Source organism: Miscanthus floridulus, chromosome 5 (assembly GCF_019320115.1).
Source record: "Miscanthus floridulus cultivar M001 chromosome 5, ASM1932011v1, whole genome shotgun sequence".
Classification (NCBI taxonomy): domain Eukaryota; kingdom Viridiplantae; phylum Streptophyta; class Magnoliopsida; order Poales; family Poaceae; genus Miscanthus; species Miscanthus floridulus.
In genome coordinates this window covers 128,697,092-128,820,117 of record NC_089584.1, presented here as the reverse complement: position 1 = coordinate 128,820,117, position 123,026 = coordinate 128,697,092, and the positions used below count along the sequence as shown (strand labels likewise).

The 123,026-nt window shown below is 48.2% G+C and overlaps 7 protein-coding genes, 1 long non-coding RNA gene and 2 pseudogenes across 9 annotated transcripts; 6 read left to right on the top strand and 4 right to left on the bottom strand.

Annotated features, from left to right (window-relative positions):
* Positions 1–12,847: 12,847 nt before the first annotated feature.
* LOC136453556 (cytochrome P450 81Q32-like) lies at positions 12,848–14,923 on the top strand. Its single transcript, XM_066454116.1, has 2 exons — positions 12,848–13,881; positions 13,994–14,923. Exons 1-2 carry the CDS (start codon positions 12,922–12,924, stop codon positions 14,606–14,608), a joined length of 1,575 nt encoding a protein of 524 aa, XP_066310213.1. The 5' UTR covers positions 12,848–12,921; the 3' UTR covers positions 14,609–14,923.
* A 2,636-nt stretch (positions 14,924–17,559) lies between these two features.
* Positions 17,560–32,297, top strand: LOC136453555 (uncharacterized). The gene is made up of 4 exons (XM_066454115.1): positions 17,560–18,167; positions 30,677–31,389; positions 31,629–31,653; positions 31,784–32,297. The coding sequence occupies exons 1-4, from the start codon at positions 17,721–17,723 to the stop codon at positions 31,793–31,795; spliced, it is 1,197 nt and encodes a 398-aa protein (XP_066310212.1). The 5' UTR covers positions 17,560–17,720; the 3' UTR covers positions 31,796–32,297.
* Positions 23,063–25,038, bottom strand: LOC136453554 (uncharacterized; annotated as a pseudogene).
* A 25,941-nt stretch (positions 32,298–58,238) lies between the features above and the next one.
* On the top strand, positions 58,239–60,491 carry LOC136453553 (protein OCTOPUS-like). Its single transcript, XM_066454113.1, has one exon. The coding sequence runs from the start codon at positions 58,256–58,258 to the stop codon at positions 60,221–60,223; it is 1,968 nt and encodes a 655-aa protein (XP_066310210.1). The 5' UTR covers positions 58,239–58,255; the 3' UTR covers positions 60,224–60,491.
* A 13,799-nt stretch (positions 60,492–74,290) lies between these two features.
* LOC136453552 (sedoheptulose-1,7-bisphosphatase, chloroplastic) lies at positions 74,291–77,483 on the bottom strand. Its single transcript, XM_066454112.1, has 8 exons — positions 77,203–77,483; positions 76,949–77,080; positions 76,624–76,809; positions 76,468–76,549; positions 75,783–76,004; positions 75,576–75,676; positions 75,409–75,480; positions 74,291–74,737 (listed from the first exon to the last, which is right to left on the bottom strand). The coding sequence occupies exons 1-8, from the start codon at positions 77,272–77,274 to the stop codon at positions 74,456–74,458; spliced, it is 1,149 nt and encodes a 382-aa protein (XP_066310209.1). The 5' UTR covers positions 77,275–77,483; the 3' UTR covers positions 74,291–74,455.
* A 10,095-nt stretch (positions 77,484–87,578) lies between these two features.
* Positions 87,579–87,944, bottom strand: LOC136453551 (small ubiquitin-related modifier 1-like). Its single transcript, XM_066454111.1, has one exon. The coding sequence runs from the start codon at positions 87,942–87,944 to the stop codon at positions 87,579–87,581; it is 366 nt and encodes a 121-aa protein (XP_066310208.1).
* A 7,251-nt stretch (positions 87,945–95,195) lies between these two features.
* LOC136450740 (probable anion transporter 3, chloroplastic) lies at positions 95,196–98,019 on the top strand (annotated as a pseudogene).
* Positions 98,020–99,294: 1,275 nt separating this feature from the next.
* On the top strand, positions 99,295–102,518 carry LOC136450741 (calmodulin-binding receptor-like cytoplasmic kinase 2). Its single transcript, XM_066451335.1, has 6 exons — positions 99,295–99,568; positions 100,364–100,596; positions 100,711–100,876; positions 101,290–101,379; positions 101,678–101,988; positions 102,080–102,518. The coding sequence occupies exons 1-6, from the start codon at positions 99,295–99,297 to the stop codon at positions 102,386–102,388; spliced, it is 1,383 nt and encodes a 460-aa protein (XP_066307432.1). The 3' UTR covers positions 102,389–102,518.
* LOC136450743 (uncharacterized) lies at positions 99,389–100,462 on the bottom strand. Of its 2 annotated transcripts, XR_010758411.1 has the most exons (4): positions 100,001–100,462; positions 99,780–99,909; positions 99,579–99,661; positions 99,389–99,505 (listed from the first exon to the last, which is right to left on the bottom strand). It is a non-coding gene; the product is annotated as an uncharacterized lncRNA (long non-coding RNA). The 2 variants fall into 2 exon arrangements; XR_010758410.1 differs by having other exon boundaries at positions 99,780–100,462.
* Positions 102,519–104,943: 2,425 nt separating the features above from the next.
* Positions 104,944–111,304, top strand: LOC136450739 (alpha-glucan phosphorylase, H isozyme-like). The gene is made up of 15 exons (XM_066451334.1): positions 104,944–105,390; positions 105,505–105,684; positions 106,225–106,401; positions 106,486–106,571; positions 107,073–107,262; positions 107,455–107,547; positions 107,915–108,099; positions 108,219–108,336; positions 108,416–108,547; positions 108,801–109,019; positions 109,097–109,300; positions 109,443–109,601; positions 109,774–110,037; positions 110,151–110,341; positions 110,604–111,304. Exons 1-15 carry the CDS (start codon positions 105,199–105,201, stop codon positions 110,725–110,727), a joined length of 2,514 nt encoding a protein of 837 aa, XP_066307431.1. The 5' UTR covers positions 104,944–105,198; the 3' UTR covers positions 110,728–111,304.
* Positions 111,305–123,026: the final 11,722 nt, after the last annotated feature.

Below are 123,026 nucleotides of genomic sequence, written 5' to 3'. Positions count from 1 at the left end.
TACTCATTTAGATTTGTAATAAAACCAGCATGCACCTAAGCTCAAGTAATGTTGTCACTGAAAAGAAAAGAAAAGAAAAAGAAAAAACATAGAGTAACTTATGTTTGTGTGTTCAACCAATTAAAAAGTAATAAAAAACTTAGTCATCTGGAGAAGGCTTCACTACAAACAGTTTGTTTTAACTATGAAGTAAAACCTGCAATGACCGAATGAATAGCACACTATTGGTAAAGATGGAGATTTGTACATGAAAACATAGGAGTTCCTGAGTCAACTAAAGATAGAGAGGAAATAGGTTTATATTCTAACAATCCAAATAACAAAGTTGATGTTCTGAGACTCTAATGAAGCTGATGTCCATTGTTCGCCTAAACGGCCGTTTAGCCCGTTTACACACTGTTTAAACACTACACGGTGGTACACCGTTTCCGTTTAATCGGTTGTTTTGACCGTTTAAACGGCCGTTTTCCCCGTTTAAACACCCGTTTTGCCCGAAATAATGGGCTAAACGGTAGGTGACCGACTGTTTACCGTTTAGCGTTTAGGATAACACTGCCAGAAAAGAAATGGAATATGGTGCCATCATATTTTCATTGATAATTGGTTTATGTAAGATCAATGTAGAAATAAGTCATTACGATAAAAGCCTAGACATTTGGTTTTAACTATACAATCTATTGAAATTACTGTATCTCCTTAAAAAAACTCCATGGACTCACATGAATTACAGTGCCCCCTGGCCCCTGGGTTTTCCTTGTGCCATTCCCCAAAATGCAGTGCTCCTATAGGTGGCTTTTTATTTGAGGAGGGGAAGGGGAGGATGGAAGAGAGAGCAACAGTTTTAGCATGGGTTACCAGGAGAGAAAAATTGTCAAAGAAAATTAGACAGGAGAAAATAAAATGTGTAGAAAAAGGGAGGAACAGGGAAACTAAATGGATCATCCATCAGCCCACTAAAAGAGAGGAATTTTTTTTTGTTTGCCTTTTTGCTTATCCTTTTATATTAAATATAAATTACAAAAAACATAGACAGCTTTGAGTCGCTCACATCACAAGGGTCAAGCAGAGTCTTTAGAAAGCAAGAGTCTTGATAGTTGATACATACTTGCACAGGCAGGCAGGCCGCTGACAACAATAAAAAATCTCTGTAGGCTTGATGATGCACCTTTCCATACAATGGGACAAGAACCGGAAAGAGCTACAGAGAGTCAACATTGAGACAGAAACAACTTACAGTTCAATAATATGATTTTATAGATAACATTTTACGTCCCCATAAGCCCGACGTACTTCGTTGGGACGTTATGTTTGTCCAAAGCCCACCACATGACATTCCTTGGTATTTTATCATAAGCCTTCTCCAAGTCAATAAAAACCATGTGTAGGTCCTTCTTCTTCTCCCTATACCGCTCCATAACTTGTCTTATTAAGAAAATGACTTCCATGATTGACCTTCCGGGCATGAAACCAAATTGGTTCATAGAAAACTGCGTTATTGCTCTCAAGCGATGCTCGATAACTCTCTCCCATAGCTTCATAGTATGGTTCATCAACTTAATTCTCCGGTAATTAGTACAACTTTGAATATCCCCTTTATTCTTGTAGATCGGTACCAATATACTTCTCCTTCACTCGTCAGACATCTTATTCGATAGAAAAATATGGTTAAACAACTTGGTTAGCCATACTATAGCTATGTCTCTAAGGCATCTCCACACCTCAATTGGGATACCATCCGGAACCATCGCCTTACTTCCTTTTATCCTTTTCAACGCCTCTCTAACTTCAGATTCTTGGATTCTCCGCACAAAGCGTCTATTGATGTCATCAAAAGAGTCATCCAACTAAAAGGTTATGTCCGTATTCTCACCATTGAACAATTTGTCAAAATACTCTTACCATCGATGTCGGATCTCATCCTCCTTCCCCAAGAGATGTTCCCTTTCATCCTTAATGTACTTAACTTGGTTGAAGTCCCTTGTCTTTCTCTCACGAACCCTAGCCATACTATAAATATCATTTTCTCCTTTCTTCGTACTCAAATGTTGGTAAAGATCCTCGTACGCTCTACCATTTGCCACACTTATAGCTCGCTTTATGGTCTTCTTTGCCACCTTGTATTTCTCTATGTTGTCCACACTCCTGTTATGGTACAAGCGTCTATAGCATTCTTTCTTCTCCTTAATAACCCTTTGGACTTTCTCGTTCCACCACCAAGTATCTTTAGCATCGCCTCCACTTTCTTTGGTTACTCCACACACCTCTAAGGCCACCTTCCGAATGTTGGTTGCCATCTTCTCCCACATATTGTTTATGTCATCTTCTTCCTTCCAAGAGTCCTCTTTGATAACTCTTTCTGACGTCTCCCCTTTTAGTTTCCACCACTTTGTTCTTTTAATCTTAGCTTGTTTATCCCTATGGCCACGCACCTGAAAACGAAAGTCTGCCACCAAAAGCTTATGTTAAGAAATAACACACTCCCCTAGCATCACCTTACAACCCAAGCATGCTCGTTTGTCCTTTCTTCTTGCGAGGACAAAGTCAATCTGGCTAGAGTGTTGTCCGCTACTGAAGGTCACTAGATGAGATTCTCTCTTTTTAAAGAAAGTGTTGGCTATCATCAGGTCAAAAGCTACCGTGAAGTCCAAAACTTCCTCCCCCTCCTGATTCCTACTACCATACCCAAAACCTCCATGAACTGCATCGAAACCTGTGCTTATAGTACCTACATGCCCATTAAGATCTTCTCCTATAAAAAGCTTCTCACTACTAGGTATAGCTCTAATCAGGCCATCTAAGTCTTCCCAGAACTGTCTCTTAGCACTCTCGTCGAGGCCTACTTGGGGGCATACGCACTAATTACGTTTAAGACCATATCACCAATGACAAGCTTGACTAAGATAATCCTATCTCCTTGCCTTCTCACTATCATCATACTATTCTTGAGGCTCTTATCAATCAAAACTCCTACTTCATTTCTATTTGTGACTGTCCCTGTGTACCAAAGCTTGAAACCTGTATTGTCCACCTCCTTCGCCTTCTAACCCTTCCATTTAGTCTCTTGAACGCATAATATATTTACACGTCTCCTAGTCGTGGTGGCAACTAATTCTCTTAACTTACCTGTAAGTGACCCTATATTCAAACTACCTAAACAGATTCTAATTGGTTCGACTAGCTTCCTTACCCTTCGCACCCGTCGACTTAGATGTGAAGACCCTTGCTTATTTTTTACTACACCCGGGCGCCGATGTAGCGCGCCACTAAGGACGTGACGACCCGATCCTTGCTCACTTGACACCATGTCTAGATCGCGACACGACGCGTCACGAGGGTGACGACCCGGCCCTTGCTCATTTAACACCATTCCCGGGTTTCGATATGACGCGTCGTTAAGAGGATTACGCCCAATGGTTTTCTTTCGGGTTTCATCTACATTAGAATGACTAGATTTAACGTTGGCTCGCCACGCCTATCACAATCCTCCTCTTTTACCAGGGCTTGGGACCTGCTATGTTGAGACAACATAGGCGAAGTTGTCCCCATAAATTAGTAGAAGCATTTTCCAAATATTCAGGTCTCGATAGCATTGTAAGTCCATTTGCAAGTGTATATATTTTTTAAACACATTTACCTGTATATGGGAATGTGTGTGTTTGAAAGAGTAATGGAGGTCTGCTATGATGCTGTCAACTCTGAACCTTAAATACTTCAGCCCTGATGCAATGCAAATGGGCCGGGTTTTCTCCCTGGAGGTTTAAAAGGAAATATACGAATATGGACAGTAATGAGACTGGAAAAAAAGATAATCAAAGGAACTACAGTGAAGTGTTGATAGTAGACTATCAACACGCTCTCTGGAGTTATAAATTGCCATGCGAAAAAATTAGCTTTGTATTGTCATCCGCAAGTTTATCACAGAGACATAAAAAGAAACCAAATTGTATAATGCGATTTAGTGTAATAAAAAAATTTAGGATTCAGATTTGTGCAATCAATCGATGGTTCAATAGGGATAGTCTATAATACATCAATTTAAACACCAAGTATACAATAGTATTCCTTGCTACAGATGCCTTGTAGAACAGTGTGAACAATCTAAAGTTAGAGCAGATAGCTACCCTAAGCTTAGAGACGTCATGTAATCATTACAATAGAAACTGACATGATTTTCAATTGGGTCAACCAGGAATAATCCCTGGTTTTCTTGCTGCTATAGCACTAAATCTAACCCAAAAAGGGAAACTGAATTTCATATATTTGCGGATGATAATTGATATGGGAGTTTTAACACTAAATTTAACTCAAAAAGGAAACTAAATTTCATATCATAGCGGATGATAATAGGGATGGAAGTTTTACCATCAATTTCATATTTTCACTTCCTTCAGTGCTCTCTTTCTTAGCAAACTGTCCAATGCACTCTTTCAGCAATAAGAATGAAACCCATGGCCATTTGCTTCATTTTATATGAGGTTCAGATGCCCTGGTGAGCAGGAAGAAACTGCAGATGGCAAGGCTGCATGTATAGAACAATATTTTGTGAACATTTAGCAAATTAAAAGGTGATATGGAAGCGTTAGTTGTGACTATTTTTACAATTAGGGATAAAAGAGTATGGTTAAACATTGAAGTACTTATCTCTAGAACACATTTAGGGACTTGAACCTAAGAATTGTAATGTCTAACATCCGAAGAACAAATCAGATTGCCTGCAGCAAGCACAAATCTATTTAAATCTGACTATGAGGATGAAACGCTAAATGATAAGCAACCTATTTTTCCTGTGCAAAACATGATACATAACACAAGAGTAAATAAACATTATATTAAAGAGAAATTTAACTCTCTCCATCCTCCATTTGCAGCCAACAAAACTGTGCCAAGAATTATTTAGGGCCATTTAATTTAGGAGGAATTCTATTCAACTGTTCATAGTTTGCTGAAAATATTTTTAGCATAGCTGGCAGGTGTCTGCCTTTTCAGAACATCTACACTCTGATGATGGCATTCCAAATGCTTGATTCTCTCCATCCTCCATTTGCAGCCAACAAAATTGTAGCAAGAATTATTTCGGGCCATTTAATTTAGGAGAAAATGTATTCAACTGTTTATAGTTTGTTGAAAACATTTTTAGCATAGCCGACAGGTGTCTGCCTTTTGAGAATCAGCCAAATCCATAACTGTTGAAACTGTAAGGATAAAGAAAAGGGATAAGAGGGGATACCTAGCATTTATGCTGGAGGCTAAACAAACCAGAAAAATAGGGAAGTCAATCGTGGCCACCTCATGAAATCCCCATGCTTCCTAGCTGGACGCGGACAACACATCGAGTTGAATCCAAACAAAGGTGATGCTCTGAGAATGTAACAAAGCTGATGTTCAGAAAAGAAATGGAATGCAGTGTGCATCAATACAATCCACTAACCACTATGCTAGTTCAAGAAACCAGTTCACCAGTGCTGCCTATTATATTTTCCTGGATACTTGATTTATATAGCATTTCAGAATCAATGTAGAAACAGGCCGCGTTTAGTTGGCCTGAATCAGCGCCGCCCGATTCACTGTTGGGTACTGTAGCGCGCTGTAGCGTTTTGTTTTTATTTGGTAATAATTGTCCAACGGTTGACTAATTAGGCTCAAAATGTTCGTCTCGCAAAGTACAACCAAACTGTACAATTAGTTTTTGATTTCGTCAACATTTAGTACTCCATGCATATACCGCAAATTTGATATGACGGAGAATCTTCTTTTTGCATAGTGCCAAAGTTTGGATTTGGTGGGAACTAAACATGGCCACAATGGAACAAAGAGACCGGGAACGCGTGAGCATTTATTGTTGCCTAATCAGGTGTGCAGGTCCTAATATAGATAAAAAGGCCATATGACTTACCCAGTAGAGTCGTTGGCTCATGAATGGGTTCACCGGTTAGGTTTTCTGTAGTATGATGTGAACCAACTGTTAGAGCAAGTGAAGGTGTTGGAGCATGATATTATAAGCTAATGTGAAGTGAATGAACCGATAAATGAGAAACCAAAAATTGTTAAAAGTTGCATATGTCTCACTTTCAGTTGGAGCGTGTTTAGTCCCAGGAAGTTGGATTTTTGGGTTACTGTAGCACTTTCGTTTTTATTTGGCAATTAGTGTTCAAACATGGACTAATTAGGCTCAAAACGTTCGTCTCGCAATTTCCCACCAAACTGTGCAATTAGTTTTTTTTCGTCTACATTTAATGCTCCATGCATGGGCCGCAAATATTCGATGTGATAGGTACTGTAGCACTTTTTGGGATTTTGGGGTGGAACTGAACACGCGCTTGGTTGAATTATGAGTGTGCCAGAAACAGGTCATGACGTAGTAGGCGCGTGAAATCCAGGAGGCCAAATGTAATGAGGGGTGGAAAACCTTTGAGGGTCACCTAATAAAAGCAACACGATTCAGGAATGGAAAGAAATGACAAGACACTGACAGATTATGCATGCCATGATCATCTTCACAGTTAAGTCTTACAAAGGAAGACATGCAGTGGTTATCTACCTTCCATCAGGGGTACAAAGACAAACAAGCCTGTTATTTGTTATCTCCCTTCACCTGGAAGTTAGAATATTTTCTAAACATATAAGGAGGCTCGTGCGTCCATAAAAAATGATTTAAATATTTTTATTTTGTAAAGGAACACAGGGTTTCAATCTACACTGAAGAAAGAGATATGTGAAAAAATAATTTGGCAAATACGCATGTAGACACAAAAAATTGTAACTTGGGGTCTTGCTATGACACTGACATATTATTAGCTAGGGTGTAACCTGAATGAAGCTATCCTATTTATATTTATGCAATCATAAAGAAACAGCCTCACATGGACAAACTACCTTTTTAACGAATCTACAGATTACCTGATCCTCTCCAGATTAGAATCCTCAGTAATGCCAATAGCTTCATTTGAAAATGCCATTGCCACTATAAAGGAAGGATCAATCTTGAGCAGAACTGCAACCAGAACATTTTTTACTAAATTATAGAAAGGGGGCACTTTTTGAAAGGGATCGAAATGCAACAAGGATCATGCTGTTTAATATGAAGTTTGTTCTAGAACATGAGTTGCACTGGCCTGAAACACTCTTTTTTCCCCACTGTAATGAACTTGAAGTTCAGGTGAAATCACAAAAAAAAAAAAAAAGAGACAGAACGCTAAAGGAATCGAATATAAGAAAGCAAACATTGTATTCTGGCATATCTAAATTGGTAAGACCACTCCTTTTTCTGTATTAGGAAACTGATGTGTTTTTCATATCACTAAGAGCATCTCCAAGAGTTTGTCAAATTTTACTTGCAAATCTTGTGATTTGCCAACTCTCAAAATTATATGCCAAGTAAAAAAACAATCCATTTCCAAGAGTTTGGCATTTTTGACTTCGTAAAATAAAAAAAACCCGTTAACAAAACGAAGAGGCCCGCTAAGCGAACGAAGAGCCCCGTTAAGCGAACGAATAGCCCCGCTAAGAAATGAAGAGCCCCGAATGCCAAGCTGTATACGCGCGCATATATTTGCGCGCGCGGAGGGAAGATTTGCCAAGTTGCTATTGATGCCAAGTTATTTTGCCAAACTGTTGGAGGCTATTTTTTTTTTGTTTTGCCAAAATTATATGGATGCCAAGTTGAGATAGCAAACTCTTGGAGATGCTCTAATAAGTTTTCTACATTATGATAACTGCAATGGTAAATATAAGGAAAACTATTGCTGCTAAGTCTAGAAGTAGAAATGATGCATGATAAAATCGACCACCAATAAGAAGGCTACCATTTTCTAAAACTGGATGCAGGGCACATTGATGTCACACGAGGAAGCCATCGAGGCAAGAAACTTTGGAGTTAGGGATCATAGAAAATCAACTTTGATCTCTAAATGGTGGATGGTAAATGAAAAGAATCAATTGGAACCAAGCTGAGAGGATGAGTAAGAAACAAGAAAGAGGGAGGAGTGGTACCTGAGTTTGTGGCTGACAGAGGAAGGCTTAAAAGACACAAAGTCTAGAGCAGGCGTTCACCAATGTTTTCCATTTCTATTGCAGGCTGCTTTCTTTTTTAGATGATGGAATTTCTTCAGCCCATTTAGTTTCGGTCGTAACCTAGGAAAAACTGAATTAATTTTAAAATGGTTGCTTCAATCTTCATGGGTCAATTTCACTATACATAGATGATGCAAGCGGTATGAACCACTATAGCAAAATGTTTTGTACGGGCTCTCGCTAAGTTGACCAATTGTTTTAGTCAGATCCTACCTATCTCTAGACAAAAAAGAACGTACCCATTGCAGAGAGCTCCCGCTATGTGCGAGGTCTGGGGAATGGTGTTAGTGGCAAGCCTTACCCTCGCCTGTGCAATACGATGAGACCGCGACTCGAACCCGGGACCTTCCGGTCACAGGCGGTAAGATTCCACCGCTTGCACCAGGCCCGTCCTTCTACCTATCTCTAGACACTGCAAACCAATATCATTGTATACATGAAAACGATGGGAGATGCCCAGGCTATGAAACAACACAATTCCAACTGAATTTAAGACATCATCCTTTATACGGAAAAAATTAACATTGAACACACCAATGGTAGGCCTTATATACAAGCGGCAAAGCTTCATCTGTGTCTAAATGAACCATATTGCTGATGCACAACCCAATTTCATTTTTTTGTCATTCCAGTGTAACTTTGGTCGGGATGAAAATTAAGATCATCATGATGAACCTAAACCATGTATTCAATCCTTGGTGCTGCTGAACTATGTAATAAGTCTAAGTCACATGTCTATACAAGGACCTGCAGGTAGATGTCACAAATAAAACAACACCTTAAATCAAGAACACGAACATGCAACAAGACACCATGTCTAACATATGAGGCTCCAGACTAATATACATGTTGGTGTGTTTTTTGTCGTTGGTTACAGGCTCACAGGTATATTAGGCATCATGCCTTACCTGATATATTATCCCACAGTCCTTAATGATTTGTTGTTGCCATCGCCAAAATAGTCAAGCCTTAAAGAAAGGGGGAAATAAGTAAGAAATGGCAAGGCACGCTGAATCTTTTTTACCTGTGCTGCCTAGGCAATTGATGAACCTGAAAATATGCACAACATGACATTGACCTTCATTAGCATTCTGAACTGAAGTATAGGAAAAAACCTATAGAAATAATGTTTTTGGTCCAATAATAAAAAGCAGTATTATGAAGACAATTGTAGATAGTAATTCAAACTTTTTTAAGCAAATGCAATGGACTAAATAGCTAATCCCTAACCCAATCGTCCAATATATGCACTTTAGCTTCTCATCATGGATTTGCATGACCACAAGCAATCATGGATTGATCATAAGACAAAGAGGGAAGAATACATGAGTACCTAGATAAATTAAAAAGCATAGTGTGAAATGTACTTAGACTCAGATATTTTAGAATTCTAGATGGTACCATAGATAGGAAAACTTAGTCTGAGTTAGACGAAGCGTACACCCAAAAACAAAGAGAAGAAAAATACAACTCTTTAAGGAGCCTAGTTGAAATCTGAAGGAAATATATGAGCCTAGTTGAAATCTGAAGGAAATATGTAAAAAAGTACATAGGAAATACTTACTAATAATTGTTTGTAGTAGTCGTTTCTTAGCGTATGCCTCAGCTATCGTACGCTAAACTAAATTAATCGAAAGGAAACTGTCATGTTTATTATCTCATTGAATGGAGAAAAAGAAAAAAAATTAACAACAGAATGAGGATTTATGAAAAATACCTACACATGAAGGACTAATTGAGCGTACGCAACACATCACAATTTAGCAACACATCACAATTTATCTGCCTGTGAGCTGCATAATCAATAAGAAATAAGCACAATAGGTTAAATTGCGAAGTAAGTAGACAAACCCTCTTCACCAACGATATTATAGGGGAAAATAACCCTAAAAATATCCGAAAAAACAACTGAATCCAACCTAAATAAAATAGGTACACAAAAACGGTTGCTAGGGTTTCATTGAACAACACAACACACTGCATCTCCCTCTAGGACGTGGCCTGACACGACGAGGACAGACGATGCTGCCAGGACATGGTAGAAGCGATGATGTGGCAGCGACCAAGACCGCTGAACGCTGATGTGGCCAGAGCTGTCGCGCCGCGCCATAGAGAATGGCGCGGCAATGCTCCCGCTGGCTATAGGACCATTATTGCTAGTCCTGCGGAACACGACACCGCGCTGCGGACGTGAGTGGTGTAGCAGGCAACAGTTAGACTGACTCAACAGAGCTACCCAAACCCAAAAATAAGTCTCGCACAGTATTTTGCCTATTAAATACCGGCTCCAACAGGTGAGCCAACTACACGACGCATTTTGCCTGCCAGCCCAAACAAAACGCAAAAAAGCGTCGCCTCTCTTCTCGCTACGCAAATCTTCGAGCGGAGTCTGCTGCACCTTCTTCTTCGCGCGCGACCTCCACCAGCAAGCATGCGAGCATGCACGCGACCTCCATCGGCAAGCACGCGAGCACGCGACCTCCATCGGCAACCACCGGATCCCCCGCCGCGACCTCCACCGCAAGCATGCACGCGAGCACGCAGGAGCCTCCGTCGGCAAAGCACAAGCACGCGCGAGCACGCAGGAGCCTTCGCCGGCTAGCACGAGCACGCTGGCAAGCATGAGCATGAGCACACCAGCAAGCATGAGCACGAGCAAGCCGGCAAGCACGACCTCCACCGGCCTTCTTCTCTAGCTCGCAGGAGCCCAAATCGAGCCTCCCGACGCCCGAATCGAGCTTCCCCGCCTCCGAATCAACTTTCCCCACCGCCGAATCGAGCTTTCCCATCCCCAAATCGAGCTCGTCGTGCAGTCCGCTGCCACCTTCCTCCTCTAGCTCCACCGCGCGTTCCTGCGCCCGGGCAGGGACCTACCCGGGCGGTACGGGACGTGGGGGGTGGTGGAGGTGCCCATGTGGGAGGCCGTGGCGCAGGTGAACGTCGAGGCCGCGGCGGACGAGGTAGGCAGCTCGGCGGCGTCCTCGGTCATGCGGTCGTCCTCCGCTTCGGGATGGGCTCTGTCTTTGCGTCGCTCTTGGAGAGGGCTAAGCTATGGTTGCGTTACCTTTTTCTGTGCATAACCCAAAACCGGGAATGGATGTCGTGTTTAGGTCTCGTTGTTGGACTTCGCAGCAGCACAGGTGAGGAGATTGCGGAATGTACACGCAAGCCGACGACGGTGTACTCTACTACACTCCGTAGACGGCAGCAGCTAGTCTACTCCTACTCCTACTAGGGCTTGCCGCTGCCCGGACGTGACCTGTGACTGCGACAGCAGTGAAGTCCTGTGAACGGCGGGAGCATTGTCGCGCCACCGCGCTCAGATCCGCGGCGCACCAGCCACGTCAGCGTTTCTGGTCGCTGCCACGTCATCGTTCCTACCGTGCCCCATGTATAGCGCGACAACGTAATTTCATCGCGCCATGCGAACAGGTATGGCCAAAAGTGTTAGATTTTAAAAAAAAAACAGTGTTAAAATTAAAATTAGTTTTAAAAAAGTGTTAAAAATAACAAAAATTCTCCGGAGGAAGGGAGGACGGGAACCGATATTTTAGACGATAACACAGTAGAAATCGGTGGGAGCAACAAGGACCGTACATCTTGAAATCTAACGGTGGAAAGAATTTAAGGTGACGTGTCCCATCTCGCTATTGCGGTTAAACCTTAGGATTGTAGGGGCCAGGGGCGGATCTGCCACCGGGGCTGGGGGGCTCGAGCCCCCCCTACTGTGGCCGAGCCCCTGGAGCCCCCCCTCAGCCCCCCCCTAAAAATTTCAGCCATGGGAGGAAGAGAAGGAGGCGCTAGAGGCTAACTGAACTGGAGAACGTCTGAAGGTTGAAGATGAACGTCCTCCACTCGTTCCTGCCCGCCTGGGCCAGCTATTTGGATATTGGGCCGCATTTAATTGGAGGGCCCAAGTAGAAGCAAACCGGCCTTTTCTTCACTTCTCTGCTTTCTTGCTTCCTGTTTTCCGAATGGCCGAAGCCAGGCAACTAGCCCGACAGCCCCCAGCCCGTGTAAGCAGTTTTTTTTTAAAAGGATTTCGTTGCTTTGGTCACCCATCGTGCTTAACAGAACTATTGTGTTTACATGAACGTTACCTACTTTGGAATTTCGGATTCGTAATTCCTAAAGTATTAGGCCTAGATACTAATATTACTCTGTTGGTTAGTAATGAAAATTTCATTTACTTCCTCTCGTGATACTTTTTGAGTGTTTATCTAAGCTGTCATGTTAAATTGATTGAAATTGCTATATTTGTTTTGTATGGGACATAATTGAGTTAGGCTGGCTTAGCTCTATGTTTTGTAGGGGCTTAGCTCTGAACGTTACCTACTGGTAGGGGCTAAATGTAGGATGATTCTTTTGCTAAAAAAAAGTTGGTAACGGGACATCCAGAAGGCGCCCAGGAGTTTCCTTCTAGTTGCTGCGTCCCCGCACGGAAAGTAAAAGACCCACAAAGAATTCTAGAGCGGCTGTTTCTGGAGAATACTGTTGACCCTTCCAAGAGCGAATTGGAATCCCAGTTTGTCACGAGGTGCTGCTGCGGTAGTGCGGTTGCTTCCTTTCTGAGAGGCGTCAAAGCCTCCGGCTTTCGGCTCACGGCACAAAACATCCGTGGAAAAGATAACCATCGACAAACGTGCGACAATCAACAGCGAAATATCTCATAGCCACAAGTTCGTTGCCATTTTTGCTTTTGAGAGCGAAGCCTGTCCGCCTTCTGGCCTCATATAAATATGACCACGCCCATCCATATTATCATACAGTAATGTCAATAGAGAAGAACAACATATACAGCACTTCCCACAGCTAGAGCTGGTCCTAAGTTTCAGCTACCACAGAGGAGCCATGGAAAGATTCTACTACGTCGCCGTGGTCACCTCCGTGCTCCTCGTCTTGCTCCACCACCTCTTGATGAGGCGCGGCAAGAAGCAGCAACGGCTGCCACCTGGCCCGCGGTTCGCGTTCCCCATCCTCGGCCACCTACCCTTGCTCAAGAAGCCGCTCCAGACCTCGCTCGCCAGCCTCGTGTCGCGCCACGGCCCGGTTGTCCACCTGCGCCTCGGCGGCCGCCACGCCGTCGTCATCGGCTCGGCGGCGCTGGCGAAGGAGTGCTTCTCCGGAGAGGTCGACGTCGCGATCGCCAACCGCCCGCACTTCCCGTCCGCGGGTGAGGTCACCTTCGACTACTCGGTGCTCACCGTCGTCAACTACGGCGCGCTCTGGCGCACCATGCGCCGCGTCTCCACCGTGCATCTCCTCTCGGCGCACCGCGTCAACATCATGTCCGACACCATAATCGCCCGCGAGCTCCGCGCCATGGTGCGCCGCCTTGCCCGCGCCTCCGCCTCCGCGCCGGGAGCCGCCGCCAGGGTCGAGCTGAAGCGGAGGCTGTTTGACCTCTCCCACAGCGTCCTCATGGAGATCATGGCGCAGACCAGGAACACCTACTCTGACGACGCGGACGAGGACATGTCCAAGGAGGCGCGGGAGATGAAGGACATCATCGAGGAGATCATCCCGCTTGTTGGTGTGGCCAACCTGTGGGACTACATGCCCCTGCTGCGGTGGCTCGATGTGTACGGCGCGAAGAGGAAGCTCGCGGACGTGGTTAAGCGAAGGAACCTGTTCTTCGACAAGATGATCGATGCAGAGAGGCAGAAGCTGAAGCAACTGGAACGCAAGAAAGCTGAGGCCGATGCCAACGACTCGGCGGACGAGAAGATGGGCATGATCGGTGTCATGCTGTCACTGCAGAAAACAGAGCCTGATGTCTACACGGACACCTTTATCAACGCTCTCGTGCCAGTGAGTAGCACTACTACGCATGTTTCCACGTCCTTAATTCTGCTTATGTGCAGCTAATTATCATGCTTTCTTTCACTAATACTTTTTTCCTCGTATCGTATCTGGATTGAAGAATCTGCTCGGCGCCGGCACGGAGACGACCTCAACGACCATGGAATGGGCAATGTCGCTCCTGCTTAACCACCCAGATGTGCTGAAAAAGGCGCAGGAAGAAATCGACTCCAACGTCGGAGGGGGTCGTCTTGTCGACAAGAACGACCTTCCCCGTCTGCCGTACCTCCACTGCATCATCAGCGAGACGCTTCGCCTCTACCCGGCCGCGCCGATGCTACTGCCGCACGAGGCGTCCACCGACTGCAAGATCCACGGGTACGACGTCCCGGCAGGGTCGATGATCCTTGTCAATGCGTACGCCATCCACAGGGATCCGGCGATATGGGAGGACCCGGAGGAGTTCAGGCCGGAGAGGTTCGAGCACGGCAGAGCAGAGGGCAAGTTTATGATGCCATTTGGGATGGGGAGGCGCAGGTGTCCCGGTGAGAATCTCGCAATGCGAACCATGGGGCTCGTCCTGGGGGCGCTGCTCCAATGCTTCGATTGGATCAGGCTTGGGGATGCAGAAGTTGACATGGCAACAGCCACTGGCACCATCATGTCTAAGGCTGTCCCCCTCGAAGCTCTGTGCAAGCCACGAGCGAACATGTCTGCTGTTCTTCAGAAAATCTAGACTGGAATTGTGAATCTGTAGGTTCAAATAAACAATAAACTACGTAATGTTTAGATACTGTATATAGCAGTTTCTTCATTCTAAAGTTGTCTGTTGTCTCCAAAGAGATATTAGATGTTTAACTTTAAATGAGTATATCCGTATATGCAAGTAGTTTCATAGGTTGTCTCATGTATTACTATTTTTTTTATGTCACGAAGGAGAGAAAGAGGTGATAGAAAGAAATGACTGTTTCGCAATTAACTACCTCATGAGTGGTGAGCTAAATTTTTAGAATTATATGAGACAATTTATACACTACTCTCTCCATCCCAAAAAGAATACAATTATAAAATAGTGTTATATTAAAGTATGTTAAGTTTGACCAAATTTATATAAAGTATTAATACTTGTCGTACTAAGTAGGTACCATTAAATTTTATCCTATTTTTTTTCGTCGATCTCCCCCTAACTACATGGGCAGTGGAGAGTTTCTTCCATATGCTTTTTTTACAACGATGGATACAGAGTCCAATTCTAATACGTATTGGGTCGTATCCTCCATATCTTGTATATGTTCTGGGCTCATGACCTGGGCTAGAACAAGTCGCGTCTAGCGATGATACAGAGTTTGATTCTTATATGTATGGATTGGATTCTGTTGCAATACACGGGCACGTTTGCTGGTTGTTATGAAAAGAGACAAAGACTTGAACACATGGTTTTGACTTTTGAATATTTTTAATAACAATGTATAAAAATGTAATTTTGTTAAAATTACTCCACCAAAATATAATAATGTCTTAATTTCTTGAAACCAAACTTAAAAGTTATCAATACTCAAAGATTTAAAAGTTTGACTTAACTTGTGTAAAACGATTAAAAAATATGGAACTGGAAAAGAGTATTTTTAGTCATATTTTAAAATTGAATCTGAAGTCTTAATCTAACTACAGCGAAATTAAATTCCGAGCGCTACCTAAAATTGAAGGTTCCCCGTGGATGAATCTACAACACCAGTAAGGTCGGGTCTTAAACTTCACCTACCACTGTTTAAAGCGGGGTCTCTCGTAAACCCTCTTAATGAGAGTTTCATGAGTATTAAATAAGCTGATATAGTATAGTACTGTGCATAGAGATGTGATAAAAGTTTCATTGAGTAAAATAAGTTTCATAAGGATGAAACTTATCTATACTGTTTTTAACTAGGAGTCTTTGAAACTGTAAGATGAAACCCCTACTTATACATGTCTTACAAATTTGGAGCTATGGAAGGTTAAAAGAAGGGGCTAGAAGTAGAATGATGATAAGGAACCTCTCCTACTAGCTGTTCCTAGGTCCACATATAACTTTCCTTAAAATTTTAGCACCAGAACATGTAGGATAAACGACGCGAGATATCAATTGACATGGCACACCTGAATTGGCCAATTTCTTGCCTCATTAGTCAAGAAAAGAGAATCGGAGGGGAAGTTAATGACCTCTAGCCCACTCGATTCAGCTCGCTACGGTTGCAGCTATTATGCATCGAACACTTAAAGCAAAGTACAATAATTATCTTATAACTAAGTTAGTCATCATTTTTTACTAACTTGGAGGTGAAAATAGGTGGGGAGAGAGAGCAAAGTTTTACTTTCATGCCCGTGCATTGATGGATCCAGATAGCGAGTGGATGCAAGGAGTAATATGAAAGATATTGTGGAATATTGGTAAAAAGTAGTACTTCATATGTTCATAAACCTTTTTAGATATACAGTAAAAGTTGTGTAGGTAGATATAGCGTATATCTACGTAGATAGCAAAAGCTATGTATTTAAAAAAGTTAGAATAACTTATAATTTAAAACAAAGAGAGCACCATATAAAAAACTTTTACTGACAAATATTCTCTTCATTCCAAATTATAAATCGTTCTTTTATAGAACTTTTATTAAGTATCTAGACATAACCTTATATCTAGGTGTATTGTAAGAACAATACATTGACAAAAGTTATTAGAATGACTTATAACTAAAAACAGAGGGATCAAAGTAGAGACGTAGCCTGACTAATAAAAGCTATGTATTTAGAAAAGTTATAATAACTTATAATTTAGGGGCGTTTGGATGCAGTGACTAAAATTTAGGAGGTGTCATATGAGGGTATCGCATAGAGTGTTTGGATACTAATAAAAAAAATAAATTACAGAATCCATTAGTACTCTACAAGACGGATTTATTAAGACTAATTAATCAATCATTAGCACATATTTACTGTAGCACCACGTTGTCAAATCATAGACTAACTAGGCTTAAAAGATTCGTCTCGCAAATTAGTCACAAACTGTGCAATTAGTTTCATAATTACTCTATATTTAATACTCCATGCTTATGTCCAAATATCCAATGGGACAACGACTAAAGTTTGGGAGGAGAAACCAAACACCCCTTAGAATAGAGAGTACCGTATAGTAAAAAAACTTTTATTGACAAATACTCACTTTATTTCTAATTATAAGTCGTTCTAATTTTCTAAAACTTCTATTACGTGGTTAGACATAGCCTATATTTAGGTGTATTAAAAACAATATATTAAAAAATCATAACGATTTATAAATTTAAATGAGGAGAACGAAGAATTCAGAGTAAAAAATGTCGCTCGACACCCTATAATAATTTATATTCTCTCCATCCTAAAGTAGAAGGCGTTATATGATTCAAACTTTGTCTCAAAATAATTACACTCTCTCGTTCGCTCGCTTCTGTTGCAAATGTCAAAAAGCAGACCAGCCCGATTTGTGAAAATTAATGTGTCAGCGAGTTCCAGTATGGTACAGTTTTTTCTTCCCAAATTCTAAGGACGCCCATGCTAAAATGACGCGCTAAATCATTATTGCTTAGAAACAATTTCGTGTGAGCAAACGGTTCCGCTAACTGACAGATGGGCCCATACTCTTACCCTCGTCTCCCCACGAATCACATCGGCACATCGTTCAACTCGCTAACCCAGAACATTCGGTTCCGAAATTTCGATTTACAGCTATCAAGTGCGGAGGCGGGAGCAGCGAGCAGCGCGCGGCCGGCGACCCCACCAAGACCCCATCAGCAACCGGCCGCGCGGCCGCGGTTGCCTCCGGCGGCTGGGTCCTCGCCTCGATGGTGGGGATGTACCAGCACCAGCTCTGCGACGACCCCTTCGGCACCCTAGGCGGCGGCCACTGCGGTGACCAGCCACGCACCGCCGGTGGCGGCGCCTCCTCCTCCTCCTCCTCCTCCTCCTCCTCCTCCTCCTCTCCCTCGGCTGTTCTCGCCCCGCTGCCTGCAGAGGCGTATGGCGGCGGAGAGCCGCGGCGGCGGTTCGAGGCGCTCGCCGACGGGGGAAGCGTGTTGCGCGGTGCGGGAGGCGGCAAAGGCGGCGCCGTGGGTGGGGATCTGGGGGTGCTAGTGCGGTGGATGCGGGAGCTCGCAGCGGATCCCGTGGCTCCCCTTCCGGCGCCATCAGAGCACAGGGCGAGGAAGCGGCACGTGCTGGCCTTGCGGCGCGCTCGCTACCTTAGATTGGAGGACGTGGAGGACGCAGAAGAGCTTCCCAGCTTCTACAAGGTTAGTTCGCTTGAGCGCAAAACTCTCGTATTTTGTTGAATTGTTTTCTGTTGCCAATTCTTAGGAAACGTGGTTTTCGGTAGCCTGTTGCTTGCTTTGCTCTGTTTGTAGGACTGATCGGTATGGATTGGACAAGGGGCATCTAAGATTTGTCACATCCGTTTGTTCTATGCCGTACTATTTGATTTGGCTTCCGGGGATTAGAGACTGCAGCTCGGAGGATGCTAGGATGGTAATGCCAGGTGTCGCGAGTGGGTAGGATCACTGTCACTGCATAGGAATCATGTACTTTTGACAACCAGTGCTGGAGCAGACGGTTGCAGTCTGGGAGGGGGAACCCTGACTAGGACCATATTAGTATCTTGGCCAGGGTCAAGCCATCAAAGCTTATAACGCCCTGTTTGTTTCAGCCGGCGGGCTGTGGATTGCAGCTTGCATATTATCACAATTAGCATGTACTTTTGACAACCAGTGCTGGAGCAGACGGTTCCAGTCTGGGAGGGGGAACCCTGACTAGGACCATATTAGTATCTTAGCCAGGGTCAAGCCATCAAAGCTTATAACGCCCTGTTTGTTTCATCCTGCGGGCTGTGGATTACAGCTTGCATATTATCACAATTAGCGCGCAGGGAGGGGGAACAGACTCTTAGTAGCAGGAAACGTGGAACATGACCACATTCCACGTTCCGGGAATGTCCACGTCTCTGATTCGGGAACATTTACGTTCTCACATTATAAAATAACACCCCAAGTTCCGTTCATGTTCGGTACATGGCTGCTAAGGACAGCAGACTGTTGGATTGTACTCCCTCTGGTCATAATTAGATGATGGTTTGTACTCCCTCCGGTACTAATTATAGTATGTTTTGGACAGCAAATTTGACGTGTAATTAGTGTTTTTTGCTGTCCAAAACGCCATCTAATTATGGCCAGAGATAGTAAAAATGTGGTCTGTGGGTTGTTGTAATCTGGGACCTATCTGTTTCAGTTTGCAAGAAAAAAAGGACCTAAGAGCATCTCTAAGATCTTAAAACAACATTTCTTTTTGGCAAAAGGCCCTCCAACAGTTTTGTATCCGAACTCCCTAAAGATATGCGAATGGTAAATCTCCTCTATGACTCCTCACATATGTGCAAGCTTCCTGTGCTCTGTATCCTCACTTGACGGCTATCTTTTCCACCCTTCGCGCGGTTTTCTTCGTCCCTGGCTGCTCCTGTGGCTGGCTGTGGAGGCCGGCTGGGGGGCGGCAGCGGCCGGTTGGGGGGTGGCGGTGTCTGGCTGGCGGCTGATCGTTGGCGGCGTGCGAACGAGGTTGGGAGGAGCGAGCAAAATTATGTTGTGGGCCCCCTTTTTTAAATTTTTTTTAGCAACCAAATATTGCAAACTATTGGGGGAAGGCAACAAATTAGCTCCCTACTCATTTTGGCCACTTGGTATAAATAATGATTTGGCAAGTGTTTTTAAGGAGTTTTTGGCGATGCTCTAAGAGCCATCATTTGTGTTGTCATGGTGTGATGTTATGACCGGCCTAACCTACAGCAGAAGGAAGAAGTGGGGCACTGCGCCAGGAGACATGGGTGCGCCCACGATCTCGGCAACGACCGAACCAGGTGTTTGGGTGTGTCCGCGCGTGTGCCTAATCTTGTATTAGAACCCAGACTTGGATGAGGAGATGTTAAGCAGGACAACACAGTTGTTGCCCCTTGCGCCCTGCACTTTCTTTCTTTCGCGATAGTCCGACGGCGCCCGCACGGCGGAGTTCGTGGAAGCGCCAACCAGAAGTCTCCCACAGCTACTCCCTTTGATCCCTAGGCACTAACAACTTGGTATCAGAGGGTGATCTGTCGGTGCCTGGGTCGGCTGCCATCCTTCCTCAAGCACTCGAACAATTGACGAAGATGGTGTCCGATGTCTCGCGGCAGATGAGTGATATGGCCACCCAATTGGCTGGTCTCTCACTGCGCATTTCGGAAGTGGAGTGCCAACCGCCTGCGCTGCCGCACCCCATGCCGGAGTACCCCTATGGCATGACACTATCCAATGGCACTAACATGTGACTTGTCCCTGTTTGAAACTTCTTTTGAAGTTGTGTCCTGAATCCACTTATTTGCAGAGTTTACGAAAAGCAGAATTTGCTCGTTTTGCTTAGTTAATTCTCTGATTCTGCTTGTTGATAAGCTGTCATGTAATCTTGCCCTCTGACACAACTTCTGCATATCTGTGGAGAAACTAGGGAATAAGCTGTGCCAAACATGGCCATATTCCCACATGGCAGTGGCACTTCTTTTAGATAATGGAAAATTTGTGGCTTAACATCCTCTGCCTAATGCTTCAGACAGCAAAAAGTAGTTGCTACTGCTACAAGCTAGCTTGAAATTGGTTAATTGGTAAAGGTACATGGATTGGTGACCCAACAAAGAGACCCAAGTCCTAATAACCCCGCTAAGTGGTACTACACACTAGCTGGAAAATTAGTTACATGCATTACTGGTTGTTCCTAGGCACCGGTGCATAGTGTCATCGTAGGCATGTTTGATAATGTAGGAAGAGACATAATAGGCCAAACTTTATTTTTTTACACCAGGATGTCAAACTTGACATGAGAAGAGGTAGTAAAGAGAGACTTGAGAGAATCAAGTATACCCAAAAAACTATTCCTGGATAGGGTTGTATGGAAATCAATCCATGTGTTCGAGCCTTGACCCAGGCTTTCGTGTACCTAACTTGCGTAACTTGCTTGGGCCCAAAAGGCTTTTTGTTGTTATTGTTGTTCGTGGCTGACACGACATAAGTGTTTTGGAAGATACTTGACAGGGCGATCAGTTTTTTTTAGTCGATAAGTTTAATATTACTTCTGTCCTGAAAAGAATGCTATTCTCTAGCTATACACAAATATAGGCACACTTTTTTTAATTAGCTTTGGAAGATATTCTTATTGATGATGCCAATGACATCAAGCATTTTTTTTACCATCCAAGCTCCTTTTTTTTCCATCCAAGCTCCTTTTTTTTTTCCTGGCATACCCTTTGTACTAAAAATAGATAAATCGGGAAGATTAGCAAACTGAAACGGAACATGGTTAAATGCATGTCCAACTAAGGCATAAATATCTTGCATGTCCAACTTTCCAGAAGGCATGCATCCTGAAGCTTTTGATGCTGATGTGAAGCCATTCGTACGTAGGCTGTTTCTTGTTTATCGAAATAAGAACAATGTTATTTTCCCAATAACAGTTACCAAGCACACCGTCTCCTATCTTTCTGGATATTCTTGTCATGTTCATATGATCATGTGTTGCGTTTATGTTCTGTCAGTATGGGTGTGATTGGTTGCCTGTATTAATCTTAACCTGCGTTAGACCTTATGCAACACAACTCAAACCATTGTTTTTGAGGCGCCGCGGCGAGGCGCGGCGCCGCGGCGCCCGACCCCCTTCACAACGCCTAGGCGTTTGTGGCGGACGCCTAGGCGACGCCATACACACATTGTAAGGCGTTGTAAGCTAGAATTTTATATATTAGTGCAACACATACATACCTCGTTTGTTGCCAATTCTTGAGCCCATGTTCCTTTCTTTCCTTTCCAAAAGGTCTTCTCCCATGTAGCATCCATCCCCCAGAATTCAGCAATCAAACAGGTTATCAGTTGCTGAGAATTAAATAGGAAACAATACACAAGAGGCAAGATAACAAATTAGCAAGCATTAGTGCATGCACGAGCATGACAAATGACATCATAGTCTGTCTCAAATAGTCCACAAACTTAGAATGAAGTACTGAACTCTAAAGCATACTAATTAAGTCAACTACACCAAAGCCATACAACAGGAGTGCAGGACAACACAAAAGTACAGCAAGGGTGCAGGACACAAAAGAATCAATCAGCAGGAGTGCAAATCTCTGTTTCAGCACTCAAAATCCATCATCAAACTCATCAGGATCAGCAGCCTTGTCTTCTTCAGTAGCAGGAACATTGCCATCTTCTTCACACTCGCTCACTTCCACATCATCATGGGGTCTTCAACTTCATCTTCCTCTTCTCCATCTTCAGTAGCAGGAACAGGAACATTTCTTGAACGACTATAATGTTGAGTAGCAGTAGCTCTCCTAGGAAGATTACGACCCTGCAGCGCTTGTGATGCACCGGTGGCTTCATCAACATGCTGCCATGTGAGCTCATTGACAGCATCAGACCCTCGAGCACCCGGAATGGGCACATGCAATGAATCAGTCCATTCATTGTCCCAATCAAACTCCTCAATGACCAAAGGGTCATATTTCTTGCCTGCCTTCTCACGCATAAGTTGAAACCTTGTTCTCATCTTCCGATTGTATGAAACAAAAATAATATCATTCAATCTCTTGTGCAACAGCCTATTCCTTTTCTTTGTATGCATCTACAAACAAAAAATCAGATGGGAAGCAAAACAAAAAATCAGATTGTATGCATCTAAATAGAAGTTGTTAATCACAAGGATACTCACAAAATTGAAGGTACTCCAGCATCTCTCACAACCAGATGATGAAGCACAAAGACTAACTATATGCTTAGCAAGTCTTTGTAGTTCAATGGCTCAGCCACCATAAGAACGCCGCCAATCAACTGGATGAAAAGTACAACACATATTAGGAGTTTGGAATGCAATTAAGTTGCTGAAATTTGCAACAACAACAACAACAACAAAGCCTTTTAGTCCCAAATAAGTTGGGGTAGGCTAGAGTTGAAACCCAGCAGAAGCAATCAAAGTTCAGGCACGTGAATAGCTGTCTTCTAAGCACTCCTATCTAAGGCTAAGTCTTTGGGTATATTCCATCCTTTCAAGTCTCCTTTTATTGCCTCTATCCAAGTCAACTTCGGTCTTCCTCTGCCTTTCTTCACGTTACTATCCTGGCTTAGGATTCCACTACGCACCGGTACCTCTGGAGGTCTCCGTTGGACATGTCCAAACCATCTCAACCGGTATTGGACAAGCTTTTCTTCAATTGGTGCTACCCCTAATCTATCACGTATATCATCGTTCCGAATTCGATCCCTTCTTGTATGACCGCAAATCCAACGCAACATACGCATTTCCGCGACACTTATCTGTTGAACACGTCGTCTTTTCGTAGGCCAACATAAGTTGCTGAAATTTGCAAGCTGAGATTAACAACACTTACGAGGACTCATTTTGTCATAGCTTTCCTTTGCCATTTTGTTTGAGAAGGCATCTCCATGTTGCTCTTCATACTCAAAGGCCTGCCTATTGATCTTCATTTGTGTTTCCACATCTGGTATCATTCTTCCAAGCACTTTAATAAACACAACCTCTTAGCTGCCCAACAGTGGCATCATCATTAGCTTTTACAAGAGGATAAAATTTTCCTGGGTTCAAATATAGTGCAGCCCCATACAATGGATGCTCCATTTGGTTCACCCAACGCTTCTCAATAACGTCCATGATACGCTTGAGCAGGCCCTGCTTGGTTGATATATTGAAGCTGAGCTTTATCCTATCTTTTGCATGATTCATTAGAGCTGTGACCTCTGGCATTGCAGGCTTCTCATCACCATCAACAGCCCTCAAAACAATTAAGAGTGGGGTTGAAGCTCTTAGGCAATCTTCTACTGAGATCCAAAATTCAGTAGATAGCACAATGTCTTGCACTTGTTGACCTGCTGTAGTTGTACACAAGTTGTTCCCAATCCATGCTTCACTAACAAACAAGCTCTTCAAGGCATCCCTGTTCTTGTACAAACTCTTCAATGTCAGAAATGATGTGGCAAATCGAGTCTTTGCTGCCCTAACAAGATCAGTCCCACCTGTTTAATCCCTCAATGCACTAAGAAGCCTCCCATGCCTATAAATGAATGTGGTGACACGCCTAGCACGTGCAATAGGTTTCTTAAATGCCTTCAAGTTCCCAATTTCTTCCAACATCAGATCCAAGCAATGTGCAACACAAGGACTCCAAAACAGTGTGGGAATCCTATCCATCAAAATCTTACCAGCAGCCTTGTAGTTAGCGCCATTGTCGGTCACAACTTGAACAACATTGTCCTTTCCAATGTCCTCAATCTTCTCCTGTAACAAATCAGCTAACATTGTTGCACTATGAACTTGACTTGATGCATCATCTGACTCCAAAAAGTACGTTCCCTCAGGGCTGTTCACAAGAAAATTAATCAAGTGGCGCCCTCTCATATCAGTCCATCCGTCTGACATTAGTGTACAACCATATTGCTTCTAGGCCTGCTCATGGTCCTTCCTCATGGCACTTGTCATCTTAACACATTCTTGAAGCAAAGGTTCACCAAGCTGTTGGTTAGTTGGAGGCTTGTACCCTGAACCATATTGGGCTGTTGCCTCATAGGCAATTTCAAATTGCCTTGAATTTGCTGCATTAAAGGATACACCACACTCCATGAACCATAGTGCCCATTGCAAATCCACATATTGCTTCTCCTCCTTAGTCTTTGTGCTGGACTCAATGGTGGGTTGAAAGTCCTTTGCACGCCTTTGATCTACTATCTGTTCAGGTGTTCTTCTAAGCATAGCAACAACAGACTTTGTTGTCTTTGGTGTCTTTGGTGTTGAATTGCCATTGCTAGGTCTTGAAGCCTTGAATTGATAGGTAGCATGCCTTCTCTTGGCGGCTGTCCCAGAACTTGGTTTTTTTGCAGCCGGTTTTGGTGTTGCACCCCCATCTGCTCTTGCTTGTATATCTGCTGCTGCCACCTCCACAACTTCATCTTCCCCATCTTCCTCCTCAATACCATCCAAAAACAAAGGCCTTCTTCTCTTCTTTTGCAAGTAAGCTTCCATCTCTTTCCTGATTTCAGTGGTAACTTTTGGACAAAGGACAATATCTCCATATCCACCAGCCAAATGTTGCTTGAGCCTCTTTATGCCTCCTGAAGCCTCATTTCCACACAGGATACATGTCACCCAGTCTCTCCTAGCAGGGTCCTACCAGTAGGCATATTTCCAGCCTGGATCATTGGACTTCGCTTTCCTTGCTGGATCAGTCTTGGGATCATAATTAGGTGCTTCACTTGAGCTTGCCATGTTGCTGGATGCTACATAAAAGAAAGCAAGAGCATTACTAATAAGTAACTAATCAAAGCAAGAGCCTTATGTTTGGGAAAGCAGAGCACACGTCATATTCAGAGTAGACAACAAAGTACACGCCTTAGATATTTGGGAAAGCAGAGAGGAGGCAGGGGGCATACCAGGCGGAAGGGGAAGTACCCAACGGAGGTGCAGACAACAGGCCAAGTAGGCGAGCAGCTGCTGAGTACCGACGGTCGACGGAGGCGCAGACTCGAGGCAGAGTCAGACTGCGGACGGAGATGCGGACTCGAGGCAGAGGCAGAGTCGACGGAGGTGCGGACTGGAGACTGCGGACGGGGCGGACGGAGGCAGAGTCGACGAAGGTGCGGACTGCGGACGGAGGCAGAGGCAGAGGCAAGCAGCGACGTGCGATGCAGGGCTGGCTCCGCGGCAGGGGCGGACGGCCGGTGGACTGGAGCAGAGGAGCAGCCAAGCGGAGCTCGAGGTAAGCCCGCCGCCTTCTCTCTTCCTCTCCCCTCACCCGCACTCGCGGTAAATACGACGCTCGGTCGATTTCCCGCGCGTAGGTCCTATCTGGGCGGACGCGCGGTCGATTTCCCACGTCTGTTGCTTTTCGTGCGGGCGCGCGGACGATTTCCTGCAGGGCCGCGGTCTTTTGGCGCCCTTCCCCCGTGAGCTAGCATACAGTGTCCGCGGCGCGGCTGTAGGCGTCCGCCCGACGCCTTTCTACGCCTAGGCGACGCCTAATACGATTAGGCGGACGCCATACCACTGCAGGTTGTGGTGCCCCCGACGCCCAGCACCTCTGCGACGCCTCAAAAACATTGACTCAAACCAGCATAAGCATATACAATGTCTTGGTGTTTGGTTGTGCTGCACAGGCAAGTCGCATTTAGTAAAATTGTATTTGATTGCTTGCATTCTGTTGTATATAGTCACCTCCATATTCTAGTAGAGGCCTCATGTTTCTAGTAGTGTTAGGGAGGTGAGAATATTTCATTTTTATGTGCCCCATGGGCTAGTGCAAATCTGCATTGCCTAATATGGCCAAATCTGGCATACCAGCCAATGCTGCATTGGGATTGCTTTGAGTACTCTGCAAGCCTGCATAAGAGCCTCTGCGTGCAATCAAACATGTACAAAATGCACTGCACGGGGCTAATGTAGACAACCAAACAGGCCCTGTATATCTGGTGAAGAACACATGAAAGGGTAAGCTGGGAAACATTTTACCAAGTCTTTCACTCTTTCCAACTTTGACTTGAAGGCGGAGACTAAAGCGGCATGGAGGCTGCAGAAGAGTGGTTGTGAAATTAGAGAGGAATTAGGACAAGCATTAACAGTATGACAGGCTTGTGTCAGGGACTTAGGGACAAGCAAAAATTCCAGTTCTAATATCCTGTGCTTCAGGGTGATACCCATATCCTTCAGATTACAGTGAGGAAAAGGCTACACACTTGCAAAGTAGAGTGGTGCTAATGTTGTGATGGGCAAAAAGTAGTTGTAGATCCAAAATTCATTCCACGTGGATGAATGATTTGATATATATAGTTTATCTACTGTGCTAGTTTTGTATAGTTTCCAATGCACAATAGGGCTGCATGCAAACTGTGTGTGTGGTTTATTGATCCCACACCCAGAATAATGCTTTACCTCAGAAAGTTGTTGGAGAGAGATATTTGAAGGGCAGTTTATGTTGTTGATTTTTTTCTGAGGATTTAGAATGTTTTAGTAACTTCTATGTGACTTAAGTATGTGGGGATCAGTGGTATTAAAAAACCATTTGTTATGTTGAGTCGTGAGTGTTGATATACATACGACAGATTTGTACAACTTGCTTACAATCATAAGATCAAAGGGCTTAAATCACTCTGGTGGCGGTTCATTGATGAAGCAGAGGTTCCAAAACACCTTGTTGTAATGGAGTCACTTAAATTGGTTGCATGTGAAGTATTTCCCTTGCTATGAAAAAGCTTTGTTTGTTGAGAAAAATCTTTATTTGCCGTCAAAAGAAAAGGTATCGTGTTATTTGCCATCCTGGAAAACGAACTTCCTTTACTGCCACTGCTTCAATTTTTGGTTCCTTTTAGGCCACTTCTATCAGCTAGCTATTAAGTTTAGCTTAAAGACATCGTTGCTCATCGGGCTCAACATGTCATCACTTCCCCATCCGCTTCCCCCACCCTGCAACTCAGCACCATTTCTCCATTGGTAAAAATCATAATTCCTCGGTTTCTCTCTCTTCTGATTTTCCTCTCCATAAGCATCAAACCTGTTAAAACTAATAAAAAACACATGTCAAGCACTTGGTGCTTGTTGCTGGGAGATTGAAGTGAGAGGCATTTCCAAAAAAGAAGTGAGAGGCAAGAGACAAAGCTTGTAGACGGCTGGAAGATCGTCCGCCCTGCTCTGAGATGCCTATTTCTGCTGGACGAGCATCATCAAGATTCAATTTCAGTACTCATGCCTTTGAACGTGTGCCACATAGCTCAGAGGAGGTGAAAACGGCTAAGTCGGATGGTGAACGTGTGCCACATAGCTCACAAGAGGTGAAAACGGCTAAGTCGGGTGGGGACAGCTAAATAACGGGTGAAAGCGGCTAAGTTGGGTGAGAACGGCTCAAGAACAGGCGGAAACAGGCCATGGATGGGCCAATCTTTGATTTTGACTCTACCGTGTTTGCTTGCTCCTCGCAACCCAAAACGAAGTTGCAGCATGCATAGTGCACCCGCAACTGCACAGCAAATGAGAATTGATGATGATCCTCCTGCTGCTTGAGCCTCCGCTTGCTTCTTGTGCATTTGCTGGGGTACATGCTGCCGTTTAGTGTAACCTTTGGGAGCCATCATAACTAAGCTCAATTTAGGGTGTAAAGGGATGTATGACATCGTAGCAGGACAACGGTTCTGTTTTGTTGTCCAGTGATGAAATCCGTCATTGGCAGTGGTGGACTGCTAGTGACGGTTTTGTTTTGATTGTGACAACTTGTGAGGACTTCACATCCGTGAAGGTGTAGACATGGTATTTTCCATGGTTATAAATAGTCTGCTTTAGCTTTTCAGAGGGAGGTCTGCCCCTACAAAAACCCAATACACACCCTGCCTTATTAGTCTTTGAAACAAGGGAGGCGACTGTGACCTTCACAATCTACCTAAACCCTAAAGCTGAGGGGATAGCGACCTTATAAGGAGCTCCTGGAGGGCCTTAGCCACATTGTATAAGAGGGTCTGAACATCAGGGCGTGCTCCTTCAAAAACACAAGTGTTTCATTGCTTCCAAAGCTCCCAAGCAACAAGGATGACCAGAGAATTAACTCCTTTGTGCATCTCCTTTGGAACACTTCTTAAAGTACGACACCACCAGCCATAGAAGCGACTAGTAGATTCTGGAGGCCTTACTGCATAGAGTTTTAATTTCTGGAAGATCAAGGTCCAGACCTGCCTAACACACATGAGTGAGGCTGTGTTGAATATTTTCTTTGGCCTGGTCACAGAAGGGGCAAGCTGCCGGGTGAGGGAGGCCTCTTTTGGTGAGGTGATCTCTAGTCCAGCATCCGTTGTTGAGAGCAAGCCAAAGGTGAGGGAGGCCTCTTTTGGCGAGGCGATCCGCAATCCAGTGTTGTTGAGAGCAAACCAAACAAAATATTTGCATTTTAGAGGAGCCCAATAATTCCAAACTTTTTTCCAAGGAGCAAACTTGATGGTCACCTGAAAAAAAATGGGCACATGCTGACTTGCTGCTTAGGAACCCGAATTGGTCAATTTCTACCGATGTTGATCAGCAACCTCATGTTGCAAGGTCATCCCGTCCACCAGGTCCCAAGGAGGAAAATATTCATTCTATGCTTCATCGTTGTGTTCTTTAGTTGATAAATGATGTAATGAACTATTGAAAATTATTGAGTTGTTTATTTGTTGAATGCTGTATGAAAGTGAATGTTGATAGCCATGAGTATGTTAATCAATTGAATTACTGAAATAATGGACATGTAGACATGTTCTGTAGAGCGCTGGACATATATTTGAATATTTGTGTTCATAAAATTTCCTTTAGTCTCATGTTCCCGTGCATAACTGGTTAGGAATTTTAATGTTTTCTGTAAAACTGCTAAATGAAATAGCTTCTGCTATAGCTTATTATAACTTTTGAAGGAGGCTCCTCCTAAGTGGCTTAGCCCGCTATTTAAAACATTGGTATTTGCACAAAAATCTGACAACATTTCTTGGGTCAACATGACCATGATTCCATGATGGAGGTAATGGAAGTGGTATGACAAGAATGAGAACTTAAACTGATGGAAGATAATGGAACTGAAAATTTTTGATGGCAAATATGGTGTCCGTGGTGCGTCTGTTTTCGGCTTAGATGGGTGCGTGTTGAGTGTGTTTGGGAGCAGGCTCTCCTTTGTACTTGTAGCAGGCGTTTCCCTCTCCCTTGAGGGGAAAAAATAAGGAACCCAAATTATTTTTTTACAGAAATAAGGAATTCTTGTGCTGGTTTTTGCTGGGCAGGTGGGGATGCTAGTGATAGTTTTTGGAATTGAATAATATTTAGATACTAATCCTATGTTTGTCTTAACTGAATGTCTTAAGTGATGATCCCTCTGTTTCAAAATGTAGGTCATTTTTAGTTTTGCCCTAATTCAAACTTCTCTAACTTCGACCATTTTTTTATAGAAAATATATTAATATCTACAGTACCAAATAACTGTGTTACAAAGGCATATTTCATGGTGGATTAAATTAAACTAATTGTTGTAGAAGTCAGTATAATTTTCATTAAAATTGGTCAAAGTTGGAGAAGTTTGGCTTTGGAGTTTGGACAAAAGTACAAAACTAAAACAATCTACATTTTGGAATGGAAATCAATAAAGTATAGTCCGAAAGTAACAGTGTTAGTATTTGGTTATTTTGAGAAAGCAACCCATCGTTCTTAGTAGGAGTCCTTGGTTTTATATGCGAAAATTGTTGGAAAACTGTACAACTATGCATGATTTGGTCTTTCACGAAATGAGCAATGCTAGAATGCTATCGCAACATATCCTTGGGCTTCTGTATTTTAAACAGTTTGCTGGAGTTTGTTAATACCCACAGTAGAAATGGATGCCCCTGAGTCATAGTGATACTATTTAATATTTGATGCTTCTTTGGAAACTATTATGACATTGTGAAGGCCCCATGAAGGGTTTCTAATTTCAACAATAAACCAGGGAGCTTGCTGCTGCTCTATACTTTGGCAAGCAGGTCTTTTATGCACTCAATTTTTCTGCATCCTGCGTTTTGGCACTCCCCCCCTGCTTAAAATGCCTTGAAATTTCATCACTTCCCTTTAATGCCAATTGTTTACAAGGTTATGTTCCCATATTTTTATTGTATCAGCTTGCATTTTGCCTCAAGATGTCAGATGCAGTTGCATTTTCTTACCCTTTTAGAGTGATGAAATTTTCATTTTGCAGAAAAGGAAGCTCTACTGGGACAAACAAAAAAAGAAAGGGTGCTTGAACATGCCAACAAGGAAATCTGAGAGGCTAGCTAAGAGAATGAAACTCATGGCATCATTGCTCCTCACGCAACGGAAAAAGATTGGAGTTGGTGAGCATTTTCAGGCAGAGGTACCTGATTGGACTGGGCAACCTTCAGGGAAAGAGCTTTCACGTTACAGGAGTGACCCAGAGACATCAAAGATGTTAGGGACTAGGATGTGGCCTCCTGAGGGTGAAGTTTATAAAACCGACATTGTAGCTGTTGGGCAGGGAAGGCCCGGATCATGTAGTTGCCCCTTCCCAGGATCCTTCTTCTGCAGACAGCTCCACACAAATGAAGCAAGAGATCAGCTACGCTCTGAACTTGGTCGAGTTTTTACAATGTGGCAGTTTGATTCTATGGGGGAGGAGGTTTCTAAGTTGTGGAGTCGCGATGAGCAGCTAAAGTTCGACGCACTTGAGCAATTGGTTCCTGTTATGGATCAAAAGACATATTGGGCCATTGTGTCGAAAAATTTTGCTTCAAAGCCCAGGATAGATTCGATAAAGTACTACCTGAATGTGTTCCTGATGAGAAGAGTGTTGAGTCAGTGCAGACTGAGTCTTCTGGAAATTGACAGTGACGAAGATGAAGTGGAGGAAGAGGAGGATGAAGATGAACCTGAAGGATCCAGCTCTCTTCAGAGGTACTGATTTCCTTTATATTTCATGGCTCCATGTGGTTGTGTAATAATGCAATATCTCATTATTATCAACTGCATATGTTTGAACTTCCTTTCTATATTTGGATGCTCGCTGATTGAGTTACCACTAAGCATTTGTTTAGGAATAGAATTAACTGACTTCCTGCATATGTATTGCCTTATTGGTACTCTGGTCAGAATGATGTTCAGTTTTGCTGATTTGGTAGGTTTTATTTTTTCAGGACTCAAGATGTCCAGGACTTGAAGGTACCATGATTCTGCTGACAACAATCTGACATGCTTTTTTGCATGTGCCTTCTGTTCAAGATTATGCCGAGACACATTGCATCAAGTGATGCACCATTGCTCCGAGTGATCGCAAGTCTAATTTTTGCAGATTTTTGGTTAAGGGCTCCATTCACTTTGGTTCAGCCATCTTTTGTGAACAGAAACTAAATCGAGTGTTAAATCATCCCCGTGCGTCTCTCTAGGCAAGCAAATCAATACTTCAAACTCATCTGAGCCAAATTGTTTTCCGCTGTACAGGAAAATGGTTAAAAAGAAAACTGGGGGAAAAAACTGAGGCTTTTAACCAAGTCATTATCTCATCCTCATTTGGTTGACTTGTGCTCTTGGCATGACAAAACCTTCCAGTTTGACTCTAGTTTCGTTACCTATGTTCAGCTGGTACATCAGAATCTTCCAGATGTTATTTTCTTTGCCTATGCCTAAACTGAAAAAGGTCGCACCTTTCGCTTTTGCTGCGCTGAATTTGTTGACCCTGTAAATGATATCGCGCAGAGGCATTACAAAAGTCTCCCTATGAAGCGGAATCTGCCTCCTGCGGAATGATTTCTGCATTCCATGTTTCTTTGCTGGTCAGCAAGATGCACGTGCTGCCTGGTATATTGTGTACTAGTCGATTTATAAATTATTTTTCCTACATATAATTTGGTTGGCTCTAAAGACAAGCCCTTTGATCTAGGCTTTCAGCACTCGGGCAAAGAAGAATTGATGATTGATGGCTTGATGTGGCATTTCTATATATCAAAGCAGGAAGGTTTAGTTGCCAACCAGGCCATCTACGTCGCCCGAAATTTTCCCCGCTGTCCGATCTTGCGTTTGAAGGCCCAGATCACTCGAAGCGGATTCTGTTATTTTGGCCGCCTCTCGCAGCATCCACGTCACCCTAATTGTTTCAAGCCGTCGGATCCGCCATCGTGTGGCCCTGACTACTTGTAGCCACTTCCTTTAGAATCTGCTTCTTCTACCTTCTCGTCGCTCTATATTGATTTTGCTACCTTTTGCGGCTTCTCGTGCGAATTCGGTGGAGCAAATATATACTCCAGCTCCTGATTCTCCTTCAGGAAACTTCTCATCCCCTCCTCTCTCTCTCTCTCCTATACGCTCCCTCCCTCGCTCCCGACTCGCGACGCGGCTCAGGCGACGGCGCGGGATGACCTCGGCGGTGGCCGGCCCTCCGCGCGGCGGCGGCCTCCCTCCTCCTCCTCCTCCTCCTCCTCCACCACCACCACCACCACGCCACTTCCTCCTCGCGACGCAAGGCAGCGGGTCGCGCGGCCTAGGGTTTCGCCCCTTCGTCGCCGGTCGTCCCCACAGGCGCGCGGGCAGCCAGCGGAGGCCCTGACGCGCCGGAGGGCTCTGGCGGCGGAGGAACCACCGTGGTGGGCGTGGATGACGACGAGGAGGTCATGTCAGCAACCTCGGCGGTGGATCTAGAGCGGCCGCTCGCGGGGCCCCTCCCGGCGGCGGATCTGAAGCTAGAGCACGGCGTGGACCTCGCGCAGGCAACGGAGGCGGTGGATCTGCGGCGAGCAGGCGGGTCCAGCGCGAGCCCTCCCCGTCTCCACTAGATCCGGCTGCATGGGCTCCACCGATGGCCGGTGCGCGGGCGGCACGGTGGCACACATCCGCGAGCTGGCCCCCGCTACCCCCCGCAAGTGGCCGGGATGCAGCTCCTTCGACCTCGCCTTGCACCCGGACCTCAAGCTCGCCAGCCGCATCGGGAGCGGCCCGCTCGGGCCCGCCGGGTAGGAGGTGTGGGCCGACACGCTGTCTCGTGGCGGTGGCGGCGGTGGGGTCAAGCGGCGCAAGCAGCGGGTGGTAGTGAAGAGGGTGCCCCTGGCCGCAGGGGACGGGCTTGAGGTTGTTCAAGAGGAGGTGAAGTGGCTGAGGCGCGCCTCCACATGGTGTCGAAACGTGTGCACATTCCATGGTGCTGTGAGGGTCGGCGACCACCTCTGTTTCGTCATGGATCGCTATGTCGGGACTGTGCAGGCGGAGATGCGGCAGAATGGTGGACGCCTCACGCTGGAGCAGATTCTCAGGTCTGGCATTGCATCTAAACGTCAGTACTTAGTAATATTGAGTAGCTATTCTTTATGCTTTTGTCGTGCCAGTTATCGCTGCAAACATATCACATTGCAACATAGCGCTCACTTTTATTGTTACTCAGTAGTCAGTAAGAACTAAGAAGCATGCCTAGCTAGAACCTTCACTAAAGGTGGCAAATTGTGTAGTATGACCGCTTGCTTTGAGAGGTGTGAAGTGATTGCCTTGTGACATGCATATGTGTGAGTAAAATTTCTACGAGAATTAATACCACTGCAGGAAATTTATGAAGTGCTGTGGTTTTTCCAGCAGTGTTAGGCACTGGCACATTTAACATTTCTCTGCAAGACCCATGTGGTCTTTAGAATGTAGGTATCTTCTTTTCCTATCTTGTCGGTGCGCGCGAGGACACGCGTGATGAACTAGTTATCTTCTAACCGGTAAACATATTCCTACATTGCAGGGGAGGAGAGGAAGGATACATTGCAGGGGAGGTGAGAGGAAATCCTTGGCTGCCTCTAGGATACCTTCTCCATTTCAAATTATAAGACGTTTTAGTTCATCTAGATACATATCTGTTATTATACATTTATATATATAATATGTCTAGATATATAATAAAAATAATGTATTCAGAAAACTTTAATGTGAAAGGGAGGGAGTAGAAAACATGACCCAAACATTAGACTGCCACTGCAAGTTAAGACTGCACGCATTTGTGGCCGTCCGATTTCGCAGCCGACACGAACTTGCCAGGCTGCAGATATGAATACCGCACAATGCTTTCGTGAACAGTGGTACCCACTGCTGTTATGGTTGATGAACAGTATTGTTGCTGTTGTCTTGTTCGATGTCTAAAATAGGCTTCAGATTTATTTGCAAAGCAAGCCCACCAATTCAATGAAAAGGGCTAAAGGAAAGAGAAGTTGGAAATTATAATGGCATCTAGGATGCATGTGTAAACATTTGATTTTACTGGGCAATGTAGTTTTGTACAAACGATAAACTGGTATCTAAGGCTCCCTTTAGAATGCGATTTTTTTTCTATTTTCACGTTTTTACTATAGAAGAACAAACTGATTCTTATAAAATAAAATAAAACTTTTGATACAATAAACGTGAAGTTCTTGGATTCCAACTTTCCAAGTGGCGCTAGCCGGAGCCGCGCTACGCATATCTGCAGCCTGGCAAGTTCGTTGAAGCTTTGACGAGACGAGATTACAGTACAGCTCCTAGGAAAGACACACACGTCACCTCCGCGCGTGCCTCTGACCATCGTGCTTGTCGTTTGGCTGGGTTTGTTGGTTGCGGGATCACGAGAATTTTCATGTCTTTCAATTCTCGTACTCGTAATTTGAAAGTTATGGAAGGAGATCCATCATTTTGCAATGAAAACAACATAAAAAACTTTGGATAATTTCAAAATCAGACCAATCGTCTTAATATATATGTGAGAGAAAAATACTGTTCCGACTAGAAATATATGATCGTTTACGAGGTAATAAGCCCAACCGATCAGGCGGGCCTTTGGAGGAGCGGGCGGCCGGGCGCTCCGCTCCGCCCGCCGGGACAGCGCCCCCGCGATCCAAGCGGGGCTGCAATGATTAGGCAAAGAATTCGGAAAGGTTTTCGATCGCGATTCGCGTATGAATATGATGCTCCGGTGCCAAAAGCGGTCTTTGATCATCATAAACCCCGTCATCATGCTTGCGATTAGGTGCCTCCTCGAGATGCGAGCCCACCTCCCCGCCTGCTCTCGTCTCGTCACACCGCGGCGGCGGCGCCAGTGCGCCGCCGTGTACTCGTGCGTGCGGTGGGCGAGAGCATGCGTTTCTGCGGCGGCCGGGCGCTAGCTGTACCTGACTACCTGTACGTACGCGACGGGCGACGGCGGCATCTTTGTAGTACGACGGCTACGTCCGCTGCGCCGGGGTACACCTACACTACGGCTCAACGATCGTTGCCCCGTGGCTGGAGAAAAGGGAAGAGGCGCGATTAAAGCTGCGGAGCCCGTTGCTTTCTCCGGCGCTTTGGCTGGGCTGCTGTTGCCTGCTGGTGCTGGTGATTTGATTCCCATGCAAATACTACCAAGTCCTATCCAGCTTTGAGGCCAGGAAAAGAAATTGTTTTTTTCTCGTCCGCTGGGCCCTTCTCCCTGCCACTCCTCGCGAGCTTCGAGGCATGCTGCATCGCTGCTCTGCCGCTCTCTGATCGCTATCTGAAGCCTGATGAGCCGTTGTTTTCAATCCAACAAGTAGGAGGACGGACAGGCGTTGGAGTAGTAATTTTCAGCTCGGTTCAGCAGGACTTATTGCTACCGCAGGTGATTTATAACGCTAATTTGTTAGGAGAGAACTGAAAACGTAAGGCTATTCTGGCTGATTCGTGCCAGCCGAGCCGATACATATATCTGCTCGCCTGGATCGAGTTGAATGCTTCCTTCTCTCTGGCTGGCCTTGGATCCCCATTCCCTTCTTCCTGGAATCCTGGCGTCTCCTTTCTTCAAGTGGAGACGAACAAATACCATGCCCAGCTGTTCGATCATGATCCAGTTACTTCTTCTGTTCAGTGCAGTTGGGTGCTGGCGATCATGATTCCCAGATTTTCAACGTGGGAAAACCGTCGTGTCAAACGGGATTACAGTTGACTATCCTATAAACCACGTGTTTACAGTGAGCAACTTTTTTTTTTTGTTTTAGGATTAAGGCAAATGTACAACGCCGACGCTAATAGACCAAGGCGCTTGCGAGCGGTCTCCAAATGGACGCCCACAAGAGCGTCTGTGGGTGTCATCGTTGGCTCACTGCTTGAGCAAGCTTCGCCGGTTGGAGCCTTTTGCTGTCAAACCTACTGTAACTATTAAAGCGTATAGATAATTGTAGATTAGCATACAAAATTTATTTGCTTCCATTTTAGGCTAAGACGCATGTTAGATTTATTATTCTCTCCGTAGTTATTTACTACAAATGCCTAAAAAAGGTTTTTTTTTTCAGCACAGCAACAACCTGCGTTGCTGCAGCCTAGAGGTGTACTGTACTCCCAAATATCGTTCATTGCAAACAAAAGTGAAAAGTCGTAGAGAGGTAGTGGGAGGCTGGGCACTGGCGAGTCTGCTCGACTGCAGGCCGCTCCAGCTTGCAGCGACGCTGAAACGGCAGCAGCGTCCAGCAGCTCCCCTCCTGTATCACTTCACCAGCAGCAGCAAGCAGGCCCAGCAACGTCCACAACTGAAGAAGTGAAGAACAACAACTACCCCCTCCGTTCACAAAGAGTAAAATCCTATTGTAATTATTCAATGTAAATGTTAGTATATTTTTTACAAATTTGATCAAACTACAGAAAAATGAGACATAAATTATCCAAGAAAAAAACTACACGGACTCCTTCCAGATCACTTTAGGCCTATGCAATGCAGGCGAGGACATGTCCCTATACCTATCTATAGGCCTATACGCTCTCCTGCCCTCTACCCCACCTTGTCCCTGCTCACGCCAAGCAACGGGCGTGGCGAGAGCAAAACAGTAACGTGATGCTATAGCAACGCGATGCTAGCACCAATCACGCCGAAGCGTCGCTTTGTGATGCTTCCTCCTCCTCCACCCTCGCCACGTACTAGGGATCCGCGCCGGGAGCATGGAAGTAAGCGCTCGTCTGTCTGAGCGCAAGCGGTGAAGCGGAAAAGAACAGCGATGCGGTGAGCTTTGCCTTTACAGGCGAGGGCGCGGATCGCCCAAACCGATCGCCGAGCTCTAATTTTGGTAAAGCGCCCCCGCTCCGTCGTCAGGACCAAGAACGCGGATCTTTTCTTCCATCTGCTTGCCGCTTTGCAGTGTGCAGGGGCCGCAGCAGGGCAGCTCGCAGCTCCGCTCCGCGCGACGCCACGGGATCTCGAGGGGGATCCATCGATCGATCGGATCCGTCCACGCCCGCGCGCGGCGCCACCGTGCCTGTCTGTGGTCGAGCTCGGGGGATCGGGAAAGCCGAGCGAGGCGAATCGCTTCGCATGTTACCGCAATCATGAACGCTGCACTTTCTCGTGCTCGTCGTTCCGGCCCCGTCCTCTGGCAGGCTGGCTGATGCCGCCCGAGACCTTGCCGTGTGCCTTTTGCGGGAAATGGCGAGGCGGAAAGGCGCTGTGGAAAATGTGGCAACGAAGGGAGTCATCTTCATCAGAACACAAAAATCCCGATGCCACCCAGATCACCGAAACCCTTTCCTGCTTGCCTCTGGCTTCCGTTTGAATGCGGGACTAGTTTTGTAGGCAATCACGGCTTGCTTGAGTACAACAAGTGAGGTGACAGAACAACAGTGATTGCTACTATGTCAGTGTTGCTGTTGCCTGATGAACCGTGCAGGCTAAACAAATTTAAAAAGGAGCTCTCAAGTGAACAATCGGTCTAGGCACGCCGCACGCCGCTACGTTACGCACAACAGCACAAGGGGATGGAGAAAAACCGCGTTGGCCTTTTTGAGATTAACCCATTATCTCGGCGAGAACGATGTGATCAAGTACAGAATGAAGACGACAGAATGTGAAACAGCAGGGCTCGTGAGCTTTGCCTGCAACACCGCCCGGTTTTGTTTGCTTATGCAGTAGTCGTATCTTAGGTCCTGAACAGAGATCTAGCACCGGCCATTTCCTAATCCAGACATAGCCTTAGTCGCCTAACCTAAGCTCCTCGGAGTCCTCTCAGTTATTTTCGACAAGCCAGGCAGCGACACAAACACAAACAGTGCCCCATTTCAGTTTCTTTAATCTAGTTATCAGACAAGGGCACCAAAGTCTTAGAGAAAACAAAGGAACAGATTCACTTGGATTCAGGCAGGCGCATCACGCACATGCGTGGCGACTATTGTGATCGATCGACCAAGGTAGTGCGGGAGCAAAAGCGAACAAAAGAGGAGGTACTACCAAGGTTTATTAACGTTTCTAAGCTCGAGAAGGCGACAACTCCGGTCTCCTGTCATGTGCCTAGAGCGCCATAATCAAAGCTACTAACCTCCTATAGGTCGGTCCTGTGGTTTAGCAAGCGCTTCAGTAATCCTTTATCCTGGGTGTTTGTTGTTTCTTTGCCAGGCTAGTAGTAGCCTAGTAGGACAAATCTGAAGCTGAGGGCAGGGACAGCGTCTGTGTTTTATTCTCTCCTTTGGCTGTTAGGAAACTTACCGATTAGGCCCTGCACTTTTGGCCCGAAGCACATGTGGGAGCTGGGAAATGAGGATAGAAAGGAAAAGCTGGAAAAAGCGCCTCAACTTGTCAACAAAAGCTTCTTAGAGATGCTAATGCTTTCCAACAGCTTTGACCGGATAAGGTGAAATTGATCCAGCATCAGAAATCCATGGTGAATCTTGTAACCTTCGAGTCAAAGTCTTCTCTCATGGGCAATATTGTACCGGGCTAGTAAGAGCATACTAGTAGTTGTGAACGGATCATACGCAGCCAATCTAATTGTCTATCTAAATTGTTTTAAGGAGTTCAACATAGTAGCCACGTCAACAATTTTTTTTTAAAAAAAATTAGCCACGTCGACGACTCATACTGCATAACACATAATACACAATGAGCTTTACATCAGCAGCCGTTCAAGTATAAGCATATATACACATAAAAGCACTAATGTATTATACATTAATTACCTTGTCATATTTTAGAGCCGTCTCACTGTAATTTGTAGAGTGGCACTGTCGGGTACCATAAAAAGGGGGCCCCTAAGCAAAAAACCGAAAAAATCGCTTAGACCCTGTAAAAATCGAAGCCAAGAGACAACCACCGGCAAACCCCCACCTTATCCGAGGCTCAGCTGGGCCGCCCGGCCCACCTCGAACCAAATTCGGGCCCACCCGAAGCGGGCTCGGCCCAAAATGAAACCATGAGGCCTCGCACATAAGGCCTCGGATGGGGTACCGATTCTCCATCTCGCTCGAGGCCCCGTACGTAGGGCCTCGGACGAGGTACCGATTCTCCATCTCGCTCGAGGCCGGCTCGGCAGCCACCCCGTTGCCGCCGCCTCGACCGGGACGTCACGCGGCCAACCACTCCCGCGACGTCAGCCGAACGACGGCTCGACACAGCGGAGTGACCGACGAGGTGGGAGTCACATCGACGCCACGCCGTCCGGGACAAGACGGGACGGGGGTTACCGGTCGCTGTGCTCGGCGCTGTGCCCACAACCGACGCCCGTGTTGCACTGTGCTGCCTAACCCCACCTGCTCCGAGGATAGCGCGGCATGGAGAGTCATGTCTAGGTCCCTGTAGCCTCGGAATCAGTGTACAGGACCAACTGCTCCCTCCGAGCCTCGGCCATTCGCTTCGGGGTCTCGGTAGCCTCGGGATTTGCGCCCGCCAAGCCCCCCACGATGGTTCAACCTCTGCACCAACTGGGCCTCGGCTCTCTGCGTTGTCAACGTACAGCAACCGGCACGTCGTTCACAGTATGCGCCATGCCTTGCGTCAAGCCATCACAGGAGCTCCCACGTCGCACAGGATCGGACGTGACCGACGCGTCGCTCCAGTGCACCGAGGACAAGACCGCTCCATCGATCATGCCGCCACAGTGACAAGCTACAGGGCTCGGACATGCCACCTCTGCTCACGAACGCCACGTAGCAAATTCGTGTACCGCCCCCGTGTCTCCCTTCGACTATAAAAGGGAGTGACTGGGGCCGTTTCTAAGAAGGACGGGAGGACGAACTCACGAAACATAGACGCACACACAGACGGAGACATCACTCAGATAGACACACGGTAAGCAACGCATTACGCTCTGTAACACACATTCACTTCATCACCGCAAGAGATCAACATCTCAAGCAATCTACGCCGCTCCACGTAGAGACCTGGGACTAGCTCCCTCTCTCGTCCAGCTTGTAAACCCCTACTACAAGCACCTCGGTGCAAGGAATATAAGATCGATCTCGTAGACTGGACGTAGGGCACCTATTGCCTGAACCAGTATAAACCTTGTGTCTCTTTACATTACCATTCGGGATTAGGGGCACGCAGTACATTTTCACTAGTTAGTTGAGGGCCCACCGGTCCAAAACACCGATAGTTGGCGCGCCAGGTAGGGGATCATACTGCGTGTCAGCTTCGTCATCCCAACAAGTTCCGGATGGCAGACCCCGTGCGACCACTGTGTCTCAGCACGGTGATCTGGTTTGGGAGCCTAGAGTTCATATCCCTAGGACATGAGTACGATATGGTACTCCTCACACCCAGAGCCCCACCGACCGATGACGACACCACGCCCCAGCAGCCTAGGCGTAGGTGGCGCCTGGGCCGCCACTCTCGTCGCGCTCGCCAGGCGCAGCGCGGGCGGGACCACCCCGACACCGCGCAAGCTTAGGACGATGCACCGGGCTCCGCCGGCATCCCATGCCCGGCTGCTGGTACAGAGTCCCTGGTTGGGGACCTGTCTAGCTTAAGCCTGGGCAAGGGAAAGACGCCGGTGGCGCGCAGCGACGCCTCGTCATCAAGCTTTGCCCCGCCACCTCCTGAGGAGTCGACTCCGACGGAGCGAAGCCCGGCGATGGCACCATCCCCGTACCCCTTCGGGTTTGGCAGTACCGCCGCCGCCTATGCTTCCACCTACGCTTTCGCTCACGCAGACCCCTCAGGACGCCACCAATGTTTTGCCCTCGACCCCGATGCCACTACCTCGACCCACACCCACATTGACTCCTCGGGGGAGGACGAGGCGTGGGCCGAAGCGGACTTCTCCGGGCTTTGCGACCCTGAAGCTATGTGCCACTTCCTGGCCGCGAGCGACTACTACTTTGGCTACTCCGACTCTGATGACGCAGGCACTTACGACCCCACTCGTGAGTGCTTCCACGTCAAGCTCGGGATGCCGAGCACGAGCGATGAGGACAAAGGGGCAGGTTCTCGCTCCCCCCCCCCCCGAGGGGGCGGGCGGCGCCACACCTCCACGTGTTGAGCCCCGGGCAGCGTAGAACGAGGACCTTGCCCCGAGGAACTTTGATGTCTAGACCTGGAGCAGCTCTGTGAGCTTCAGGCCAAGGTCGAACAAGACCAACTCCTTCTGTAGCAACTCCAAGACACTCTCGAGCAAGAGCAGCGGGGTCGCGGTGATGGCGGAGCAGCCCGGCGGAGGGCTCGCGACGTCAACCACCGCATCAACAACGACGAAGGGGGCGAGCAACCCCCTATCTTCAATCGCGCTAGACAGAACGTCACGGCAATGGCGATGCTACTCTAAACGATGCCTGAGCCCTCTACATCGGAGGGGCGACGGGCCCACGACGAGCTCCGGGACCTCCTCGAGACCGCCGCGGTACAGCAGGCCAAAAGTTCCGCCTCTCGACGACACGGAGGCGCCTCAGAACTTCCCATAGCACCGCCTCAGTAGGATAGGGAGGCCTCGGTTCCCCCCGAGCCCGCTCGAGCACCGACGGCCAACAGGGCCCCCTCAGTGCATGATCGCCTCGGCGACCAACGTGAGGCGTAAGGCGACCATGATGTGGTCAGCAGGCGACGACGCCACAACAACGATGGACCCGCCTGAGGCTACCACCCGCACCGAGGCGACCACGATCGAGGCTCGTCCGATCAATCGAATCAAATCCAAGCAAGCGGTGCTGTTCTTCACTGATATCATCCATAGGTTTAGGGTTCCGAACACCATCATCACTGACAATGGGACACAATTCACCGGCCGTAAGTTCCTGACGTTCTACGACGACCACCACGTCCATGTGACCTAGTCGGCCGTAGGACACCCTAGGACAAACGGCCAAGTAGAACGTGCCAACGGCATGATCCTACAAGGCCTCAAGCCAAGAATATACAATCGGTTGAAGAAATTTAGCAAGAAATGGCATGTCGAACTCCCATCAGTCATCTGGAGCCTGAGGAACACTCCGAGCCGAGCCACGGGGTTCACACTGTTCTTCCTAGTCTATGGGGCCGAGGCCATCCTCCCCACTGACTTGGAGTACGGTTCCTCGAGGCTTCAGGCCTACAACGAGCAAAGCAACCACACTGCCCGCGAAGATGCCCTCGACCAACTGGAGGAAGCCCGAGACGTTGCGCTGCTACACTCGGCCAAGTACCTGCAAGCCCTGCTGAAGGGACTGTGATGCCTAAGAGGGGGGGGGGTGAATTAGGCAACTTAAAAATTCTAACTCCAAACTATGGCTTCTTCTTCTAACCCTAGCAAAACATATGCACTAGATAAACTATCTAGATGTGCAACTACGGTTTTGCTAGTGTGTTGCTATCTCTACCACAAAAGAATTAATTCAATCAATGTAAATGCGGAAGCTTAAAGAGCAAGGTAGAGATATGCAATCTTCCGTCGATGACTTCAGTATTTTTACCAAGGTATCGAGAAGCGCACAAGCTTCCCCCTAGTCCTCGTTGGAGCCCCTCGCAAGGAATCCCTCACAAGGGCCAAGCTCCTGGTCAGGTAACTCCGTGGATAGCCTCGGGCCTTCCCCATGTGCAAGTGGGTATCCGACGTGCCTTCCGGCAAGCCTCTCCCGGATGCTCCCCGCCGTCTTCACTATTAAGCTTTTGGCTGAAACACCATGGGCCTTGTTCCCTCTAGTACACAGTGGCGGCCACACCATAAACGCTGTTGGTGTGATCTCACAAGACTTCAAGCCCCTCCAATGTACAATAATGGTGCTTGCAAGCACCGAGTGGTAAGAGGTATGAAAACCTCACTAAACACTAGGCCTAAACCTAGAGCAAGCGCATAAGTGGTGGTCTAATCAACCTAAGCACTTCGCAAAGCACCTACGCTAATCACCTGATGAATCACTAAGCACTATGCAAGTGGAGATCACTAAAATGGTATATCAACACCCTTGGTATGTTTCTTCAGCTCCACACACCTCAAATGGCCGGTTGGGGGGTCTATTTATAAGCCCCACTAAGAAAGTAGCCATTGAGGATGAAATTCCACTTTTCTACTACTAACCAGACTCTGACCAGCGTCCTATCAGCACTGACCGAACGCGTCCGGTCACGAAAACAGCTCTCTAGAACCTTACTGATGTTGACCGGACTCTAGCATTCAGCATCCTATGTAGCGTTTGGTGCAGCGTCCTGTGCATCATTCGGTCGCTGCTATTGACTCTGATGTTGCTTGATCGGAGCATCCGGTGCAGCGTCCTATGCAGCGTTCGGTGCAGCGTCCTATGCATCAGAGCGTCCTATGCAGCGTTCTGTGCATCGGAGCATCCTGTGCAGCGTCCTATGCCCTCTATGAGTTTGTTTCTTCGCGATCTTGCATCCGGCTTGGTTTCTATCTTTGTGCTTGGACTTTGCTTGATATCTTGTGTCTTTTCTTGTGCTCCTAAGGTCTTGCTTATGGTGTTGATCATCAGATCATCACATTGCCTTTGTCCAAGTCATGTCTAGCACCCTATTGAACTGCAAAACAAACACTTGCAAATTCATTAGTCTAATTTGGTTGTGTTAGTCATCAAACACCAAAATCCAAAGTAAATGGGCCTAGGGTCCATTTTCCTTACAATCTCTCCCTTTTTGGTGATTGATGACAATACGACCAAAGCAAGCAAATAATAAAATTTTTGAAATTGAAAAACTATCTACTTACTAGGATGCAATGCAAGGGACAAGGTTATGTGATGCTAAAAGATACTATATATAAGATACTATATGCAACCTTATCTTGTCCTTGCAAATGTCCCTATGTGGCATTATGGATTTAAGCCTTGTTTCCTACAAGTTCTCCCCATTACTTAGACTAATCCATAATCCACTATCCTCCCTTTCTCGAACCATTACCACTTGTAGACCAATAGGTCCAATAAATAATGCTTGCTTTTGGTTCTCTAAATTCTCCCCCTTTGGAATCAAACACCGAAAAGAAAGACATTAGTAGCACAAGGGAGGGTCAAACTTTATGATCCTTTGTATGTAGAGTGAAATGGATCACAAAATTTGACTCTCATATTATATAGTCTAAGCTCCCCCTAAATATATGCATACATATGGTAGAAAGTAAAGCATATGCATAATTAGCAATTTATTGTACAAGAGAGTTTAATCTATATAATACATGGAGAAAGCATATAAATATGAAATGAAATCAACATGATTATGCCAATTGAAGAATGATGCTTAACTCCGGGGACTCCAATTTCCTTACAATGAGACTATTACACATGTGATAGGTTTGAAAAATTGATACCGTTTGAAAAAGTGTTAGTCTCAAAGCATCCAAGTTGTAGAATAAGCTCCCCCTAAATTTGTGCACACAAGTGTTGAATACTTGTAAAATTTGTGCACATTGATTTAAAGTATCAAAATAGCACTTGAAAGATGGTATTTGGGAGAGATTATCTACAATTTGGACTTTGGCACATATTAGATAAAAAATTATAAAACAAGCTATGTGCTGTGCTCCTAAACAGTTTTAAACCATGTAGATTTACTTCAAGGGTTGATAAAGAAATCGAGCAAGCCTACCATATGATATACCTATTGAATGCATGACAAAAGATTTAAACATGTAAATACAAACATAGGCATGAAAGATAACTGGATGCTTTAAGAGTATATCAATTAAAAAATAATACCAATTGAAATAAATACTAATTGAAAGTAATGACATCTAGTTACCTAATATGGGTAGGGGAATTTGGGTCCATAGTATTCACTAACCTATTTGGCAATAACTTTGTCCTTCATGATGCACCCCATGAAATGCACTCATACTTTGCCAAGTCTCCAAATTCTCCAAAGTCCGACGGACTTCTCACTTCCCTTTCGGGATCCAAACATTCTTGGTGCTCTTCATGTTTGAAATGATTTCCTTTGGCACCCAAAAGCATTTGACCCCATTGTTGGATTACTTGTTCACCTTGATGGCCACCACCTTGTCATTTTTCTTCTTCTTCAAGAGATAAGGTGTGGAGGCCTTCTTGTCCACCTTGTTGGTGTAGGTGTTGGAGAGCTTGCTTGTTTGCTTTTTCTTCTTCTTCTTTGCTCCTCCTCCATTCTTCACCTTACACTCATAGGACTTGTGACCTTCCTTGTGGCACACGTAACAAACCATGGTTTGTCCTTCATCAAGCTTCTTCACTCCCTTGACGGTGTTATCTTGATGAAGTTGGGTTTGCTTCGCCTTGCCTTTCACTTGAGTCAAGTCCTTAGTGAGGCGAGCTACTTCTTACTTGAGTTGCTCATTCTCCTTTGCAACCTCTTGTGTGCATGTATCTACAACAACTTTCTCAACACAAACTTGGTTGCACAAAGGTGAGTCTAAACATAAATCATTGCAAGAAGTAGAGGCATCCTTTTTAGACATGTTAAAGATAAAACTTTTCTTTTTAGATGCCTTGGTGGGGGTTGTGCTAACAGCTTCAAGATTAGCAACTTTATTAGTTAGCTCATCACAATGTTTGCACATGGTTTCCATTTTAGCAAGCAAACTATTATATGCTTCTTGTGAGCTAACTAACTTTTCTTTTAATTTTTCATTTTTCTTTTCAAGTTGCTCATCATTGATTGTACATGCATTTGTTGTTTCACTAGCCTCAAGTTTCTCAATTTTAGTAGATAGTTCAACATTGAGATTAGCAAAGTTCTCATATTGTTCAAACAAGGTTTTGTATGCTTTTTGTGAACTATCTAGCTTTTCTTTTAAGCTTTTAAGCTTCTTTTGTTGACTAGTGCAAGCTTTAGCAAATTTAAGATTTTCTTGCACAAGTTCATGATAAGAAAGCATATCATCATCACTATCACTCTCACTAGAGGAAAAGCTTTCGTTACCTCATGCCATAAGGCACACACGAGAAGAGCTTGATAATGAGTGCTTGCGGCCTTGCCTCTTGTGATGAGTTTCTTCTTCACTTGAAGAATCATCCCATGATCTTATCGATGTGAGGGCTTGGTTCTTGCATGCCTTCTTCTTTGTCTTGGGTGTGGGCTTGTTTGGACAAACTTCCACAAAGTGCCCTAACTCATCGCATCCATAGCATCCTCTTTTTCTTTGTTCATTGCTTTGATTTGAGAAAATGAAATCTTGAATTTGGATGGGCACACCCTTGACATTGAGCCTTTGGATCATCTTCTCCACCTTGTTGATCACTTTGATCGATTCTTCATCAAGATCAGAGGTGGAGGAAGAAGATTGATCATCACTTGAATCTTCATCATCATCATCATCGTCCTCATCTTCTTCTTCATCTTCACTTGAGGAACTTGAGCTTGAGCTTGTCGTCTCAACTTGCTTACCCTTCATCTTCTTTTTCTCGCTACAAGCGAGAGCTTTGCCTTTACTTGATGAAGAAGCTTCTTCTTGACCCATCTTACGTGACATTTCAAATGTCACTAACTTGCCAATGACTATGCCCGGGGTCATGTTGCTCAAGTCCTCCATGTAGTGAAGAATGGTGATGATGCTTGCATATTTCTTTTGTGGTAGCACGGAGATGATCTTCCTCACGATGTCCGCATCATCTAGCTTTAATAATCATATAGAATGGAGCTCATTGATAATTAGATTCAAACAAGAATACATATCACGTACAAGCTCATCATCATTCATAGTAAAGGAATCATAGTTTTGCTTTGCTAGACAATGTTTTCGCTCATGGACATTGCTTGTGCCGTCATGGAGCTCTTGGAGTTTTAACCAAATTTCATGTACCATATTTAAAGTGAATACTTGGTTAAAAACATCCATACTAAGTGATTCAAACAAGCAATTTTTAGCTCTAGCATTGAAGTGCATTTCTTTTTCATCACTCTTTGTAGGTTTTTCGGGATTCTTGATGGGTTTCATCCCGTCACGAGTGACTCTCCATACACCCAAATCAACTGCCTCAAGGTGGCAAGCCATTCTAGCTTTATAGTATGGGAAGTTAGTGCCATCAAAGTGCGGAGGCCTAGCGGTATCCATCCCAAACACTCTAAATAGTGTCGGCTCAACGGCGGTTAAGCCAAAGGTCCAAATTAAGCCAACCGGCTCTGATACCAATTGAAGGGACCATGACGCCTAAGAGGGGGGTGAATTAGGCAACTTAAAAATTCTAACTCTAAACTATGGCCTCTTCTTCTAACCCTAGCAAAACATATGCACTAGATAAACTATCTAGATGTGTAACTACGGTTTTGCTAGTGTGTTGCTATCTCTACCGCAAAAGAATTAATTCAATCAATGTAAATGCGGAAGCTTAAAGAGCAAGATAGAGATATGCAAACTCCTGTCGACGACTCCGGCATTTTTACCGAGGTATTGAGAAGCACGCAAGCTTCCCCCTAGTCCTTGTTGGAGCCCCTCGCAAGGAATCCCTCACAAGAGCCAAGCTCCCAGTCGGGTAACTCTGTGGATAGCCTTGGACCTTCCCCACGCGCAAGTGGGTCTCCGACGTGCCTTCCAGCAAGCCTCTCCCGGATGCTCCCCACCGTCTTCACTATCAAGCTTTTGGCCGAAACACCATGGGCCTTGTTCCCTCCGGTACACGGTGGTGGCCACACCACAAATATGGTTGGTGTGATCTCGCAAGACTTCAAGCCCCTCCAACGTACAACAATGGTGCTCACAAGCACCGAGTGGTAAGAGGTATGCAAACATCACTAAACACTAGGCCTAAACCTAGAGCAAGTGCATAAGCGGTGGTCTAATCAACCTAAGCACTTCGCAAAGCACCTACGCTAATCACCTGATGAATCACTAAGCACTATACAAGTGGAGATCACTAAAATGGTGTATCAACACCCTTGGTATGTTTCCTCAGCTCTACACACCTTAAATGGTCGGTTGGGGGGGTCTATTTATATGCCCCACTGAGAAAGTAGCCGTTGAGGATGAAATCCTGCTTTTCTGCTACTGACCGGACTCTGACCAGCGTCTTATCAGCACTGACCGGACATGTCTGGTCATGAAAACGGCTCTCTAGAACCTTACTAATGTTGACCGGACTCTAGCATTCAGCATCTGGTGCAGCGTCCTGTGCATCGTCCGGTCGCTGCTGTTGACTCTACTGTTGCTTGATCGGAGCATCCGGTGCAGCGTCCTGTGCAGCGTCCGGTGCAGTGTCCTATGCATCGGAGCGTCCTATGCAGCGTCCGGTGCAGCATCCTGTGCATCAGAGCATCATGTGCAACGTCCTATGCAGCGTCCTATGCCCTCTATGAGTTCGTTTCTTCGTGATCTTGCGTCTGGCTTGGTTCCTATCTTCGTGCTTGGACTTTGCTTGATATCTTATGTCTTTTCTTGTGCTCCTAAGGTCTTGCTTATGGTGTTGATCATCAGATCATCACATTGCCTTTGTCCAAGTCACGTCTTGCACCCTATTGAACTACAAAAGAAACACTTGCAAATTCATTAGTCAAATTTGGTTGTGTTAGTCATCAAACACCAAAATCCAAAGTAAATGGACCTAGGGTCCATTTTCCTTACACCTACGATGCTATCAAGCCTAGCACATTCGAAGCCAAGACCTGAAGGTGGGCGACCTGGTGCTGAGACTGAGGCAGAGCAACAAGGGCCCCCACAAGCTGACCCCGCCATGGGAAGGGCCGTACATCATCGCCCAACTGCTAAAGCCCAGGACCTACAAGCTAGCCAACGAGAAGGGTGAAGTTCTCACCAATGCTTGGAACATAGAACAGCTACGTCGCTTCTACCCTTAAATTTCCAAGCATTGTATACTTTGTTTCTCGAAATACAATAAAGAAGCATTCCGCGTTACGATAGCACTATAAGGGAGACTCGGCTCTGCCTCTGTAGAGGTGCCCCATCATGGGGCTCAAACAAGACTCGGCTCTGCCTCTGCAGAACCGAGCCTCCCTCGGGGGCTAGAAGGGGGATCCCCCCTAAGTCCCAGACACCGTTTTTAGTCGTTCTTTCGAAAAAATTGCTACGCCAAACTCTCTCGCGTACTTTGACAAATCGATTGTAAAAAACCTAAGGACCAAAAGTCTATACCAGGTCCAAAAGGCCGGCCAAGCCGTGAGACAGCCTACGCCCCCGGGCTACGGCAACTCCCTCACCACCTTTTGCCCGAAGGATAGCTTAGGCTCTGAGGAAGTTTTTTGCAAGAGATATGTTTGGGGACGAGACAGAGGGTAGAGGCTCGAAAATACAATAAAAAACGATTAAAAAGCATAGACGCAGAAATACTTTAAAAAAGGCCTCGACGACCACAAGCGTTATGATACAATAATAATCCTAATTTATTTACATGGCCCCTTTGGCCTAGGTCAAGGCTTAGGGTCGCTAGCGTCGGCGATCGGCGCAGGAGGAACCACCTCCTCTTCGAACAGCTTGGCCAACATCATGCCAGGGGCCTCAGCCACCTCCACCAGCTTTGTGACCTCCTCCTCGGTCTCCTCGTCATCCTTAGCCAAGACGTAGCCATCGCTGACGGCCTTGAGGTCGATGCCGGCGTAGTGCGAGAAGACGATGGCCAGGGCACGCTTGATGCCTGTGTGCAGCGCCCCCTAGAGTCACTCGCACACTTGGCCACTCAACGCGATCAAGCGGCTCCTAAGGGAGCTACCCGACTCGACCCCCTCAACCTCTAGGGCCTCGTAGGCGATACGGGCAGCGCTCTGCAGCGCGTTGTGCTCCCCGATCTTGGCCTCGAGCACCACCTGCACTTCGACAGAGGCTTCAGCTGCCCGAGAGACCTCCTTCTCCAACCCTACGCCAAGACAAGCGGGATGGGGTTAAACACAAAAGGAAATAAGCTGAATAGGGGCGAAGGCCTACGAGACTCACCCTCGGCTTTCTTTTTCTAGCTTTGGACCTCGACCCGAGGCCTCGGTCGCCCTAGAAGCCTCCCTCTCTAGCTCTGCATCACATCAGGGAGTCAGGGGTCGAATGCAAGAAAAACAAATAGAGTAAGAGGCGCGGCTCAACGAGACTCACCCTCGGCCTTTTTCTTCTAGGCCAAGCCCTCGACCCAGGAAGCCTCGGCCACTTTGAGGGCCTTCGCTAGGGCACCTTTCGTTAGCAGGTGCATGCCCTGCTCTGCCCCCAGCTGCTCGATGGCGGCCTTGGCAGAGACCTCCAATTGTGCGGCCCAGGACCTAAAGGCGTCCCGCTCACCGGCCACCCGGGTCAACTCCTCCTCTAGCTCCTTGATCCGCGCCACCAAAGGGGCGACCTGCTCCCAAGCCGTGGCTGCCTCGGCCGTCATATCAACACAACAAAGGCGGAGGTCCTCCACCTTCGGGCTCGACGCTGACAGAAGCTTGTTAGCATGGGCGAGCAAGTCCTTTTGCCGCTGGAGCTAGTCCCAAATGTCCCTCTCCCACCAGAGGAACATCGACTTCCCGAGGGACCGAGCCTTGAGCTCCTGGATAGGCAGAACATGGGTCAAGCACTACGAGAAAACTCAGGAAAAAGATGATAGCGCACAAGAAAAGAAGGCATGCACCTAGGCAACGCTGGGCAGATCGTCAGCCATGATGGACAGCGCTGTCCACAGTAACTGCTCCGCCAGCTGGCGAAATTGCTCGAAGGAGCCCCAGCGTCCCCCTTGACCGCATCCTCAAGGGCGAACAGAGGCTCCCCCTCAGGGTCATCCTGGCTCCACCACAAGACACGCGGGTGATCCCACCCGTGAGGCTCGGGTTGTACCCGGACAAGGGCCAAGCTTCCCTCGCCAGAGGTCAGAGCTGGCTGCTCCATGGTGCTGGCCACCTCGGCATCCGCCACCTCCTTCCTCTAGGAAGTATCATCGGAGGAGATCGAATGGACCTCCACTTTCTGGGTGCACTCCTATGATGGCGGTGGGCCTTGGATGAGGGGCAGTACTGAGGCTTGCCCTACCTTCGTCTCTGCTTCCTGGGCCATCGGCTCTGTCGTGCCCACGTTGGCCTCTGTCGCCTCGGCCTCGGTGGTCCTAGGGGCTCTGGCCTCGGTGGTCCCTCGGCCTCGGTGATCCTAGACACCCTGGCCTCTGTCGCCTCGGCCTCAGAGGTCTTAGGGGCCTCAGCCTCGCCCTCGGTGGCCTCAGCGACTGATGGCGCCTCGGCCCCATCTGACTCGCAGACCTTGGCCTCAAGGGACATAGGCGCCTCATCCCCCGCTCGCTGCGAGGCCGCCTCGGTAGCCTCTCCTTGGGCGTCCGACTCCTTCGGGTCGGCCCTGGTTGAGGCTGTGCCACGCTGTATGGCGGCTTGTGCCTCCATCACCCATTGGGCGGTGGAGCTAGCGCTCACCTTGAGCGCCTTATGTGGCACCAGGGCAGGCGCTTTCGCCTGACACTTTCGCCTGACGCTTTCGGCTGAAGGAAAAGCACTCATAAGGTCAGCATATGACCAAGGGACGAGCGAGAGATGTTGCAAACTCCACTGACAAAACACTTACCTCGAACGGGGACACAACCGCTTCTACACTGCATCCCTCATCCTCTGCAACAATGGAGGTGGCAGCGGTGGCTTGGCCTCCATGTCCACCGGAGCCAGTCGGTCCTCACCGGACTCTGCTGCCCCCTGACCCTTTACGGAGGTGGTTGCGTCACCCCCACCGCCGCCTGCTCCACCTCTGCCGTTGAGCCCACCAGGTTGACGGCGTGCTTCCCTAATGCCCGTGCCTCGAGTGCGTCGGCCTTGGCCCTAGGGCGGGCGATCGCTAGCCCCGAGGCATCCTCTCCTCCTCCTCCCGGAGATGTCGGGCCGCTCGCCGGAGCCCCGAGCGCCGTCCCCCTGACGTTAGGGAGATGGTCTAGGGTACCTCGCCCATCCTCGCCCTCGTCATTGTTGCTCGAAGAATCCGTCGATGACGGCGACGACGACGGAGGTGCCTCTACTCAGTGTTATCCTAAACGCTAAACGGTAAACAGTCGGTCACCTACCGTTTAGCCCATTATTTCGGGCAAAACGGGTGTTTAAACGGGGAAAACGGCCGTTTAAACGGTCAAAACAACCGATTAAACGAAAACGGTGTACCACCGTGTAGTGTTTAAACAGTGTGTAAACGGGCTAAACGGCCGTTTAGGCGAACAATGCCTCTACTAGGAGACCATCGTGCCTCTACTGCTGGCGGCGTTTCTCCAGCTCCTCGTGCTCAAGGTTCTTCCTCTTGCCCCTTACCTCCTCGACGTCCTTCCGCTTCTTCTATGCCTCGGCATGCGCCCTATTCACCACTCGCCGCTCTGCGTCCTTAGGAACGGGCAGTGGGGAGGCTCGCACATCCCTCATCCCCTGTAGAAATGGCGAATGTAAATAAGGAAACAGGAAAATGCAAGGATCAAGAAGGCCTTGGGGGCAGCAGCGGCGCTTGACTCACCAAAGAGATGTACCCCCGCATCGTCTGCATCAGGAACAGGGCCAGACCACTGCTCCTCAGCTGCCCCTCCACCGTCTCTCTCACCCGACATAGAATCTCCTCGTCGGAGAGGGCAACGGCGGCAAACCGAACGCCATCGATCAGCTCATACGATGTCATCTCGAACAGGCGCTGCCGCCGAGCCATCAGTGGCAGCACCCTCTAGTGGTGGAAGGCCGCCACAACCACAGCCGCCGTAAGGCCGTGGCTGCGCAGCCTCTCCAGCGCCTCTAGGAGCGGCCGCAGCTTGGGCTGGTCAACCACTGGGACCCCGTACCTCTACTTTTCCGGCTGGCTCTCCACAACCCACCTGGTATAGAGGGGAGTCCACCGTCGTCATTGCAGAGGTAGAACTAGCTATTGTACCAACGATGGTTGGACAATGCGAGCTGGGCTAGGATGTAGAGGAGCTACCGATCTTGGCGCACTTGGAGAGTGTAGCCGCCAGCCCTCATCGCCTTTCATGTGCCCGTTGGCTTGGTGGTGAGCCCTGCCCAAAAGAGGTGGAGCCATAGCTCCTAGTGGGGGGCAATGCCCAGGTACCCCTCGCAGACGGCGACGAAGATGGCCATCTGCACGATGGAGTTGGGGTTGAAGTTGTGGAGCTCCATGCCATAGTAGTGCGAGAGCGCCCACATGAACTGATCCACCGGCAGGCTGAGACCACGCTCGTGGAAGGCCACAAAGCTCATGATGTAGCCATCGCATGGCCTTGGCTCTGGCTCGCCCCCTAGAGCAATCCACTCCAGTCTGTTGGGGTTGGTAACCGGGTGGAGGAGGCCATCGTCGACAAGCGATTGCAACGTCGCTGGAGACACATCGGACTGACCCCAAGGGTCTGCCTAGACGACAACAATGCCGTCGGCCATGGATGCGGTGGAGAATGCGGCGATGGTGGTAAGGCGAGCTCTCGCTATCTCTCTCTCTCTCTCTCTTCCTCCCCCTTCTCCCTTCTTCTCCCCAGCGCTCTCTATTCTTAGCAATGGCTCGAGGGTAGAAAAGGCGAATGCAGACAAGATAAGGAGGAAAGGGGCGAGGCTCGTCCTGTATTTATGCAGGAAGGGGCAAAACGAACGGGCGACGAAACCGAAGAAGTTTCCCCTAGATCTGGCGTAGTTAATCTAGATCCATTTAAACCGCCCACGCGTCCACCTTTTCCTTATTACTCGCGCACGCACAGTAACGTCCCATCCGCTGACATCGAGTCGCATCCGACCGCAGCGATGGTAGGCGTCGTTCTGTCTCCCTGAGAAAACCACCTCAAAAGGCGCGCTCGTCGTTGTTAGCCGATGGGAGAGGAATATCCCCCACCTGATTCCTTTCAGACTAAGGAACTAGGCACCGAGCCTGTTATGGTCTAGGGATTCGAAGGCTGGGCCCCCGAGGGTCTCGACAGCCGCCCCAGGACAATAGAGTCAGGGATGACTATGGGCGAGCCCGTACATGGCCAAGGCCTGAGCAAGCGATCGCTCGAGATGTCCTAAGTCGTGTCCAAGACCAGTAGAGAGGTCTCTAAATGGGATCCTACCGTAGAGAGGCACCGAGCCCCTGGGGCCAATCGAATGGCCCTAGAACCCACTAGAGAAGCCCTCTAGTACTTTTGGAGTGTGTCTCTCGACCACCAGCCGACCCCTATTGAATAGGGCATGGGCCTCCACTCGAACTTACCCGATAATAGCTCACCAGAGGTGTCACTGCTCGCGCCCACCGATGGTAGCCTGGCATACTCCACCCCTCCTTCCGAACGAAAAAGATGTGTGAGGGCCGCACAAAAAAGATAGGGAAACTCCTAATTACCCTCTTGCTCCACGCAGAGGCTCGGGGGCTCTTCCTGCATACACACTGAGGCCTAGCAACCTGAACTCACGCTTGGGGGGTTGGCAAAATGTGATAAAGGGCACTAAGCCCGTAACGGTCCAGGGGTTCAAAGGCTGGGCCCCCAAGGGTCTCGACAGCCGCCCTAGGACAATAGAGTTAGGGATGACTATGAGCGAGCCCGTACATGGCCGAGGCCCGAGCAAGCGATTGCTTGGGATGTCCTAAGTCATGTTCAAGACCAGCAGAGAGGTCTCTAAATGGGATCCCATCGTAGGGAGGCACCGAGCCTCCCAGGCCAATCGAATGGCCCTAGGACCCACTAGAGAAGCCCTCTGGTACTTTCGGAGTGCGTCTCTGGACCACTTGCCGACCCCTATCGAATGGGGCACGAGCCTCCACTTGGACTTACCCGGTAACAGCTCACCGGAGGTGGCACTGCTCGCACCCACCGAGGGTAGCTTGGCACACTCCACCCCTCCTTCCGAACGAAAAGGATGCACGAGGGCCGCATAAAAAAGATAGGGGAACTCTTGATCGCCCTCTTGCTCCGCGCATAGGCTCAGGGGCTCTTCTTGCAACCAAGCCAAGACCCAGCGACCCGAACTCGCACTCGTGGGCTCGGCAAACACAATAAAACCCCTCGCTGAAACACGTGAAAAGCCCCGCACGTAAGGCCTCGGACGAGGTACCGATTCTCCGTCTCGCTCGAGGCCCCGCACGTAGGGCCCCGGACGGGGTACCGATTCTCCGTCTCGCTCGAGGCCCCGCACGTAAGGCCTCGGACGAGGTACCAATTCTCCATCTTGCTCGAGGCCCCGCACGTAAGGCCTTGGATGGGGTACCGATTCTTTGTCTCGCTCGAGGCCTCGCACGTAGGGCCTCGGATGAGGTACCGATTCTCCGTCTCGCTCGAGGCCGGCTCGGCAGCCACCCTGTTGCCGCCGCCTCGATCGGGACGTCACGCGGCCAACCACTCCCGCATCGTCAGCCGAACGACGACTCGACACAGCGGAGTGACCGACGAGGTGGGAGTCACATCGACGCCACGCCAACCGAGACAAGACAGGACGGGGGTTACCGATCGTTGTGCTCGGCGCTGTGCCCACGATCGATGCCCGTGCTGCACTGTGCCGCCTAACCCCACCTGCTCCGAGGACAGCGTGACGTGGAGAGTCATGTCCAGATCCCTGTAGCCTCGGAATCAATGTACAGGACCAACTGCTCCCTCCGAGCCTCGAACATCCGCTTCGGGGTCTCGGCAGCCTCGGGATTCGCGCCCGCCGAGCCCCCCACGATGGTTCAGCCTCTGCACCAACTGGGTCTCGGCTCTCTGCGTTGTCAACGTACAGCAACCGGCACGTCGTTCACAGTATGCTCCATGCCCTGCGTCAAGCCATCACAGGAGCTCCCATGTCGCACAGGATCGGGTGTGACCGGCGCGTCGCTCCAGTACACCGAGGACAAGACCGCTCCATCGACCATGCCGCCACAGTGACAAGCTACAGGGCTCGGACATACCGTCTCTACTCACGAACGCCACGTAGTGAATCCGTGTACCGCCCCCGTGTCTCCCTTCGACTATAAAAGGGAGTGACCGGGGCCGTTTCTAGGAAGGATGGGAGGACGAACTCACGAAACACAGACGCACACGCAGACGGAGACATCACTCAGATAGACACACGGTAAGCAACACATTACGCTCTGTAACACACATTCACTTCCTCACCGCAATAGATCAACATCTCAAGCAATCCACGCTGCTCAACGCAGGGACCTGGGACTAGCTCCCTCTCTCGTCCAGCTTGTAAACCCTACTACAAGCACCTCGGTGCAAGGAATATAAGATCGATCTCGCAGACTGGATGTAGGGCACCTATTGCCTGAACCAGTATAAACCTTGTGTCTCTTTGCATCACCATCCGGGATTAGGGGCATGCAGTACATTTTCACTAGTTGGTTTTGGGCCCGCCGGTTCAAAACACCTACAGGCACGTCCCTAAAAGATAAATGCTGATGAGGTAAAACATGTACTCTCTCACTCGTAGAACAATTGCGCATCTCATATTTCGAGAAGTCTGTCGTGATTCTTACATTTGAATAGAAAACTAATTTCGCACTAGACCTAGGGCATGTTTGGATGCATTGCTCTAATTGTTCACGTGCTAATTTTTAGCCATAGCCCATCCAAACAGCAGGTTAATAAGTGGGCCAACCTTTTTAGCAAAATCTCCAACTAATTATTAACCAACCAACTAACTAGTCAATCCCAACTAATTTAAGTTGTCTTTTAGCTTTAACCAATAACTAGCCGATCCAAACAGACCTTTAGATGGGCTCTTTTCATTTGGCTAACAAATGCAAGCTATTGCCCAAGCCTCCCTAGCGGGCTAAAATCGGGCTGGGCTAGGGCTTTTTGGGCCCGAGCTCGTGTCTATGCCTAGGCCCCTTAGCCGTTTGCTCGCTGCTTCATGCAAAGTGACGTTTTTTACTACACGCGTGCAGATTATGCCCATATAATCGCTTTCAGATCGGGCAAATCCCGATAGGACAGACACTCGGACAACACCTATAGATTATTGCAGGATGCTGTATGTGTGTGAGAAAGAGAGAAACTGTGTGAGCGAGCAAAGCTGTGCTAAAGCTGAGAATATGACTGCAGTGCTTATACTAAAGCTGTACTTTGTGGAACTAGGTGCCTGCAAATCAGTTGCAATTCTGTATATATTTTTTTTTTCTGATAAGAATAGCTTCAGCTACGATTTTGATATGGATGCATCTAACTAATTTGGTCTGAATGATCCTCAGGTGTGTTCACTGTCCATGGAAGTCTGGCATCATCGACTCGTTCATATACCTCTGACAATAGTGGCTCAATAAGAAAATGGAGCTAGGCATGTAGGAGTAAAGAAGGGTAAACCAGCTAAATATGACGAAATGGCACTTATGTCAGTGAGGTTGCAAGGTCATCAAACTCATGTTACTGCGGGTTAGGTGCTCAGAGATTACCAGTAAAAAGACAAGGAATAGCTTGGTCTCGAGCAACAGCCGTCAGGGCAAATCGCCTTCACCATCGCATTTGCGAACGCGTAGGCGAAGCCACGAACCCAAGAACGGCGGGCAGAGCTATACAGAGCAAAAGGAATAGAGAGAGCGAGGAGGAGAGAGAGAGCGACAAGAGGCCTGCCCGCGCCGGGGCCCGTGATTCGCCTTTAACTTTCACTTTCCTCTCTCTCTCTCCTCACTCTTTTCACCCTTTTACCCTGTCCGATACACGCCTCTTCTACTTAACGCGAGGCCTGGCGCACCGGCAACCCCCTCCTCACGCATCAGCACGAGTGCAATGGTGCAACTGTACTAGCCGCATAGTGACGTCGGGGGGTGTGGGTGTGGGGGGCGGGGGGAGTGACGCCCGGGGGGCGATGACGACGCTGCGCATGGACCCGCCGGCGCCGCCCGCGCGGCGGTCGGTGTCGACCAGCTGCGACCTGCACCCGGGCGAGACGTTCACCGGCTTCTGCGCCGCGTGCCTCCGCGAGCGCCTCCAGGGTCTCGAGGCGTCCGCCGCCGCGGCCTCCGCGCCGGGGCGCAAATCCACATCGGCCATCCGGTCGCTCTTCGCCAGGCCGTTCGCCGCCGGCAGCTCGTCTGCGTCCGGCCCTGCCGAGCCGCCGGACCTCCGGCGGTGCAAGTCGTTCTCGTGCGGCCGCGGCGGGGACGCTCTGGCCGCAGCGGCGGCGGCGGCTGCCGCCAGGGCGGACGAGCCGCAGCGGCATTCGTGTGACGTGCGGGGGCGCAGCACGCTGTGGGCGCTGTTCCATCAGGACGACCGCGACCGCGTCCGCGACGGCACGGCGTTCGGCGCTTTCCCGGCCTCGTCGTCGACCGCAGCGGCTGCGCTCGCCGTCGACGTACATCCCCCACCGCAGGCTCCGTGCATCCCTGACGATTTCTTGGACGACATCCCAGTGGTCATGGAGCCCGACGAGATAGTCCCGGTGGTCGAGGAAGACCCCGTCGTCGTCCCGATGGACATTTCCGGCGAGGTGGAAGCCGAAGGCAATGCGGCCCAGGGAGGTAAGGCCATCAAGGATCACATCGATCTCGAGTCGGCGCAGACCAAGAAGGCTTCGCCCAAAGACCTGAAGGAGATCGCCGGGAGCTTCTGGGTCGCCGCCTCCGTGTTCAGCAAGAAGTGGCAGAAGTGGCGGCGCAAGCAGAAGCTCAAGAAGGAGGCTGCCGTGAGCAAGGCCGCGGCAGCGGCCATGCCCCCTCCGGAGAAGCCCTCCAAGCCGTCGTTCCTTCGCCGGAGTCGCCTCCGTGGGGAGGCAGGCTCCGAGCTCGCCGGTGGCCGGCGCTCGTGCGACACCGACCCGCGTTTCTCCATGGACGCCGCGCGCATGTCCATCGATGACGCCGGCTTCTCATGGGACGAGCCCCGCGCGTCCTGGGACGGGTACCTGTTCGGCGCCGGCGCCGGCATTGGCCTCGGGCGCGCGCCTCCGCCGCTCTCCCGCCTCCCACCCATCCTGTCCGTCCTGGAGGACACACCGACCGACATCGTCGAGCGCTCCGATGGCCAAATCCCCGTGGAAGACGACTTTGACCCTGAGCCACCAGGTGGCTCCTTGCAGACCAGAGACTACTACCTGGACTCCTCCAGCCGCAGGCGCTGGAGCCTGGAACGTTCAAGCTCCGTACGCAGGCCGTCCTTCGAGGTCACGGATCCAAGGCCGATGCCGTCGGCGGTAAATGGGATCGGGAGGGAGTCCCCAATTGGCGGTTCCGAGTTCTACCACTTCCACCACGCGGAGGACCTGCTCGACCGCGGCTTCAGCTCCAACTCGCTCATCGAGGACATCTCCGCGAGCCTAGAGGCGGCACTGTCCGGCCCCGTCAAGAAGCCGCGCCGGTGGCGCAAGGCATGGAGCCTCTGGGGGCTCATCCACCGGCGCGCCGCCGGGCGCAGGAGCGGGGGACCGTCCGACATCGCCGACCGCTCGTTCTCCGAGCCGTGGCCGGACCTGCGCGTCCGCGGAGCCAACCCCAAGATGCAGCGGTGCAACAGCAACTTGAGCGCGCGCAGCTCGTTCAGCAGCAACAGCGGCGGGCTCGGCAGCTCCAGGCGCAGCTACGTGGACGCCAACGGCCACGTGAGGCGGAGGGAGGAGCCGCACGCAAAGGCGCAGGTGGAGCGGAACCGCAGCGCGCGCTACTCGCCCGGGCGCGCCGCCCCGGACAACGGCATGCTGCGGTTCTACCTGACGCCGATGCGGAGCGGCAGCGGGCGGCCGCGCGGAGGCGGAGGCGGAGGCCTGCCGAGCAAGGCCGGGCCCGGGCGGCCGCTGGCGACGCAGTCGTTCCCGCGCAGCGTGCTCCGCCTGTACTAGGCAGGCTACGGCGTCAGTCCAGGTTCGTCTGCCAATCTGCATGTTCCTCCTCCGCCGCCGTTCAAGGAGAGTGTATGGGGTTATTATAGCCATAAATCTTCGTGTATTGTAATGTAATCTGTTGTTTTTGTTCATTTTGGGGGGATTGGATAACACGCATCTCGTCTCATAATTTCCTCTTATGTGCCGCCCGTATCTCTCATCTCATCATCTCGCATGTCGAGTCACGAGGGTCTGTAGTTCCATCAGCATATATTTATGTATGTGACCGTGACTTTGTCGTCAATTTCACAACGGTTCGACCTAAATTTGGAGGGAAACACATTCTAATTCCGTTGTCGGGGCCTCTCTATCCGGAGCTCCAGACACCAGGATCACTTTGTGTCAACCGTGCGGGCCCTGCCGCCGGTCACACTCGCTTGCTCTTTTGGACCCGTGGGGAATTCCATCCCTTCCCACGCGCGCAACAACACAAGCCGAGAGGTTTGAAGGGCACGCCGTAGGGGCGGCCGGGCGAGGCGAGCACGGCCATGGCCACACCTCACGCGGCTCCGACACCAGTGGTACTAGGCTCGGGCCTGTCCACTGCACGTGATTGGTCCTTAAAGGAGGTCGTGCTTGCCGCCGCCTCGGAAACCGTTAAAGGCGGCTCCTCCGGCTGGCCCGCGGCGAAAGATGGGGCTCCACGGTTACGAGTACTCGTCATAAGCTGATCCAAGCAATCTGCCATCGCAGCGATCACGCCCTCAGGAATCAGGACGGTACTAATAAATCATGCCGGCGCCGAATAGCAACGAGCCACCTGTAAACACCCAAGTTATTACCAGACTGATGGCTGGCTGGACCAAACAAGCCCTGCTGATAGCCTGCCGGTGCCGGATCTGTCTGCTCTGGCCGGTAAAAACGACCGCGCTGCTGCAGCCTGCAGCGCACCGGTCACGACGGCCAAATCGCTGTGGAATCGCACCGCAGACCGCACGCATGCGGCCTCTTCGTTGGGTGGTAAGCGATCGTAAATTTCCAGCTAAAATAGAATTTTTCTCTCATATTAAATCAGCCGACAGTAATAATTTACGATCGTTTTAGCCATAGCTGAATAGGCTGATGATGGCAGCGGGCAGCAAGCACGAGGCCTACTCCAGCGCCGGGGGAGGTGTCAAACAAGAGGGTGTTTGAATTCAGGGACTAAAATTTAGAAAGTGTTAAATGAGGGTGTCGTATAGAATGTTTGGATACTAATAAAAAAATAAATTACATAATTCGTTAGTACTCAACGAGACGGATTTTTTAAGCCTAATTAATCCGTCATTAGCATATTGTCGGTTCAGAAAGTGACCAACAAGTAAATATTTATAGTTTTACCGTACGTTGTGATCGGAGGTGGCCTAACACTCAATGACACATAGTTTATACTGGTTCAGACAACATGCCTTACGTCCAGTTTGAGTCGGTCGGTGACTTTATTCCTGAGCTCATGTGCTCGAAGTTTGCAGTGGGGTCACAAACGAGAAGGAGAAAGATGGGGTACAAGAGGTCCGGTCAGACTCCGGTCGGAAGGGCCGAGAGCGACAGGAGCTCCGCTATGAGCTAAGTGTTCAAGCGTGTGTTTGAGGTTCGAACCTGGTGGTTCTGTGGTTGTGAGCTAGTCAACTTGATCGATCTAATGAATCTAGAATGACTTGAATGTTAGAAGAGTGCACATCCCCTTTTATAGATGAAGAGGGTGGCCTTACATGTGAGAGGGAGAGATTACGTATATTTCTAAGCCTTGTTGTCCACGCCACGCGGGTACAGGATGATGGTAGGTGCCAACAACACTATTGGATGTCGGATGTATGTGGGAGGTTCTGTCGTTTTGTTTGGGTATGGCAGATGCCGGTACCTGCTATACTGTCGATGTCCAGAGATATGTGAGAAGTTTCACCATGTTCACTCGGTATGGTAAATACCGGCGTCCACAATACCGTCGATGCCCAGAGACACGTGGGGGGAGTCTTACCGTATGGGAGCTAATGGCGCCCACAATACTGTAGGGAAAATGTCGACGCCTACAACACTGTTTGTGTCAGGGAGGTTGCAGAGTACTATTTCTATAGGTGTACAGGGTACAGTCCCCGGTATCGTGGTTTGACTTGTGCGCTCTGCCTTACTTTCTCTGTTCATTCCCCGGTCCTTTCCGAGCGGGCGTCCCCGGTCGGTTGGTCCCAGTCGATTCTTATCGCGCCGATCGAAGACGAGTAGTAAGCAAGGTTTTTGTGTACCCTGGTCGGAGACGTGGGGTCGGAGTTGTAAGTAGTGTTTTGGCCAGGCCTTCCGGTCGGAGAGGCCATCCGGAGGCGGGCTAGAGACCGAAGCGAGCCTTCCGGTCGGAGAGATGGGCCAGAGTCGGAAAATGAGCGTCGCTCCTCCTCGGCCAGACCTTCTGGTCAGTGATTGGATCGCCCTTCTGGCCTGCTGTTTAGATATTTGGGTCGACCCATGAGTTGCATGCTGTCTGCTTGGGCCGAGCCCTTGTTTGGGAAGTCGGTCCGCGCGGGACCCCGGGTATATGAACCCGACAGGAGCCCCCGAGCCCCGAGCGATTCAGGCAGAATCGTTTGGGTGATTTTTGTCTTGACGGCAGGTGCGCGCGAGCGCATCCACGGGTGTAGCCCCTGAGCCCTCGGGTGATTCGGGCAGAATCATCCGGGGGGGGGGGTTTCGTGTTGCCAGCGGGGGAGGTTTTTGTTTCGTCAGCAGGTGCGTGCGAGCGCACCCGTGGGTCTAGCCCCCGAGCCCCTAGGCGATTTGGGCAGAATCATCTAAGGTTTTTTTTGTGTTGACAGTGGAGGAGGTTTTTATTTCGTCAGCGAGTGCGCGCGAGCGCACCCGCGGGTGTAGCCCCCGAGCCCCCGGGCGATTTGGGCAGAATCATTTGGGGTGTTTGTCAACGGGCGTGTGTGCGTGTTTTTCAGTTGAGACAGAGTCAACCAAGGCGTCGTTGCGCAGTCGAGGCAGTTTAGTTTTGAGGGATTGGATGAGGAGGAGCTCGCGGATCCTGGCGTCGATGCGCGTCGTGGGATCGGGCAAGGCAGTTAGTCTTAGGGATCAGATGAGACGGAACTCGTGGGTCCTGGCGTCAGTGCGCGCCATGAGATCAGGCGAGTCAGAGTCATGGATCCGGACCTCGGTGCAGCCCACGCAGCCAAGGTAGTTAGTTAGTTAGTTTTAGGTATTAGATGAGCCGGGGCTCACGGATCCTGATGGGGCGAGTTCAGGGTCACAGACCTAGGCGTTTGATGTACAGTCGGAGCGTAGCCGGATGGGGCGAGTTCGGGGTCGTAGACCCAGGCGTTTGGTGTGTAGTCGAAGCATAGCCGGATGGGGTGAGTTCAGGGTCACGGACTTAGGCGTTTGGTGTGCAGTCAAAGCGAAGCCGGATGGGGCAAGTTTAGGGTCATAGACCTAGGCGTTTGGTGTGCAGTCGAAGCGTAGCCGATGGATGGGGCGAGTTCGGGGTCATAGACCTAGGCGTTCGGTGTCTTGAGCCCCCGAGCCCCGTTGGGCTTTTGGTAGGAGTCGGTTTGAGTTGTGTGTGTTACTCCGTCCTCGGTTTCTCACAATCGGAGGGGCTAAATTTTGTCCCTTGTCCCGATCGCTCGGGCTTGAGTGACGCGCTAGGTGAGTTCGCTAGTGGGTATGATCGAGTGGAATTTGGGTCCGTCGTTCGTGACAGGGTTGGCATAGCCCTCTTGTAATATTCCACTGCTCCTTTACATGTAACTCGACAGATGCCTGGGTCATTCCAGAGACCGACTCGGGTGGCCTAATGGCCTTCCCTCGATGGAGATTCTGTAGGCTTGGTAGAGGCTTAGGATCAAACGAGAAGGTTGAGATGACCCTGTCTGCCAGACTGGGCGAGGGTCGCACACGGCTCATCTGTGTTGTCTCCCCTGGCTTTGTTTGACGTGGGGTGGCCTCGAGCCCTTCGTGGGCCGGCCTTTGAACCTCGATCGATCGTTGCTCATGTCGAATGAGGCAACTACCGCTTCGTGACGCTACACGGAGCGTTGTGATGCATTTCGCTACATGTGTGATGCTTAGTCTCTGAGCTCCCGAGTGGTTCTGGGCCCGAATCATCCGAGGGGCATGGGCGTATGGAATGAATGCATGTATGGATGCATGAAATGATTATAAAGAAATAGAGGGGGTCAGAGTGTTACCTTGGTGACTCATGTGACGGGGTTTGAAGAGCTCTAGTCAGAAATATCCGACCGGGACCCGTGCTCGTCGTTCATGACAGAGTCGGCATGGCCTACATGGGGCGTCCCTTTGCTCCTTACCTATCCCTCGGTGTGTTTTCCTAAGCCGTTCGATTGACTTTTAGGAAGCCTGATGGTCTCTTCTGGTGGAGATCTCGTTTTTGGGTTTTTTCTAAGTCCTACCTGGGGAAGTGAAGGGCTGCCTACGTGCGGTGGCACTTTGGTTCTTGTGCTCGTCGTAGTGGTGGGCCATGCCCAAGCCACGTCCTATCTGATCAGGCGTCGTTCCATCGGGCAGGGCGCGTCTCATTGGTCAGGGCGTGTCCCATCTGCATTAAATGGGAAAGAGAGAGGGTTTTTTGCTCCACCGTTTCATCTCCCCCAATTGGCGCGCCTTCCCCAACTGCCGCACCCTTTTCCTTAAGTAGGAGGAGGGAGAAGGTTTTCGTCCTATTCTTTTGACTATTCCTCATCTGCCGCCTCCTTTCCTTTTCCTTCTTGCCGAGAGTGTTCTTGAGAGCCGCGGTGGTTTCTAGGAAAGAAAAGGGAGAGAAAGAAGGAGAAGAGAAAAACTCACAAATCCTTTCATGATCTTGGAGCGAAATGTCAGACTTGAGGTCATCCACGGTGAGGGAGTTTGTGTTGAAGGCCTTCGCCATGAAGGGCTTTGTGCCGCTGAAGGAGGTGGCACACTAGAGGGCTCCTAGGAGGGAGGAGTTTCCTCAACCTCGGCGCAGCGAGGTGGTTTCCTTTCTCGTCGTCCATGAGCGTGGGTTAGGATACCCCACGCACTAGTTCCTGCGTGGACTCCTCAATGAGTGGGGTTTGGAGTTGCAGCACCTCAATCCGATGGGGGTGCTGCACATCGCTGGCTTTTGTCACCATCTGCGAGGCCTTCCTCGGGATGGAGCCGCACGTGGATTTCTTCCATCGGTTCTTCTCTAGGCGAGTTTTGTCGGTGGGGAACCCGCCCGAGGTCGTGCCGGTGGGGGGTTTCGCCCTACAGAGGAAACCGAGCGTGGAAGGCTCATATCCCATGTACATCCCCTACGACTCCAACTGGGGGTGGCATGGGGAGTGGTTTATATCAGGAATCCAGCGGAGGCGCCGTTCTCGGCGTTCACCGGTGGGAGGCCAGAGAAGCAGGATAGTTGGTCGTGGGGTTGTGCCCATCGAGAGAAGAAGAAGGTGGAGATCATCGAGGAGGAGCTACGGAAGCTCATACGTCGTGGTCTTGATGGGGTGCGTGTGTTCCACACCCTCTACCGCCATTGGGTTACATCGTTGGTGGAGAGGACATAGCCGATGTGAAAAGTACAATGACCCAATGGACCCGGACCGTGCGTCGCCGGAGGAGCTGCCGAACGATGAGGTTTGGAGTTAAGCCCAAAGAGAAGGTCAATGGAAAGCCCGCACCTTTCAACTCCATGATCGTGTCTAGACTGGTATGCTCCCTTCTATTTAGTCTGTGCTTCTTCCTCTGCTTTCCTATTTTTTGATTTTGAGCCACCCGTTCCATAGGGACTTGGAGTTTATAAGTCCTAGATGCACCTTCCCAAGGGACTAGAGGGCATGGCCCGGTAGGCCGCCCAGAAGGAGATGTGGATGCCAGGAAGAAAAAGAGAACTAAGGAGATTCGGTAGAAGCAAGAGAAGGAGCAGGAGATCGCCCGGCGTGTGAAGGCTGAGGAACGTAGGAGCGATGTTGAGTCAGATCTTGAGTTAGAGGATCCCACAAATGTGGATGACATGGTTTTCTCCGAGGAGGAGGAAAGTCGGGAGGTCATTGAGACCATAGCGGAGAGTCGCGACCCTACGGCGATGTCCGTTGGTGATGAGCAGGAGGCAGAAGGCACGCAGTGGTTCCCATGCCGAGGAAGCACGTGGTGAGCGTGGATGCCGTCGGCGAATGGGAGGCAAAGCAGACGCGGTCACCACGCCCCTCGGTGGCGTCGCCGGTCTTGTCCCCGCCTGCCGCGAACACAGGCGAGCAAACCGAGCGGTCCAAGGAGCGGACTGGCATCTGTGCGTTGCTAGGATTAGCGCCAACGCATGACTCATAGCTAGAGGATGCCTCGCCTACTACTCTGGTCGGGGAGTCCCGAGCCGAGGGTCACGCCGACCCATAGGTCGGGCAGGAGCTAGTTGGGACGACTCCGCCCCCGGCTAAGGTGAGGGGGCACGGGGTCGTAGCTTGGGAGCGGTCCTTGCCCTGTAGGCCCATCGACGTCGGGTCTTGCCTTCAGAGTCGTGCCGCTTACCTCTTGGTATGTTTTTCTTTGTTTCTTTTCGATCTTTTGCTGTTGAGCATTTTTGGAGTGTGACTTACCTACACTTTTTTGTTAGTGGCTGGGCGATGACGGGGTTGAGCATCGCCCAACTCCCATGCAGGAGACTTGGAGGCTCACCCTGCAGCATGTCGTGACAAGCGGCAGGGGGGGCAGGGTGGCCCCGTTGAGCCCTTCCCTTATGGGGGTGGTGCCCCTGGGTCGGTTGCTGGTACGGTGGTAGCGGCGGCGGCGGCATTGGCAGCGATCCCGAGCTCCCTGTTTCACCGGGTGGAGGGCTACATGGCTCACCCTCACAGTCGAAGCCGAAGGCACCAGGGGAGACGTGGCTGGGACGGAGTTAGAACGCCTGGTGGTGGCCCACGCAACTGAGGTGGTGGATATCCCATTCGGCGACGAGGCTGATGACATGGTGGAGCTGTCGGTGTCGTCGTGGGAGATAACGGTGGTTCAATCGGAGGCTGGGCCCTCCGGTGGGCTGTCGGAGGGTGACCTGGAGTGGCCCTCCCCCGAGGACCTGGCAAAGGTGCGGTTCGTCCTTTGAGATTCCTAGGAGCGTCAGCTCTGGGACATCCTTGGAGGAAAAGGACTTGCCACGGTGTCCGAACTTGCCAACCTGTCCTTGAGGCTTGAGGACACCTAGGAGTGGGTTAAGTCCGCCCAGCAGTTAGTCTAGGTCGACCTGCAGCTCGCCACGGAGGTGAGTTTCCCGTATTTGTCCTTGACCTCTAAATATCTTGTTGGTTGCCTCAGCATGCTTACTTTTCGTAGGGTCTGAAAGAGATGTCATCCCACAAGTCTTGCTTCCTCTAGATGGAGCATGCCTAGGTGGCGGAGCTTGAGCGTCAGCTAGAGTCCACCTGTCATGAGTCCCAGGACCAGGCGGCCGAGGTGACCACGATGCGGGTGGAGGGACAACGTGTAGAAGAGCGGGCGACCATCGCCGAGTAGGGGCTTGAGGCCGTGAAGGCCCGCCAGGCGGAGACCGAGGCGAGGTTGCGGACATCCCTGGCGGACATCAAGACAACGCTCTAAAAATCCCTGGAGACCCTTGAGTCGGAGCGGAGCGCCTTGGTGTCAGAGCAAAACACCCTAGAGTTGGCGCGTAAGGCCCTAGAGTTAGAGCGGAAGGCCCAGTCGGAGGTAGACCAGGAAGTGCTCGCACTTCGGTGCCAGGTGATGGGGACGGAGGAGGCGAGCGCCCGACAGTGCGAGCAGGTGGCCCGGTAGGCGGAGGAATTCTCCACCCTTGAGAACTTCAGCATCGGTACGTACCTTTTTTGTTTTTTATCGTGTTAGTTTCTCCCTTCAGCCTGTTTCTGATCTTGTTGCCCTTCTTTCAGGGATGGGCGGAAAGGTGAAGTCGTTGGAGGGGAACCTGGAGCGGTCAAGGCAACTTTTAGCCAAAATGCAGAGGAGCTGGCCAAGTCCCATGAAGAGCGACGTGCTCTTGAGGGGGAACTTGATCAGATCCGCAACGTTGCCTAGCTTGTCATCTTGGAGGTCTTCGGGTCAGTGCCAAGTACTAGCGCGCCCGCTGTCTAGCTGGCGGAGGTCCCGGATGCGGTTCGGGATCTTATCACAAGTGGGCTATTCTACGGAGCGTTGGGCATGTTGACCTCGGTGGTGACGTACCACTCGAACCTGGACTTCGCCACTATCTGCAATGGGTTTGCTGACGGCTTGAGCACGGAGGACATCCAAACGCTCAGGGAGAGCTTGCTGCCGAACGCAAGGTTGGTGGCAGAGCAAGTCTCTGCACAGTGGGTGATGGACGTCTACCGTGAAGACATGGCCAGAAGCGTACATCTAGAGGACGTCGCCCAACCTGCAGATGGTACGAAGCCTGGGTCAGAGGTGGACATCGCCCTGGTTTTGATCGAGCCGAATGTTGTCCCGCCAGGGAGTGAGCAGCCCACGCCTTCGCCGGTCATACCGATAGCAGATGCCGTCGAGCCGCCATAATAGTTTGTGAAGTATAAGAAGTTCAGTAGATGTAAAAAGGTTAAGTTCATGGGGGAGCCCCCGTGTAAACATTCTTGTGTACTTAATGACTACAGTCAGTTTTGTTTTTTGTGATGGGTCACTCCGTTCAGGGAAGCTTGTCCCTTTTGTTTCTTAGTTTTCCCTTGGCATAATTTTGTTTTTTATTCTTTCTTTCTCGTACTTGCCGATTCATCCCGAAGGCTGCAACCTTGGGAGCCCGGGGCGTGGCCCGCGAGGCTCAACTGCTTGTAACCGTAGGAAAGGGTAGGGTGCGATCGGTCGGAATGTTTTAAAGCAAAGCTACGCAAGGCAAATTAAAGGAACGAACTACCCTTTTGTTTGGGTAAGAAGGAGTTTCACCATATGATAGTAAATGAAAAAGAGAGGTAGTAGTGTACCCCTGTGGAGCCCCCGAGCGACCCGGGGCAGAAAAGTGTTCGGGTCGGGGTGCTCTTATAGGAGCAAACGTTAAGTAAACAATGGTAAGACTCAAATTTAGGGGAAGAAAAAACAACATAGCTATTCCAAGCGCTTGGTGAGAATGTCATCATTGTCGTCCTTCAGTCGGTAGCCGTCTGGTTGGATTACTTCAACCTTCAGTCATTCAGATCCTTGCCCGCTACGCCCCCTTTCTTGGCCACTGCTTCTTAGACTTTTTCTGCCTTTGCCCCGCCGGCCTATCGCAGAAGGCGCTTGAGGAGCTCACAGTCCTTATAGAGGTGTTTGACGGGATAGGCGTGGTTGGTGCATGGGCTCTCCATGAGTTCGTGGAAGTGGCTCGGAAGGTCCTGCTGGGGGTGCTTGTCCGTGTAATCAGCCGTGGCGACCGACACGGAGTTGGCCGGTCGGCGGCGATCTTTTCTATTCTTTTTTCCCTTCTACGTGGAAGGGCCCTCGTCCTTATCCTGGCGCTTGGCCTTGCCTTTGCCTCGGCCTCCGTTGGAGCATGGCGGGAGTAGTGCTCACTGGAGGCATTGGACAAAGGTCCATGGTCCCGAGCCATCAGGGCTAGGACTCCGGTCGCTACTACGTGCGTCTCGGTTCGGCTTGAGCCATGCGTAGATAGGCGGTCGGTGCGGAGCGGTCGTCAAGTCAAGATGAGGTGCAGGTGCGACCTCTTGTGCTGCGCTCGATGGTTGTAGCGGTGAGCGGGTGGAGCGACTTGTCTGCTGTGTCCCTATTCCCCTAGTGGGGAGTGAGGCCATGAGTCGGTGTCACGATATGGAGCTCTCCGCTTGTTGAACAGCGGCGGTCTCCACTAGTCCCTGGAGGTTGTGGTGGATTGCCTGTTCATGAGGATCATTCGGCTCGGGCAGGCCACGTAGAAGTATTCCACAGCGGTGATGTTCTGATTGGCCTGAGCAAAGTGTGGGGGATCATTCTCCCTGTCCATGGTGTTGCGCTGGACCCGACGGGTGTGACCTTAGGCGCCGCTCGTCGGTCTATGCGCACGGGGCGTAGTGTGGTGCGCCGAGCGCACTGGCGTAGTTGGTGGCTAGTGCAGCCACTGTTGTTGTAGTTCCTCGCTATGCTCCCATGTGAGCTCGAGGGTCTCTGCGTGAAGGTCCGGAGGGGTGTGAGTCTACATGGACTCCATTACCACCGGTGGTTGTTCCGGAGCATCCGCCATAGCACACTCAAGGGACGGACGATGGCTAGGTGCCACGTCGCTGATGCTGGAGCCGTCACTCTCAATGTCGTTATCCATGAGGTTGAGGAAACAGGTGGGAGCGTAGCTCACCATCCCCACGAATACGGACATGATAGGGGACATCGTCAACATCCTTCGGAGCCCCCGGGCATACGCGTCCGCGGGAGACATGAGGCCATAGGGGAACCGGTCGTATGGCAATTGCGGCGGGGACAACGGGGTCCCCTCGGATAATCGGTGGAAGATAGAGAATAGTAAGTAAATAACAGTATGTACGTTACTCACAGCGGGGTTTAAGCAGAGAGTCTGCTCGGAATGAAGCGTAGATGCCGCGTCATCGATGTCGTGCGTCCCAGAGCCGATGGAGGGCGCCGGAACAAGTGCCTCCTCACGGAGGTGTAGTACGCGGTACGCCGAGCCGGTCAGCAACGAAGTCCAGGCTTCCAAAGAGAAAGGCTTGGGATGGCTCGAAGATGGGTGGAACCCACATCCCAACAGGTGGGAGCGCCGGAAATTCCAGTGAGCCGAAACGAATCATATCGCTAGAGCCCACCATGGCGAAGGTGGCGAAAAAGTGGGCCATCTGATGACAAAAAGTGTTGACCGTACAACATCTTCCCCATGGACGCGCGCCAACTGTCGGTGCAGAAAGTGACCAACAAGTAAATATTTGTAGTTTACGTCGTGATCGGAGGTGGCCTAACACTCAATGACACAGGGTTTATACTGGTTCAGGCAACGTGCCCTACATCTAGTTTGAGTCGGTCGGTGACTTTATTCCTGAGCCCAAGTACTCGAAGTTTGCAGTGGAGTTATAAACTTGAAGAAGAAAGATGGGGGGTACAAGAGGTCCGGTCGGAAGGGCCGAGAGCGATAGGAGCTCCGCTATGAGCTAAGTGTTCAAGCGTGTGCTTGAGGTTCGAACCTGGCGATTCTGTGGTTGTGAGCTAGTGAACTTGATCAATCTAATGAATCTGGCATGACTTGAATGTTGGGAGAGTGCGCATCCCCCTTTTATAAATGAAGAGGATGGCCTTACATGTGAGAGGGAGAGAGTACGTATGGTTCTAAGCCTTGTTGCCCACGCCGACGGGTACAAGATGATGGTAGGCGCCCACAACACTGTTGGATGTCGGATGTATGTGGGAGGTTCTGTCGTTTTGTTTGGGTATGGCAGATATCGGTACCTGCTATACAGTCGATGCCTAGAGGCATGTGAGGAGTTTCACCATGTTCACTCGGTACGGTAAATACCGGCGCCCACAACACTGTCGATGTCCAGAGGCACGTGGGGAGCCTTACCGTATGGGAGTTAATGGCGCCCACAATACTGTAGGAAAAATGTCGGCACATACAACACTGTTTTGTGTCAGGGAGGTTGCAGAGTACTATTTCTGCAGGCGTACAGGGTACAGTCCCCGGTATTGTGGTTTGACTTGTGCGCTCTGCCTTGCTTTCTCCGTTCGTTCCCCGGCCCTTTTCGAGCGGGCGTCCCCGGTCGGTTGGTCCCAGTCAGTTCTGATCGCGCCAGTCGGAGACGAGCAGTGAGCAAGGTTTTTGTGTACCTCGATCGGAGACGTGGGGTCGGAGTCGTAAGTAGTGTTTTGGCAAGGCCTTTTGGTAGGAGAGACCGTCTGGAGGCGGGCTAGAGACCGAAGTGAGCCCTCCGGTCGGAGAGGTAGGCCGGAGTCGGAAAACGGGCGTCGCTCCTCCTTGGCCAGGCCTTCCGGTCGGTGATTGGATTGTCCTTCTGTCTTGCTGTTTAGATATTTAGGCCGGTCCATAAGTTGCGCGCTGTCTGCTTGGACCGAGCCCTTATTTGGGAAGCCGGTCCACGAGGGACCCTAGGTTTATGAACCCGATATATATATTTACTGTAGCACCACATTATCAAATCATGGACTAATTTAGCTTAAAAGATTCGTCTCGCAAATTAGTCGTAAACGGTACAATTAATTTTATAATTAATCTATATTTAATACTCTATACATGTGTGTAAACATTCGATTAGATAGTGACTAAATTTTTAGAAGAGGAACCAAACACACGTAAAAGCGTGACGGGCCGGACCGGACCGGACCGGACGGCCCGCCTCGGCAGTCGGCAGGCCGGGCGTCGCGTCGCCGGGATCACATCGCCGGCACTGCCCCGCCGTACCCGGTACCCCGAGGAGGGCGGACATCACGCGGACCGGGAGAACACGAGGCGCAGGCGACGCCTTGCCATTTAGCGTGGTACTGTCCGTGCCTGGCGGTGTCTCCCTCTGCCCCTACCACTCTACCGCGCACAGCCTCGTCCTCTTTTGGTACTTTTTTTTTTGGTTTGTTCAATTGTGGTCATGTTTGTTGGAATTTATGTATAGTATTTTCTTTTCACAATAAATTGGCCGACAATACTTTTTAGTTCAGCTTTTTAGTGAAGCCAACAGGTATGCATTTGCATTTTGCAGTGCAACGACGACACTGACGGCGGCCGGTCACCTCCGTCGCCCATGGAATGTGCCGCGTGTTTTTTTTTGGCGGACGTGGGCATGCAGCCACCGCGGCTGCATGGAGATGTGCTTCCTGTCGGTCGTAGACACGTGACAGGAACTCAGGGAGCCTCACGAAGTCACCGTATTCGACCGTGGCCACAGCTCCTATCCCGACATTAGTTCTTTGTCATAAAGCGTTTGGGGCTCTCTAGTAGGATGCCGCCTCCATCAACATCAGCCATGACATACGATAAAGTATTCAATGACGACCCCCTCATATACAGACGTTGCGTGAGTTGTTTCCTCTGGTTGGCGACATAGGCGTGCGCAAACGGCGTTGCCATCCGGCTACTAGGGCATAGGCCTCCTTACCGGTGCCACGAATTTAGGTCGAACTCTGTTCATTGTAATAACCTAGCTTATAATACACTAGAGAGGGTCTGAGCTTTCATTTAATTCTTTATTGACCTCCTAGAAGGTTCGAAGGCATGTTGTACTAAACTTTTCCTCTACCTTAATATAAAAACGCCATAATCGAACGTAATGCTAAACACGACACTGCCGCAGTGCAGGCTGGTTTTCCTGTCGTGGGCTCGTGGCTAGGGGCACCGGACCGGACTGCGTGTGTACTCGACGTCCACGATCGATCGATTGTGCAATCAACAGGCCAAGTGTCGTAGGAGTACAATGTACGTTTGGACGGTAACCTAGCTGGTGCGTCGTTCACGGTGGAAGGATGGAGATGGTCTCAAGACTGCAGTGAATCAGTGTACCTTTTGTTTGGGCACCAGTACACGTGTGCCGACCGGAGCGGACCATACCATGAACGGCACTGTAGTCCCGTGTATCAAGCTGACCTTGCCGCGTCGTATCATGCCTCCATAGCCCTGACCCTGGAACATCTTCTCAGAAGAGCAATAGGGTCGTGGAACGGGACGGGATGGTCTTTGAGTCAGGATCGTGGACTGTTTGCTGGTCTAGTAGTTCTCTCAAGGTCCAGGGCCGCAAACCAAGCGCCTTTGTGGATCGACGTACACGTACTCTACGGCCTACGGCTCTAGTAGTACTACTGTTTCTCTTCGACAGCCCACTCCATGGACATGGAGTGCTGTTCCAGTATGGCATCAAACACTGACCGGGACATGGACTCTGTTGCAGTGCTATTCCATGCACGACAGCATCGACAAGAAATAAGGCTGCAGGGCCGGAGATTGCCCACCGAGAGATTAGACATGCAGACATCCGATGACACGAGTGTTGCCATGTATTGATGCATGCATGCACGCACGCACGTACAACCGTATACAAAATATACCTCGCAGTAGGGTTCTACGAGATTAAACTGATGGCAGAGATGGCTAATTCACTTATACTCCAACGCTCCCTCTCACGTGGAGGCTATTTCGGCCTCAGATGGAGAATATGAGCGGGCAATAATTATTTGAGTTGTATATACTGATTAGTTCAACCTAAAGGTTTCTGATGGGAAGAGACGAGCAATTCACTTATACTCCAACATCTACAAGCCCATCCATCTTTATACGCATCACCCGATTGGATTCTAGTAATTCAGAGCCACTCCGCAGCAAAAACCTTAGGCGGCAACGCCGACGGTTGCGCCGGCGGCGAGCCTGGACGAGCCGTAGAGGGCCTCCTCGAACCGGATGATCTCGTTCTTGGACCCGTAGGCCACCTGGGTCCGCTCGTCGAGCTCGTTGATCACCTTGTCCAGCACCGACTGCTTGCCGTCGCTGCTGTGCCCGCCGGCCTTCTCCATCAAGAAGCCCAGAGGCGCCACCTCGAAGAGGAGCCGCAGCTTGGCCTTCGCCGTCGGGGACGTCACGTTGGTGAAGATGCCCTTCTCCTTCACTATGATCTGCGTCATCGATCACAGGCATCATCAAGCATGCTGGTGGTCACGCAAGTTCTGTATACTGAAAGTAGTATCGGAAAAGACCTAAAGCAAGGTTGGGTCACTGTGGGGAATTTTGCTGTGTTGCTTGGCGTGGCCTTGCTTAAAGCAGACGCTGGTACAGCTCAATAGTCACTAGCATGGGCTTGCAGTAACACTACAGTCCGAGACATCTACTGGCAACACCAAACCAAATTGTTGTTCTCAAAAGTTTGCCTTGCCCTCTCTGAAAATTTGTCTGTTTGGTGCATGGTGTAGAATTGACATGACAGGTTAATCATGGCACTGTTCAGTTTTTGAATATGTACTCCTGAGCTACTGCCATGGCATTTCAGATTACCATACAAGTGACAGTGATCCAAGTTAATTAATGGGTTTTGAGGTGTCGGAATTTTTGCGTGTGGTTTTGTAAGGGTGTGAATTTGAGTTGCAGCAGCTAAAGATTCTGTGATCAGGGGCGGATCCAGGGGGGGGGGGGGCTGGGGGGCTCCAGCCCCCCCTAGTGGCTTGATTTCACCACTAATCACTGTAACAAAAGCTTGATTTCACCATTAAATCTTCATACAAATCAACATCTCCATTGTTTTAGCCCCCCTTATCCCGCATCGTGCATCCGCCACTGTCTGTGATAGTACCTGGTTGACATCGGGAACCATTCCTCCAGTGTAGCGCAATGTGTACTTCTCCTTGACGTAGTAGTTGATGAGCTGAGGATACATATATTACATAGCACCGATTAGGCACAGAAGGTCGTAGCAGATACCTAAAAAAAATGCTAACAGAGTAGCTAGTAATGGGGTACCTTGTCGTACTCAGGGTTATCGAATGTTGCCCTCAAGTTACCAGGAGAGAACATCTTCCCTTCCCCTATGGTCGTGGTGTCCTTGACATGCTGCCATTTACCTGCAACATTCGTGAAGATCTCGATTAACAACACCTACTCCTACATCGCACACTGCCGCTCTGCATTTCCCCAGTGGGCAGTGGCAGAAAATTAATTCAGGCGCACCTTCGTCAAGGAGGAGGAACTCGTGTGTCCCAGGACAGTCCTTGAGGGCGACAATGTAAGTCGTGCGAGGGCCGTAGATTCCCATCGCGGCAGCGACCTGGTCGCCGCCGGTGACGCCAGTCAGCTTGTCGCCGGGCCAGACTCCGAAGATGGTTCCGACGGTGAAGTTCGTGTCAACAATGCTGGAGCCGTCGAGGGGATCGAATGCAACGCTGAAACCGCCTGCGAGATGTGATAAAAATCAGGCCGATCTGAATCGCTGAGTCTTTAATTCCTCAGTTGTTGGTTTTCTGCATATCGAGAGCTACGGTCGAAAAGAATGTGTGTAGACGTAGTTGTTTCGGCGAGGTGCAAGGCTTGAAAGCCATGGGCACATTTGACATGTCGCAGTTTGGTGATTAGAAAGCATCTAAAACTAGAATCCAAGCAGGCTGCATGCTAATTTGGTAAGGCATACTTCTGTCGATGATTAGCATTTACATATATTTCTACAGTGTTCTGAAGATGCAGAAGGGAGCATATGCTGGCCGACTAGTAACACTGCTGAGCACTGCACTGAAGGTCTGCAGCTGCAGCTCTCTAATTAAGAATACAAAATCACTGTTTTTCCTATTTGAGTTTTGTCATCATAGTACAATCGGTGGAAGCTTTGGTCACGCACAGTGAGGAGGAGAAATGGTAGTACCTTCAACTGGGCCACCCATGTCCTGCAGCTCGGGGACTTCCTCAGAGCACGCATACTTGCACACATGGGAGTACTCCAAAGCCTGCAGCCAGAGAGCAGGCGTGAGAGAATTGAAATGAACCGTGACCTACTGGTGCGAGATCATTCGTTTCACACCTCAAAGAGGAGCTTGTTGGCGAGCATGTCGACGGCCAGCTGCTCGTCGCCGAAGGAGTTGACGCAGGCAGTGCCGCCGCAGGACGCCGTCCGGACCTTGAACGCAATCGTCCTCATGGCCTCCCCCATGCAGATGAGCAGCCTGATGAGGTTCTTGTCCGGAGTCGCCTTTGTCAGGAACTCCTCCTGCCACACCACACCACACCACACCACAAACCGGCGAACCCAGCATGCGGCAGCGGCGTCAGCTTCTTTCATTCTTCGCATGCCATGAACTCGATCGATCTCCCAACGCACGCACACAGCTTATACTGACGACACGCACCAGGCTGTCTCCAATCTCGCACCGGGTGTTGAGCGCCGCGCGGCTGGCCGCCTTGGACTGCCTCGCCGAGAGCGGCCGCGCCGTGTTCACCCGCACCGACTCGCCGTAGAACGTGGTCGGCGGCCTGCACGCCTGCCATACGTGTGGCGCCAGCCAGCCATCAGCAAATTACTAAAAGCTTCTGCGGCACGTGTGCGATGAGCTGCTGCTACTTTCCACTACATACAGTGACCATATGAAGGTGCCGTACGTACCTTAGGCCTGTACGACTGGGAGAAGGACACGGCGGCGCAGCAGGCCGGGGAGCGCGTGGCGACGATCTCCATTGCTTTCAGGTGCGCTCAACGACGGCAGCAGAGCCTAAACCTGATGGATGCTGTTGAAATTGTCTGCGTGCGTTAACGTTTGGTGGTCAGCTGCTGGTGCTTGCAACTACTAGCTAGCACGGCGCGGGGAGGAATGGATCACACGGAGGATGCACGTCTGGACAAGATAACCTGGCCGCCGCGGTGGCGCCATTTGGAGCTGGAGAAGATAGAAAGGGGAGGCCGCGCTGCGGTGCACGATGACCATTCGTGCTTTGTGTGGCCATGCCTAGACGAGCCACGGATCGGACGGGCCTACGCAGTACGCACTCCCAACTCCAACTCCAAGCAACCAGAAACAGGCCCGTTTCACCTTTGGGTCTGGGATGTTTGGTTTTGGTGTTTAATTGTCGTATATGCGATATGGATCTTTTTTCAGAATTGTTCGGTCCTGGTATTTAATTGTCGTATATACGACGAGTACGATGGTATCGCCGTATCGATATGGATCTTCTTCTGAAAATTGTTCAGTGTGATGTTTAAGTCGGTTCTTTGCAACAAGAAACTGGCCCGTTTCCCTTCGGTCCAGGATGTTTGGTTCTGGTATCTGGGTGTTTAAATCTAGGGCTAAAGTTTAGGAGTGTCACGTAGAGTATCGTATGTGGGTATCACATCGAGTGTTCAGATAGTAATAATAAAATAAATTATATAAGTTCTCAGTATATTAAGCCTAATTAATCCGTCATTAGTACACATTGTCAAATTATGGACTAATTAGGCTTAAAAAATCGTCTCGCAAATTAGTCTCGATCTGTGCACGCCCCCAAAACGCCTGCATTCCGCGTGCCCACGCGGGGCGCGCGCAGCTAGACCGGCGGGGACCGCTCACGCCCCCTCCGCCGTCTGTGTCCGCTTGGCCCAGCACCTGAAGCTGGTGGCTGCAGAAGATGGGTCCCATTGCAACATGTGCAACACCTGATCTACTTTTGAAACATCCAGATGCAGTGGTTCAAATATACGTCTAAAGACAGATGAAACACTTGCAAAAACATATGAAAAACATTGCAAACATACGCAACATCAGATAAAACACTCGCAACATATGTGTGAAAACATATGCAACATCCACATAACCATACTTGCAACATACGTGTAAAAAAACAGATGAAACATTAGAAACAGAAGCTTGCAACATACGTGTACAACCATTGCAACATATGAAACATCCCAATCTACTTTTGCAACATCCGTATGAAACACTTGTAACATACCTATGAAACATCTGAAATACTTAAAATATATGCTTGCAACATGCGTTTTCACCCTTCTTTCGGACGACGCAGTGCAGAGTGGGGAGCAGCTATAGGGTCTAGATGGCGGACTAGAGGAGGGGAGAATAGTCCTTTCTAAAATTAATCACGCCGGCTAATCGAAACAAATACGGAATTAAAACTATCGGTCTATCCAAGACTACACCCCTCTATCTAAGTTCTCAAGCACCTTATTAAGATCCTAATTAGACAACAAATGTGTCGGGCTAGCTAGAGCTAACATAACCAATTCTAAGAGTAAGGTCACACAAACCTAAGCCACTAGTACTTCAAGCAACAGGGAGCTCCTACACATGCTAGTAAGCAAAAGCACAAAACCACCTGAGCTCACTAGCAATGCTTAATAACAAGGTTACATAAGCCAAATTATATAGCGCAAATTAATTAGCTACACAAACTAAGCAATGTGACTAACAAGGTTACTCAAACTAAATTAGTCAAGCAAGGGAGCTACTTCTATGCTACACAGGCAAGAAGGTAACTAGCAAGCTACACAAGCTAACTAAATACAAGAGCAATTACACAAGCACAATATATATGAATGTAAATACAAGCTTGTGTTAGAGAATTGCAAACCAATGGAAAGATAAAGATGACACGATGATTTTTATCCCGAGGTTCACTTGGTTGCCACCAAGCTAGTCCTATTGTGTCGACCGCTCACTTGGTGGTTCGGCGGCTAATTGGCATCACCCGCCAAACCCACACGTTGGGCACCGTAAGAACCTAACCACAAGTGAAGGTAGCTCAATGACACACTCTACTAGTGTTGCTCTTCACGGCTCCCGTGGGGTGAGCATGGTACCCCTCACAAATCCTTCTTGGGAGCACCGCATAATCTTTTTACGTGCTTCGACGGAGACCTCCACCAAGCCGTCTAGGAGGTGGCAACCTCTAAGAGTAACAAGCACCACCAGCTTATAACTCGATCACCTAGTGCTACTTGATGCAATCTCATAATGCAATGCACTAGAATTACTCACTCGCAATGGATTCGCACTTCTCGCAAGCACAAGTGAGTTAGAGGCTTCTCAAACCAAGCACACACAATGGCAACACATCCCCAAGGTGCTCAATCTCAGCCAAGCCCGAGCTCCACCTCTGTTTATAGTTCCCAAGCCAAATAGAGCCGTTGAAGCCAAGTAGCACATTTCTATGCGGTCACCGGACAGCAACGTGCGGGCACCGGACATAGGGTGGCGGTGCCCAACGGTCGAATTGCAACGGCTATTTCAAACTAGCCATTGGGACCCTAGCACCAAACATAGAGGGGCAGTGCACCGCCCTAGGGGTGGGGGTGCCCCCTGATGAGTTTTCCCCCTCTCTAGAAAAAAGCATCGGTGCCACACCACCATGGTCACCGGACAGTCCGATGACCAAAACTTTCTCTAAATCAATTTCTACCACATCAAGCTTGTAGAGCATTTCATTAGCTTTCTGAAAAGTCCTAGATCAACGAAATTAGAGTTCGGAGCTAAGAGTTATGCCCAAAATACGAAGAATGGTGCTGCTAAAATTGGCACACTGCAGGGGGTGGCGGTGCACCTTGCCTAGGGTGGCGGTGCCACCGCTGAAAGGTCCTTGTTTGGTTTTAATCATTAAGTGACAACCTTAGGTGGACTAATGTGTTTAAGTAAGATACACAGGTGATTAGTCCACAGGTACATGTGTGTGAGCAACATATGCCATGAAGGTGGAAATGGCTCAAAGATGTTGCAAAACTCACACATGTGATGATGAAGGAGCTCATTGCACATGAGATATGACATTGAGTCATGTGATCAAGGTGGAGAAAATCAAGACAAGACTTGGCTTGATGGACCGGTTACAAGAGTGAAGGGCAAGTCGGAGGCTTTGGAGCGATGAACCACGTGGCGGTGAAGCTTGAGCAAGACTTGGCTCCGATGGATGAAGGCAACGGTGAAAAGCAAGTGAAGTCAAGATCGATGAACCAATATGATCACGTGATGATATAAGTGGATCATATCATTATTGATTGTGTTGGTGCATGTGTTGCATCGACATTTGAGGAGATGGAATGAAATGCACAAGGCAAAGGTATAACCTAGGGTATTTCATTTCACCGGTCATAGGTGTGTAGAGAAGTTGATGACTGGGTTTAGGATAGATAGTTGTACTATCAAGAGGGGCAAACTTGTTTGCATATCGGCCATCTAGTGCCACTTGAGTGATCTAACTTTGCATCGTCGTTAGGTTCGAGTGGCGTGGCAAGTTGAGTGGCTAATCCTTTGGAAAATGATTATGAAAATGCTAACACACATACACATGGTGGTGTACACTTGGTGGTGTTGGCATATTTATAAAGGAGAAGAAGTTGGAGTTGATGTGGATCAACTCGGTAAAGAAAAGGGTTCAAAACTTCACTGGTGGAGTGTCCGCCCGTAGAGTGCGGATAGTCCGTCAGTGCCACTGGCGCCCTGTTCAGAAAAAATAGGGTTTCATAGAGTGCACCGGACGCTGGTCACGCAGTGATCGGACGCTGGGGTCCTACGTTCGGTCAGTGGCAACAGTGAAGGCATAGGCGTCGGTCTTCGAACGGACGCTGGGTGGGTGCGTTCGGTCCTGCTGACATGGCAACACACAGAAGAGGAGAAGGACTGAACGCTGATGCTACGTCCGATCATGACTGACCGGACGCGTCCAATCATAGTTGAGCGTCTTTAGAACCTTACTGGAAGTGACCGAACGCTGGGGTCCTAAGTCCGGTCGCGCTCAAACTGACGCTTCCGGTCACGAGTGGAACATTACTAGAAGTGATCGGACACTAGGGTCCTATGTCTGGTCATACATTGTGCTACGTCCGGTCGCAACTTAACCGTTGAGATTGGGCACTTAGTATTTGAAGCCAGGGATGACATGGCAGCCATCCGTTGATCGGACGCTGGCAGGGTGCGTCCGATTGATCTGATTGGAGCGTTGGTCACCCCAAGCTGTGCCCAGTGAAGGGGTACAATGGCTCTATTTTCGTGGGTGCTATATATAGAAGGGGTCTCGGCCTTGGGCTGGTTGCTGAGCACCTTAGGGGACTTTGTGTCCATACTTGAGAGTACTTAGGAGCCCTCTAACTCACTCTAGCTTGATAGTGTTCATCCGATTGAGTGAGTGGGCGATTCTAGTGCGATTGCATCATGAGGTTGCATCGAGTGGCACTAGGTGGTCGTCTTGCAAGTCGGTGGTGCTTGTTACTCTTGGAGGTTGCCACCTCCTAGATGGCCTGGTGGTGGTCTCCATCGAAGCCCGCAAAAAGCTTGTGCGGTGCTTCGGAGAGGAGCTTTGTGAGGGGCATTGTGCTCGCCCCGCGGGACTCGTGAAGAGCAACTCTAGTTGAGTGTGTCATTGAGCTACCCTCACTTTCGGAATAGGTTCCTGCGGTGCTCGACGTGCGGGCTTGGCGGGTGATGCCAATTAGCCGCCGACCACCAAGTGAGCGGTCGATATAACGGGGACGTAGTGTGTTGGCAAGCACGTGAACCTCGGGAGAAAATCATCGTGTCAACATTGTTCTTCCCGTTGGTTTGCAATCCCTTTACACAAGCTTGTTATTACTTTCATATACATTGTGCTTGTGTAGTTGCTCTTATAATTAGTTGGCTTATGTAGCTCACTAGTTACCTTTTTGCTTATATAGCATAGAAGTAGCTCCCTTGCATGGCTAATTTGGTTTGTGTAACCTTGTTAGTCACATTGCTTAGTTTGAGTAGCTAAGTATTTGCGCTTTCTAATTTGGCATTGGTTGCCTTATTATTGAGCATTGCTAGTGAGCTTAGGAGCTTTGTGCTTTTGCTTATCAGAATTGTGTAGGAGCTCCCCGGTGTATAAAATACTAGTGGCATAGGTTTGTGTGACCTTGCTCCTAGAATTGGATAGGTGAGCTCTAGCTCGTCCGGCACTTTAGTTGCTTAATTAGAATCTTTGCAAGGTGCTAGAGAACATAGATAGAGGGATGTAGTCTTATCTAGACCGATTGTTTTAATTCTGCACTTGTTTCAATTAGCCGACACGATTAATTTTAGAAAGGACTATTTACCCTCCTCTAGTCTGTCATCTCGACCCTACAACCGCCCTAGGCTGTCCGGTGCACACCGGAAAGGGCGGTGCCACCCCTCAGGAAGTGCTGCGCGTTGGGTACAAGTTTTGTTGCGTTCTATGACCCTCGGACAACCCAAACTTACTCTTTTTTCTCCTTTTCTTCTCCAACTTCACCAAGTTGATCCAAATTAACTCCAACAACTTCTCCTTTGTAAATGTGCCAACACCACCAAGTGTTCACCATCTTGTGCATGTGTGTTAGCTTTTCACAAACATTTTTCAAAGGATTAGTCACTCAAATCAACACGCCACTCGATCCTAGCAACGATGCAAAGTTAGATCACTCGAGTGGCACTAGATGACCGATATGCAAACAAGTTTGCCCCTCTTAATAGTACGGCCATCTATCCTAAACCCGGTAATAAACTTCTCTACACACATATGACTAAAGAAATAAAATGTCCTATAGGTTATACCTTTGCCTTGCACATTCCATTCCATCTCCTCCAATGTCGATGCAACACATGCACCAATAAGATCACAAATGATATAATCCACTTCATATCATCACGTGACCATATTAGTTCATCGATTTTGACCTCACTTGCTTTTCACCATTACCTTCATCCATCGAAGCCAAGTCTTGCTCAAGCTTCACCGCCACGGGGTCCATCGCTCCAAAGCCTCCAACTTGCTCTTCATGTTTGTAACTGGTCCATCAAGCCAAGTCTTATCTTGATCTTCTCCACCTTAGTGTCGACGTTTGATGACCGACAACCCATCACGGGGGCACCTCGGACGGTGTTTGGTAGGCTTCGATGTATGCAGAACTCGACAGTAAACTCAAAGAGATGAATGATTTATACTGGTTTGGGCCCTCTTGTTGAGTAATAGCCTTTACATCTAGTCGGCATGTAGCTATTTGCGTTGGATTGAAGCCAAATTCTTGAGTCCAAGTGAAAAACGAACTAGGTCTTCGAGTTGGACTTCAGATGGGATCTCCAACCTGGACAAAATTCACGTGTCCGAGTGGGAGTCATGGTTGATGGTGACCTCCTGAGTTTGAGTTGAATTAGAAATTAAGAGGTGCGAAAACTTCTCGGCGAGTTGATCTAGTGTGATCGTCGAGACATCTGGTGAAGCTTGAGGCATCGAGATCTCCATGAGACAACTTTGGAGCTTGCCATTATCATCTGCCTTGTAGATCCAGGAGCCAAAGATGAAGGTGGTTCCTACCGAGAAAATCATGTTGTCGAGGTCCACCGAGCTCTCGATCACAAAGTCGTCGAAAGCCCCTACTTGGCTCGCTAGCTGTCGGTGTTTAATGACCGGCAATCCATCATGCATACCCAGGATGGTGTTCGGTGGGCTTCGGCGTACGCAGAACTCGACAGTAAACGCAAAGAGACGAAGGATTTATACTGGTTTGGGCTCTCTTATCGAGTAATAGCCTTTACGTCCAGTCGACGTGTAGCCTTTTGCGTTGGATTGATTGTATGATTGTTAGGATTACAAGGGGACACGTTGTACCTCTCTTTATACAAAGGAGAGGGTAAAGGCACATATCTAGTCCTAGTTAGTTACAAGAGAAGAGTCCTAGTCCTATTACAGAATCTAGCTTTCATAGTAAGCCGACTAAGTTGATCTAGAATAGCTTAAAGTTCACGCCACCTTGTCTCACGTCCTTTAAAAGATCGTGGGCCATCCCAGGGCCCATCCAGGTAGAACTCCCATGGGGAACCCCTAGGACCCTGATCTGTCAAGCCCTCGAGTGTGTTATAGTTGAACTGAGAAGCCTTCTTGCTCCTCCTGGTCTTGCCGAGTAGAAACAACTGTAATCTGAGTGCTTTTGAGAGTGAAGCCATGAGGTGCTCTGCAAAGCCTCCGAGTGACGTGCACTTTTCAAGAAAGTGCACTCACTGAGTGTAGCCCTCAAGCCTCTTTCTGTTTGCAAAACAAAGAGTTAGAGGCTCTAAAAGAAAAAATATCCGTAGAGGATGTGTACCCTGTAGCCCCTGAGCCTGTGTCCGAGTACTTGTACTCAAAACAAGGATCTGAAAAGAATATACTAGAGGATGAGAGTGTTAATGAAAATTATTGCCCTGTCTGCTTGTACAGAAGCAGGAAGGACCTATCGAAGTCACATGCAAAGCTTTTGTACTATTGGTCCAAAGAAGCTCAGTATATCCGTGAGAATATGCCATCAAAGATGCTACCGGGTGTACTGTATCTTCACATGTGCTGGAAAAAGGCTGCCTGTACACTAAAAGGTGTAGTGGGACGCATTGTGCCCTTGTAGTGTAGCACGTGAACCTGTGTAGGAGTCAGTAGTTTGTCTGTGTATTTCGTGTGAACCTGGTTTATAGACATCGTCAAAACGCCTATAAAAAACCCCTGGCAAGCACTTGAACCTCAGTTGTAGAAGAAGCAAAGTGGCTCAGAGTTTGTAGCTTGCAAATATGGTGGTGAACGAAGTAGACCAGTCCCTAGGAGTACTCGGTTGGCATAGCCAAAAGCTATAGTGACTAGAAGAATTCTTGTGAGAGGGTTTAGAGGTAGTCTAAACCCACAGTTGTGCACAGTAGAGTAGTCTGGATCTGCAACTAGAAGAAATCTTATGACGGCTGGTGGGGTAGCACATCCAACAGTCCCATGTTAGTTCTTCTAGGGTGCCTATCGACGTCTGTCCATGAAGGGTCATACTCGGACCTGAATGTGTACAGATGGCATCGGTTGGGTGGCAAGATGTGCGAGTAGCTCATCCTACGTACTAGCCTATAGGCTTCCTGTTGCAGTAGCTATGCTCCCAAGGGTAGGCGGCTAACAAATGTTCGTAACCGGACAGTCTACCCAAGGTTCTAGGCTAGGACACACTACATTTTTGTTATCTACCTGGATGCATGACTCTTCCCTTGGATCTAGGTGCATCGGGTAGAAAAGTACCTATTGAGAAGCACTTAGAGTATGAGTACTCTGTTATATCCAAGTAGGTGTGTCTTTGTTATTGACTAAAAAAATCTTGTACTGAGTGATCTTGAATCGTGTAGAGTGTTCAACTTTGTATCCATGGTACTGTTGTTGAATAAAAAATCATCATCCGAGTACTGCGTTGTGTAGTGCACACTGTCAAGCAATTGTCCAAGTACTGCAGAATCATCCGGGTACTACGCTGTGTAGTGCATACTATCAAGCAATTGTCCAAGTACTACAAAATCATCCAGGTACTGCACAATGTAGTTGTGTAAATAACAGTCGTATCATGGCCGGTACCTGGACGGAGGAAATCCAATGAATAAGTCTAAACACATTCTAATGCGTGGAAAATCAAGAAAAGGCGTGCAACCGTCGTATCAAACCGCGCAGCGTCATTAAAATGGAAGAGAAACCGAAACGCTGCGCCTGTTGGTGTGATTATCGGGTCGTGCGGTAGTGGAATCCCTATATAAAAGGTAACGACCCTGTGCGTCTTCTTCCTCCATCGCATTCCGCATTCTACTTAAGCCCCCGTGCCTGCTGTGAGCGCCGTCTCCCTCAAACCCTAGATCTGAAAAAGAGCTATGCTTGATGGGTAAGGGCAATAACCTGAGTGCCGCCACCAAGAAGGTTGCCGAGAAGAGGGCGTTGGAGGTGTCGGAGATGGCCGCTGTCGCCCAGATCTGGCCGGCGCCAAGCACAAAGCCAAAGCACCTTCAAAAGCTTTGTGATCAGGGCTACCTCCTTAACTAGAAGCTATGGGAATGGAAGGCGCCTCGTGAACACCACATTCCCAATCTTGAGCCGGGTGAAATTGTGCTCTTTATTCCGTTCATCCAGCATGGGTTAGGGTTGCCCGCTTGTCCATTTTTACATGGGTTTTTGCATTACTATGGCATAACCCTGAACCATCTAAACCCTAAGTTCATCCTACATCTGTCGATTTTTTTCATCTTTGTGAAACTTTCCTTGGTATTCCCCCCTCCATCACTCTTTTCCGCTATTTCTTCAAACTGAAAGCGCACCCGGACGCTGCAAATCCAAGCATTTTGGGGGGTGCTGGTATTCAATTTCGCGTGGGGAGGAAGAACGAGTATATTCTCTATACCCTGGTGGATTCTGTGAAAAATTGGAGAGCCGAGTGGTTTTATGTGGGAAACATGTGCCCCCCTAGAAGTCCATAGCGACACCGTGCTAGTGCCCAACAATCATTGGGATAAGGAGACGCTGAGTGCGACGGAACTTGAGGGTATTTGTCCTTTCCTCAAGCAAATCCGAGCCATGAAGGACCAAGGCCTTAGTGGAGTTGGAGTAGTTGCCAGCTTCATTAGACGCCAAATACAGCCTTTGCAAGAGAGGATCCACTATGGGTTCAAGTACACCGGCCCAGAGGACCCAGCCTGGGTAACCGCTGATGAACTAACGGAAGGTGAAGTTCTAGAGAGAATTCAGAACGTGCTTGTGTCGGTACAGGCGATACCATACCAGTACTCGGAGCATGATCATTAGAATCCGCTAGCCATAAGTATATTGACATTATAATTTGTAAATATCTTAATACTGTGGAAAACTGACTCCTGTGTGTTGATTGCAGGAGTTGGGGTGGAATTTCAATGATTTGCCTGCCCGTCCTCTGCGTCCTGATTTTAGAGGAGTTGGCGGGAGCGGAGCGGCATCTGGCGGAGCAGACAGAGGAAGCGCCGCCTCCGCCTCCCCTGTGGACTGTGAAGCCACGGGCGAGTCTGAAGATAACCCGGACATCATCAGAGTCCAGGCAATCCCGAGTGCCAGGCAGGGAGCCGCAGGATGACAATTCACAGTTCAGCAACCAACACCGCATAGGGTTCCAAACAAATCATAATCATAAGAGAAGAAACCCAAGAAAGAACAAACTGACAAACTAGTGCTAGATCAAACCCAAAAATCCTCGGCTCTCACGCAGAACTCTGACTCGCGCGCAGCGCCGCCTTCCTATGTGAGCATGATATCGATCGTGTCGCCGTCTTCGAGGCCGACCTCGTCGGGCGTCTGGTTGGGCCGGATGTAGTGGCCGTGAGGGTCTAGGAATAGGACGGCCTTGGGGTGGAGCGAGTGCTTGCCGTAGTACATGTCCATGAGCCGCCGCAGCTTCACGCCGCGCTTGATGTGGAAGAAGACGTCATCCGCGGTCTGGCTGTGCACCTTGATGTTGATGAGGGCACCACCGTCCTTGCCCGCCTCGGCCTTCAGCGTCTTCGTGGCCATACCCGGACTCTCCTCCTCAGCTCCCTTACCCCTCTCCTTCTTGTCCCCGTGCCCTACGTTGGACGGCGACGGCGGCGGTGGCGGCGTCGACATTCATCCTCCCTCCTCTCTCTCTCTCTCTCTCTCTCTCTCTCTCTCTCTCTCTCTCTCTCTCTCTCTCGCCTTTACTCTAGGTCTTATAACGGTTTCCAGGAGGTTACAGGGGCATGAACCATTCGCGATATTATAGAAAATCAAAAGTGAGAGATGACGGAGAAAATGGGTGTGGTCTTAGCTCTAAACTGCCGTTTTTAGATAAAACGGCGTGAACATCGGACGCGTGGGGAAGAGGATTGATTCGCGCTGAGCCGCGTAGGAAGGCACACTTCCTCCGTACCAAAATAAATAACTTCCTAAAAAATTTCAGATAAATTAAGAATGCTGTAAAAAACACATCTATCTTTGGTTCCTTTTCTTCTACAGATACTATCTTCTAGATTTGGCAGTTATTGTTTGCATGCATCCGTGATATACTTTTCAGTTGATATAAGAGTAATTGCAAAAGCCACTTTATAAGTTTATATCCTTCCTTATTGATAATCCTTCCTTATTAACAGGAAGTTAGCTATTTTGGAAAAAAATATCCTTCAATAATTTTTTAAATTAGATCTCCAAATATAAAGTACGAACATACTCCCTCCATCTTGGAATATAGTGCATGCCGGTCATTCTCAGACAAAATAAGGTAGAGTGCAATAGACACATGTAGTCCTCACTTAACTTCCTAATATATTGAAATTTGATTCTATTCCATATGATTAAAGGGTGAACTCCCGGTCTCCTTGTATGAAATATGGTAGGTACATAAATTACTTTCCTAATACAAAATAATCATGTATTTTTATTTAGGTAAACGTTATCTTATAGTTCCCCGAATGCACTATATTTTAGGACAATTTTCAAATGCCAGAATACACTATATTTTAGAGCGGAGGGAGTAGAGCGGAATTAACCCTCCTAAAGTATGTACAAAATATAAAAAAATATTGGAAAGTGATCTTTATTCAAATGACTCTTCACTCTAAATGAAGATTCCGAGAGTGAGTCTAAGAAAAGTCGCCTGCTTCTTCATCTGTAACCGTTCCATTTGCAAAAGGTGATTGGCTTATGACCGTCACCTTTGATCAATCATTTGATCAGTCACTAGTGGCGTCTCTTAGATAGTACTTCCATGTTGCCTATTTTAACTTTTACCCTTCCTTGTTTATCATCGTGTCTTTGTAAAATCATGTTCGATCGTTTCTTCCCTTCTTTATTAATTGCGTGGATGCCAAATCATGTTCATTTATTTCCTTCATTTAATCGCGTGAAGGCAATATTACCTTTATTTTATTTCCTTAATTTTTTCTCCTAATCGCTTGTCGATTTCAAATTTTCTTTCTCTTAGAGCAACTCTAACAGGAGTGCTCAAATCTGGGCCCATATTTTTCACTTCATGGCTCACTCTAATTTTGAGCGTCGATTGAGCTATGCACATCTGGAGTAGTTGAGACTCGGGAGGGTTGCCAGTAGGAGAGGAACTATGCGCGAGTCGCCAAGAGGACGAGCCGTGGTTGTGGCATCTCATCGGAGGAGACGCACTGGTATCGCCCACACGCTGCTCTCTTGACATATCTACCTCGCCTGACCCAACTGTCGGTGGTCCTCGCCAACTGGTGCGACGGGGAGAGGGGGACGTAATAGGGGGTCGCAATGGGTGGTGCTCGACAAGCGGTGGCAAAGAGTGCCGCACGAAGAGGGTGACTACAGTGAGGTCACGAGGAAAAGTATCCCGTGCGCAGACAACGTTTTTTGCAGGCGAGAGGTGGGATGTCGAGAAGTTTTGCGTGGGATGGAGGAAAACATAAGCCAACCGTAGAATGAAAGCCGGATGGAGAGCCCCTAGGAATAAGGACTAAAAGGCTTTATTTGAGAAGCCTCCTATTTTGGGGCACCAAGTAGGGGCCTCGTAGACCTTGTTAGAGTTGATGTTAGGCCTGTCTCAGTGGTGAGTTTTATAGCGTTGTTTTCAAAACTGTCATGTCATGTAACATAAAATGAAACATCCACTCTCAATAGAAGTCTTATTTTATAATTATAATTTCATAGACATCTAATTTCATGACTCATACAGAATTGGTAATCGTGCCAAGAGACTTTCATCCTCATGAAACTCATTTTCTCTCTCTCTCTCTCTCTCTCTCTCTTTCTCAAAATGTTGTCAAATCATCAAAAGCGCTTACGTGGCAGCTTATTAAATGCAAATGAAACTCTGATAACAACTCATATTGAGACTGGCCTTAGTGTAAGTATCTAATATGGACTTACTCGCAGCACCGTGTAGGAGGTCTCTATTAGGGTCGACCCTGAGGTGGGCAGGGGGGCTACTGCCTACTGGCCTATGCCCCTGAAGCCCGAGGCCTCTGACATCATATAGAAATGTAAATAGTTAGGTTTATTTATCTTAGCTTTAATTTTTCTATATATTTCAGTCTATATATAGACTACAAGCAAGAATTTAACACAAGTCTTCAAAACATAACATAACCTATGGTCATGAGTATGAGATTGGACATCTTCCAAATTTGATGCCAGACGTGACTTGAACGTAACTCGATTGGTTAGGCTTTCTAGCTTATGATCAATTTAACTCTAGAGCATATGTTCTGCTCAACAGATGTGTAGTAATAAATCATGCTAATATTTTGTCTATAACTAAAATTTTTAGAAAAATCATACTCTCGTTGAAATTTCAAAAAATAATTGGTGAAATTTCACGAATTTCAATAGTTTTAGGTATGGCAAAAAAAGTGTGGCACATCATAAACGGATAGTTTATGAAAAAAAAAGTTGTTATCACTTATGAGTTATACATAATAAGCGCGAGAAATAATTGAGGATCGAACTCTATGTCTAACTCAAAAGAAAAATAGATCTTTTATAAACACTGTTATGCATCTAATACTTTAATTTGACTTTTACTTTATAGTTTTGCACTAGGAAGCGTTTGAGAGATGAACATTGTTTTTTATTATAATTTTTAGGCATCTAATACTTTTTTGTATAACATATAACACTTGAAATTTGTATTAAGAAACCTACACTCTTTGTTCCAATTTATAAGATATTTTGGATTTTCTAGATATATTATTTTTATTTTAATCTAAATATAGTGTATATCTAAGTACATAGTAAAATCTATGGGTCTGATGGTTGTCCGCATTAGGCTTAACCTATATTAGACCTTATGCAGCACAACCTAAGCCAGTATAAACATATGCAGTGCCTTCATATTTGGTTCTCACGCATAGGCAAGTCGTGTCTGATAAAACTATATTTGTTTATTTACATTTTATTGCATATAGTCACCTTATATGTTCTATTAGAGATCTCATGTTTCTAGTAAAGGTAGAGAATGTGAAAATATTTTATTTTGGTATGTCTATCGGCTTATGCAAATTTGAATTGTCTAATATGAAAAATCTGGCATACTAGCTAATGATGCATTGGTCTGCTTTGAGCACTATACAAGCCTGCATAAGAGCCACTGCAAGCAACTAAATATGGGCAAATTACATTACACAAGCCCAAATACAAGCTAATGCAGACAATCAATCAGATCCTATGCATCTAGAAAAATAAAAATGTCTTGGAATTTAGAATTGAGGGAGTATATTTTTAGTGTAGACTTGAGGTGCTCACGGCTAGCTCGACGCTTGGACTGTTGTCGATTGCACACATCGTGGACTCGGCTGCAGGCAATGGTTTTCTAGACACTAAACGGTAAATAATCATTCACCGACCGTTCAGCTATTATTTGGATTAAATGGTCCATTAAACAGTCTAAGCAGCCAATTAAACTGAATAAATTGATGATTAAATGGAAACGACATATCGCCATGTAGCGTTTGCACAATGTTTAAATAGGCTCAACGAACGTTTAGATGAACAATACATGCAACATACATGATTCAATTTGCTCGAACAGATCAAATTCATCAAATTTATGGTATACCACTTTATATAAAGGCACCAATTTTACCTCGTTGTCCATTATAAATGCTACGTTTATTGTTTCTCCCGTTACAATTGCAACACACGAACATATTTATCGGTCCTAAAAAATATTAAGCATGATTTTGAGAAATGTTTATACCTTCCTAGTTATTGAACCAGGTTTCATAAATTATCGAGTTTGTCTTTTAAAAGATGTTGAATTAGTTTCTTGAATAGTTTGAATGCGTGCAAAAACAATGAAATTTATAAACAAAAATCGAGCATAACTTAGCTAGATATGTTTCTTATGGTGGAACCTATCTACTTTTATATGAGTTCAAATTCTTGATTTGACACGGGTACTCTATTTTTCTGGATTCATTATAGGATTTTAATGGCACTATTCCTTCAGTGATAGGTGGCGACACGGCGTGGTCACTGATAGTGAGATTACTGCATATGTGTATTCATAGGAGATAGTGTGTACATGTATATGCGCGTCTATATTGTGTGATTTGATTTGAAAAATAGATGAAAACTAGCAAATATGTCCGTGTGTTGCAGCGGAAAGAAAAAACTACCAAACTTTAATAAAAAAATTAGGATAGAAATGTTACATATCTATTTTGTTTTTTAATATTTTTATAAAATTTAAAAATTATAATTTATTTTAGGATCACTATGACATCCACAATATAATGGTGCATTTGGTGCATGTCCATGTCAAGTGCTCCCTGCCAGAGCTGGAGGCCTACCGATAGCCATTTTTAGCGTTGGATCTGGGCACCTAAACGGTTCTAGCTTCGTGTATAGGAGGGCAGAAACGCTCCACCGTACCATCTCGTTTGGTGCGGCTTCGCTCGCTTCGGTGCCTAAGCCATACACGGAGCAAGTGCAGGAGTCGCACCAAACTTGCCCTATGTTAATATTAACACTAATCTTGATAGATTTCCCCCCTCCATTATAAGGCACGGAAATATTTATTACCTATAAATATATCATAACTTAAATTTTCATATTATGTATGTGTTGGTAGAGTAAAATATTAAATTCTGTGATTTCTTTCTTTTTTGAAGACCATATAATAATTAATAAACATAAAAAATAGACAAAATTATGGATGAGCGAGGAAAAAAATAGCCAAGATGGAGTCGTCTCAAGAAAACCATAAAAAATCAAAAGATTCATATCGGGAAGCTGTAAAAAAATAGAAGAGTCGGCTTTGGTAAAAGCAGCGATAGAAAACAACAATATTCAACATATAGGAAAATCATAATAATAAAAGTTCAAAAGAGTAAGCTTTGGAAAAAAAAACAGTGATATAGAGATATAGATTGCTTGGAATATTTGATTTTTGTTTTGTAAATCATGGTTGCATACTTGCATGCCTACGTGATCGGCTGCTCCTAACCTCCGATGGTGGGCCTAATTGGGCAGGCTGCGTTGGAAAAGAAAAAATAATCTAAAAAATAACGTAGAAATGATATATATCTATTTATGTTTTATACTTTTTTTTATAAGATTTCAAATCTACAATTTATTTGTGATGACCGACATCCATAAGTTAATGTTGGCAATAATATGATAATATTTTATTAACCCCGTGTCAAATTAAAATACAACCTTCACAAAATTTTTTCTCTCGTCGCAAAACATTTAAACATAAATATATAATAAATTCATTTTTTATATTATCCAGTGTTGCTATACTTAAATATGAAGCTCCTGGTTATCTCTGAGAACCCATAAAATATGTAATGCAAATATCTATTTAAAGTCAGTAAGATGTTAGTTGCTCATGTGCCGAGAATTCATTTATTCGTCGATGATTATAACGAGAGACCTCTCAATTTTTTTACATAGCAACCCTCGATAGGGATTGTAGAGACAGATTTATTTCGACAAAATTATGAATGAACCGCTTAATATTTTAATTCACGGATTCATTTGTTGAACCATTGGCTGATTTTAACAAAATAAGTCTTTCTTCTAATCAAAACTATATCATTATATTGATGTACTGTATTTATATTTGTTCTCGACGTTTATTAGAAAATAAAAAAAAAGCATCGGCCCAAAAGAAAGGATAGAAAAACGAGCTAAAAATCAAAACCAGAAAACTAATCGAAACAACAAAATACCGAAACGTTATGGGGCAAAAAAAAAACCAGCCGAACAAAATGGGAAAAAAAGGGAACAAGTTAAGACCGAGGAGGACACGGAAAACAAAGGAAAAAAGAATCAGGAACATGAACACCAGCGGACGTGCAAAACAGAAAAAAGCAGGAACGCGGAAACGAATTAGGCAGAAAAAATTAGCGGCAGAAATTTTGCCTATTTGATTAGGATTTGGATTGTACCTGTCCAGATTACTTAAAAAGGCCTACACATGTTATTATATATACTTAATAGGAGAGTTGTAGAGAGACGAAAAGAAATAGTTTCAATATTCACGGAGTTAGTCAGAGGGCATACCAAAAAAAATGGGTAGGTATAGATATATGTAAGGAACTCTTATCTATGTTTGCAATCTATATCTATATCTAATATTAAAGAGATAAAATTTCTCTCCACCTATTTTTTGGTCCGGCTATCCCTTAACTAACTTTGTGAACGTGGAAAACCACATATAGCCCTTCTCTTTATATAACTAGGAATCCAAATCCAATTAGATCTCTCCGATTTTAGGTGAATAGGAATCTTAATTCAAATAGGAAAGACATAATAATATGGACAGCTATGAATCTTAATCCAATTAGATCTCTCCAACTCCGAGTAACCGAAATAGGAATCTTAATCCAAATACAAAAAATATAAGAATAGAAATCTAATAAAGAGGAAAGACGATCTTTGTTTCATTTCTTTTCTGTTCTTTGTTCTCTTTGTTCTGATTTTGTTTTCATTATTTTTTGTGGTTTTCTCCACCTGATTTTTTGGGTTCTAATAAATATAATAACAGTAAAAACAAACAGTAAATAAGAGACCACAACTATTTTAATATTTGACTCCTTAAGAAACAAAGATTTTTACCACTAAGTTAATTTAATTTTTGACTGAACTCATGACCCGTACTATAACTCATTCTCGTCCAATAATGATATGATATCTTAATCCAATACATTTTGGACCCCGTTGCAATGCACGGGTTAGTAGAAATAAAAAGTAAACCAACGGAAATGAGAAGAAAAGATTAAAGTTTCATGGGCCCTAATCCAGTAATCCTAGAGGCCTTTTATTTCAGCCGGGGTATAGAAGTCACCAAGGCCCGCGCACCTGACACGTCACTCCCACCAACCCACTTCAGCAGGATGCCAGGATCACTTCCACTCCGCGGCTCCCCCTTTGCCCCGTGACTCCGCGACGAAGAGAAACCATGACGCCTCCCGGCCAACTGCTCCCCTTGGCCCGGCTGCCTCCGCTGCCTCACGTCCTCTCCAGCCACCGCAGCCGGTGCCCGCCTCCCGCCCACGCGCACGCCGGAGTGTTGCCTCTGCCTCCATGGTGGCCCCACCGCCTCCATGGCCGCTTCGTGCCTTCTCCCCAGCTGTTCCGGGCTCCAGCCTGGCCCCCTCGTACTCCAACACCTCCAGGGGTTTCGGCGGCCGCAAGAGGCGAGGCTCAGGCAGCTGCGGTGGCGGAGTTCGTGACGTCGGAGAGGGTGAAGGTGGCGGCAATGCTGGGGCTAGCCCTGGCGCTCTGCAACGCCGACCGCGTCGTCATGTCCGTCACCATCGTCCCTCTCTCGCAGGCGTACGGGTGGACCCCGTCATTCGCCGGCGTCGTGTAGGTTCCCAGTTTTCTGTTATTCTGCACAATTTTGTTTGCTTCGTCTGCGCTAGGGGCTACTGACTAGCCATTCTAATTGAAGTTTCTGGTTTTCAGAGTGCTTAGTTGCAGTAATCAACGTTTTAATGATGTGGTGTTCGAATAATTGATTAATTTTAAGTGAAAGCGTTCTTACATGGCTCGAGTCTCGAAATGACATGTCTGCAATGCCATATTTAGTTCATTTGCTCTACAAACATAGCAAAATACTATAGTCGACAAGGTTTGAATTTTCACTAGAAAGCTGTCTAGCACTCATATTTCCTGCTTATTTCTTACTCAGGCTGCTGTAGTGAAGTAAATTACGAAAGATTACACATAAGAAAGCAAGGGCATGAGTTTGCCCATCTTGTTTGATGAATATCCTGATGCCATTGTGTTGTTGGCACTGCAAACAGTGATCCTTTCTTTGGGGATATCTGATGTCGCCAATAATTGGGGGAGCGCTTGTTGACTACTATGGTGGAAAGCGAGTCATGGCTTACGGTGTAGCCTTATGGTCCTTGGCTACATTCCTGTCTCCTTGGGCAGCTGGTCGATCTATCTCTGGTTGTTTCTCTTTACCAGAATCCTGCTGGGTCTTGCAGAAGGAGTGGCACTCCCAAGCATGAACAACATGGTGTTGAGGTATCTACCTTTGTAACATTATTCCTTTTGATTACTTCATCTCCAACTTTTTCCCCACAAAAACGTATTGTTGTTTGGCTGTGGGGATTTCTGCTGAGATTTATGTAAGTGTTTGTATTGGCCCTTTTATTACAGGTGGTTTCCTCGCACAGAGAGATCTAGTGCTGTGGGTATTGCAATGGCTGGCTTTCAGCTTGGCAATGCCATTGGGTTACTTCTTTCCCCAATTATCATGTCACGAACTGGAATCTTTGGACCTTTTGTGATATTTGGATTATTCGGATTTCTCTGGGTGTTGGTGTGGATACCGGCTATATCTGGCACACCAGGTGAACATGCACAGATATCAGCATATGAACCAAAGGCCAGAAATTGGTGAAACCTCAAATTGGAAGTGAAAAAACAAAAAAGGTTCCCCCTTTCAGTAAACTGCTTTCCAAATGGTCAACATGGGCTTTGATTTGTGCAAACGCCATGCATAGCTGGGTAACTTAACAACTAATTTTTCATCAATTCTTTGTAAGATTGTGCCACAGAAAGACACATTTTAGGGAATAATCTTTTTTGTCTCATGATTTTTTTCAGGGTTATTTTGTTATCCTTTCATGGATGCCAGTCTATTTCAAAACAGTAAGCCTTCACTCTGCTTCAATGTTCTTTGAATATATAAATTACTTTTCCCAGTATTCAACTTGATATTGCTTTTGTGGTGATCAGATATATCATGTCAATCTGAGAGAAGCTGCTTGGTTCAGTGCACTCCCTTGGGTGATGATGGCAGTTTTAGGCTACGTGGCTGGTGTTGTATCGGACATGCTTATTAGAAATGGTACAAACATTACTTTAACACAGAAGATAATGCAGGTATGTTGCTTCAAAAAAAAAAAAATAGTAGCATAACAGTCAGGAAAGTTTTCATTTCTTTTATTCATAAAATGATCTTTTGCACCTCTCCACACTCTTACCAAAAGTCACATGCTTCCTGATATGCTGCGATCTATTAATCATAAGATACAAAAACCAAACATGTTAAGTGTACACTTCCTGTTGCAGTTTATTTTCATCAATATTGGCTTCTTTTTGGTTTTGCCATTTCAACTTTCAAGTGTACACTTCCTGTTGCATTAACTTTTTTCCTGACTATTGACTTTTCATTCTGCAGTCAATTGGCTTTCTGGGGCCAGGTATTGCTTTGCTCTGTCTGAATGCAGCAAAGAGTCCAATCATTGCTTCAGCCTGGCTTACAATTGCTGTTGGTTTGAAATCCTTTGGCCAATCAGGTTTCTTAGTAAATCTACAGGTACTTTAGTTCAGTGATGGAACAGACACTCATTCTTCGCAATTTGGATCCTCTTTTTCCCATCTGATATATATCATTTTTAAAACATATCAGGAGATCGCCCCACAATATGCTGGAGTCCTACACGGTACTAAATAGTAAATATGTTCCTTGTGTTAACTGTAGATTTCCATTTTGTTGCATTAACTAACTTTAGTCTACAATTGTGCTGTGACAGGAATGTCAAATACAGCTGGGACATTTGCTGCCATTCTAGGAACTATTGGAGCAGGATTTTTTGTTGATCGGATGGGTTCTTTCCATGGATTTTTGATATTGACGTCGCTTTTATACTTCAGCAGTGCTCTTTTCTGGGATATCTTTGCTACTGGAGAGCGTGTTGATTTTGATGGCACTGGCTAGCAACTCAGAGGAACTCTGCGGTTTTCTATCCTTAAAACACAGAATGCTGATTCAGGACAGTGTTTTACCGCCAACCATCAGAAAGTTATTTTTTTTTGAAAAAATCAGAAAGTTATTTGCACCTGAAGATGAAGAACTTTAGTTACGACTGTACAGTATTGGGTTTCAACCTTTTAAAGCACGCTTGGAAGTCGAATATCAGCGATGGATAAACACATGGAACCGTCTTTATAGGTCGTTTTAGATTTTCTTGGAGGGATATCCCTAATGATGTTACATAGAATAAATAACAGGACAGGATGTCAACCATTAATGGCGCCGAAAGTAGTAGAGAACTGAAACTGATTTGCAGCCTAGTCAGAAAATGGGAATCCCAACCATTAAGGGAGAATGGGTTTGAAAAACATGGGGAATTTGGGTGTAAATGCTACGGAAAGTTGTGGCCTTTTAAAATTCTTATAACATGTGACTTTTTTACTGTCAATTTCCCTTCTTTTAAGTATATAATGAATGCAGCAAACAGGGAAATCTTTGATGGGGAGCATAGAAGGGTCTTTACATTGATGAAAAAAGTGGAAAACTTCAGATGCAATGCTATTCAGTATTGAGAATACCATACATCGATGTCTGTAGAGATTCGGGATTTAGAAGGAAATATTCTTGGAGGGCTACTAGTAAGGATGTAAGGGGATACCCAATGGTGTTCTATGATCAGCTAACTTAGTTCTTTTCTCCACCTAAATGCTAAATTAATCAGGTGGCATGCCACTGTAGTTTATTTTATCAAGTTCCGGAACCATTCAAGTTCATTTTATCAAGTTCCGGAAGGACCAATAACCCGAGAGACTTGCATCCCTACCCTTGACCTCAACACTCAACAGTCTGACATAAGGAAGAGAACGCGTCTCTTCGGAGACATCCGATAAAGAAGAGAACGCTTCAGAGGACAGGCCAAAGGACGATGCCATGGTCCATTTCGTCTCTGGCAGTGGAATTGTAAACATACCTACAGGGACATCCTCCGCCAATTAAATTATTGTAAACAGTAGTTGTCATACGTACATTTACTCCTAAGTCATAACTCCTAACCCCACTGGCTTGGCCTGAAAACCCATTTCAACCACCTTTTTATGATAATAAAGATGTATGCACCCAGTCAAATTTGAATCAGTCCATCCTCCATCGCCTCCGAGTCTACAAAAGCTAAGAATCAGAAGAACGTGTACCTGATTATGCGCGAGCAGCTGTTCGTCCCATCTTCGCATCCCATCAGCCATGCAGGCAGCTCGCAACCGGACATCCACAACCGGCCGTGGAGGTTTCTCTGGCTTCAACAGTGAGTTTCAGTCAGATCCTGGGTTCTCTTGGGCTTCTACCTATACACCTCGTTCCCGTATAGTCAACACGAAGGCCAGGAGCTCAATATCATTCCGGGAAAGAGTTGCTGCACTTTTCGGGTCATGGGCAAACTGCTTCACTCCTCGATCTGAAATCAAGGAAGCCCATGAGAATCCTCCAATCGAGCGCCAGGATGTGTCTGCTAGTCCCAGTAAGCTCACCTTCCTTTCTTCATTCATCTGTCATGTAGAAGCTGAGATGCTGCCTGTGTAACTATCTTAGTTACTATTACTACTAGCTAGTCCTGAAACGAATTGCATTAGAAACGAGACACAAATATTTACCTCGTCAAATGAGGCCAATCAGGTCTTTTAAGATTCTATAGCAGAAACGATTTTAATCATGGTAATGCAAACGCTTACGGGTCGAGCAACTTGTAAACAGTCTAAATGACTGGCGTAACAACCTTCTTGCCTGTAATTCTGCTACTCCTTCCGGCTAGCTGGAGTTTTTGTGAATGAAAATTTGGTGGGGAAGCTCTCCCCGCCCCCCCTGGTAATGCAAAATTGTGGCACAAATCAGCAATAACCGATAAGGAGTCCATACTAATCGACCTTCAACTTATGGGTTACAAATATCATACAGCATGATGTTTGGTCAAAGTAAATTTGAGCTTACTCAGACTCCCGATACTCCCGATCTACAATTTGAGTTTTCATTGCCACTTCCTGTTTCCAGTTTTCACCTAATAAGCTAATCAGAATTCAAACTCGTCCAAGTTAGCATTGCTCTTCAACTGACATTTCTAATGACATGCTTTTGGTCAATCATGAAGCTTTGCGTTCAAGTTGCAAAACTCAACACCACCCATAATCTGGTCCAAAACAAGACATACATAGCTGCTAAATGATGAATATACTTCGTGAGGATGTGTTCTTAATCAAACTGCTCAACTATTAAATCAAAGTTGAGTCCAATTAAGATGGTTTCCGATTGTTTCCTGCAGTCTCCAGAATTTCATCGACAAGTAGCACAAGCAATAATATACAGAATATATCCAGGCAGAGAGGTGATAGCAGCCAAACAAAGTCCTGGCAAGAACAGTTCTCGTTTCAGGAAATTTGCCAGGCTACTTCAAACTTTAGTGAACAAAACAAAATTGGGTTAGGTAATTTTGGCACTGTGTATAAAGCGAAGCTCAGGGATGGATCCATCATAGCTGTAAAGAGGGCTACTAAGGTTTGTAGGTGAATATTCCTTCAACAGAAGAAATGCTGTACATATTTACTACACCGAGTTACTTGCAGCAATCAAATCAAGAAAAAGTTTTCATGCAACATCTGGATTTGGCAGATGCATGGTGGGCATCTATCTGCAGAGTTCAGAAGTGAAATCCAGATGCTGTCCAAGGTCGAGCATTTGAACTTGGTAAAGTTTCTTGGGTACGTGGAATACGAGGATGAACGCCTAATTCTGGTTGAGTACATCAGTAATGGAACACTCCGTCAACACTTGGATGGTAAGTCAAACATGTGCAACGGACAAGCTTAAACACATACTACTTCATTTCTTGTGGTAGTGTAGCAATATTGTCAAGATGGTAAAAGTTATAGAATCCACGAATTTTGTAAGTCACCACTCACCAAGATAGTATAACTGGATGAAGTTAAATGCATTGAAGTATTGTTTATAAATATGACAAGTCACCTGTGATATCCTAAATGTCAATCTACTGAAAGAGATGTAAAAACATGTGCATGCTATTCAGCTTAAGCCTATGGTTTTCTTTTTTGCGTGTTTGAACCATGTTTCATTTATGTTCCCAGTTCCAATCTTGATTTTTGGAATCAAATTATGTTGTAGAATGTAATGCTATAAATCTTCATTTTCCATTGGATTAAAGGGAACTTAATGAACTTTTCCACTATGCAGGGTCAAAAGGGGAACCATTGGAATTTGCACAGCGTCTCAACATCGCTGTTGACATAGTTCATGCCATTGCCTACTTACATGGTTATACAGGTACCCACACTCCATTTCTATATGAAAATTTGAGTCAGCCCCCAAACATAGATGCATAAGATAGTCATATTTGGCATAATCCCACAAGTGCATATTTGATCATGGTCCTGAATGTTAATACACCACACAGCAGATCCCTAGATGATACAGTCAGCATGAAAATTCACCATCTCAGAACATCCATGATCAGAATTTTGTATGATAGCCACCCAAAATATCTATGTATTGACATCTACCGCGGATACCAAACCTTCAGCATCCTTATGTCTGACAAATATTTTCCTACAATGGGAAGCAGATCACCCGATCATCCACCGTGACATCAAGTCGTCCAACATTCTCCTAACAGAGCAACTACGAGCAAAGGTTGCCGATTTTGGCTTCGCACGCCTAGCCCCTGAAAACCCTGAAGCGACCCACGTGTCAACGCTGGTAAAGGGGACGGCCGGATACGTGGACCCTGAGTACCTCCGCACAAGCCAGCTCACCGACCGCAGCGACGTCTACTCCTTCGGCGTCCTTCTCGTCGAGCTCATCACCGGCCGACGCCCTATCGAGCGTGGCCGCGGGCGCGGGCGCGGGCGCCACCAACGCCTCACCACCGAATGGGTAAAGCAAGCACACCCAAACAAAACCAGCGCTTCTGATACTGAAATGTACCGCACGTGAGGTGTTTGACGAAATTACCGTGCTCGTGCAGGCGCTGCGCAAGTGCAGAGAGGGCTTCGCAGTGGTGGTGATGGACCCCCGGATGCGGCGGACCAGCGCTGTCGTGGCAGCGGTGGAGAAGGTCATGGCGCTGGCGGCCGAGTGCACGGCTCCGGATCGCGCCGCACGGCCAGCAATGCGGCGCTGCGCCGAGTTGCTCTGGTCCGTGAGACGCGACTTGCAGCAGGAGCAGCAGCGCGCGGCGGCCGCGAGCGCAGGAGCGAGGCGGCACGATGGCTCGACGTACGCAGCGCCGTCGGTTACGAGTCTGAGGCAGGAAAGGTTCGAGGACTTGAGATGATCTGCTGCACGATGTTGGGGAACACGACGTAGATTTGAAATTAGTGGAGCTGTGGATGTGGAGTGCTACGCTCCCTCCATCAAAAAGAAATGTCTTCTTTTACGTAGTCCCTCCGTTTCGAAATAAACGATCTTATAGTATTTAAATCTTGTTCTAATTATTTGGTCCTGTCGTTTTTTAATGTATATTTTTTCAATACACATTTCTCTTATTTCGCTTTTCATAATACATCGCTCTTTAAGAGACATTGTGCTTTTTTAGCTTTAATGTTGATTTCTGTGATAAATTCTAAAATGTTTGTTTAATACGAAAGGAGAGAATCGATATTAATCCAGTTTTATAGATATATAAAAAACATATATTAATATTTATAATGTGTAACAAGTATCATTAGATAAAACCATAGATTATATTTTTATATAAACTTATTTGATGTACAAATATTGATAATGTTTTTATAAATTTAATGTAGGGTACGATTGAGCACCACCTAAATTGGATGTTATGACAAATTGTCTAAACCAGTATAAGTCCTATTCTAAGTGCTAGCCATACAAAGCCTAACGTGACACTAAATTTATTAGTCGACTTGTGGGTATTCCTGTTGCAAAATGTCGACACCGGTTCACGTTAGTATCCAAACCGGTCCAGGCCAAATTTTTCCTGGAGGCTTCTGTGGCCACTGGCCAAGTCGTTTCTTCGTGTTCGAAAGAGTTTTAAGTCAATCTATATATAAACTTGTTCGGTCCCATAAAAAACTTATACAATTATGTGTAGAATGTGTTTCTACTAGTATAAAACCAGTCATCTATATAAAACAAGAGGATCAAAGCCAATTGCGGTGTCCAACACACGATCAAAGAAAAACCAATCTAGCTCATTTTACACTCTCTTCTAATCTGTTATTACTTCTCGTTCTTCGGTATTACTGATGGCTATTGGTTCAACAACGACAAAGCTCTAGAGCGGTAAGACCGACTAGAGCAGCCTATAGCCGCATGCACATCCTGATGGGATCCATGCCAAATAACGTGTCTTGTGTATTTGTCGTGCTTTTGATGAAACTTCTCCATCAACGTGTCTTGCATATTGCATTTACAATGGAGACATAAGCTGATGTGCGAACGTGCTTCTAGACGACGGCGATTTAGAAGTTGACTAAGCTGATTTTTGACTTGCCTCTAATCCGTTTGTATCCGAGGATTCTGACTCTTGCGATGAGTGAGTGACCGATCTAAGCAGGACCGTTTGGGAGGCCCTAGACGAAGGAGCTAGAGAGTAGAGCCACAAAGGATCAAGGCACTTTGTCGTGCCATACGTCACCATCTGTGTGAGAGCTCCGTGAACGGCTAGCAAAGAACCCTGCGCCGAAACTAGGAGTAGACGACTAAGACGTGACACCATGCATGATGCACTAATTGCAAGTCCCCAGTTCCCTGGCTCGATTCAGGATCGGGGACGGAATACGACACGAGTGGCCTCATGGTCTGGACCGCAAAGCAAAGGGTCGCCGTCTTGCGGACGCATCAGCATCACCTTCAGAACCAAAAAAGTGCCTAGGATATTTTAAGGGGCATTCGGATCTAGCAACGCCACATGAACAATTTTAGCGCATCCGCGATATTGACTGCAAACTTGCAACGGATCAATCACATCATCCTGAGAGTAGGCCTAGGCTGAGAGCAAATTGGTTTGGAGACCAGCAGTGTCGTGTTGTAGATTGGCACGAGGTGGACGATGCATTGGTATTGGTACAAATAGAGCGGCATGGGGTGACTACTGATGAGGCCGAACGAATCAACGAAGCCAATTCCAGCATGGATTTCAGAATTTCAGATCTCGCATCATGCCACCCACCAGGTATGGTGATAAAACCGGGGACAATCTCATCTGGGCGTGCACGGTGCCCAAGGGCAGAGGATATCATTCTCAAATAGGAAAGCCGATGGACAGGGCCAAAGCGCCGCGTCTGCCCGATCTGGAAAATTTTGCCTTGCCGGAACCATGATCAGAGTGCAGACCCGATTCACCCGCTTCGCTCGCGCCTTGCGGACTCGTCCCCACGTGTGCTCCTCTGTCGCTGCAGGGTTGCCCCCCTCCCACTTGTTCTTCCTGAATACTCATAGGCTGCGGCAAATTTATTTCAGAAATAAAAAAAATAAGGCCGTCATCGATCTTTTATTGCGCTTGGAGCCTTGGACGATGAGTCGATAACATTGTTTTGTTGTTGAAGTAAAAGAATAAAAGAAGAAGAACCATGACACAATTTCGTTCAGCTTCTGCAATGAAAAATCCAAGCTGGCAATTCATAGAATTCTATCGCGGGCTCTGTTCGGCTGGTATTAAATTGGCTTCTGCTAATTTGTACGGCTGGTTTGTTGTGAGAAAAAAATATCGTTTCACAGTTGATTGATATGGATTAAAGTCGGCTGAATAGCATGGGCTAACAGGCCAAAAATACACTTGTCGAGCAAAAGAGGAGGAGAAACGATCAGAGGCACTCCTTCATCTTCTCCTGCCTTTGTCCCTTTCCTCCACGAACTAAAATATCTCCGCTTCTGAGTTTTCCCAAAAATATTCATGGTCTCGCCCAATTTATCGGATCCATCGCCCTCCTCACGTGAGACCCCTCCCGCCACCTAGAAAAAGGTTCCCCGGGGTTCCAGAGCTCCTCGCTCGCTCCCATTCCATCCATCCATCCCTCCCTCCCACTTGGTGCTTGCCCGAGCCCCGGAGAAGCCTTATCGCCTCCTCCTCGGACGCCAGCTGATCGCAGCAATTCCCCACCGCTTGCCTGCCTGGTGCCCGCCATGCCGGAGATCAAGTGCGGCGCGGCCGAGAAGGTGAAGCCGGCGGCGAGCCCGTCGGCCGAGAAGCCCGCGGACATCGCCGGCAACATCTCCTACCACGCGCAGTACAACCCCCACTTCTCGCCGACCGCGTTCGGGCCGGAGCAGGCCTTCTACGCCACCGCCGAGAGCGTCCGCGACCACCTCATCCAGGTGAGAGCGCGCGCGCAAAAGCCGGTCCTTAGCCTTTCTCGCTGCTGTCCGCACCGCACTGAGGCGGAGGTGTGATCCGTGTGCTTTTTTTCCCTCGCGCGCGCGCGTGTACAGAGATGGAACGAGACGTACTTGCATTTCCACAAGACGGATCCGAAGCAGACGTACTACCTGTCCATGGAGTACCTGCAGGGCCGCGCGCTCACCAACGCCGTCGGCAACCTCGGCATCACCGGGGCCTATGCTGAGGCCGTGAAGAAGTTCGGCTACGAGCTCGAGGCCCTCGCGGGACAGGTGAGCTCTCTTAAGAGTACCTCCACCCATAAATTGGAGTGTGATTTGTTAAGGCTATCTTATAGTAGTACTTGACACTGATTATTTAAATGAGATGGCGCTTTGTTTGACTGCGTTGTCTAATGGCATTAACGGTTTTTATCTCACTTGTTTAAGAAACATCCGAGATGTCTGGACTCTGGATAGCTTAGATTTGATTCCCTAGTTTACTGAATCAGGAAAAGGGAATAATACGAAATATCTGTTCTGTACCTTTCCAATAGTCCATGAGAAATGTGATACCCATACCATAAGTGAAGAAAACCTGAAAAATGAGTTTTAAGCTGAATGAATTGTTTATCTGAAACTGAAAAGCTTCAGGATCAACAAGACAGGACATGCTTTCTCTTTATCTGCTTGATTGGCAGAATTGACTTATATATGAACCTAAATGTTGCCAAGGAACTTAAGTGCGGATTCATAGCATCTGAGTTTTACTTTCTAGTTGGAATTTTATGAATTTCCTATGATGCAAATTAATATTAAACTGATTTTTCTCAGGAAAAAGATGCAGCTCTAGGAAATGGTGGCTTGGGTAGGCTTGCATCTTGCTTTTTGGATTCAATGGCAACATTGAATTTGCCTGCTTGGGGCTATGGCCTGCGTTACCGATATGGACTGTTCAAACAACACATTGCCAAGGAGGGTCAGGAAGAAATTGCAGAAGATTGGCTTGATGTATGAACCACAAATGCACATATGATTCTTTTGATTTTTTTTTCCTAGACCTCTATAACCAATACTCCTTTTTTTCTTCTTCAGAAATTCAGCCCCTGGGAGATTCCCAGGCATGATGTGGTGTTCCCTGTCAGATTTTTCGGCCATGTTGAGATTTTGCCTGATGGCTCGTGAGTATAATATGGAGCCCACATTTTCTGTTTGACGAAATTTATTTTTACTGCATTTAGTTAAATTTGAAGTTTTTAAGGCTTCTCATACTTTCTAGTCTAGATAAAAAAGGGAATCACATTCCTTCGTTAACTTGGTTTAACCATTCTAAACTCCTAGTTCTAAGAAATATTCATTTATATCTTTTTTGCCCTCAAGCATCCAGAACTAAAAAAACTGCAAGTATGAGGTAATGTGGATGCCTTATTTTTTGTGTAATCCAAAAGCTTCGCAAATATGAATTTTAAATGTCTGAACCACAAACTAAGTTTGGCTTGGTGGATTTGCTTATACTTCAATAATAATATAAATCCATACATTTAACTTACCTAGATCTTCTTAGATCCTTCTCCCTGACTTTTCTTTTCTTTTTTCTTTTGTTATTTATTTCATGTTATGGGTGGTTATTTGAGGGCCTTGATGTAACTCATCATATGATTGCTTTCTTTATCGTGTGATAGTCGGAAATGGCTCGGAGGAGAAGTCCTGAAGGCTTTAGCATATGATGTGCCAATCCCTGGATACAAGACAAAAAATGCAATCAGCCTTCGTCTTTGGGAAGCAAAAGCTACCGCTGAAGATTTCAACTTATTTCAATTCAATGATGGTCAATATGAGTCAGCTGCCCAACTTCATGCTAGGGCCCAACAGGTGATATTTCATTCTAAAGTGAAACTATCAGCTATTCATAAGATTCATTTCCAAAGACTGAATAAAGAGCGATGCCTTTAATTATTGGTATATTTTTATTGACTGATGATATGCTGAAACCTGTAACTTATTCCTTCATGGTACTAGTTCTATCTAGAAAAGAGACTTATGTCTTTGAGTATCACATTGCAGATATGTGCCGTTCTTTATCCCGGTGATGCTACAGAAGAAGGAAAGCTTCTAAGGCTGAAGCAACAGTTTTTCCTTTGCAGTGCATCACTTCAGGTAGTTAAGCAATTCATTTCACTTGAGCAAGGTTCCAATAAAAGGAACCAGGCATGTATGCCCACCTTGTGCTTTTCTATATGTTTGGCAATGATCTATGAGATAATTGGAAACACAATGTTGTAATTTTATTGTATTGTTTGAACCATCAATATATCAGGCTCAATCATGTTACCTCTACTATATGCACCACCACATGAACTGTTTTCAAATTGTACTAGGATAATGAGATTTAGATCATTTATCATGTTTTCTTTTAGTTGCAGTGTGCCTTTATGGTTCTAGTTTGTTAAAGATTTATCAATATCTTAAAAAATATCTCTGTGACGATTATCGATGAGCATAACTGAAAATGGGTTATTTCCAGGATATGATTGCCAGATTTAAAGAAAGGAAATCTGGCAGAGTTTCAGGGAAGTGGAGTGAGTTCCCTACTAAAGTTGCTGTTCAACTGAATGACACCCACCCTACTCTTGCCATCCCTGAGCTAATGAGGTTACTTATGGATGAGGAGGGACTTGGTTGGGATGAAGCTTGGGACATAACATATAGGTGGGCTTCAATTTATATAATTGACCTATAAATCTTTTTCGACCAATATTTTAAGCTCCATCAAACTTCTAGAGATGTTCTTACTTGAACTAATTACAAAATTATCTTCTGTGATCCAGGACAATTTCCTACACCAATCATACAGTTCTTCCTGAAGCTCTTGAAAAATGGTCACAAATTGTGATGAGGAAATTACTTCCACGACACATGGAAATTATTGAGGAAATTGACAAGCGGGTAATTTTCATGCGACATTTACTTTTTCTATGCACTGCAGTCATTGCACAAGCTCACAAGTTGTGCCACTGGTTTGCAGTTCAGAGAATTGGTAATCTCCAAACATAAGGAAATGGAGGGAAAGATCGATTCAATGAAAGTTTTAGATAGCTTGAATCCCCAGAAGCCAGTTGTGCGCATGGCAAATTTGTGTGTGGTGTCTTCTCATACGGTAAATACAGCCAGATTGATTCCATGATCATGTTTTATAGCTGTTTATGTCACTATGACCAATATGAAGTACTAAGATAAGCTGTCTGCTATATTGGATTTGCTGCCCTCCTCTTCATGTTAAAAACTTATAATTCATTTAAGATGTGAAAATTCATAAATTGTTACGTCAATGTGCTCCAAGTAGTTCCGGATTCTCCATTTTCTACTGCTCTATTTATTGTCCTGAAACGTATTCATTTTTTTTCTGACAGGTGAATGGAGTGGCTGAGTTGCATAGCAACATTTTGAAGCAAGAACTATTTGCAGATTATGTCTCTATATGGCCTACCAAATTCCAGAACAAAACTAATGGAATCACGCCTCGAAGATGGCTCCGGTTTTGTAACCCTGAGTTGAGTGAAATAGTCACAAAATGGCTAAAGTCAGATCAGTGGACAAGTAATCTTGATCTGCTTACTGGACTTCGCAAAGTATGTGCGAATGCTTCTAACCTTGCATCTGCTTGTCATTGCTCTATCATCACAGTATAACTGAAAACCTTCAACAGTTTGCAGATGATGAAAAGCTTCATGCTGAGTGGGCAGCAGCCAAGTTATCTTGCAAGAAGCGCCTAGCCAAACATGTGTTGGATGTGACAGGTGTTACGATTGATCCAACTAGCCTTTTCGATATACAGATTAAGCGCATACATGAGTACAAGAGACAGCTCCTAAACATATTGGGAGCTGTTTACAGATACAAAAAATTAAAGGTAGGTTTCTTTGAGTTGCCTGCATTCTTTCTTGAAGTGGTGCTTGTACCATTTTGGTTTTACCATATTGAGCTAAATTCTTTAGATGCATATGTTTCGATATACCCTGTTCTAGTTTTGAATAGGCCTATGAATCTTGTAGGAAATGAGTGCAGAAGAGAGGCAGAAGGTTACACCACGCACTGTCATGCTAGGAGGGAAAGCGTTTGCAACATACACTAATGCCAAAAGAATAGTGAAATTGGTAAATGATGTTGGTGCTGTTGTGAACAATGATCCTGAAGTTAACAAATATCTGAAGGTATGAACTTTTCAGTGTATTATCAGATATTGTGGCAGATTGTTCTTAGAACCCTTCAGAAACATCAATTTGTATTTGTGATCCATCAAAAAGAGTAACCCTTTTTCTATACTACTACATACATGATGGTCCATATCATTTATTTAAAGTGCTCTTCTCCTTTTCCTGCCAGGTTGTCTTTATCCCGAATTACAATGTATCAGTTGCTGAAGTGCTTATTCCTGGTAGCGAATTGTCACAGCATATTAGTACTGCTGGTATGGAAGCAAGTGGAACAAGCAACATGAAATTCTCTCTGAATGGTTGCGTTATCATTGGCACCCTTGATGGAGCTAATGTTGAAATAAGAGAGGAGGTAGGAGAAGATAATTTCTTCCTTTTCGGTGCCAAAGCTGATCAGATTGCTGGGCTGAGGAAGGACAGAGAAAATGGCCTGGTAAGATAGCTACAACTAAACTTCACTGTTAAACTTTTTATAATAAGTAGATGGACTATTATTGGCTTATAAGTAGATGGGCTATTATTGACTTATTTCTTACAATATGACAGTTCAAACCAGACCCACGTTTTGAAGAAGCCAAGCAGCTTATAAGGAGTGGCGCTTTTGGCAGCTATGACTATGAACCTCTCTTGGATTCCCTTGAAGGGAATTCTGGATTTGGGCGTGGTGATTATTTCCTTGTTGGCTATGACTTCCCAAGCTACATTGATGCACAGGACCGGGTGGACGCAGCCTACAAGTAAGAACACTAACAATATTACTTTCTCATTAAGCTCACCTGCAAGCTCATGAACAACCATGGTCCTGCAGTCACCATTACTTGTGCCTTCATATTAGTTACTGTGTTATATTCATACTAGTCACCGTTACATGCAGCAGTCTTGCTGTTTCTATTTCTTTTTTTCCACATATAGTGATCATATCGCCGACACAAGCGAGATATTCTCCTTTTCCCTCTGCCTAGTTTGATATCTAAAACTGAATGCTTGGTTACATGACAGGGATAAGAAGTGGATCAAGATGTCCATCTTGAACACAGCTGGGAGTGGCAAATTCAGCAGCGATCGCACCATCGCCCAGTATGCCAAGGAGATATGGGACATCAAAGCTAGCCCTGTTGCGTGAACCAGGGGGACGTGATTCAACATCAAGCGTAGTTTCTTCGGATGCTACAATAATAAGGATGAATAATGACCCACGGTGCTTGACGCCCACATCCGTTGTAGGCATGGAACGGGGCACGAAGCTTGTTCTACCGCGCTGTCTATTTTGAAGTGCATGCTATATGCTACTTTTTTTTTGTTCTTTTTCCCCCCTTATATCTTATGAAACAAGATCCTGTTGATCTGTATTGGATTATTTCATCCTGAAATAAAATAATCCAATTATGATATTTGTTGCCATAATGTGCTAGAAAAATGGATGTTCCTTCCTCCAAAGTCAGCAGTGCCCAAACTCCACATGATTGTTTTTGATTTATTCTTGAGTGCTGATGTTTTGGACCGTCGGCGGGTGTGCCAACATCTCACATTCTTACCCAGGTGTTTCCATGGGAATACCTTGTTCGCTCCTTTAAGGCTTTGTTTGGATGCATATGTATCTATCCAAGTGGATTGGAGTGAAACTTAGTTTAATTTCTATCCAACCCACTTCAATGTATGTGGATTGGGATAAATACATGTGCATCCATGTAAGACCTAAATTGTTTTGTTTGCAGTAAGGTCTTAAATCTGGATATCTGACGCACAGACAGAAAATTGACAGATATGGAAGGAAGTCTCCTTAAATTGTTTTGTTTGCAGGAAGTCTGAATATCTGACGCGCAGACGAAAATTTAACAGATATGGAAAGTATTAAACAATGAGAATAAACAGTGGCCTGTGAATAGTGGAAGTGACCGAAGTGAATAGTTGTGTACATCCAGTGATTGTAAATAGATGCACAATGCCTGAGGTCCTCACTATTCATGACATGATCGAAAAGTTTAGCTAGCATAGGAGTTTTGCTGCCTCACGAATGCAGAGAATTTTTTTCCTATAGGACTGAGCTTTCGCCTTCCGGCAACTAGAAAATTTAGGGACGGCGCCTTAGCGGGGCATATGGGGACGCAACATATGAACACAAGATGACAGGATATGATTGGACCCTAGCGCAAGTTGATTCTACCTATTCATTTCAACATATAACGACATACAAGTCATCTTGCTAGCTAAACTTTTTAATCATGTCAAATGATTCAGTCTGTGTTCTTGCATATGCATGTCCCAAATACTCGTTTCGAGTTTCCAAAAACATACTTCCCTACCTCAACACTTAACCTTTCCGCCTGGGGAAAACCGACTCTCCGTCGTGCGAAAATATAGACGCACTTATCGATAGCCCAAATCCATTCCAGCGGCGTTCACCCATTTCTTGTGCAGCGAAAGATCCGATAGCGCCTCCAAGTCTGACGCGCGTGCTTGCTTATAGCAGGCTGCTAACGTCAGTTTTGAAAAAGCAAAACATTTATTTTAAATTGCTATAACCTCCGAACGGTGTATCTATTTTTAATTCTATCTACACCGGTGTGTTTTACATGACGAGTCAAACAAAACTAGACCGCACCTGCATATTTCGAATTTTTTTTATTCTAGTAACAAATTATGTCAACTAACTTATAATGTAACATATAAGTTTTATAGAATAACTTATCATAATAACTTATGTACACAAGTTATATGCAATAACTTATGTATACAAGTTGTGTTTGATAACTTTTGTACATAAGTTGTGTTTCTAAGTTTTGGTATAAGTTATAAGTTAATTCAATCCTTTATGTGTTAATAACTTTTGTATTTGCATGTTTTGGTATAAGTTATAAGTTAATTCGTTACTTTGTGTTTAATAACTTTTTAAATAAGTTGTGTTCAGAACTCTTGAGTTTTCAAGTTTTCGCATAAGTTATATGTTATAAGTTACTCCTCCGTCCCAAAATATCTGTCGTTTTCGCTTTCTAAGAAACAACTTTGACAAAATATATATTAAAAATATTAATATTTATGGTAAATAATTGATATCATTAGAAAGATCTTTGAATCTAGTTTTTAATAAATTTATTTGGAGATATAAATGTTGCACGCATTTTCTATAAATTGAGTAAAACTTGTGGCACGGAAAACCAAAAGCGACAGATAATTTAGGACAGAGGGAGTATATGTTATAAGTTATATGTATAGGTTGGTACACATAAGTTTCTAATAGATTTGTTTTCGAAACATATGCAAGTGGGGACTAGTATTGTTCGTCTCATCGTGTAGAACACACCGGTGTAGACGAAATTAAAAATAGATACACTGTTCAAAAGTTATATCATTTTGTTGCTTTTTTTTAGTATATACTCGGGAAAGAGAGCAGCGGAGGAGAGTGGCACCGCGCATGCATATGTTTCTCCGTGGAGCCTATAGCGCTATGCAAAAATAGAAAGCGTGGGAATTTTTTTTGCCAAAAGGGGAAATTTTAGGATGACCGAAAATCGATTTGTTGGTGTTTCGGACCGGGGGGTCCTCAACCAACCAGTGAATTTGAACTGCGTGCTCCCAATTCCGGATGGTGATGCAAAGAGACACAAGGTTTATACTGGTTCAGGCAATCGATGCCCTACGTCCAGTCTAAGAGATCGATCTTGTATTCCTTGCACCGAAGTGCTCGTAGTAGGGGGTTACAAGCTAAGAGAGAGAGGGAGCTAGTCCCAAGTCTCGGCAAGGTGTCGTGAGGGCCGTCTGAGACGTTGCTCTCAGGCGGCTGGGATGTGTGCGTGTGTGCGTGTTACCAGGTGTCCCCTTTTTCCTTCCCAAAACGGCCCAAGTCCTCTCCTTTTATAGCCTGAAGGGAGAACAAGGACGGTACATGAGCTAACTATACGGTGTCGTGTGAACAGAGGCGGCGTGTCCGGGCCCTGTAGCCTATTCCTGTGGCGGCATGGTCGTCGGAGTGGTCCGTCCTTGGAGCACTGGGCGGCGTGGTCGTCCCATCCGATCCTGTGCGTCGCGGGAGCCCCGAGACTGCCTCGGAGTGGGTGCGGCAGTGCACGTGCAAGCCACTGTGGACAGACTGCGCGCGAGGCCGAGACTTGGTCGGTGCCGAGGCTGCACCGCAGTGGAGGGGTCTCGGCAGGCACGAACCCCAAGATAGCCGAGACCTTGGTGTACAGTGCCGAGGCCTCGAGTGGGCAGCTGATCGTGGGCACAACGTTAGGACACAGTGGCCGGTAATCCCCGTCGTACCCTGTCCCAGCCGGTATGGCACTGATCGTGGACACAGCGTTAGGACACAGTGGCCGGTAATCCCCGCCGTGCCCTGTCCCGGCCGGTATGGCGCTGATGTGACCTCGGGTCCCGTCGGCCATTCTATGGCGTTGAGCCATCGTCCGGCTGAGATTGCGGGAGTGGTTGAAGTATTAATGAGACATGACGCGTTGTCTGGAGGGTCGGTCGAGGCGGGGGCGACGGGCTACGTATGAGCCGGGCTCGAGCGACACGGAGAATGAGGCCTCGCGCGAGACAGAGATCGGATTCTTTGCTGAGGCATGCCGCGAGAGGCCTCGCACGATACGGAGAATGCACCCCCTGCCGAGGCCTTCCATGGCGAGCCTCGCGCGAGGCGGAATTCGTGTCAGGGTGCCAAGACCTCCTGCGCGAGGCTCGAGGCGAGGCGGAGGGCCTGGTGGGCTCGGTCGTTGCGGGTGAGGGGCCCACGGCTTACCTTCTAGCTTTATTTTTATGGGACTTTAGCGACCCTTTTGATGTTCGCTCGGGGTACCCCGTTCTAAGGTACCCGACAGTAGCCCCCGAGCCTCGGGGGGAGTGCGTGCACTCTCCCTGAGGGTTTGCCGAGGCTTGGTTTATACCCGCTCCGTAGGAATTGGGTTTTGTTTTTTGAGGTTCCGGTGGATGCGCGCGAGCGCACCCGCCGGGTGTAGCCCCCGAGCCCCTGGAGGAGTGGAGTTACTCCTCCAAGGGCTTTTTTTATTTTTCGCGTTTGAGCGAGTAGTTCTTATCGCATTTGCCGAGCCCACAGGCGCAAGTTCGGGTTGCGGGGGTCTCGGTAAGGTTGCAGGAAAAACCCTCTAGCCTCCGTACGGAGCAAGAGGTTCATCAGGGCCCCCCTGACTTTGGGTATGACCCTCACGCTTCCTTTCGCTCGGAAGGAGGGGTGAAATGGGCCAGGCTACCCTCGATGGGCACGAGCGTGGACACTTCCGGTGAGCTATTATCGGGTAGTCCGAGTGGAGGCCCGAGCCCCGTTCGCTAGGGGATAGCTAGCGGTTCAGAGACGCACTCCAAGAGTACCAGAGGATTTCTCTAGTGGGTGCCGAGGCCGTTCGCTGGGCCTCGGTGGCTCGGTGCCTCCCTACGGTGGGATCCCATTCGGATACTTCCCTGCCGGTCTCAGACATGACTTAGGACGCCCCGAGCGACTGTTCGCTTGGGCCTAGGCCATTCGTAGGCTCGCCCCGAAGTCGTCCCTGACTCTGTTGCCCTGGGGCGGCTGTCAAAACCTCTTGGAGGCCCAGCCTTCGAACCCCTGGACCGTAACGGGCTTGGTGCCCTTTATCGTGTTTTGTAATTAAACCTCTAGCATGGGCTAGGACCGTTTGTCTTGGTCTTGGGTGCAAGAAGAGCCCTCGAGCCTCCGCCTAGAGCAAGAGGGCGGTCGAGGGTCCCCTGACTTTTTCATCCGACCCTCACATATCCTTTTCGTTCGGACGGAGGGTTTGTTTGCCAAGCCCATTCTGGTCTCGACAAGGTTGTAGGAAGAGCCCCTAGCCTCTACGTGGAGCGAGAGGGCCATCGGGAGTTCTCCTGGCTTTTTATATGCCCCTCGTGCGTGAGGGTTTGTTTGCCGAGGCCCCTTTTGGGCGTGAGCCCGGGTTGTGGGGTCTCGGCGTATTTGCAGGAAGAGCCCCCTAGCCTCTGCACCGAGTGAGAGGGCCGTTAGGAGCTCCCCTGTCTTTTTGTACGACCCTCACGCTTCCTTTTCGCTCGGAAGGAGGGTTTGTTTTGCCAAGCCCCTTTGAGTGCGAGCTGGGGTCGCTGGGTCTCGGCCAGGTTGCAGGTAGAGCCCCCTAGCCTCTGCATTGAATGAGAAGGCCGTCGGGGGTTCCCCTGACTTTTTTGTGCGACCCTCACGCTTCCTTTTCGCTCGGAAGGAGGGGTGGAATGTGCCTCGCTACCCTCGGTGGGCACGAGCGGTGACACTTCCGGTGAGCTGTTATCGGGTAGTCTGAGTGGAGGCCCATACCCCGTTCGCTAGGGGATGACTAGCGGTCTAGAGACACACTCCAAGAGTACCAGAGGATTTCTTTAGTGGGTGCCGAGGCCATTCGCTGGGCCTTGGTGGCTCGGCGCCTCCCTACGGTGGGATCCCATTCAGAGACTTTCCCCCGGTCTCAGACACGACTTTGGGCATCCCAAGCGTTTTGATTGCTTGGGCCTCAGCCCCGTATAGGCTCACCCACGGTCGTCCCTGACTCTGTTATCCTGGGGCGTCTGTCGAAACCCTTTGGGGCCCAGCCTTTGAACCCCTAGATCGTAATAGGTTTAGAGCCTGGTTCCTTCATACGAAAGGAATAGGCCGTAGGGAATATCTTCCCTATTGGCTCGGCACGTGCGGCGCGCCTTTTGAGGCGGTTTCATGGGGAGTCAAAATGGCACCTGCTGCCGTAGTGGCCGAGCGTGACGTGGTGGATGGGACGTAACTGTCCTCGCATTTAATGCAGGAGACGTAGGCGCGTGGGCCAGCGAAATCGGCTCATGGTTAACCGCGCCGGATCGGGGGAAAACCTCCCCAATTTTGTCGCCCATTCGTTTTGCCTCCTCCCTGCAAAAATACCCGAGGAGTCTCGCCCCTCCTCATCTTACCTTGCTTGCATTAGCACCGCCTTCATCGAGCCGTCGCTAGAGCAGCAGGTGCCGGGAAGAAGAGGAGAGAAGAGCGAGCCTAGGGAGAAAGCGAGAAAAAAGCGAGAGCATGGGAGAGAGAGAGAAAAAAACTCACTGCCGCACCCGATTCCTCCATCGCACCCATGGCCGGCGACATCGTCGTTGTCGAGGCAGACCCCTAGGACCTGTTGGACATCACTGAGGAGATGCTTCAGTCGCTTGTCGATGGTGGACTCCTTCGCCCGGTGATAGACCCCAGCAGGCCAGAGTGGATTGCTCCATATGGCGAGGCGGAGCCAAGGCCTCGCGATGGCTACATCGTGAGCTTCGTCTCCTTCCACGAGCGCGGCCTCGGTGTCCCGGCGGACCGGTTCATGCAGGCGCTCCCGCACTACTACGGCGTGGAGTTCCACAACTTCAATCCCAACTCCATCGCTCAGGCGGCTATCTTTGTTGCCATCTACGAGGGGTATTTGGGGATTGCTCCCCACTGGGAGTTGTGGCTCCACCTATTCTGGGCGGGGCACACTACCAAGCCGATGGGTACGTCGGGTAAGAGGAAGGCGATGAGGGCCGACGGCTGCACTCTCTAGGTGCGCCAAGACCGCCAGCACCTCTACATCCCGGCCCAGCTTGCGTCCTCCAACCGACGGTGGTACACGAGCTGGTTCTACCTTCGTAATGATGACGGAGGACTTCCCCCTTACACTAGGCAGATTGTGGGGAGCTGCTAGAGAGATGGAAGTGGGGTGTCCCGAAGGATGACCAGCCCAAGCTGGAGCCGCTCCTAGAGGGGCTAGCGAGGCTGTGGGGCCATGGCCTCACCATGGCTGTGGTCGTGGCCGCCTTCCACCGCCAGAGGGTGCTGCCGCTGATGGCTCGGCGGTGGCAGCTATTTGAGATGAAGCCGGGTGAACCCATGGAGGGCATCCGGATGTCCTCCTCCGCCCTTTCCAACGAGGAAATCCTTCGTTGGGTGGGAGAGACGGTAGAGGTGAAGCTGAAGGGTGGCAACTTGACCCCCTTCACGATGCGACCGTCGTGGGGGTTCCTTTCGCTGGTAAGTCGTGTGCCGCTGTAGCCTCTGAACCTCCTCAGTCTCCCCTTACCCCTTGTTCCCTTATGCGCGTTTGTCATTCCTTCAGGGGATGAGGGACGTGCGCTCCTCTCTGTTGCCCGTTCCCGAGGACGCGAGGCGGCGGGTGATCAACCGGGCGCACGCCGACGCACAGAAGACACGGAAGGATGCCAAGGTGGTGAGGCGCACGAGGCAAATCCTCGCGCGTGAAGGGTTAGATCAGCGCTGCCATCAACAAAGGAAAGATGGCCTCCCGTTGGAGGAATCCTCGTCGACGTCGCTGTCGACGGAGGCCTCAGACAGGGATGATGGGGGCGAGGCGGGGCGAGGTCCCTTGGACCACCTTCCTAACGTAGTGGAGGTGGTGCCCGGGGCACTGGCCAGCAGCCCGGCACTCCTGGGAGAAGGAGGGGAAGCGGACCCGAGGCTGGCGGTTGCCCGCTCCAGGGCCGAGGCCGACACGCTCGAGGCCCGGGCGTTGGGCAAACGAGCCGTCAGCCCAGTGGGCTCGGCAGCCATGGTGGAGCGAGTGGCGGTGGAGATGACGCCACCACCCCCACAGAGGACCGAAGGGGCACCAGGGTCCATTGAGGACCGACCGGCGCCGATGGATACGGAGGCGATGCCTCTGCCGCTGCCTCCGCCGTTGCGAATGAGGTTCGCCGTGGCAAAATGGTTGCCGCCCTATTCAAGGTTAGTGTATTTTTGGTGGGGTCATAGTGCATTCCATTCGCCTTTTTGGTCTCGCGCTGACCCTATAGGTTATTTTTCCTTAGTCGGAAGCGGCCTGCGGACGAGCTCCCCTTGGCGCCCCTTAAGGCGCTAAAGGCGAGCCTCGACTCCTTCGCCCACTGGGTGGCGGAGGCACAAGCCGCTATCCAACGTGGCATGGCGTCGGCGAGGGTCGACCCAAGGGGGCCGGCCGCCCAAGGAGGGGTTGCTGAGGCGGCCCCTACACAGACGAGGGAGGGAGCGCTTCCGCCTTATGTGGACGAGGCTCACGAGTCGGATGGGGCTGGCGTGCCCTTGGTTGCTGATGCCGCCGGGGTCTCCGAGGCTGAGGCGACGGAGGCCACGACGCCCACGACTACCGAGACCGCAGTGGCCGCGGTCGGTGTCTCTGCATCTACCGAGGCCACGATGGTGGAGGCCGAAGCCCCCGAGACCGTCGAGGCCATTATTGCAGGGGCCGGAGCCCCCGAGATCACCAAGGCCATCGTGATGGCGGCGAGGCCGTCTGTCCAGGAGGTGGAGATGTAGGCGGCGGAGGCCTCGGTGGCGCCCTTGGTTTAGGGCCCGCCGTTGTTGCGGGAGAGCACCTAGGAGGCGGAGGTCTATCCGATCTCCTTCGATGATACTTCTTGGGCGTGGGAGGTGGTCGACGCCGAGGATGCCAGTGCTGTGGAATAGCCGGCGCTGGTCTTGGATGGGGGAAGCTCAGCCCTTGTGCGGGCGTGACCCGAGCCTCGCGGGTGGGATCACCCGCGAGTACTGTGGCGGAGCCAGGACGACCCTGAGGGGGAGCCTCTGTTCGCCCTTGAGGACGCAGCCGAAGGCGGGCGCTGGGGCACCTTCGAGCAATACCGCCAGCTGGTGAAGCGGTCGCTATGGACGGCCCTATCCGTGGTGGCCGACGAACTGCCCGGAGTTGCCTAGGTTCGTGTTTTCCTTTCTCATGCGACGTTGTCCTTTTCTGGTTTCGTTGCAACCAATGACCCTCATTCTGCTTCCCCAGGAGCTCGAGACCCGGTCGCTTGGGAAGTCGGTCTTTCTCCGGTGGGAGAGGGGCGTTTGGGACCAGCTTCAGCGGCAGAAGGACCTTCTTGCCAGCGCCAACGAGCTCCTATCGACGCGAAGCACGGAGGTAGAGGACTTCCGCCTTTGTTGTGCCGACGCGAAGGTCGAGGCGGCCACGGCCCAGATGCAACTCGCCCCTCTGGCGGCGTGAGTTAAGGAGTTGGAGGAGGAGCTCACCCACGCGGTCAGCGACCGAGATGCCTTCAGGGTCCGAGCCGTTGAAGCTACGGCCTCGGCCGCGGCTCACGCGGGGCAGCTGGGGGCGGAACAGAGGGCGCACCAGCTGACAAAAGGTGCCTTGGATGAGGCCCTTGCTACAGTTGAGGCCTCGTGGACCGAGGCTGTAATTTGGAGGGGGGCGGTCGAGGGTGAGTTTTAGTCCCCTCATTTTGTTTTCTTTTTCTTATGTTCGCTCCCTAACTCTCTTGCGTGACGTAGAGCTAGGGAGTGAGTCTTCCAAGGCGGCCGAGGCTTCTTGGGTCGAGGCCCAGCGCTTGAAGGAGGAGGCCAAGGCTTCCCTGGCTAAGGCCCTGCGTTGGAAGGAGAAGACCGAGGCTTGTTAGGTCGAGGCCCGATGCTGGGAGCAGAAGGCCAAGGGTGAGTTCCGTGGGCTTCTGTCCCTAACTTAGGTTGGTTTCCCTCGCTCGGCCTCATTCCATTTTCCTCGGTGTAGAGTTGGAGGCGGAGATCACTCGGGCCGCCGAGGCTTCTAGTGTGGTGCAGACGGTGCTCAAGGCCGAGATCGGGGAGCACGAGGCGCTAAAACGTGCTGCCCTTTCTGCCTACGAGGCCTTAGAGGTCGAGGGGGTTCAGTCAGGTAGCTCCCTGGGGAGCCGTCTGACCACGCTGAGCAACCAGGTGTGCGAGCAGCTTCGAGGAGCGTTGCGCACTAGTGTCAAGCGTGCGCTAGCCGTCATCTCTTCTCACTACGTCGACGTCAACCTCCCGGCCATCAGCAATGGGTATGTCCTGCCTGATGATGAGGAGGAGGCGGACGCGGTGGTCATGAAGCTGATGGAGGCGGCAGAAGGCCCTGGCATGGCACTGGCGACGCTCTTCGAAGAGGAGGTGGTCCCTCCCTTACCATCTGCCGGTGCTGAAGACCCTGAGACTTGATCTGTGCCCGGGAGGCTATGTAAAAGTAGAGTAGGGGTTATTTTTTGCATCGTAACGCTTGTGGCCATCGAGGCCTTTATTTCTGAAGTATTTGTGTTTCTTAGTTATTTTTCTTATGTTTCCGAGCCTCTGCCCTCTGTTGCCCCTGATCAGATTTTGTTTGCAAAGCACCCCATTGGGGCCTAAGCCGTCCCTTGAGCGAGAGGTAGTGAGGGAGTGCCGTAGCCCGGAGGCGTAGGCCGTCTCGTGACTCTACCAGCCTCTTGCTTAGGAAACAGGCCTTGGTCCGAGGAGTTTTTACAACTGATTCGTCAGAGCCTGCTAGAGTCCTGGCGTCGGAATTTTTGCAAAAAACAACTGAAGAACGGCGCGTGGGACCTAGGGGGGAGTCCCCCATCTAGCCCCCAAGGGAGGCTTGGTTCTGCCAAGGCAGAGCCGAGTCTCCCTTGTCGTGTTATTGTACTGCCGAGGCCTATGATGGGCTCGGGGGGTTTCTTGAAAAATTAGACCAACTAAAGAACGCTTTTTAATTGTACTTTGAGAAACGATATATACAATGCTTGGAAATTTAGGGATAAAAGCGACATAGCTGTTCTATGTTCCAAGCGTTGGTGAAGACTTCGCCCTTCTCGTTGGCCAGCTTGTAGGTCCCGGGCTTCAGTACTTGGGCGATGATGTACGGTCCTTCCCATGGTGGGGTTAGCTTGTGGCAACCCTTGTTGCTCTGTGCTAGCCTCAACACCAGGTCGCCTACCTTCAAGTCTCGGCCTCGGATGCGTCGGGCCTAATAGCACCGTAGGCTCTGCTGGTATTTGGCTGAGTGTAGTAGCGCGACGTCTCGGGCTTCCTCCAGTTGATCAAGGGCATCCTCTCGGGTGGTGCGGTTACTTTGTTCGTTGTAGGCTTGTAGCCTCGGGGAACCATATTCCAAGTCAGTGGGGAGGATGGCCTCGGCCCCATAGACCAGGAAGAAAGGCATGAACCCCGTGGCTCGGCTTGGAGTGTTCCTTAGGCTCCAGATGACCGACGGGAGTTCGGCGAGCCATTTCTTGCCAAACCTTTTCAATCGGTTGTGAATCCTTGGCTTGAGGCCTTGTAGGATAATGCCGTTGGCACGCTCTACTTGGCCGTTGGTCCTTGGGTGTCCTACGGCCGACCAGGCCACATGGATGTGGTGGTCGTCACAAAACATCAGGAACTTTTTGCCGGTGAACTACGTCCCGTTGTCGGTGATGATGGTGTTGGGGACCCCAAACCTATGGATAATGTCAGTGAAGAACAGCACCGCCTGCTCGGATTTGATTCGATTGATCGGACGAGCCTCGATCCATTTGGAGAACTTGTCGATTGATACTAGTAGGTGGGTGTAGCCCCCGGGGGCCTTTTGTAGAGGCCCGACCATGTCGAGCCCCCACACGGCGAACGGCCATGTGATGGGAATGGTTTGCAGGGCCAGGGCCGGGAGATGTGTCTGCCGAGCATAGTACTGGCATCCTTCGCAGGAGCGTACTAGCTTGGTAGCGTCGGCGACCGCCGTCGGCCAGTAGAACCCTTGGTGGAAAGCGTTCGCTACGAGCATCCGAGGCGCCGCATGGTGCCCGCAGGCGCCTGCGTGTAAGTCCCAAAGCAGGGCTTGGCCTGCCTTGGCACTGATACATCGTTGGAGGACACCTGAGGGACTTCGCCTATACAATTCGTCATTGTAGAGGACGTAAGCCTTGGCTCGGCGCACGAGCCGTCGGGCTTCGGTCCTGTCGCTAGGAAGTTCCCTCTGATCGATCCAATCAAGGAACGGGATTTGCCAATCTGCGTCCTGGTCGGTCTGTGGAGGCTCAGCGCCGACTTCCATGACTTCAGGCTCGATCGAGAGGGTCTCGACAGTAGAGGGGGTGTTGAGCTTTGCCATGGGTTCTGCGGGTGGGCCCTCCTCTGTTGTCGAGATGTAGCCAATGGAAGGTTTATAGAGGTCTCTGGCGAAAACGTTCGGGGGGACCGGGGCCCGTGTCGAGGCCATCTTTGCTAGCTTGTCGGTGGCCTCGTTGTACTTCCGTGTGACGTGATTCAGTTCGAGACCGTCAAACTTGTCTTCCAGGCATCATACCAACTTGCAGTACGCCTCCATTTTGGGGTCAAGGCAATTTGACTCCTTCATTACTTGATCTATGACGAGCCACGAGTCGCCTCAGATGTCGAGGCGCCGTGCCCCAAGTTCGATGGTGACTTGTAAGCCGTTGATGAGGGCCTCGTACTCGGCCACGTTGTTGGAGGCGGCGAAGTGGAGTCGCACCATGTGGCGCATGTGTACTCCAAGGGGCGAGATGAAGAGCAAACCCACGCCTGCCCCGATCTTCATCAGGGATCCGTCGAAGTACATGGTCCAGCACTCCGTCTGAATTTGAGCAGGTGGTAGTTGGGTATCTGTCCATTCAGCCACGAAATCGGCCAAGACCTGAGACTTGATCGCTTTTCGAGGCGCAAAGGTCAAGGTTTCCCCCATAAGCTCGACAGCCCAC

Excerpts from the sequence above, each read along its gene's own strand:
- LOC136453556 (XM_066454116.1), top strand. The coding sequence starts at position 12,922 with ATGGAAAGATTCTACTACGTCGCCGTGGTCACCTCCGTGCTCCTCGTC. Across the intron at positions 13,882-13,993 it reads TTATCAACGCTCTCGTGCCA|AATCTGCTCGGCGCCGGCAC; the intron begins GTGAGTAGCACT and ends TCTGGATTGAAG.
- LOC136453555 (XM_066454115.1), top strand. The coding sequence starts at position 17,721 with ATGGTGGGGATGTACCAGCACCAGCTCTGCGACGACCCCTTCGGCACC. Across the intron at positions 18,168-30,676 it reads AGCTTCCCAGCTTCTACAAG|AAAAGGAAGCTCTACTGGGA; the intron begins GTTAGTTCGCTT and ends TTCATTTTGCAG. Across the intron at positions 31,390-31,628 it reads GGATCCAGCTCTCTTCAGAG|GACTCAAGATGTCCAGGACT; the intron begins GTACTGATTTCC and ends TTATTTTTTCAG.
- LOC136453553 (XM_066454113.1), top strand. The coding sequence starts at position 58,256 with ATGACGACGCTGCGCATGGACCCGCCGGCGCCGCCCGCGCGGCGGTCG.
- LOC136453552 (XM_066454112.1), bottom strand. The coding sequence starts at position 77,274 with ATGGAGATCGTCGCCACGCGCTCCCCGGCCTGCTGCGCCGCCGTGTCC. Across the intron at positions 75,677-75,782 it reads GTTCCTCCTCCTTGACGAAG|GTAAATGGCAGCATGTCAAG; the intron begins GTGCGCCTGAAT and ends CGAATGTTGCAG. Across the intron at positions 74,738-75,408 it reads TGGTTCCCGATGTCAACCAG|ATCATAGTGAAGGAGAAGGG; the intron begins GTACTATCACAG and ends TCGATGACGCAG.
- LOC136453551 (XM_066454111.1), bottom strand. The coding sequence starts at position 87,944 with ATGTCGACGCCGCCACCGCCGCCGTCGCCGTCCAACGTAGGGCACGGG.
- LOC136450741 (XM_066451335.1), top strand. The coding sequence starts at position 99,295 with ATGCAGGCAGCTCGCAACCGGACATCCACAACCGGCCGTGGAGGTTTC. Across the intron at positions 100,597-100,710 it reads CTGTAAAGAGGGCTACTAAG|ATGCATGGTGGGCATCTATC; the intron begins GTTTGTAGGTGA and ends TGGATTTGGCAG. Across the intron at positions 101,989-102,079 it reads AACGCCTCACCACCGAATGG|GCGCTGCGCAAGTGCAGAGA; the intron begins GTAAAGCAAGCA and ends GTGCTCGTGCAG.
- LOC136450739 (XM_066451334.1), top strand. The coding sequence starts at position 105,199 with ATGCCGGAGATCAAGTGCGGCGCGGCCGAGAAGGTGAAGCCGGCGGCG. Across the intron at positions 109,020-109,096 it reads TGCTTACTGGACTTCGCAAA|TTTGCAGATGATGAAAAGCT; the intron begins GTATGTGCGAAT and ends AACCTTCAACAG. Across the intron at positions 109,301-109,442 it reads ACAGATACAAAAAATTAAAG|GAAATGAGTGCAGAAGAGAG; the intron begins GTAGGTTTCTTT and ends TGAATCTTGTAG.